The 144,179-nt window shown below is 44.7% G+C and overlaps 2 protein-coding genes across 2 annotated transcripts; both read left to right on the top strand.

The window, feature by feature from the left end:
* Nucleotides 1-42,178: 42,178 nt before the first annotated feature.
* LOC139581394 (short transient receptor potential channel 7-like) lies at nucleotides 42,179-124,820 on the top strand. The gene is made up of 13 exons (XM_071411111.1): nucleotides 42,179-42,217; nucleotides 42,318-42,727; nucleotides 53,424-54,186; nucleotides 70,263-70,445; nucleotides 73,530-73,694; nucleotides 75,783-75,999; nucleotides 80,654-80,887; nucleotides 82,099-82,363; nucleotides 88,436-88,631; nucleotides 89,391-89,612; nucleotides 96,744-96,824; nucleotides 107,479-107,554; nucleotides 124,678-124,820. The coding sequence occupies exons 1-13, from the start codon at nucleotides 42,179-42,181 to the stop codon at nucleotides 124,818-124,820; spliced, it is 2,994 nt and encodes a 997-aa protein (XP_071267212.1).
* A 13,969-nt stretch (nucleotides 124,821-138,789) lies between these two features.
* LOC139581393 (small integral membrane protein 32-like) lies at nucleotides 138,790-140,576 on the top strand. Its single transcript, XM_071411110.1, has 2 exons — nucleotides 138,790-139,593; nucleotides 139,843-140,576. The coding sequence occupies exon 2, from the start codon at nucleotides 139,884-139,886 to the stop codon at nucleotides 140,211-140,213; it is 330 nt and encodes a 109-aa protein (XP_071267211.1). The 5' UTR covers nucleotides 138,790-139,593; nucleotides 139,843-139,883; the 3' UTR covers nucleotides 140,214-140,576.
* The last annotated feature ends 3,603 nt before the right edge of the window (nucleotides 140,577-144,179 follow it).

Below are 144,179 nucleotides of genomic sequence, written 5' to 3'. Positions count from 1 at the left end.
ATATGATGGTAACCCCATCACCACTGTGTTGAGTCTATATGATGGTAACCCCATCACCACTGTGTTGAGTCTATATGATGGTAACCCCATCACCACTGTGTTGAGTCTATATGATGGTAACCCCATCACCACTGTGTTGAGTCTATATGATGGTAACCCCATCACCACTGTGTTGAGTCAATATGATGGTAACCCCATCACCACTGTGTTGAGTAAATATGATGGTAACCCCATCACCACTGTGTTGAGTCTATATGATGGTAACCCCATCACCACTGTGTTGAGTCTATATGATGGTAACCCCATCACCACTGTGTTGAGTCTATATGATGGTAACCCCATCACCACTGTGTTGAGTCAATATGATGGTAACCCCATCACCACTGTGTTGAGTCAATATGATGGTAACCCCATCACCACTGTGTTGAGTCTATATGATGGTAACCCCATCACCACTGTGTTGAGTCTATATGATGGTAACCCCATCACCACTGTGTTTAGTCTATATGATGGTAACCCCATCACCACTGTGTTGAGTCTATATGATGGTAACCCCATCACCACTGTGTTGAGTCTATATGATGTTAACCCCATAACCACCATACTAATTGTCTATATTATGTTAACCCCATCACCACTGTGCTGTGTGTCTAAATGATGGTAACCTCATCACCATTGTTCTGAGAGTCTATATGATGGCAACCCAATCACCACTGTACAGTGCTGAGTCTATATGATGGTAACCAAATCACCATGGTGCTGACTGTCTATATGTTGGTAACCAAATCACCATGGTGCTGAGTGTCTATATGATGGTAACCAAATCACCATGGTGCTGAGTGTCTATATGATGGTAACCCCATCACCACTGTACGGAGTGTCTATATAATAGTAATCCCATCACCATGGTGCTGAGTGTCTATATGATGTTGACCCAATCACCACTGTGCTGAGTGTATATGATGGTAACCCCATCACCAGTGTGTTGAGTCTATATGATGGTAACACCATCACCACTGTTCTGTGTGTCTACCTTATGGTAACCCCATCACCACTGTACTGTGTTGAGTCTACATGATGGTAACCCCATCAAATCAAATCAAATTTTATTTGTCACATACACATGGTTAGCAGATGTTAATGCGAGTGTAGCGAAATGCTTGTGCTGCTAGTTCCGACAATGCTGTAATAACCAACGAGTAATCTAACCTAACAATTTCACAACAACTACCTTAGTGTAAAGGGATGAAGAATATGTACATAAAAATATATGAATGAGTGATGGTACAGAATGGCATAGGCAAGATGCAGTAGATGATGGGGTTACCATCATATAGACTCAACACAGTGGTGATGGGGTTACCATCATATAGACTCAACACAGTGGTGATGGGGTTACCATCCTCTCCTCCTCTCCTCTTCTCCTTCTCTCCTAGTCTCCTCCTCTCCTCCCCTCTCATCCTCTCTTCTTCTCCTTCTCTCCTCCTCTCTTCTTCTCCTTCTCTCCTCCTCTCTTCTTCTCCTTCTCTCCTAGTCTCCCCCCTCCTCCTCTCTTCTTCTCCTTCTCTCCTCCTCTCCTTTTCTCCTTCTCTCCTCCTCTCTTCTTCTCCTTCTCTCCTAGTCTCCCCCCTCCTCCTCTCTTCTTCTCCTTCTCTCCTCCTCTCTTCTTCTCCTTCTCTCCTCCTCTCTTCTTCTCCTTCTCTCCTAGTCTCCTCCCCCTCCTTCTCTCTTCCTCTTCTTCTTTTATTTAATAATCAGTTTGCCTGACTGTCTGTGTCCTCTACAGAACAGAGAGAGGGGGGAGGAAGGAGGGGGAAGAGAGGGGTCAATCATAATAATAATTATAATGTTTTCTAATGCCACTTTCCTCTAAATACTTAATTACGAGGCTGAGAAATCAAATGGCTAATGAGAAAGTCAAGGCTGATACACAATTAATGTACTTGGATGTGTTTTCCTCTCTTTTCCTCTATTTTTCACTCTGTCCTTACGTCCACTTCTCAGACTCCTGGTGTCCATTCATCCTTTATCTGATCAGGCATCTAGGCAGAAATATTTTTGACAAGGGAGACTTGCCCGGTGCTGTAGTTTAAACCCAATCAGTAGATGAGTACATGGCTTATCTTGGAGGAGGGTAAATGCAGGGGTCATTCCAGGCAATGGATGAATAGATAGCGTCTCAGCTGACTAAGGACTCAAGAGATGAGAATATACTCATCACAACAACCTCAGATAATATCATGTGTGTGTTGTGTGAGCTTGGCATTGCAATGAGAGGTTGAGTGTGTGGGATCAGAGTTTTGGTTGAAAGGATACATGCAGGGCAAGGTTTGGTGGATTAGATTGTGATTGGATCATAACCCACCCAAATATCATATCTTCACTTGGTGATAAAACGGTATTATGGTTTTGTATTCTTCAGAGAAGGGCACATTAAGAAGATGGCTAAAATCATGGCTCGCCTATGTGATGGGGAGAGTCAGTGAGTTTGTGGGATGAGTGAGTGTGAGAGGGGAGTGGGCTATCTGGATTTATGGATTATCTTCTTTCTGTCTAAGCTTGAAATGTTCTTATCAAGGATATCAATGATGGGAATTATGATCAAGTTTGTGTGTGCCTCTAGAAGGATGAATTATGTCACTGCCAGAAGCATGTTTTAGCTGAAGGATGGGGCTGGAGAAATGTAACCACTCTCAAGTTTATAGACAGCTATGGATGCAAAGACTCACCATCCATGATATCAACTATAGGTTTAATCATGATTGAGGCTATATAGAGTTTGCTTACATTTACTGTGTTTAGAAACATCGGAGTAAAACAAGCTTATATTTTGAGTTCTGATGAGGTACGACAGTTGATAGATTAGATATCTCTTTATTGTCAGAATTTCACAGATATTTACTTTGCGTACAAGAAAATGCCCTGTTATAAGATGAGAGACAGGTCATAGGCCAGACATAACAGCACACATACACATTCATGTAAAACTAAACAAGAATGACAGCTTAAGGACGCTGACCCCTCCCTTCCACATTACATAGCTGTCCCTCCTATCCTCAATGTTACACATCCCCTTACTGTCCAAGGTCCCTGAGCGTTGCACATAATGTTATTGCACAACTCTATCATTTCAATGTCCATGATTGCATGATTATTTTATACAGATAGTTACAGTGATATTCAGAATGTATTCAGGCCCCTTGACTTTTTCCACATTTTGTTACGTTACAGCATTATTCTAAAATTGATTAAATTGTTTTTTCCCCCTCATAATTCGACACACAATACCCCTTAATGACAAAGCAAAAACAGTTTTTTTTTTAAATGTTTGCAAATGTATTAAAAATAAAACACGGAAATATCACATTTATGTAAGTATTCAGACCGTTTACTCAGTACTTTGCTGAAGCACCTTTGGCAGCGATTACAGCCTCGAGTCTTCTTTGGTATGACGCTACAAGCTTGGCACACCTGTATTTGGGGAGTTTCTCCCATTCTTCTCTGCAGATCCTCTCAAGCTCTGTGAGGTTGGATGGGGAGTGTCGCTGAACAGCTATTTTCAGGTCTCTCCAGAGATGTTCAAACGAGTTCAAGTCTGGGCTCCTGCTGTGCCACTCAAGGACATTCAGAGACTTGTCCTGAAGCCACTCATGCGTTGTCTTGGCTGTGTGCTTAGGGTCATTGTCCTGTTGGAAGGTGAACCTTCACCCCCAGTCTGAGGTCCTGAGCGCTTTGGAGCAGGCTTTGATCAAGGATCTCTGTATTTGCTCTGTTCATCTTTCCCTTGATCCTGACTAGTCTCCCTACCGCTGAAAAACATCCCCACACCATGATGCTGCCACCACCACCATGCTTCACAGTAGGGATGGTGTCAGGTTTCCTCCAGACGTGACGCTTGGTATTCAGGCTAAAGAGTTCAATCTTTGTTTCATCAGACCAGAGAATCTTGTTTCTCATGGTCAGAGTGTCACGCCCTGACCATAGAGAGCCCTTGGTTCTCTATGGTGTAGTAGGTCAGGGCGTGACTAGGGGGTGTTCTAGTTCAATATTTCTATGTTGGTGTTTTGTATGGTTCCCAATTAGAGGAAGCTGGTTTTCGTTGCCTCTAATTAGGGATCATATTTAGGTAGCCATTTTTCCCACCTGTGTTTGTGGGATATTATTTGTTTTTATGCTTGTAGCACCACTGAGGTTACGTTTCGTTGCTTGTTTATTTGAGAAGTTTCACTGCAAATAAAGATGTGGAACTCAACACACGCTGCGTCTTGGTCCCGTCCTTATTACGAATGTGACAGAATATCCCACCAAGCAAGGACCAAGCAGCGTGTGACGGAGGTAAAGGAGTTTTGGACCTGGGAAGAAATCATGGGAGGTTGTGAGACCCTTCCTTGGAAGGAGACACCAAGGAAGGTGGAAGGACAGCGACGACGCCGGGGACCGCGGCCACAGAAACCACAAGGGGGGGTGGCACATGGAGCTGGCGGTCGAGCAGCGGAGAGTTCCAGAGCCTGTTTGGGAGTCGGTGGAGGAATTCGATGAAAGATACCGGAGAGAGGTGGTAGCAATGAGAATGCTGCAGCGCAGGCGTGCCGAAGAGCGTGACACCAGTCCGGGGCCATCTGCACCGGTTTCATGCATCTGGCCTCCAGTGCGCCTCCCCAGCCCGGTACGTCTGGTGCCAGCTCCCCGCACCCGCCCTGAAGTGCGTGTCACCAGTCCGGTGCCACCTGTGCTGGCTCCACGCACCAGGCCTCCAGTGCGCCTCCCCAGTCCGGTACGTCCTGTGCCAGCTCCCTGCACTCTCCCTGAAGTGGTTGTCACCAGTCCAGTACCACCTGTGCCGGCTCCACACACCAGGCCTCCAGTGTGTCTACCCAGCCCGGTACGTCCGGTGCCACCTGTCTCGGCTCCCCGCACCAGGCCTCCAGTGCGCCTCTCCAGTCCCGCTCCAGGGCAGGAGCCTTCCTCTGCGCCGGTGCCCAGTCCAGGCACGGCGTCCAGTCCAGCTCCAATGCCGGAGCCTTCCTCTGTGCCGATGTCCAGGCACGGTGTCCAGTCCCGCTCCAGGGCAGGAGCCTTCCTCTGCACCGGTGCCCAGTCCAGGCGCGACGTTGAACCCAGCTCCAGGGCAGGACCCTTCCTCTGCGCCGGTGCCCAGTCCAGGCATGGTGGCCAGCCCAGCTCCATGGCCGGAGCCTTCCTCTGCGCCGGTGCCCAGTCCAGGCACGGCGTCCAACCCAGCTCCAGGGCTGGAGCCCTCTGCGCCGGTGCCCAGTCCAGGCACGGCGTTCAGCCCGGCGTCATGGCCGGAGCCGCCACCGACACTAGTCCCCCCCCCTAACCCCCCCATGTGGTTTCAGGTTTTGCGGCCGGAGTCCGCACCTTTGGGGGGGGTACTGGTGGGATATTATTTGTGTTTGTGCTTGTAGCACCACTGAGGTTACGTTTCGTTGCTTGTTTATTGTTTTTTTGAGAAGTTTCACTGCAAATAAAGATGTGGAACTCAACACACACTGCGCCTTGGTCCCGTCATTACGAACGTGACACAGAGTCTTTAGGTGCCTATTGGCAAATTCCAAGAGGGCTGTCATGTGCCTTTTACTGAGGAGTGACTTCCGACTGGCCACTCTAAGATAAAGGCCTGATTGGTGGAGTGCTGCAGAGATGGTTGTCCTTCTGGAAGGTTCTCCCATCTCCACAGAGGAACTCTGGTGCTCCGTCAGAGTGACTATCGGGTTTTTGGTCACGTCACTGACAAAGCACCTTCTCCCCCGATTTCTCAGTTTGGCCAGGCAGACAGCTCTAGGAAGAGTCTTGTTGGTTCCAAACTTCTTCCATTTAAGAATGATGGAGGAAACTGTGTTCTTGGGGACCTTCAATGCTGCAGACATTTTTTTGGTGCCCTTCCCAAGATCTGTGCCTCGACACAATCCTGTCTCGGAGCTCTACGGACAATTCCTTCAACCTCATGGCTTGGTTTTTGCTCTGACATTCACTGTCAACTGTGGGGCCTTATAGACAGGAGTGTGCGTTTCCAAATCATATCCAATCAATTGAATTTACCACAGGTGGACTCCAATCAAGTTGTAGAAACATCTCAAGGATGATCAATGGAAACAGGATGCACCTGAGCTCAATTTCGAGTCTCATAGCAAAGGGTCTGAATACTTATGTAAAGAAGGTATTTCTGTTTAAACATTTTAATACATTTGCAAAATTTGCAGAAAAGACAGTTTTTGCTTTGTTATTAAGGGGGTATTGTGTGTAGATTGAAAAATGTTTATTTAATCCATTTTAGAATAAGGCTATAACGTAACAAAATGTGGAAAAAGTCAAGGGGTCTGAGTACTTTTTGAATGCACTGTACATTTCACTATTGCATGTTCCCGAATTAGTGAGTCTCTTCAACTAAGCTCATGAGGCATTTAGAAGTTATATTCTTCAAGAATCAATAGCTTCATATCATTAATTAAGTCATACAAGTCCTAAAATTGATGTAGAAATTGCAGATTGTCTCTTTAACCTTTCAGTGCTACCCATCCCGGATCCGGGAGCATCCTCATCAAAAAAGCTGACTAGCATAGCCTAGCCTAATGCGACAGGGATATCATATAATATAATTTCATGAAATCACAAGTCCAATACAGCAAATGAAAGATAAACATCTTGTGAATCCAGCCATCATTTCCGATTTTTAAAATGTTTTACAGCGAAAACACAATATGTATTTATATTAGCTAACCACAATAGCCAAACACACAACGGCATGTTTTCACCATGTTTCCACCGCATAGGTAGCTTTCACAAAACCCACAAATAGAGATAAAATTAATCACTAACCTTGAACAACTTCATCAGATGACAGTCTTATAACATCATGTTATACAATACATTTATGTTTTGTTCGAAAATGTGCATATTTATAGCTACAAATCCTGGTTTTACATTGCAGCCACAATCACAAATAGCACCAAAGCAGCCAGAATAATTACAGAGAGCAATGTGAAATACATAAATACTCATCATAAAACATTTATGAAAAATACATGGTGTACAGCAAATGAAAGATAAACATCTTGTGAATCCAGCCAATATTTCCGATTTTTTTAAGTGTTTTACAGCGAAAACACAATATAGAATTATATTAGCTTACCACAATAGCCAAACACACAAAGCCATTTATTCACCGCCAACATAGCTTTCACAAAACCCACAAATAGAGATAAAATTAATCACTAACCTTTGGACAACTTCATCAGATGACAGTCTTATAACATCATGTTATACAATACATTTATGTTTTGTTCGAAAATGTGCATATTTAGACCTGCAAATCGTGGTTATACATTGTGAATACGTAGCAACAATTCACCAAAATCTCCGGAGATATTTTGGACAGTCTCCTAATCTAACCAAAGAACTCATCATAAACTTTACATAAAAATACTTGTTGTATGGCAAATGAAAGATACACTGGTTCTTAATGCAACCGCTGTGTTAGATTTTTTAAAATAACTTTACTACAACATACAGCATGCATTATTGTGAGACAGCGCTCACCTATACTCCGCCGTGTTGGAGCCAACACAAAATACGAAATAAGATCATAAATATTCTCCTACTTTTGCTGATCTTCCATCAGAATGTTGTGCAAGGAGTCCTATTTCCAGAATAAATCGTTGTTTGGTTTTAGAATGTCCATTTCTTCTGTCGAATTAGCAACTTTGGCTAGCATTGTGGCGCGAACATGCCCATCAACTCTTGGCGCCTGGAACGAAAAATTCAAAAATTTCCAATAAACGTCGAATAAACTGGTCAAACTCGGTTGAAAATCCTACTTTATGATGTTCTTCTCATGTGAATCGAATAAAATCGGAGCCGGAGCAATTCGTAGTGTATACCGAACGCTTTTCAGAAGACAATGTGAGGTTCCCCGGCGCGCAGCTGAATACTGACGATAGGGCGGACCTGTCACTCCAAAAGCTCTTATTCGGCCTCACATCAAGCTAGACACCCCATTCAACCTTCCACTGCCTGTTGACATCTAGTGGAAGGCGTATGAAGTGCATACAGATCCATAAATAAAAGCCAGTTGAATAGGCAGGCCCTGACACAGAGCCTCATTTTCAGAATTTTCACTTCCTGTATGGAAGTTTGCTGCCAAATGAGTTCTGTTTTACTCACAGATATAATTCAAACAGTTTTAGAAACTTCAGAGTGTTTTCTATCCAGTAGTAATAATAATATGCATATTGTATGATCTAGAACAGAGTACGAGGCCGTTTAATTTGGGCACGATTTTTTCCAAAGTGAAAACAGCACCCCCCTATTCACAAGAAGTTTTAAAGGCCTTGAATAGCCTCTGGTTTCTTGTGGTACTGTAACGGCAGCCTTCCTCCTCTTCATCTGAAGAGGAGGTGTAGCAGGGATCGGACCAAGACGCAGCGTAGTTAGTGTCCATGTTTTGATAATAAACAACTGAACATGAACACAATACAAAATAACAAATGTGGCAAAACCGAAAACAGTCCTATCTGGTGCAATGAACACAAAGACAGAAGACAACCACCCACAAAACCCAACACAAAACAGGCTACCTTAATATGGCTCCCAATCAGAGACAAACGACTAACACCTGCCTCTGATTGGGAACCATATTAGGCCAAACACAGAAATAGGAAAACTAGACACACAACATAGAATGCCCACCCAGCTCACGTCCTGACCAACACTAAAACAAAGAAAACACAAAAGAACTATGGTCAGAACGTGACAGGTACATTGCACTTTGGGAGATGGAGGGCATGAAGAAAGCTGCAGTTCTTTTCCTTTCTGTGCAGGCAGCCCTCTAGCCCAGCAGGACACATCTAAGCTTGTAACTTTGCTAGGGGGAACGAAGTTGGCGAAAAGTTACATTTCCTGTCTCGTCAAAAGGCAACGGCAGTTAATTAAACTTTACATCTTGTTTGACACAGATTAAATATTAATAATTACATTTTAAATAGAGGGGAATTCAATTTGGCGTTTTTTCTTTCTCCAGTGTGTCTAACAACGATCTATAAAGCCTTTTTTCATCTTCGCTACCCAAGGCGACATCAACAGCCCTGAAAAGTCTAGAGCTCATTCTCTAGATCAGGGGTTCACAAACGTTTTACTCAGGCCCCTCTTCCAGCATTGGGGAACATCCCGCGCACACGCCATGGATTTTTCTTTGTGAAGAGCGCTGTTCATGACACAAACTGTCATGTTGGTGGTGGAGAGAAGTTTTTCAGGTTTAATGCAAATTTTCCTTCAATTCTATACATTTTGCCGTGTCTAATATGTGTTCATGTGATATTTGAGTGACTCAACCATTACAACCAAATCTATGGGCTAAAAAACCTAGCTAAAGAGGAAAAGTGATGATGCACTATCCAATTTTGAAATTGCACCTTATGCATTCTACTATTCCAACTTTCAAGTGTAAATTGAAAGCCGGACTGAGTTCCGAGCGCACCCCAAAGTTTGGGAACCACTTTTCTAGAACGTGCCTTTACAAAATTAGAAGGATTTCTCGAGCCGTTAATATGAACAGGTACGGGGGCAGCAATTTATTTTATCCTGGCTTCATTTTGAATTATTGAAAAGCTACAAATAACAGCTAACCCTATTTGATGGGTTCATAACGTTGGTCCATTCTGTGTTTGAATATGCTTATCAAGTTAAATGGAATCTGTTTTTCATGGCTGCATTTTTGAAACATCTGTACTCTTCTTCCTGCCTCTGTTCTCCCCACTGCTCAGTTAAGAAAGGTTACTACTGTAGGTTTATTTTGTTGGGAAAAGGGAGATGGATTTGGCTAATTATTTCATTTAAAAAGTAAGATAGTGTGGGTTAAATTGTGTTGTTGACTTGACATCAAATGAGGTGTGTCTACTGACATATAACATCTATATACATTTTGTGTGTCTTTGTCAGGGCTTGAATACTAGTTCACTACAGTTCGCAGGTACATTTGGAGAGCTTTCTCTGTTTTATTGAAGGCCTTAGGTTTGTGTAGAGTAGTTCATCAGTAAAAGCTACAGCTGTGACTGGGGCTGTGTGTCCTGCTGTTAGAACCCAGAGAGGTAGAAACTTTTGGTCTGTAGATATGTCACCACTTAGACCCCCAACAGAGTCAACCTTCACAGCTATTATCCACAGCCACCGCTGCATATTGCACCAATCAATTTAACCCTGGTCCCTGTGTGCATTGGCATGTGTCCACTTTTTCCTCTCTCTCGCTCTCTCTCTCCCTCCTCTCCCTCATGTCTGTCCATGATAGTTTAACCCATCCACTGAGTACCTGTGTGATACAGATAATGATGACAATTGGTCAGGAGAAGGACAGGGGTGTCATCAGCATCTGTGAACTCAATAACCAATGAAAGGTAAGGTCACCAAGGTCAGGGGTCAAAGGTGAACAGTTGTGCAGCATCTAGCCTGGCCAGCTGTTAGTCTAGCCCTATGCGCGTGCACGCACACACACACACACGTAAGCACACACTCCTCTGTCGACGGCTCTGCGATTCACCTTGTTGTGTGAGATGTGTTTGTGCGAAGCCTTTTCATATCCTACTCAGTCGCTGTAACCTTTTTGATCCATTTGAAGCCGAAGGAAGAAGCGGGTGCAGGCTGGGTCATTGCCATGACATGTCTAGTCATTCTTTCTTTTCTTGACATGATTTAGTTCTCTAGTGCTCTTTTCAAGGTGTTTCTGTTGTTATATTATTCTGGATCATTCCTCTGCTAGTTCTGGGTGTTTTACCACAGTGATGTTGTGTAAGTCTGTTGTACTGACAGGGTTGAGGTGTTGTCTCCAGTAACGGTGAAGTCATTGGGGAAGACAACAACAAAAAGCCATATTACAACCTATGTGTTGTGATAATTGGTGTTTGCGCTATAACCTGTTATTGCATATGCCTTGTGACCATGATATATAAGAAGACACAGTGGCAGAATAAATTCAACAACACATTTGTTTCATCACAAAACCAGAGAGCAGACCGTTACATGATGACAGCATGGTCAAGCAAGTAAGGACTTGCCTAGTTAAATAAAATGAAAATGTGTCCAACATTTTCAGACCACTAGACAACTATTGATTTAGAACCATGGAGAGTTACTGCAAAAAGAAGACAGGAACAGCCTCCACTATTCCAGCACCATTTCAACTTCAACATCATCAAATCACCTCTGCTTAGTCTAACACAGTGACAACTAAACGATACCAAAAACTATTTAGTCCAATCAACGTAAGCTAAATATGATGTGGCTGTCCATGGTTCTGATTTCTGTGTGTGTGTGTGTGTGTTTGTGTGTGTGTGTGTGTGTGTGTGTGTGTGTGTGTGTGTGTGTGTGTGTGTGTGTGTGTGTGTGTGTGTGTGTGTGTGTGTGTGTGTGTGTGTGTGTGTGTGTGTGTGTGTGTGTGTGTGTGTGTGTGTGTGTGTTCATGCAAGTAGAAAAAACATGTTGACACACCCTAATGCCAATGCCCTCCTCCTCTCGTTCATGTTTATGAAACGTCTATGACTGTCATACAGTACACACCTTTATTTTTGTTGACCTACTGTAGGCTGCTAAAATGCTTGCTCGCTAGCCTAACTTCCTTTTTCATGGGCAAAGTTAGCTAGTTTACATTAGCCTTCTATATCTAGCTACATAATGAACTTCCATCCTCTCAGGTCAGGGGCATGACAATGTAGGAATTCATGTTTGGATCAGAATTGCCGTTATAATCATTGGCCGGTACGGAGGATTAAGTAAAACCACAAGTCCAAATCCCTATCTCCATCTATTGCTAGTTTAGGAAAGAGGCAATTTTAGCTAGCTAGCTGGCCAGCAGAGGACAACAACACGAGATGCAACAATTCAAGTTGTTTCTGTCATGGACGTATGCTCTCAATGCGATTTGATAGGAGAGACGCCAAATCCAAACTGGCTTCCCTTGACATTTTTTTGTTGTTGCGCCAGGACAATTCACAGTTTAGCTCGCTCAGTTTAGCTCAACACTGATTGGCTATTATTTTGTACTTTTTTTAATCAAGAGGTCAAATTCTCGCTGACTTCCCTTGCATTCAATGCTAAGGGCGGCAAAAATGTCATACTCGTTTGGAACAGATAGCATCAGATAGATGGCCTACACATACAGAGACAGAGGGGTGCTGTTTCGCTTGCTCATTTGCTTTCTCTGGTGAGATACGTTCAGCCTCTTGCGAATTGAAGGAGAAATATAAAACAGAGAGACAAAATATTAATTATATTATATGTTTGTTTCTTTTTTCATCAGTAAATTTTTTGGGGAAGCCTGGCTTCCCTTGGGATCCATGAATACAGGCCACTGGTTGTCTCCTGTCTGGATGGCTGGGCTGACTGCCAGAGGAAATGTCTCCCTGTTGAATTTGTCAATCGCCTTGCCGATTCACTGAGGCTGTTTTTAGGTTTCTTTGAAGGAAACCGAGTGACAGACGATATTTTTTTTTTCTCTACCTCTCAATTCTCCCTCTCTCTGTACCTCTCTCTCTCTCTCTCTCCCTCCATCTCTCTCTGTCGCTCCCTCTCTCTTTCTCTCTCCCTCCCCTTCTACCTCTCTCTCTGTCTCTCCCGCTTTCTCCCTCTGGCTCTCCCTCTCTCTCCCTCCCTCTCCCTCTGCCACTCCCTCTGCCCCACCCCACCCCTCCCTGTCTTTATCTTTCTCCCTCTGCCTCCCCCCTCCCCCATCCCCTCTCCCCCTCCCCTGCCTCTCCCTCTTTCTCTCCCTCTCCATCTGTCTCTCATTCTCTCTCTCCCTCGCTCTCAGTATTGCCCTTTCCCTCTTTCTCTCCCTCTCCCTTTCTATCTCTCTCCCTCTCCATCTGCCTGTGCCTTAAACCTTACCCTTTCTCACTTTCTCTTTCCATCCCTCACCCCCCTCTCTCTCTGTTCAACTGTGCCTCCCCCTCTTTCTTAAGATTAGGGAGATAAGGCAATAAATAGGCCATAGTGGCGAAATAATTACAATTTAGCAATTAAACACTGGAGTGACAGATTTGCAGAAGATGAATGTGTAAGTAGAGATACTAGGGTGCAAAGGAGAGAAAAAATATATAACAATATGGGGATGAGGTAGTTGGATGGGCTATTTACAGATGGGCTATGTACAGGTGCAATGATCTGTGAGCTGCTCTGACAGCTGATGCTTAAAGTTAGTGAGGGAGATTTAAGTCTCCAGCTTCAGTGATTTTTGCAATTCGTTCCAGTCACTGGCAGCAGAGAACTGGAAGGAAAGGCGGCCAAATGAGGAGTTGGCTTTGGGGTGACCAGTGAAATATACCTGCTGGAGCGTGTGCTATGGGTGGGTGCTGCTATGGTGACCAGTGAACTGAGACAAGGTGGGGCTTTACCTAGCAAAGACTTATAGATGACCTGGAGCCAGTGGGTTGGGCGACGAATATGAAGCGAGGGCCAGCCAACGAGAGCATACAGGTTGCAGTGGTGGGTAGTATATGGGGCTTTGGTGACAAAACGGATGGCACTATGATAGACTACATCCAATTTGCTGAGTAGAGTGAGGAGGAAGGGAAGCGGTACTAAGGTACACAATAGTACATTTTGGTAGATAGAAGGTGCTCTTTGGTTAAAGGGGTAAATTGGTCATCAAAAAGAAAGGAGGACCAAGGCACTCTTCATATAATTAATTACTGAGTAGAGTGTTGGAGGCTATTTTATAAATGACATCGCTGAAGTCAAGGATCGGTAGGATAGTCAGTTTTACGAGGGTATGTTTGGCAGCATGAGTGAAGGATGCTTTGTTGCGAAATAGGAAGCCCATTCTAGATTTAATTTTGGATTGGAGATGCTTAATGTGAGTCTGGAAGGAGAGTTTACAGTCTAACCAGACACTTAGGTATTTGTAGTTGTCCAAATATTCTAAGTCAGAGCCGTCCAGAGTAGTGATGTTGGACAGGCGGGCAGGTGCTGGTAGCGATCGGTTGAAGAGCATGCATTTAGTTTTACTTGCATTTAAGAGCAGTTGGAGGCCACGGAAGGAGTGTTGTATAACACTGAAGCTCGTCTGGAGGGTTGTTAACACAGTGTCCAAAGAAGGGCCAGAAGTAAACAGAATGGTGTCGTCTGCGTGGAGGTGGATCAGAGACTCACCAGCAGCATCATTGATCTATCCCTCCCTTCTTTCCCTATCCCCCCTCCCTCTCAATGTCAATTTAAGTTCAATTTAAGGGCTTTATTGACATGGGAAACATATGTTAACATTGCCAAAGCAAGTGAACTAGATAATAAACTAACGTGAAATAAACAATAAACAAATGAACAGTAAATATTACATTCACAAAAGTTCCAAAAGAATAAAGACATTAAAAATGTCATATTATGTCTATATACAGTGTTGTAATGATGTGCAAATAGTTAAAGTACAAAGTGGAAAATAAATAAACATAAATATAGGTTGTATTTACAATGTTTGTTCTTCACTGGTTGCCCTTTTCTTATGGCAACAGGTAACAAATCTTGCTGCTGTGATTGTACACTGTGGTATTTCACCCAATAGATATGAGTTGATCAAAATTGGATTTGTTTTCCAATTCTTTGTGGGTCTGTGTAATCTGAGGGAAATATGTGTCTCTGATATGGTCATACATTTGGCAGGAGGTTTGGAAGTGCAGCTCAGTTTCCACCTAGTTTTGTGGGCAGTGTGCACATAGCCTGTCTTCTCTTGAGAGCCAGGTTTGCCTACGGCAGCCTTTCTCAATAGCAAGGCTGTGCTCACTGAGTCTGTACATAGTCAAAGCTTTCCTTAAGTTTAGGTCAGTCACAGTGGCCATGTATTCTAAAAAAAGATTTTGCATCTTCAAAGTGGTTGGCATGTTGTGTAAATCAAATGATACAAACCCCCCAAAATCAATTTGAATTCCAGGTTGTAAGGCAACAAAACATGAAAAATGCCAAGGGGGGTGAATCCTTTCGCAAGCCACTGTATTCTGCCACTGTGTATTCTCTGTTCAGGGCCAAATAGCATTCAAATAGCATGCTCTGTTTTTTGTTAATTATTTTAATGTGTCAAGTAATTATCTTTTTGTTTTCTCATGATTTGGTTGGGTCTAATTGTGTTGCTGTCCTGTTGCTCTGTTGGGTCTGTTTGTGTTCGTGAACAGAGCCCCAGAACCAGCTTGCTTAGGGGACTCTTCCCCAGGTTCTTCTCTCTGTAGGTGATGGCTTTGTTATGGAAGGTTTGGTAATCACTTCCTTTTAGGGGTTCGTAGAATTTAACAGCTTTTTTCTGGATTTTGATAATTAGCAGGCTATCGGCCTAATTCTGCTCTGCATGCATTATTTGGTGTTTTACGTTGTACACGGAAGATATTGTTGCAGAATTCTGCATGTAGAGTCTCAATTTGGTGTTTGTCCCCTTTAGTGAATTATTGGTTGGTGAGCGGACCCCAGACCTCACAACCATAAAAGGCAATGGGTTCTTTAACTGATTCAAGTATTTTTTGCCAGATCCTAATTGGTATGTCTAATTTTACGTTCCTTTTGATGGCATAGAAGGCCCTTCTTGCCTTGTCTCTCAGATCGTTCAAAGCTTTGTGGAAGTTACCTGTGCCGCTGATGTTTATACTGAGGTATGTATAGGTTTTTGTGTGCTCTAGGGCAACGGTGTCTAGATGGAGTTTGTATTCGTGGTCCTGGCAACTAGACCTTTTTTGGAACACCATTATTTTTGTATTACTGAGATTTACTGTCAGATCCAAGGACTGACAGAATCTGTTCAGAAGATCTAGGTGCTGCTGTAGGCCCTCCTTGGTTGGGGACAGAAGCACCAGGTCATCAGTAAACAGTAGACACTTGACTTCAGATTCTAGTAGGGTGAGGCCGGGTGTTGTAGTCCCTCTCTCTCTCTCTTTTGTCCCTCCATCCTCCTCTCACAGGGGAGATGTTACTGAGAGCTAGTGATAAGGGGCTGTAGTGTGTGTGTGTGTGTGTGTGTGTGCACACGTGCGTGCACTCTCTGTCTCAGACTGCCTGGCCAGTGGATGCTGGACAGAGAGAGATAAGCCTCTCCCTCTATACTGTTAGAATGGAAATCCATTTGGCCTGGCAGAACCATAGTTCTATGAGCAGAACCGATTTGGAATATAGCTTCAACTGTTTTAGCTGATTTTCTCTTTTTTCCCTCTCCGGTTCTCCAATGCTTTATGTTATGTTTTATTCTCTGTATGTATGTATGTATGTATGTATGTATGTATGTATGTATGTATGTATGTATGTATGTATGTATGTATGTATGTATGTATGTATGTATGTATGTATGTATGTATGTATGTATGTATGTATGTATATATGTATATACTGTATGTATGTCTCTGTCTGAGAATACATTAATATGTGCGTCTGTCAATGTTTTTCTGGGTTAGAATACTTCACAAAACCGTTTCACAGCTCTCCAACTGCACACACTGCTCTCAAAACCTAAAAACAAACATCTTGGGAGAAAGAGACGTTTTAAAGTTTGTGTTGCGAGAGAGGTACCAGAGAAGATGATAAGACAGGTTTTTGTTATTCATTGGCGAACAATCTTTTCCATCTGATAGTCAGCACAGTACTCCCTTCCCCAGCTACGTACCTAAAGAAAATGTTATTGTTGGATGAAAATCTAAAAAGGGGAAAGTGAATGACATGTTATTCAATTTGGGATTGCATCTCTCCTCCTCCCTCACTCCAGAAATAACTGTTTCACTACACTCTGCTTGTATAAGATCAGATTTAAGCCGCAGGTGTTGAGGACAGTAGTTACCAATCTTGTCCTTTTTCCCCTCTGTAATCTACACCTTTCAGAGCTTGCTGGGCCTTGTCCACTTCTTTTATTTCACTTTTCCATCTTTCTGTTCCACTTTTTTACGTGTACTTTCATTTTGGGGAAGACAGGAGTGGAGAAGAGAAAAGGTAGAGGCTGTGTCTGAGTACCCGTACCTGCATTCTATATAGTAGTCATTTTCAGTATACAAAAAAATAAATAAACGTTTTTTATAGTATGTGAAATAAAAAATAAAAAAAACTGTATGCTTTAAATGGCAGGATGTCATACTCATTCCAGCTCATTCCTGTTGAAATCGCTGCACGCTATTGAGGAAGAGAATCGTCTTACGATGTGTGTTTGACAACGGCGCGCGGTACCAAAATGAACGAATGGCGGGAATCAACGCCATTGCGCATTAGATGATATTTGTTGCTAATTTAATTCGTTGTTTTTTTTTACTAAACATCACATTCTAAATAGTATGCAGTAAGAGTAGTACACAGTATGCAGTTTGAGTAGGTAGTAGGCAAGACAGATTTGGGACATGGCCTCAGACTTAGGGGCGCTGGGAGAACAATAGTGATAGACAGAGAGTGGAAAGGAAGAGCAGACGATGGAGAATTTTTTACATTTTATAAAAGTACAGACTCAGAGCTCTGCAATGGTATATCATACACTAGTTGGAGAACACTGTGGTCAAGCTATGCTGCTATAAAAGTTGATTATCTTGTACACCCAGTTTTGAGAAAAAGCCTTTCAAACTTTTCACACTTGCCAGAGAGCTGTTCTTTGCTTACGTCCATTCAGGAACATTCACACCCTCTTAAGCCTTAGCCGCACCCATCTCTTTAAAGGATTCACATGGGGACAAGTGTCTGTCCATGGCCTTGTGCTAAACTGAGTGAGAGTGAAAGTGGTGGAAGTAGCAGCCTAGAATAAGGAATAACTCCAGGTAAAAATACACTATACATATACAGTACCAGTCAGTTTGGACACATCTACTCATTCAAGGGTTTTTCTTTATTTTTACTCTTTTCTACATTGTTGAATAATAGTGAAGACATCAAAACTACGAAATAACACATATGGAATTATGTAGTAACCATAAAAGTGTAAAACAAATCTAAATATATTTTAGGTTTTATATTCGTCAAAGTAGCCACCCTTTGCCTTGATGACAGCTTTACACACTCTTGTCATTCTCTCAACCAGCTTCATGAGGTAGTAACCTGGAATGCATTTCAATTAACAGGTGTGCCTTGTTAAAAGTACATTTGTGGAATGTTTTTCCTTCTTAATGCATTTGAGGCAATACGTTTCTTGTGCTATATACATTTAAACTCAGCAAAATACGAAATTTCTTCTCACTGTCAACTGTAATTATATTCAGCAAACTTAACATGTGTAAATATTTGTATGAACAAAACAAGATTCAACAACTGAACTCAATAAACTCAACAAGTTCCACAGACACAGACAGTTCCACAGACTCAATAAACTGAACATGTTCCACAGACACATGGCTGGTGGCATTGTCATGCTGGAGGGTCATGTCAGGATGAGCCTGCAGGAAGGGTACCACATGAGGGAGGAGGATGTCTTCCCTGTAATGCACAGCGCTGAGAGTGCCGGAATTGACAACAAGCTCTGTCCGGTGATGCTGTGACACACTGCCCCAGACCATAACAGACCCTCCACCTCCAAATCGTTCCCGCTCCAGAGTACAGGCCTCGGTGTAATGCTTATTCCTTCGACGATAAACGCGACTCAACCCATCAACACTGGTGAGTTCAAACCGCTACTCATCAGTGAAGAGCACTTTTTGCCAGTCTTGTCTAGTCCAGCGACGGTGGGTATGTGCTAATAGGCGATGTTGTTGCCGATGATGTCTGGTGAGGAACAGGCCTACAAGCCCTCAGTCCAGCCTCTCTCAGCCTATTGCGGACAGTCTGAGCACTGATGGAGTGATTGTGCGTTACTGGTGTAACTTGGGCAGTTGTTGTTGCCATCCTGTACCTGTCCCGCAGGTGTGATGTTCGGATGTACCGATGCTGTGCAGGTGTTGTTACACGTGGTTTGCCACTGCGAGGATGATCAGCTGTCCGTCCTGTCTCCCTGTAGCGCTGTCTTAAGCGTCTCATAGTACGGACATTGCAATTCATTGCCCTGGCCACATCTGCAGTCCTCATGCCTCCCTGCAGCATGCCTAAGGCAAGTTCACGTAGATGAGCAGGGACCCTGGGCATCTTTCTTTTGGTGTTTTTCAGAGTCAGCAGAAAGGCCTCTTTAGTGTCCTACGTTTTCATAACTGTGACCTTAATTGCCTACCGTCTGTAAGCTGTTAGTGTCTTAACGACCGTTCCACATGTTCATGTCCATTAATTGTTTATGGTTCTTGAACAAGCATGGGAAACAGTGTTTAAACCCTTTACAATAAAGATCTTTGAAGTTATTTGGATTTGTACGAATTATCTTTGATAGACAGGGTCCTGAAAAAGGGGTGTTTCTTTTTTTGCTGAGTTTAGGTAGGGGTGGCATAAAGAAGATAGCCCTATTTGGTAAATTACCAAGTCCATATTATAGCAAAAAAAGCACAAATAAGATAAGAGAAATGACAGTCCATTACTTTTAGACATGAAGGTCAATCAATGAGGAACATTTCAAGAACATTGAAAGTTTCTTCAAGTTCAGTCGCAAAAACCATCAAGCGCTATGATGACACTGGCTCTCATGAGGACCGCTACAGGAATGGAAGACCCAGAGTTACCTCTGCTGCAGAGGATAAGTTCATTAGAGTTACCAGTCTCAGAAAACGCTGCCCAAATAAATGCTTCACAGAGTTCAAGTAACAGACACATCTTAACCGGCTACCACAAAATTCTGCAGCGATACGCCATCCCATTTGGTTTGGGCTTAGTGGGATTATCATTTGTTGAATGAGTAGGTGTTCTAAAACTTTTGAGGGGTAGTGTATATATACAGTATATATATACTTTATATACAGTTGAAGTCGGAAGATTATATACACCTTAGCCAAATACATATAAACTCAGTTTTTCACAATTCCTGACATTTAATCCTAGTAAAAATTCCCTATCTTAGGTCAGTTAAGATCACCACTTTATTTTAAGAATGTGGAATGTCAGAATAATAGTAGAGAGAATTATTTATTTCAGCTTTTATTTCTTTCATCACATTCCCTGTGAATCAGAAGTTTACATACACTCAATTAGTATTTGGTAGAATTGTCTTTAAATTGTTTAAAACCTCTCTTGGGTATGTGGGACGTTAGCGTCCCACTTCTTCAACAGCCAGTGAAACTGCTGGGCGCCAAATTCAAATACAGAAATACTCAATATAAAACAAAACATATTTTACATAGGTTTAAAGATGAACGTCTTGTGAATCCAACCACGGTGTCAGAAATTAAAAAATGCTTTACGGCGAAAGCATACCTTACGATTATTTGAGAACATAGCCCACTAGACAATTCATTACAAACATGAACCAGCCAAGTAGAACAGAGTCACAGTCAGAAATAGAGATAAAATTCATCCCTTACCTTTGATGATCTTCATATGGTTGCACTCAGCAGACATTCATTTACTCAATAAATGTTTATTTTGTTCGATAAAGTCTCTTTATATACAAAAACCTCAGTTTTGTTTGCGCGTTTTCTTCAGTAATCCACAGGCTCAAACGCATTTTCTATAGGATTGAGGTCAGGGCTTTGTGATGGCCACTCCAATACCTTTTTGTTGTTGTCCTTAAACCATTTTGCCACAACTTTGGAAGTATGCTTGGGGTCATTGTCCATTTGGAAGACCCCTTTGCCACCAAGCTTTAACTTCCTGACTGATGTCTTGAGATGTTGCTTCAATCTATCCACATCATTTTCCATCCTCATTAAGTCATCTATTTTGTGAAGTGCACCAGTCCCTCCAGCAGCATAGCACCCCCCCAACATGATGCTGTCACCCTCGTGCTTCACGGTTGGGATGGTGTTCTTCGGATTGCAAGCCTCCCCCTTTTTCCTCCAAACATAACGATGGTCATTATGGCCAAACAGTTATATTTTTGTTTCATCAGACCAGAGGACATTTCTCAAAAAAGTACGATCTTTGTCCCTATGTGCAGTTGCAAACCGTAGTCTGGCTTTTTTTATGGTGGTTTTGGAGCAGTGGCTTCTTCCTTGCTGAGCGACCTTTCAGGTCATGTCTATATAGGACTTGTTTTACTGTGGATATTGTAACGGCAGCCTTCCCTCTCTTCATGAGAAGAGAGGGTGTAACAGGGATCGGACCAACACGCAGCGTAGCCAGTCTGGTCTAGAGAAAACACAAAGACAGGAAACAACCACCCACAAACCCCAACACAAAACATGCCACCTATATATGATTCCCAATCAGAGACAACACAAAACACCTGCCTCTGATTGAGAACCATATTAGGCCAAACATAGAAACAGACAAACTAGACACACAACATAGAATGCCCACCCAGCTCACGTCCTGACCAACACTAAAACAAGCAAAACACACAAGAACTATGGTCAGAACGTGACAGTACCCCCCTCCTGAGGTGCGGACTCCGAACGCACCCCCTAAAACTTTAGGGGAGGGTCTGGGTGGGCATCTGTCCGTGGTGGCGGCTCCGGCGCTGGACAAGGACACCACTCCACCATTGTCTTTGTCCCCCTCCTTAGCGTCCTTTGAGTGGCGACCCTCGCCGCCGACCTTGGCCTAGGAACCCTCACAAAGGGCCCCATCAGACTGAGGAGACAGCTCCGAACCGAGAGGTAGCTCAGGACAGAGAGGTAGCTCAGGACAGAGAGGTAGCTCAGGACTGAATGGCAGCTCCGGACTGAATGGCAGCTCATGACTGGAGGGCAGCTCATGACTGGAGGGCAGCTCATGACAGGAGGGCAGCTCATGACTGGAGGGCAGCTCATGACTGGAGGGCAGCTCATGACTGGAAGGCAGCTCATGACTGGCTGGCGGCTCTGGCAGCTCATGACTGGCTGGCGGCTCTGGCAGCTCATGACTGGCTGGCGGCTCTGGCAGCTCTTGACTGGCTGGCGGCGCTGGCGGCTCTGGCAGCTCCTGACTGGCTGGCGGCTCTAGCGGCTCCTGACTGACGGACGGCTCTAATGGCTCGGGACAGACGGGCGGCTCTGACGGCTCGGGACAGACGGGCGGCTCAGATGGCGCTGGGCAGACGGATGGCTCAGATGGCGCTGGGCAGACGGATGGCTCAGATGACGCTGGGCAGGCAGGCAGCTCAGACGGCGCTGGGCAGGCAGGCAGCTCAGACGGCGCTGGGCAGGCAGGCAGCTCAGACGGCGCTGGGCAGGCAGGCAGCTCAGACCTGCTGAGGCGCACAGTAGGCCTGGTGCGTGTTGCCGGAACTGGTGGTACCGGTTTGTAGACACGCACCACAGGGAGAGTGCGTGGAGGAGGAACAGAGTTCTGTAGACGCACAGGAAGCCTGGTGCGTGGTGTAGGCACTGGTGTTACTGGGCTGGGGCGAGGAGGTGGCGCCGGATATACCGGACCGTGAAGGCGTACAGGAGCTCTTAAGCACCGAGCCTGCCCAACCTTACCTGGTTTAATGAACGTGGTACCTTCAGGCGTTTGGAAATTGCTCCCAAGGATGAACCAGACTTGTGGAGGTCTACAATTTTTTTCTGAGGTCTTGGCTGATTTCTTTTGATTTTCCCATGATGTCAAGCAAACAGGCACTGAGTTTGAAGGTAGGCCTTGAAATACATCCACAGGTACACCTCCAATTGACTCCAATGATGTCAATTAGCCTAACAGAAGCTTCTAAAATCATTATATCATTTCCTGGAATTTTCCAAGCTGTTTAACCTTGGGCTTGCGTCCCACTTGGCCAATAGCCAGGGAAAATGTAGAGCGCCAAATTAAAAGAAAATTAGATAAAATCAAACTTTCATTAAATCACACATATAAGATACCAAATTAAAGCTACACTCGTTGTGAATCCAGCCAACATGTCAGATTTCAAAAAGGCTTTTCGGCGAAAAAAAACCCAGAGGACTAACCATTCAGATTTTTATTTTTTTGAGGTCACCGTCTGTTCAATGATTTTTCATTGGGATACTAGATTTCTAATCAACCTGTTTGCAGTTTCTACCGCTTCCACTGGATGTCACCAGTCTTTGGAAATAGGTTGAGGTTATTTCTTTGTGCAATGAAGAAGAACGGCCATCTGGAATCAGTGTAACGTTATGTGTACTGCTTGAGAGTTGCGCAAGACTAGAAAAGTATCGTTAGTTTGTTGTCATCCTGTATTGAAAACAGATAGACCCGTCTTCAATTTGATCGATTATTAACGTTTATAAATACCTTAAGGTTAAGTTGTATTACAAAAGTAGTTTGAAATGTTTTGGCAAAGTTTAGAGGTAATTTTTTTGATATTTTGTAGTGACGTTGCGCAAATTGGAAGCTGTTTTTTTCTGGATCAAACGCTCCAAATAAATGGACATTTTGGACATACAGTGGGGAGAACAAGTATTTGATACACTGCCGATTTTGCAGGTTTTCCTACTTACAAAGCATGTAGAGGTCTGTAATTTTTATCATAGGTACACTTCAACTGTGAGAGACGGAATGAGTATGAATTTTATCCCTGATGTCCTTATACAGCTCTCTGGTCTTGGCCATTGTGGAGAGGTTGGAGTCTGTTTGATTGAGTGTGTGGACAGGTGTCTTTTATACAGGTAACGAGTTCAAACAGGTGCAGTTAATACAGGTAATGAGTGGAGAACAGGAGGGCTTCTTAAAGAAAAACTAACAGGTCTGTGAGAGCCGGAATTCTTACTGGTTGGTAGGTGATCAAATACTTATGTCATGCAATAAAATGCAAATTAATTACTTAAAAATCATACAATGTGATTTTCTGGATTTTTGTTTTAGATTCCGTCTCTCATAGTTGAAGTGTACCCATGATAGAAATTACAGACCTCTACATGCTTTGTAAGTAGGAAAACCTGCAAAATCGGCAGTGTATCAAATACTTGTTCTCCCCACTGTATATGGACGGAATTAATCAAACAAAAGGACCATTTGTGATGTTTATGGGACATATTGGAGTGCCAACAAAATAAATTTGTCAAAGGTAAGGCATGATTTATATTTTATTTCTGCGTTTTGTGCTGCGCCTGTAGGGTTGAGAGTAGTGTTATGGGGAGAGAGGGGGAAGAAGAGAGTAGTGTTATGGGGAGAGAGGGGGAAGAAGAGAGTAGTGTTATGGGGAGAGAGGGGGAAGAAGAGAGTAGTGTTATGGGGAGAGAGGGGGAAGAAGAGAGTAGTGTTATGGGGAGAGAGGGGGGAGAAGAGAGTAGTGTTATGGGGAGAGAGGGGGAAGAAGAGAGTAGTGTTATGGGGAGAGAGGGGGAGGGAGAGAGTAGTGTTATGGGGAGAGAGGGGGAAGAAGAGAGTAGTGTTATGGGGAGAGAGGGGGAAGAAGAGAGTAGTGTTATGGGGAGAGAGGGGGAGGGAGAGAGTAGTGTTATGGGGAGAGAGGGGGAGGGAGAGAGTAGTGTTATGGGGAGAGAGGGGGAAGAAGAGAGTAGTGTTATGGGAAGAGAGGGGGAAGAAGAGAGTAGTGTTATGGGGAGAGAGAGGGAGGGAGAGAGGGGGAGGGAGAGAGTAGTGTTATGAGAAGAGAGGGGGAGGGAGAGAGTCGTTTTATGGGGAGAGAGGGGGAGGGAGAGAGTCGTGTTATGGGGAGAGAGGGGGAGAGAGGGGGAGGGAGAGAGTCGTGTTGTGGGGAGAGAGGGGGAGGGAGAGAGTAGTGTTATGGGGAGAGAGGGGGAGGGAGAGAGTAGTGTTATGGGGAGAGAGGGGGAGGGAGAGAGTAGTGTTATGGGAAGAGAGGGAGAGGGAGAGAGTCGTGTTAAGGGGAGAGAGGGGGAGGGAGAGAGTCGTGTTGTGGGAAGAGAGGGGGAGGGAGAGAGTCGTGTTATGGGGAGAGAGGGGGAGGGAGAGAGTCGTGTTATGGAGAGAGAGGGGGAGGGAGAGAGTAGTGTTATGGGGGAGAGGGGGGAGGGAGAGAGTAGTGTTATGGGGAGAGAGGGGGGAGGGTGAGAGTAGTGTTATGGGGAGAGAGGGGGGTGAGGGAGACAGCAGTGTTATGGAGGAGAGAGGTTGAGGGAGACAGAGTAGTGTTATGGGGGAGAGAGGTGGAGGGAGACAGAGTAGTGTTATGGGGGAGAGAGGGGGAGGGAGACAGAGTTGTGTTATAGGGGAGAGAGAGGGGAGGGAGACAGAATAGTGTTATGGGGAGAGAGGGGGAGGGAGACAGAGCAGTGTTATGGGGGAGAGATGCGGATGGAGACAGAGTAGTGTTATGGGGAGAGAGGGAGGGAGACAGAGTAGTGTTATGGGGGAGAGAGGGGGGAGGGAGACAGAGTAGTGTTATTGGGAGAGAGGGGGAGGGAGAGAGTGGTGTTATGGGGAGTGAGGGGGAGGGAGACATAGTAGTGTTATGGGGAGAGAGGGGGGAGGGAGAGAGAGAGAGTAGTTTTATGGGGGAGAGAGGGGGGAGGGAGACAGAGTAGTGTTTTGGGGAGAGAGGGGGGAGGGAGAGAGAGTAGTGTTATGGGGGAGAGAGGGGGAGGGAGACAGAGTAGTGTTATGGGGAGAGAGTTGGTGAGAGACAGAGTAGTTTTATGGGGGAGAGAGGGGGAGGGAGACAGAGCAGTGTTATAGTGGAGAGAGGAGGGAGGGAGACAGAGTAGTGTTATGGGGAGAGGGGGAGGGAGACAGCAGTGTTATTGGGAGAGAGGGGGGAGGGAGACAGAGCAGTGTTATGGGGGAGAGAGGGGGAGGGAGACAGCAGTGTTATTGGGAGAGAGGTGGATGGATTCAGATTATTGTTATGGGGGAGAGAGGGGGAGGGAGACAGCAGTGTTATGGGGAGAGAGGTGGATGGATTCAGATTATTGTTATGGGGGAGAGAGGGGGAGGGAGACAGCAGTGTTATGGGGAGAGAGGTGGATGGATTCAGATTATTGTTATGGGGGAGAGAGGGGGAGGGAGACAGCAGTGTTATGGGGAGAGAGGTGGATGGATTCAGATTATTGTTATGGGGGAGAGAGGCGGAGGGAGACAGCAGTGTTGTGGGGGAGAGAGGTGGATGGATTCAGATTATTGTTATGGGGGAGAGAGGGGGAGGGAGACAGAACACTGATGTCCACTTGAGAAATCTGAGAAGAGAGGAATACTCCCAAGGAGAATAACAATGTAGAGAGATAAGGGGGCTGAGGTGTGTGAGCAGTCCCTGTCCCTGTGTGTGTGTGTGTGTGTGTGTGTGTGTGTGTGTGTGTGTGTGTGTGTGTGTGTGTGTGTGTGTGTGTGTGTGTGTGTGTGTGTGTGTGTGTGTGTGTGTGTGTGGCAGACCCTGTGGGATTTAAATGCCATTACAGAAACCTGAGCATGTATTCATGGTTGACAGGCAGGGGGGAAGACCCCCAATGGGGGCCTATTCATAATGGGACTGTGTGTGAGTGGCATTTCAGGCACGACGTGCACAATCTTTTGGGGTTTTTTCAAGCTAGTGAATGTGGTGGGTAAATGGAGACAGGAGATGTTTCATAAACACCTTGCTTGTTCATCACCATCACCATCACTATCTAACAGGGAAACAATTGTCTAGGCAGCTAACTTTATTCTTCTTTCATGTACAACTATAGTTAAAAAGCATGGCATTGGTGGAAACATGGGGAAGACAGAGTTTCCTTCACCATATGTTTTGTACTAGTCTCGTCACTGTTCCTTTAAATTCCAATATAACCTATGACCTGACCCAACATATTACGTGTTACTGCCCAAGTTGGAAGAAGTGACATAAAAACTAGCAAATAAGGTATAATAAATCACAGTAGTGGTGCGTGGATAAAATCACTGAGGAAGCCAAGCCAGTAAAAAAAGCCATATTACAACATACAGTATGTTGTGATAATCACGTTGTTTGCTCTGTAACCGATTCGTTCATACTCCACCGTGATACATAAAAAGCCTGTGACAACAAAAAGACAACAGTCACACAGTGGCGGTTGAAATTCAACTACACATGCGTTTGTTTCATCACAAAACCGGAGTCCACAAAGCAAATATTCCATGTAACAAACAGTTATATGACCTGCAGCATGGTCCAGAAAGTTCATGTTTTGAACAGTTTACTAAACACTCATTTAGAACCACAGAGTTAATGCAAGTCAGCACAAAGACAAGAGGAGCACTGCCTCTGCTATTCCAGCACTATTTCAGCTTAAATATTTTAACATCATCAAATCAATAAGGCTATATATACTGTAAAGTTTAATACAGTATAGTTCAATAAAGCTAAAATGCTTGCTAGCCTAACTTCCTGGCATGGGCAACAGTGAACCAGGTAGTTAGCTAGCTAGTTAATGTGAGCCTACAAGGCTCCATCTAAGCTACATATTGAACTTCAGTCATCTCAGGCCAGTGGCAAAACATATTTATGGTTAGATCAGAATTGCCTTCATAATCATTGGCCTGTACAGAGAAAACCACAAGTCCAAATCCCTGTTTCCATCCATGGCTTAGGAAAGGGCCGATTTAGCAAGCTAGCTACTGCAGGACATCAACACAAGCAAAACAGAAACAGACGTTTTTCAGAAAATTATGTTTTGCTTAGGAAGTGATTTGATTGGTGTGAAGCCAAATCCAAACTGGCCTCCCTTGGGGGGCGTTTTGCTGCACCAGGACAACCCACAGTTCAATGCTGATTGGCTAATTATTATAATATTTATTTTTATCAAGGGAGGCCAAATGCTTGCTGGCATCAATCAATCAAATGCTACAGTGGCAACATGTCACATACTCTTTTGGTCCAGACAGCATCAGATACATGGACTACACATACTGAGAAAGAGGGGCGCTGTTTCCCTCGCTCAGATGATTTTTCCAGTGAGATTCAGACACTTGCGAATTGATGGAAAATTATGAAAACACAGAGAAAGACGAAAGATAAATTATAATTTTTGGGTAATTATTTTATTTGTCAAATATTTCGGGAAGCCTGGCTCCCCTTGGCATCCATGAATACAGGCCAATGATAAACTAACTTAAACCAAACTAAAACACTGTGTCTGTAAAATGTTGTAGTGTGTATAAGCTGGAAGTAGAAGCCTAAGTGTTGTCCATTAGTTTACTCCAATTAGGGGAGAGGCGGTAGGGTTGGGGGACAATATATTTTGTATCTGAGCTCCTAGAGTGTGCGGCTCTCCTTTATTGTTTTGATAGTGATTACTGCAATATCTGTGCGTCATCATTACTCTGCAATATTAAAGTCCATTACAGACTCAGAGACAGAAGGATTCTGTAATCAGGAAATAGATAAGGGAGGCAAGGAATTATTAACCATAGAGCTACATTGTATCTGTCCCATTATGGCGTTTGTGAGAGCATTGAGGCCAACTCCATTTTGAAGAAGTCCATTTTCTTCTTCTACTACTTCTATAAGTTGGCACACAAACTGGAACGGTGCACACTACCCCCCTGAGTGTGTGGTTCTGAACAGGTATAAACCCAAGGTTGGTGATTTGGTGCTACCTGCAGTTACGGAATGTTTGCGACCTGTTCACGACCTGGATGGAATTATGTGATCCTTCCTTAACCCACAGGAAGTCCCACCCTGTTGACTACTTCAAACAACCAGCTCTCACAGTCTCACGTCAGAATTAGACGTTCATCCATGTTTCTCAAACGTCAAATTTCGAAATTGTTGCAAATGTCAAATTTCAACGTGTTTAAGGTTAACTTTAGGCATGAACACCGATTTCTAAAGGTTAGGGTTAAGTTTAGGCATCAACTCTAAATGGTTACGGTAAGGGTTAAGTTTTGGGATAGGCTTAACATTAAAAGAGGATGAAATATATTTACTATGTACTGTATACCAATGCAACATGCTTTGTGTTCTTGCATCTCTGGATTATGTGGAGGCTCCCGGGTGACGCAGCGGTCTAAGGCACTGCATCTCAGTGCTTAATGCATCACTACATACACCCTGGTTTGATTCCAGGCTGTATCACAACCGGCCATGATTGGGAGTCCCATAGGGCGGAGCACAATTGGCCTAGTGTCATCTGGGTTTGGCCGGTGTAGGCCGTCATTGTAATTAAGAATTTGTTTTTAACTGACTTGCCAAGTTAAATATAGGTTACATTTAATAAATGTGCCTGAGGCTTTAAGAAAGGGCAGGCTTGATATATTTCCTTGAGGACATAATTATCTCCACTCTATCCAAGGTTGAATATGGCAGTCATGTTTTGACAGTGTGTTTCTTTTCTGAGTGAGGGATACTGTGTTTTGACAGTGTGTTTCTATTCTGAGTGAGGGATACTGTGTTTTGACAGTGTGTTTCTATTCTGAGTGAGGGATACTGTGTTTTGACAGTGTGTTTCTATTCTGAGTGAGGGATACTGTGTTTTGACAGTGTGTTTCTATTCTGAGTGAGGGATACTGTGTTTTGACAGTGTGTTTCTATTCTGAGTGAGGGATACTGTGTTTTGACAGTGTGTTTCTATTCTGAGTGAGGGATACTGTGTTTTGACAGTGTGTTTCTATTCTGAGTGAGGGATACTGTGTTTTGACAGTGTGTTTCTATTCTGAGTGAGGGATACTGTGTTTTGACAGTGTGTTTCTATTCTGAGTGAGGGATACTGTGTTTTGACAGTGTGTTTCTATTCTGAGTGAGGGATACTGTGTTTTGACAGTGTGTTTCTATTCTGAGTGAGGGATACTGTGTTTTGACAGTGTGTTTCTATTCTGAGTGAGGGATACTGTGTTTTGACAGTGTGTTTCTATTCTGAGTGAGGGATACTGTGTTTTGCATAAGGAACAGCATAATGCATTCCTCTGACTGTCTGGGTGGATCTGAAAAACGGACTAACGCTCAGAGGTGTTTATGATCAATGTTGTAGCGCGGTTGACATGTCAAGGTCATTTCCCATTGAACCGATGTATGCAGCTTGTACTGTGAATGCGGTCTCCGCGAACTTGGAAACATTGCTTTTAAACGGTGCATAAACTAAAAAAGGGCGATCGGATTGAATCTAGCGCTTCGACTCAAATGAGTTTAGTGGAGCTGTTACAGCTCAGTAACAAATACTGGTTCATGACCAATACTGGTCCATACAGGTGTGCACAGGGACTGAGCTGAGAGTCCTTGAAAATGGGAACTTTGTAAAGAAATAGTCCCTTTGGATCTTGGCTTGGATGTAAGACCAGTCTGTCATAAGCCCTGAAGTTTCTCTGTATGTCTCTGAGTTGGTATATGGAATACTGGTTGTAGTATGTACCTGGGCTTTGAAGTGAGGAAGAAGGGAGGATGAATACATGAATGAAGCAAAGGGAGGATGAACTGGAGGTAGAGCAGTGAGAGGGAATTTTTACCTGGTGTGTTTAATGTGTTGGTCAGAAATTCTGTCTGATAGTTGACGTGTGTGTGTGTGTGTGTGTGTGTGTGTGTGTGTGTGTGTGTGTGTGTGTGTGTGTGTGTGTGTGTGTGTGTGTGTGTGTGTGTGTGTGTGTGTGTGTGTGTGTGTGTGTGTGTGTGTGTGTGTGTGTGTGTGTGTGTGTGTGTGCAGGCATGAAATATTGCATTTGTGTGTGTGTGTGTTTTGTTGTGCTCTGCAGTAGATTAGAGAATGTGTGTGAGGGCTGCCGTGTGGAACATGATGGTATGAGGTTTACTCTCAGTGACAGGAGAGTTCAGACCTGTTTACTCTTTGTAACAGGAGAGTTCAGGCCTGTTTACTCTCAGCGACAGGAGAGTTCAGGCCTGTTTACTCTCAGCGACAGGAGAGTTCAGGCCTGTTTACTCTCAGCGACAGGAGAGTTCAGGCCTGTTTACTCTCAGTGACAGGAGAGTTCAGACCTGTTTACTCTCAGTGACAGGAGAGTTCAGGCCTGTTTACTCTCAGTGACAGGAGAGTTCAGGTCTGTTTACTCTCAGTGACAGGATAGTTCAGGCCTGTTTACTCTCAGTGACAGGAGAGTTCAGGCCTGTTTACTCTCAGTGACAGGATAGTTCAGGCCTGTTTACTCTCAGTGACAGGAGAGTTCAGGCCTGTTTACTCTCAGTGACAGGATAGTTCAGGCCTGTTTACTCTCAGTGACAGGAGAGTTCAGGTCTGTTTACTCTCAGCGACAGGAGAGTTCAGGCATGTTTACTCTCAGTGACAGGAGAGTTCAGACATGTTTACTCTCAGTGACAGGAGAGTTCAAGCATGTTTACTCTCAGTGACAGGAGAGTTTAGGCATGTTTACTCTCTCTATCTCTCTGTCTCTGTATCTCTGTCTCTCTGTCTCTCTGTCTCTCTGTCTCTCTGTCTCTCTGTCTCTCTGTCTCTCTGTCTCTCTGTCTCTCTGTCTCTCTGTCTCTCTATCTCTCTGTCTCTGTATCTCTGTCTCTGTATCTCTGTCTCTCTGTCTCTCTGTCTCTCTGTCTCTGTCAAGGGGTGAGTGTAGCTGGTGCATAGAAGTCAGGTGCAGGAGAGCAGAGATGAGTGTACAAAGCACTTTACTAAGGCAATCATTTGCACAGAACGCAACCGCGTCACAAAACAAATGTCCAACGAACATGTGAGGCAGCACAAAGTACAAAAACCCAAGTACAAAGTACCGGCTGCCACAAAGCACGGGTAATAAAACAAAACCCGGCGCAAACCAGCCGGAAGCGTGCCAACCTTGACAATAAACAATTTCACACACAGACATGTGGGGAACAGAGGGTTAAATACACAACAAGTAATGAGGGAAATGTAAACCAGGTGTGTGGGAAAACAAGACAAAACAAATGGAAAATTAAAGGTGGATCGGCGATGGCTAGAAGACCGGTGACGTCGACCGCCGAACGCCACCCGAACAAGGAGAGGAACCGACTTCGGCGGAAGTTGTGACAGTCTCTCTCTGTCTCTCTGTCTCTCTGTCTCTCTGTCTCTCTGTCTCTCTGTCTCTCTGTCTCTCTGTCTCTCTGTCTCTCTGTCTCTCTCTTTCTCTCATTATGTTGTTGTTCTGCAGCACGTTAGGGGGATGAGTGTGTGATGTGTTTTTGTTGTGTTCTGCTGTGTATCAGAGAAAGAGAGAGAGAGAGAGAAGGTGTGTGTCTGTCTGTGGTGTCAATGCTGTGTTCTGCTGTGGATCAGAGGTAGTGTGTGTAGTGTAGTATTTTGCTGTGTATCAGAGTTAGTGTCTGTGTGTTTGTGGTGTCGGCAAGGATCAGGGAGACCTTGGTAAACGTGACTAATTGGTCTGTATATCTAATTAGGGGCAGGACACCTCCTGCAGCTATTCCCAGAACGTACCAGCCATGCCAGATATCCTGCCCCAGACCACACACACACATGCACAAACCCTTGCATACACACATACACACAGACTTGCACACAAACACACATACACAGACACACACACACACACTGACTGTCCACTCCCACATCACAATAATTATCCTGTTGTGATGCCCGGTGAGTTTGAGGGGGTACCCCAAAAAATAATCTAATATAATATATCATCATAAAAAGTTAGATAAAACTTGAAAGATCCATGCCTTGTCTTTTTGGAAATGGAACTCAAATCTTACTGCTGGAAATGTCACTAGAATCTTGCTGAGGATTATTGGCTTGAGGTGGCTTCCTTGATCACGCAGGTCGCCAGCCTACGTAAGAAACTGGGGAAAACGAAGAATGGAATGTTTACATTTTCTACACCGGTGGCTGGACGGCGTTCGCACTTGTTGGATGCATCTCCGCCTTATCCGACTGGCCGGTTTTGCCCGGAGCTCTCCCATCTGATAGCGGAGTTGATGGAGCACAGCATGAGGTAAAAGGTAATCAACGATGGTCGTTTGTCACAAACCGTGGAAGCCGAAGACAGAAACCTCCCGCAAAGCAGTCTACACTCCCAATGAGGGGCCTGGAGGGGATACAAACAGCGAATAGTTTGGCGTCCTGGAGCCTGATCTTCCTGCACCTTCGTCGCTGGGGGTGTCTGTGTCTACGGCTGCAGTGCCTACTACTACAATTTCCAAGTCAACGTTGGCAACCTTCCGTCCCTGCTCTGGATCGAGTGGGGCTTTTCCCTCTGTAGGAGACCTGAATCCTGTGAAGTGTGGGAGTGGGCGGATTTCCTCGTCCTTCTCGCCAGCCGTGATTTTGGGCAGTTCCATGGTAAGAAATGTGACCGTTCCTGGTGCAAAAACAATGTTCTATCCAGGAGCGAGAGTAAATTACATTACTAAGCTTCTCCCGAATGCACTTTGTCAGGACATGGAAATCGATTGTATCGTAGTCCGTGTGGGTTTTAATGACATTATGAAGGGCAGCTCTGAACAGTTGAAACTGGATATTAAAGAGCTGATTGATTCTCTGCTAGACACTAACAAAAGACCCATCATATCTGGCCCTATGGCCTCTCTGAATCGTGGCATTGAACGCTTTAGCAGGATTCTTTCTCTTCACAACTGGCTATGTGATTATTGCAGCTCAATGGGTGTAACTTTTGTTGACAATTTCGATACCTTTTGGAAACAAAACACGTTTTAAAAAGAGGATGGGATCCACCCAAATCATTTGGGTTCCTGGATACTTTCACAGCATTATACGGCTGCATTGAGACCATGACTTATCAATGACCCAAGCCCAGCTCAGTTAATCCCTACCATTGTGATGCAGAGTTGTCATAATGCTTCAGCAAATGTACATCACACCAGGGGCCTTGGTAGACACAATGTAAATAACCTAATTTATGACCCTCTAACTGCTCTGAATGCCTCTGCTGATCCTACAGCTATTGTATGCTGTAATCATGGGCCTATGAACCAGATTTATACTGATAGCACTGAGCCGGTGTGCACTAGGAGGAAGTCCACTGTGTGCAGCTCACCCTGCACTAGCATAAAGAACATCAGCACATCTACTGCTGCTAAGCTTCCCAGTAAAGCAATAAAAACAAGCAAGCATCCCAGAAGAAAAGTGCTCAAATTAGCCCACGTTAACACATGTAGCTTAAGATCAAGGTTCATGAAATCAATCATTTTCTAGTAACAGATGACATTCATATTCTGACTATCTCTGAAACTCACTTAGATAAAACATGTGATGATACAGTGAGAGCAATACAAGGTTATAACGTTTACAGAAAATATATAAATGCCAATGGTGAAGGTGTTGCTGTATATATTCAGATCCACATTCCTGTAAAGATTAGAGAGGATCTCATGTCAAATGTAATATGCCTGTAGGTTCATCTGCTTCACCTAAAGCCCATTCTGGTGGGAATCTGCTATAAACCACCAAGTGCTAACAGTCAGTATCTAGATAGCATGTGTGAAATGCTTGATAATGTATTTGATGTCAATAGAGAGGTTTACTTTCTGGGTGATTTAACTATTGACTGGCTTTCGTCAGATGGAAACAAAGAGAAAGATTCAAACTGATCAAGAGAAAGATGCCAACTGTAACCAGTGCCTGCAAATTGGTTCAGGTTATCAATCAACCTACCAGGGTAGTTACAAATAGTACACGAATGAAATCATCAACATTGTCACGTTCGTCGTATGAATCGGACCAAGGCGCAGCGTGGTATGCATACATTCTTTATTATATTAAGAATGAACACTGAACAAACTAACCAAAAATAACAAAACGACACATGACTCTATACAAATGAGTGCTGAAAGGCAACTACACATAGACAAGAACCCACGAACACCAAAGGGAAAATATACCTAAATATGATCCCCAATCATTAAACAGCTGCCTCTGATTGGGAACCATATCAGGCCACCATAGACATACAAATCACCTAGACCTACCAAAACCCTGGACATACAAAAACCCCTAGACAATACAAAAACTAACGTACCCACCCTAGTCACACCCTGACCTAACCAAAATATAAAGATAACAGAGATATCTCAGGTCAGGGCGTGACAAACATGTATTGATCATATCTTTACTAATGCTGCAGAGATTTGTTTGAAAGCAGTATCCAAATCCATCAGATGTTGTGATCACATTTTAATAGCCATATCTAGGAAAACCAAAGTTTCAAAGGCTGGGCCTAATATTATGTATGAGAGGTCGTACAAGAAGTTTTATAGTGCCGTGTCGTTGACCATCATTAAATGTGAAGACTGTATATTATAAAATCAATTCTCTATGAGTGATTTAATTACGCAATTAAACTAATCATGTCATTTTAATTAACTAGGAAGTCGGAGCACCACGAGAACATGTTGTTTATAGAGTTTCAATTTCCCGAATATAACTTCAGATATTTTCATAGCTTATTAATGAATTTTACCTCATCAGTCTAATTACTGAACGTCGCAAACCCTTGGATATCTGCACGACCCTAGCATAGAATCATGAATCAGCGATATACAAATTGGCTTAATTATTTATTTACTAACTAACTTAATCAATCACAGAATTATATAAACACACAAGCAAATAGTTCATACACTTGGTTACTACAAGATACAAAGAAAAAGTCCCTAGTGGACGAAACCGATATGACGGCTTGGTAGACAAAGGAAACAGAACCGCTAAAGAGCGGGAAACTCATAGAAGATTACTACACTCATTGAAATTGCTAATACTTTGAACATGAACAACCGCTCATTCGAAAATAAATATCAATTTACATATTTACGAGTGTCTGTCTTTGTTGTCCCTCTCTGCGATTGCCGGTCCGTCTGCTGGATAGTGAGTCGACAGAGAGCCTCTGGTTTGTCCACCAGAGATAAAAGACGTAGATTGTTAGAATGGATACTTCAGAGTACCATTCGGAAATGCTCTTAGGATCGGAAGCGTTTACCAGACTAAAGTATTTAAACAGCTGTGGTATGAATAATTGTTCTTCAGTTTGTAGATTTCGTTGCCATTTCAATGTGGGAATCTCCACGTTCTCTGGTCTTGTCCTTTGGTAGAGTTGTAGTTCTTAACCATTCGAGATGTCCGGCTTACCGTGGGTCTCTTTGGCACAGTTGCTAATCATTTCAACATCTAGCTACCGCTTCATGTTTTCTGATCTAATGTAAATTTTGTCAGAAGTGGGATTTATACTTAGTAGAAAATGGGGCGTTCCATGACGCCATGTCATGTCTGTACTCGCGGGGGCGTGGCCACTGACTAGTTCAACTTTATATGAAAACCCATACTCTCATTTAGAAGGCTAACATCACATTTAATCTTTTCACAAATAGTTTCATATGTAATCATGTACGTTTCATAACATTTAGATGTAAACCCTATAATTGAGAAGTGTACATGACCAAAGACACAGTAATGTGTGTTTCCTGTCCTTCATGAGATCAACAAATGAAACATACTCAACATGACTGTGCCTTAAGTGTCCACGGACCATTCCCACATTCTCAAAAATATAAATATTGTTTAATTCTGCCATTTTGGGGATTAGGTGTTTTGGCAAGTAGAATGACTTTGTCATTCTAGGCTCTCTCCCTCCATACTGAGAGTTTCTACCAGGAAGTTATGACATTTGTAAAACCTGATGTGGGAGAGAGTGAGAGAGGGGGAGCCACAATATACACCCAAAAGGGTCATGTTGTGACAGTAGTGATTCTTATGTTGTTGATGTAAAGAATATTTGTTGGTCCGTGGTGTATTAAGAGGAGCAAACAGACACTGCACTTAACACATTTATGACATTGCTTATTACAATTATTAATAAGCATGCACCTATTAAGAAAATGACTGTAAAAACTGTTAAATCACCATGGATTGATGAGGAATTGAAAAACTGTATGGTTGAGAGGGATGAGGTAAAAGGAATGGCAAATAAGTTTGGCTGCACAACCGATTGGCAAATGTATTACAAATTGAGAAATCATGTGACTAAACTAAATAAAAAGAAGAAGAAACTACACTATGAAACAAAGATAAATGACATAAAGAATGATAGTAAAAAGCTTTGGAGCACCTTACATGACATTTTTGGGGAAAAAGGCAAACAGCTCCATCATTTATTGAATCAGATGGCTCGTTCATCACAAACCAACTGATATTGCCAACTACTTTAATTAATTCTTAATTGGCAAGATTGGCAAACTTAGGCATGCCATGTGTCACGGATCCCTCTGGAACCTTCATCATGCACACCTGTCCCCTATTCCCACTGACTGTATTTGTATAAATGTGCCCTTTGTTTCCCCATTGGTTGGTCCATTATTGTTCCAATGTCCGTTGGTGCGTGTGAGTACCTGTGCTGTGTGTTTTGGCTTTCATGCCATTGTGGATTGCGCAGATGATTACGGGTCTCGTCCCGTGTGTTATTTATTCTAGGTACTCCTGTCTCTTTTGTTTTGGGTTTCTACCCTGTGTTTTGTTACGTGTTTGTTTTTACGGCACGCCGTAATTTGGGCTTAATAAAAAAAACATTACGCATTCCTGCCCCTGTCTCCCAAATCATTTATGCCAACGTGACAGAATAATGGACCATTAAGGGAGACAGCGGGAATGGCCCGTCCGACGATGCTGCGACTGGTCCATCCGGCGCCGCCACAACTTCGGCAGCTGCAACTGGGTCGTCCAACGTCGCCACAACGGATCCATCCGACGCCGCCACAACCGGTCCATCCGACGTCGCCACAACCGGTCCATCCGACGCCGCCACAACCGGTCCATCCGACGCCGCCACAACCGGTCCATCCGACGCCGCCACAACCGGTCCATCCGACGCCGCCACAACCGGTCCATCCGACGCCGCCACAACCGGTCCATCCGACGCCGCCACAACGGATTCATCCGACGCCGCCACAACCGGTCCATCTGACGCCGCCACAACCGGTCCATCCGACGCCACCGCTACTGGTCCGTCCGACGCCGCCACAACCGATCCATCCGACGCCGCCACAACCGATCCATCCGACGCCGCCACAACCGGTCCATCCGACACCACCGCTACTGGTCCGTCCGACGCCGCCACAACTTCGGCAGCGGCAACTGGCCCGCCCGACGACGACGCAACTTCGGCAGCTGCATCGGGTCCTGATCGACCCGCACTGCATTCCTGTGATCGTCCTCGAGGCCGGTGTTGTTGCCTATGCACGGCACGGTGTAATTTGGGCTTAATAAAAAAACATATTACGCTTTCCTGCACCTGTCTACTGAATAATTTATGCCAGCGTGACACAATGCCAGCAACAAACGCTGACACTACACATCCAAGTATATCTGACCAAATTATGAACGACAAGCATTGTACTTCTGCATTCCGTAAGTGAGTGTGGAAGAGGTGAACATTTTTTGGGTATCTATCAACAATGACAAGCCACCGGGGTCTGACAACTTGGATGGAAAATTACTGAGGATAATAGCGGACGATATTGCCACTCCTATTTGCCATATTTTCAATTTAAGTCTACTAGAATGTGTGTGCCCCCTAGGCTTGAAGGGAAGCAAAAATAATTCCGCTACCCAATTATAGTAAAGCCCACTTTACTGGCTCAAATAGCTGACCAATCAGCCTGTTACCAACCCTTAGTAAACTTTTGAAAAAAATGCTATTTTACAGTAAACAAATTGACAACAAACTTTCAGCATGCTTATAGGGAAGGACGTTCAACAAGCACAGCACTTACACAAATGACTGATGATTGGCTTAGAGAAATTGCCACTGGCTTTCAGTAAAGCCAGAGTGTCTGTGTATGCGGATGACTCAACTCGAAACATGTCAGCTACTACTGCGACTGAAATTACTGCAACACTTAACAAAGAGGTGCAGTTAGTTTCAGAATGGGTGGCAAGGAATAAGTTAGTCCTAAATATTTCTAAAACTAAAAGCATTGTATTTGGGACAAATCATTCACTAAACCCTAAACCTCAACTAAATCTTGTAATAAATAATGTGGAAATTGAGCAAATTGAGGTGACTAAACTGCTTGGAGTAACCCTGGATTGTAAACTGTCATGGTCAAAACATATTGATACAACAGTAGCTAAGATGGGGAGAAGTATGTCCATGACAAGAACCTGCTCTACCTTCATAACAGCACTGTCAACAAGGCAGGTCCTACAGGCCCTAGTTTCTACCTTCTTAACAGCACTATCAACAAGGCAGGTCCTACAGGCCCTAGTTTCTACCTTCTTAACAGCACTATCAACAAGGCAGGTCCTACAGGCCCTAGTTTCTACCTTCTTAACAGCACTATCAACAAGGCAGGTCCTACAGGCCCTAGTTTCTACCTTCTTAACAACACTATCAACAAGGCAGGTCCTACAGGCCCTAGTTTCTACCTTCTTTACAACACTATCAACAAGGCAGGTCCTACAGGCCCTAGTTTCTACCTTCTTAACAACACTATCAACAAGGCAGGTCCTACAGGCCCTAGTTTCTACCTTCTTAACAACACTATCAACAAGGCAGGTCCTACAGGCCCTAGTTTCTACCTTCTTAACAGCACTATCAACAAGGCAGGTCCTACAGGCCCTAGTTTCTACCTTCTTAACAACACTATCAACAAGGCAGGTCCTACAGGCCCTAGTTTCTACCTTCTTAACAACACTATCAACAAGGCAGGTCCTACAGGCCCTAGTTTCTACCTTCTTAACAACACTATCAACAAGGCAGGTCCTACAGGCCCTAGTTTCTACCTTCTTAACAGCACTGTCAACAAGGCAGGTCTTACAGGCCCTGGTTTTGTTGGACCTGGACTACTGTTCAGTCGTGTGGTCAGGTGCCACAAAAAAGGACTTAGGAAAATTGCATTTGGGTCAGAACAGGGCAGCACGGCCGGGCCTTGGATGTACACAGAGAGCTAATATTAATAATATGCATGTCAATCTTTCCTGGCTCAAAATGGAGGAGAGATTGACTTCATCACTACTTGTTTTTATGAGAGGTATTGACAGGTTGAATGCACCGAGCTGTCTGTTTGAACTGCTGGCGCACAGCTCGGACACCCATGCATACCCAACAAGACATGCCACAAGAGGTCTCTTCATAGTCCCCAAGTCCAGAACAGACTATGGGAGGCACACAGTACTACATAGAGCCAAGACTACATGGAACTCTATTCCACATCAAGTAAATGATGCAAGCAGTAAAATTAGAATTAAAAAACAGATAAAAATACACCTTATGGAACAGCAGGGACTGTGAAGCAACACAGGCATAGACATAGACAAATGCATATACACACACACGATAACATGCGCACTATACCGACATGTACACATGGATTTAGTACTGTAGATATGTGGTAGTGGTGTAGGGGCCTGAGGGCACACAGTGTGTTGTGAAATCAGTGAATGTATTGTTGTTTTTAAAATTGTATGAATTGCCTTAATTTTGCTATGTAGGTCAAATCACCAAAAGTGCAAACATTTAGTATGCATGGAAAGGGTACACCCTGATGGTCATTGTAAGTCAATTAATTTCCTTATCATCCAGATTACCTTGTATGCATCCTCCACATGCTCCGTTTAGCTAGCTCATTGTTTACAATAGGAAAAGTTAATTGGAAAAGAAGTTTGAAGCTTCTTCATCTGTGTGTGTCTTATTTTTTTTAAACAAACTCCATAACTTGAAAGCCCTGATTATGAAGGTCATTTTAAGATGTGACGCTTGAAAATCCATTCAGAAATTTTGGCACAGTGACTCACTACCCAAGCCAGACTCAACGTGTTTCAAGTGGCCAAGAGACGTCATGTGATCTCATACTGCTATCTAGTAGATGGGAATCAGGCAGAGGATATATTTTCATTGATTGAAAGGTAGAGATGTCAGCTTTCTCCTCACACGTATATCATTAATGTAAGGAGGAAAATGACCATGTTCCAATAGGAATCTACACATGTTTAGAGCATCACCATTAGGTAAATTCCTTTTGGAACAGTAATTGTTGACATATTTTATCTCAAAACTTAGACTTTCAAACTTCTTATTCCCCAACATTGGGACTGAAAAAAAACATTGGTCTGATACATCTGGGGTTCCGTAGTAGTCACATTGTTTCTGTGTTCGTAGGATTTATAGTTTGAAACTGAAATGTACTTTATGTGGGTAGTATACAATATTATGCGTTGTTTAGAAAATGCCACCAGAGGGCGTCAGAGTTTAACAGGTTTAAGTTACCCATAGTAGCCTAAATTGGAAAACCATAATAAAGCCTAAGTGTAGGCTATAACTTAATTTATTGTGTAATTAGATTATGGGGAATATTGGGGACATGTCATTATTTCAAGTGGAACCTATAGCGGGTGATTCACTTTCTGTCATGGACTTCTGGATCCTTATAGCACAGCTGAGTACAGTCTACTGGTAGATACACGGGCATAACAGCAGGTGTGTTTATTAAATGATAATAATTAAAACACGTGACAGAAACCCTCCCACCAAAATACATTTCAAGTAGGTCTTCACAAAAGGGGTGACCCCGACCCCGTTCACATGGGCCTCCCAAATTGAAAGAAGGGAATCTCTTTCCATAGCAAACAGACGATGAAAGACAAGGCGAGCGTTTCATTCTTTATTAGGCCGGCAGTTGGGTATCGCCAATCTGTTAAGCCTGCTGCTCTCAACTGGACAAGCTCTTATTTCTAAACCACCAAGGATTTAACCATGTCAGTTAGGGCTTTGCTTGGCCTATATTTAAGAAACCTAAAGCCAGCCAGTTGACCAATTAGAATTGCATTCTGCATGCTTCACCTTTAAAACTCCTATAAGGACCTCATGCTGCACTATGCTCTAATTAATCTACAATGAAGTATTCATAGAATATAGGCTAGAGGGTAGAAAGTGATAGTTTATAGACCCGAGCTGAGCACCCTAGTTGTATGCCTATATCAGTTGTATTATTTCAGCCTAAGCACTCAGGACTTCATCCATCTGAGGGCCAATTTTTTTTCCCAATTTAGCATTTTAAACTTGATAGTTGCGTGTGTGTGTGTGTGTGTGTGTGTGTGTGTGTGTGTGTGTGTGTGTGTGTGTGTGTGTGTGTGTGTGTGTGTGTGTGTGTGTGTGTGTGTGTGTGTGTGTGTGTGTGTGTGTGTGTGTGTGTGTGTGTGTGTGTGTGTGTGTGTGTGTGTGTGTGTGTGTGTGTTAATTAGGGTAGACTTCCCTGTTGCATGTGCGTGAGAGTTGCTGCGCAAAACAGTGGTGCCATCGGTCCCAACCCGTGCTGGAGAAAAATATAAACTTGTGCCTTCAACTTGTTGAGCCTGACGTGCATATATATATATATATATATATATATATATATATATATGTTCTGTGTCTCAGATGTAGTATTTTGTCGCTATATTTAAATAACAACTCTAACCTATGCTGCTCACGATTTCTCCCGATGTCTGACAAAGGAGAGGAAATCGACAGCGCTGAGCTAGCGCAGCTCCGGTGCTCTCCCTGTCCATCTCCACCCGGTCTCCCCGGAACCCCCTCTCCTCCACCTCCGGACCTCTTCTCCAGTCCCCCGGTGCTTCGAGACCCAGCTCCGGTGCTCTCCCTGTCCATCTCCACCCGGTCTCCCCGGAACCCCCTCTCCTCCACCTTCGGACCTCTTCTCCAGTCCCCCGGTGCTTCGAGACCCAGCTCCGGCTCCTCAGGACTGCCTCCACCCGTCTCAAGAGGGCTGCAAACCTGGGTACTCCCCGCGCGTCACCCCGCCAAAGTTCACCCAGCGCCTGACGAAGACACGCGCTCAGATCCGCCAAAGTCAGAATTCGCGCCTAGCAGCTGCCGCAGAAAACCGCCCGGCAGCTGTCCCCTCGGCAGCGTTTCAGGACCACGGACAGCGACCCCCCCGCGGACAGGACCAAGATGATTACGCGAACCACTGCACAGATCCAGATAAGCTACTAGAGCCGCCGCGAGACAGCAGCGAGACCCAGCCACCGTGAGTCCACCCTTTTATTCATTCAGACAAGTTTATACCATATTCAAATATGTGGAAACACAATTGGTTGTTGCAGAAGGATTCAGTAAACTGAATCATGTGGGGTAGTGTATGTATAGGATACTCCAAATGTTATTCACAATGAGTGAATACAGTAATGCCATATTTTTTGATTGCTTAAATATTGGGATTGTGCAGACATATTCTACCCAGATATACTCCTCCCATTGGTCATGTATGGGGATTGTGCAGACATATTCTACCCAGATATACTCCTCCCATTGGTCATGTATGGGGATTGTGCAGACATATTCTACCCAGATATACTCCTCCCATTGGTCATGTATGGGGATTGTGCAGACATATTCTACCCAGATATACTCCTCCCATTGGTCATGTATGGGGATTGTGCAGACATATTCTACCCAGATATACTCCTCCCATTGGTCATGTATGGGGATTGTACAGACATATTCTACCCAGATATACTCCTCCCATTGGTCATGTATGGGGATTGTGCAGACATATTCTACCCAGATATACTCCTCCCATTGGTCATGTATGGGGATTGTGCAGACATATTCTACCCAGATATACTCCTCCCATTGGTCATGTATGGGGATTGTACAGACATATTCTACCCAGATATACTCCTCCCATTGGTCATGTATGGGGATTGTGCAGACATATTCTACCCAGATATACTCCTCCCATTGGTCATGTATGGGGATTGTACAGACATATTCTACCCAGATATACTCCTCCCATTGGTCATGTATGGGGCTTTAGTGTTTTCACCCTGGACCTCAACATAGGCTATGGTTGGTGTGTTGTCCAGCGTTCTACTCTAGGTCCCTGGCACCAGTAACTCAATATTTTTAACAGATTTTTCTGTCACTATTACTTTTTGTTATTATTTCATGCAATGTAATGTTGATTTCTCAGTTAAAATAGTTGAGAAGGCCTGTGTGTCCTTTTTGAAGACTGAGTAGGGTGATTCCATCCCCTAAAATTCATTCCAATAACGAAATAAATCGAACCCCTCAGTCAGATCCAGGGGTCACACTTTATGTGGATAGTCTGGATAGTCCATCTGTAGATGCTCTACAGATGGTCATACTATCAACAAACTATCTGGTGATAAGCAACTGCTTGCTAAGGTTACGGTTAGGGCTAAGGTTCGGTTTAGAATAAGGGTTAAGGCTAGGGTAAGTGTTAGTTGATAGTTAGTTGAAATGTTACTCATAGTCTGTAGAGAATCTACAAATGGACTATCCCAGTTAAGTGCTACCCCAGGGAACCATGCAAGCCTTAACTCGGGCCCTTGACACCACGGGGAGGGTAACGGATTCTACCATAACAGCGTGTTCGTGGTGCCTGTCTGTCCTTGAGTTGAGAGAGACTTGATTGATACCAGAGACCGATATGTTAATGGTTGGCCGCGAGAGGAACCGAATCAGGGCCGCTAGCTGTGCTGAGTCCAAAATGTAAATTAGCCCGTATGCAAATGAGCCAGTTTGACAAGATAGCCTATTGGAAATGTAATAGGAGATATTCCCAATGTAGGCCTGCAGTGTGTTTGCGTTTGATCTCTCAGGACCGTGTCTGCTCTTTGATACCGTATCATTAACCTTGAAAGCAATGTCTTTGAATAGAGAATGCACGCATGCTCTCAGTTAGGTCTGACCAAAGCCCAGGCTGAGACAGAACATTGCTACTTCTTATTATCTCTTTAATGTAGCTACTGGTCTTTGATCTTAAACTGAACATTTTGTTGTGTGTGAGTTTGTGGGTGTGCGTGTTATTATAGTAAACTAAAACTGCAACAAAAAACGAAACGAATTATGAAAAATCTATTTACTAAACTGAAATATAATAATTAACAAACCCTTTTGAACAACTAAAAATATACAGAAACTATTATATTAGACTCCAAACGAAATAAAATAAAATAAAAACCGACATGAATTATGTTATTTAAAAAAAAATCTTTTTACTTTGGGCAATAGTAGAATTGTGTTTTGAAATTATAATTTTTTTCAAGCTAGTGAATGTGGTGGGTAAATGGAGACAGGAGATGTTTCATAAACACCTCGCTTGTTCATCACCATCACCATCACTATCTAACAGGGAAACAATTGTCTAGGCAGCTAACTTTATTCTTCTTTCGTGTACAACTATAGTTAAAAAGCATGGCATTGATGGAAACATGGGGAAGACAGAGTTTCCTTCACCATATGTTTTGGACTAGTCTCGTCACTGTTCCTTTAAATTCCAACATAACCTATGACCTGACCTGTGTGTGTGTGTGTATGCCTGTGTGTGCGTGCGTGCGTGACTACAAAGTCTCAGTGGGGCTACTGGTTGTGGAGTTAATGGTTCATGGATGGTTTCTCTGTTCCTCTGAGCCAGCGGAGATAACAGCCACTACATAGTGTTTACTGCTCTGTCAGTCTGCTCACAGCCCAGTGGCATCAAAGAGCTCACTGATGCAAAGCTGTGTGTGTGTATGAGTGTGTGCATTTGTACGTGTGTGCGTGTATGTGTATGTGTATGTGTTTGTGTGCGTGCGTGCGTGCGTGTGTGCGTGTGTGCGTGTGTGCGTGTGTGCGTGTGTGCGTGTGTGCGTGTGTGCGTGTGTGTGTGTGTGTGTGTGTGTGTGTGTGAGCCATCACAGACTGAGAGAAGCAACAGAGAGAGGACCAGGAATACAAACCTAAACTTCTCCCACCAACCTGTCTTCACAGCTTTTTCATTCACCCATTTCTGCACCTTCTCTCTCCTTTTCTCAAGGTTTTCCCTCTCTCCCTCGCTCGCTCTCTCTCATTCTCTCTCTCTCTCTCTCTCTCTCTCCCTCTCTCTCATTCTCTCCCTCTCTCTCTCCCTCACTCACTCACTCACTCACTCACTCTCTCCCTCTCTCTCTCATTCTCCCTCCTCTCCTCTCTCGCACACTCTCCCTCACTCTCTCTCTTATATTCTCTCGCGTCAACTTTCCCTCTGATTGCAATTCTATTGGGCTGATGTCTATAATGGTGGAAGATAATTATATTTCACATTGGAATCAGACATGGAATAAGAGCAGATGGAGACAGTAGAGAAATCGAAGTAGAGACATATTGGAGAGAAATATACACTGATTGTACAAAATGTGAAGAACATCTTCCTAATATTGAGTTGCACCCTCTTTTGAACTCAGAACAGCCTCAATTTGTCAGGGAATGGACTCTACAAGCTGTCGAAAGTGTTCCACAGGTATGATGGCCAATGTTCCCTCAAATGTTTTTGGGCACTGAGCAAATTTCAGGTCTGCTGAGCGCAAACTTGAACTTTGTGAAAATTCTATGCAACTACCAGCACGTGTTTACTGTGAACACTGAGATTGTACCTGTTATTTGCATTGCCCCCCCCCCCCCCCACCTCCTCTTTGCATTTCCCCCCCCCCCACGCTGATACTACTCTCTGTTAATTATCTATGCATAGTCACTTTAATAACTCTACCTACATGCACATATTACCTCAATTACTTCGACTAACTGGTGCCCCCGCACATTGACTCTGTACCGGTGCCCCCTGTATGTAGCCTCGCTATTGTTATTTTACTGCTGCTCTTTAATTATTTGCTACTTTTATTTCATTTTTTTGTTGGTATTTTTCTTAAAACTGGTTAAGGGCTTGTAAGTAAGGATTTCACTGTAATGTCTACACCTGTTGTATTCGGCACATGTGACAAATAGAATTTGATTTGATTTGATTTATAAGTAGCCAAGTAGGCTACTGTGGCTATTTGATCATTATTTAGGCCTACCAGAGTGGCCTACATAGTATTTGTGGCAGACATAGTATTTGCTAATAGTATTTGTAATTCATGTAGGTAGTCTTTGGGATTCTATTGCCTATTCAACCAATCAGAAGTGCTGATCTTTAACCCCTGCCACCTGAGATGGGTGGTTGATTGATGTGGTCAGATAACCACTGGTCATCACCGAGCTGTTGGCTTTTAGATGGGGAATTTGACTCTCTTCACACTCACTCATGCAATCACACGAGTACAGACACACACACGCACGCTTTCTTACGGTCTAAGAAGTTCTACTCAGCACTCAGCATTCTGATTTATTTTCCTAGTAGGACAACTCTCTCTCTCTCTTCTTTCTCTTTCTCTCTTTCTCTCCCTTTCTCTTTCTCTTTCTCTCTCTTGCGCTCCCTCTCGCGCTCTCTCTCTCTCTCTCTCAATTAAGTTCAAATTGCTTTATTGGCATGACGTAGCAATGTACATATTTCCAAACCGTACCTTGGAGATTAAGTGATTAATTTTCAATGATAAAAGCTGAATCATTTACACACATCCAGGTACTTTCCTCAGGTGCTGAAGTTGTAGGTAAACTCATGGAAAACAGAAAGGAAATCGCTGCATTTATTTACACCGGTTTGACCCTTAGGTCTTCATCAGGCCTCCATATCCCAGGAGAGGGATATACGACCTTCCACCCCACCTGGGATATGGATGCCTGATGAAGACCTAAGGGTCGAACCGGTGTAAATAAATATCACCTGGGAGCATGAGCAGCAGTATGCAGCGTTTTCCTTTCATTACAATTTTAACATCATTTAAAAAATAATCATCAATATTTTCAAAGGGACAACAGTAACAACAATAACCAAGGGTCAAAATAACCATACATTGAACAATAACAATAACAATGGCATAGAGGACATATGCAGGTTGGTTGGTCTGTCACTGTCACTCATCTTATGGCAGGCAGTAATGTAGTGCTCTGCCAACCCACAGCTCTCTGTGTCCTCCCTCAACAGGACTGGTAGCCTACTCTCATCAGAGAGGTCTTTGAAACCTTGAATAAGGGTTTCAAATTTGGGGAAATTACACTCTCGAAAAGTGTTATATATTTTTTATTTTGTCAGGAAATGCAGCTCTGTCTCTGATTCTGTAGTGGTGCAATGGTTGCACAGCCTTCCCTCTACAGTGATCCAGGTTTCCCTGTGTCTAACCTTCTCATGCAGAACCCCTAGACCCACTCCAATTCACATACCGCCCCAACAGATCCACAGATGATGAATCTCTATTGCACTCCACACTGCCCTTTCCCACCTGGACAAAAGGAACACCTACGTGAGAATTCTGTTCATTGACTACAGCTCAGCGTTCAACACCACAGTGCCAACAAAGCTCATCACTAAGCTAAGGACCCTGGGACTAAACACATCCCTCTGCAACTTAGGTAACAACACATCTGCCACACTGTCTTCAACACTGGGGCCCCTCAGGGGTGCACACTTAGTCCCCTCCTGTACTCCCTGTTCACCCACGACTGCGTGGCCAAGCACGACTCCAACATCATCATTAAGTTTGCTGACGACACAACAGTGGTAGACCTGATCACCGACAACGATGAGACAGCCTATGGGGAGGAGGTCAGAGACCTGGCAGTGTGGTTCCATTACAACAACCTCTCTCTCAATGTGAGCAAGACAAAGGAGATTATTGTGGACTACAGGAAAAGGAGGATCGAGTATGCCCCCATTCTCATCGACAGGGCTGAATTAGAGCAGGTCGAGAGTTTCAAGTTCCTTGGTGTCCACATCACCAATGAACTATCATGGTCCAAACATACCAAGACAGTTGTGAAGAGGGCATGACAACACCTTTTTCCCCTCAGGAGACTGAAAAGATGTGTCATGGGCCCCAGCCTCAAAAAGCTCTACAACTGCACCATCGAGAGCATCCTGACCCGGTTGCATCACCGCCTGGTATGTCAACTGCTCGGCATCTGACCATAAGGCGCTACAGAGAGTAGTACATCACTGGGGCCAAGCTTCCTGACATCCAGGACCTATAAGTCATAATTCTCTCTTCTACCGCACGGCAAGCGGTACCGGAGCGCCACGTCTAGGACCAAAAGGCTCCTTAATAGCTTCTACCCCCAAGCCCCCCCTTTAGTTTTACACTGTTGCTAGTCGCTGTTTATTATCTATGCGTAGTCACTTTACAAATGACCTCTACTAACCTGTACTCCCGCACATTGACTCGGTACCGGAACCCCCTGTATATATCCTCATTATTGTTATTTTCTTGTGTTACGTTTTGATTATATATATTTTTTTCACTTTAGTAAAAAAAAAAAATTCACTTTAGTTAATTTCTATTTCTTGAACTGCATTGTTGGTTAAGGCTTGTAAGTAAGCATTTCAGCGCATGTGACAAATAATATTTTATTTGATTTAAATGGCAAGGCTGTGCTCACTGAGCCTGTACTTTGTCAAGATTTTTCTAAGGTTGTAACGCTCGTCGTGGGTGACGAACACGAACACTCCTGTACGGTGAAACAAAACACAGAACTGAAAATAAAGACATAACGCAGGAACTAAGGTCAGAACGTGACAGTACCCCCCCCCCCCCAAAGGTGCGGACTCCGGCCGCAAATCCTGAACCTACAGGGGAGGGTCTGGGTGGGCATTTACCGCGGTGACGGCTCTGGAGCGGGACGAGGACCCCACTCCACCATAGTCTCGGCCCACTTTTGTGACACCTTAGGAGCGGCGACCCTCGTCACCGACCCTGAATTGGAGACCCTAGTAAAGGGCACCACTGGACTGAGGGGCACCACTGGACTGACGAGCGCCTCTGGACTGACGGGCATCTCTGGACTGACGGGCACCTCTGGACTGACGGGCACCTCTGGACTGACAGGCGCCTCTGGACTGAAGGGCGGCTCAGGCGGCTCCTGACTGAAGGGCGGCTCAGGCGGCTCCTGACTGAAGGGCGGCTCAGGCGGCTCCTGACTGAAGGGCGGCTCAGGCGGCTCCTGACTGAAGGGCGGCTCAGGCGGCTCCTGACTGAAGGGCGGCTCAGGTGGCTCCTGACTGAAGGGCGACTCAGGCGGCTCAGGACAGACGGGCGGCTCAGGCGGATCAGGACAGACGGGCGGCTCAGGCGGCTCAGGACAGACGGGTGGCTCAGGCGGCTCAGGACAGACGGGCGGCTCTGGCCTGGAGAGAGAACCTGGAGGGAGGAGAAGGAGAGACAGCCTGATGGGTGGGGCTGCCACAGGACCCACCAGGCTGGGGAGACCTACTGGTGCTTGGAGTAGGCACCGGAAGGACCGGGCTGTGGGGGAGCACTGGAGCTCTGGTGCGCAGCCTTGGCACCACTCCCCCAGGCTGGATGACTACTCTAGCCCGGACCTTCCAGAGTGCAGGCACAGGTTGAACCGGGCTGTGGGTGAGCACTGGAGATCTGGTGTATACTACGCGCACCTCCCCCTTAGGCTCAATTCCCACATTCGCCCGGCACGAGCGGAGCGCAGGCATAGGACGCACTGCACCCTCCCAGCGCCCCGGAGACACAGCACACAGAGCCGGCGCAGGATACCCTGGGCCGAAACGGCGTACCGGAGACCAGACACGCTGAGCCGTCACAATACGCCCTGGCTGGATGCCCACACTCGCATGACACTTTCGGGGGGCTGTCCTATAGCGCCCCGGGCTATGGGCGCGTACTGTCGACACCGTGTGCTTAACCGCATAACACAGTGCCTGACCAGTAACGCGCTGCTTAACATAAGCACGAGGAGTGGGCTCAGGTCTCCAACCTGACTCTGCCACACTCCCCTTGTCCCCCACGCAAAAATCCCTGTGTGCCACCCCCCTCATATCGCCGCCGCTCAGCTTTCGCTGCCTCCAGCTCTGCCTTGGGGCGGCGATATTCCCCAGCCTGAGCCCAGGGTCCTTTACCGTCCAAAATCTCCTCCCATGTCCAGGAGTCCAGAACTCGCTGCTGCCCGATACCACGCTGCTTGGTCCTTGGTTGGTGGGTGATTCTGTAACGCTCGTCGTGGGTGGAAGAAGAGGAGGACCAATGCGCAGCGTGGTAAGTGTCCATATTGTTTTAATACGAATAATAAACACTGAACAAAAACAATAAAACGACAAACGAACACTCCTGTACGGTGAAACAAAACACAGAACTGAAAATAAAGACATAACAAAGGAACTAAGGTCAGAACGTGACAAAGGTTTTAATCAGTAACCATGGTCAAATAGTTAGCCACGGTGTACTGTTGATTTAGGGCCAGATTGCAATGCAGTTTGCTTTGTGTTTGTGTTTCCCAATAGGTAATGTAGTTTTGTTTTGACTGTGTTGTAATTTGGTTTATTCTGATTGATTGGATGTTCTGGTCTTGAGGCTTCAGTGTGTTAGTAGAACAGGCTTGTAAACTCAGCCCCAGGACCAGCTGGATGAGTGGACTCTTTTCTTTGCTCGGCTCTTTTTCTGCCCTGCATGCGTTGTTTGTAGTTTTCCTCTTGACATGTAGGAAAATCTTACAGACTTCAATGGTTTCAGGCTTTAATGGGGTGTTTGTCCCATTGGGTGAAATCTTGTTTTGAATGTGGAGCCCACACCTCGCTGCCATGAAGTGCAATTATTCAATGACACATTAATGACACAAGTTTTAGCCAAATTTTAATAGGTATTTCAATTTGAATTTGTTTTGTAATGGCGTAGAATGCCCTGCGTGCTTTCTCTCTCAGGCCATTCAAATCAAATCAAATCTAATTTCAGTCACATGAGCTGAATACAATACATGAGCTGAATACAGGTATAGATAGACCTTACAGTGAAATGCTTACTTACGAGCCCCTAACTAACAATGCAGTTTAAAATAAAATGAAAATATATACAGATAAGAATAAGAAATAAAATTAACAAGTAGTTAAAGAGCAGCAGTAAAATAACAATAGTGAGACTATATACAGAGGGGTCCCGGTACAGAGTCAATGTTCGGGGGCACCGGTGTCAAGGTATTTGAGGTAATATGTACATGTAGGTAGAGTTATTAAAGTGACTATGTGTAGATGATAACAACAGAGAGTAACAGCGGTGTAAAAGAGGAGGAGTGGGGGCGGAGGCAAATCAAATCATCTGGGTAGCCATTTGATTAGGTGTTCAGGAGTCTTATGGCTTGGTGGTAGAAACTGTTTAGAAGTCTCTTGGACCTAGACTTGGCATTCTGGTACCGCTTGCCGTGCGGTAGCAGAGAGAACAGTCTATGACTAGGGTGGCTGGAGTCTTTGACAATTTTTAGGGCCTTCCTCTGACACCACCTGGTATAGAGGTCCTGGATGGAGGAAACTAGGCCCCAGTGATGTACTGGGCTGTACGCACTACCCTCTGTAGTGCCTTGCGGTCGGAGGCCGAGCAGTTGCCATACCAGGCAGTGATGCCACCAGTCAGGATTCTCTCGATGGTGCAGCTGTTGAACCTATTGAGGATCTGAGGACCCATGCCAAATCTCATCAGTCTCCTGAGGGGGAATAGGTTTTGTTGTGCCCTCTTCACGACTGTCTTGGTATGTTTGGACCATGTTAGTTTGTTTGTGATGTGGACACCAAGGAACTTGAAGCTCTCAACCTGCTCCACTACAGCCCCGTCGATGAGAATCGGGGCGTGCTCGATCCTCTTTTTCCTGTAGTCCACAATCATCTCCTTTGTCTTGAACACGTTGAGGGAGAGGTTGTTGCCCTGACACCACATGCCAGGTCTCTGACCTCCTCCCTATAGGCTGTCTCGTCGTTGTGTCATCGACAAACTTAATGATGGTGTTGGAGTCGTGCCTGGCCGTGCAGTCATGAGTGAACAAGGAGTACAGGAGGGGACTGAGCACGCACCCCTGAGTGGCCCCTGTGTTGAGGATCAGCGTGGCGGATGTGCTCTTACCTACCCTTACCACCTGGGGGCGGCCTGTCAGGAAGTCCAGGATCTCTGCCTCACTGTCTTCACTGCCTCATTTTGGTTTCCAGTTGAGGTTATTTTTAAACCTTAGTAATGGGTCTAGTTCCCTGAGATATGGATCTTCTCTGGAAAATCATTATTTTTGTCTCAGGGCCCTGATCTGGCCCAGGATCTAGCAGGTCCAGGCTCTGCTGTCGGCCATGTGCTGTCTGTCTGTCTGTCTGTCTGTCTGTCTGTCTGTCTGTCTGTCTGTCTGTCTGTCTGTCTGTCTGTCTGTCTGTCTGTCTGTCTGTCTGTCTGTCTGTCTGTCTGTCTGTCTGTCTGTCTGTCTGTCTGTCTGTCTGTCTGTCTGTCTGTCTGTCTGTCTGTCTGTCTGTCTGTCTGTCTGTCTGTCTGTCTGTCTGTCTGTCTGTCTGTCTGTCTGTCTGTCTGTCTGTCTGTCTGTCTGTCTGTCTGTCTGTCTGTCTGTCTGTCTGTCTGTCTGTCTGTCTGTCTGTCTGTCTGTCTGTCTCTGTCTGTCTGCTCTCGTCTGTCTGCTCTCGTCTCGTCTGTCTGCTCTCGTCTGCTCTCTCTCTCTCTCTCTCTCTCTCTCTCTCTCTCTCTCTCTCTCTCTCTCTCTCTCTCTCTCTCTCTCTCTCTCTCTCTCTCTCTCTCTCTCTCTCTCTCTCTCTCTCTCTCTCTCTCTCTCTCTCTCTCTCTCTCTCTCTCTCTCTCTCTCTCTCTCTCTCTCTCTCTCTCTCTCTCTCTCTCTCTCTCTCTCTCTCTCTCTCTCTCTCTCTCTCTCTCTCTCTCTCTCTCTCTCTCTCTCTCTCTACTTTAATAATGATGAAATTGTGAAAAATATGATTAACATTCCACCCATGAGGCTTTTGGTCATTGACTGCAGGAAAGGGATACCCCTTGCTTAACCTTTTCTATCTCCCTCCCTCCCTCCCCCTTCTCTAGAGTGGAAGCCATGCATCGGAGACACACCACAGTGCGGGAGAAGGGGCGTCGCCAAGCCGTGCGAGGACCCGCCTACATGTTTAACGAGCGTGGCTCGGCCCTGACGCCCGAGGAAGAGGGTTTCCTTGACGCCGCCGAGTACGGTAACATCCCAGTGGTCCGCAAGATGCTGGAGGAGTCCAAGACCCTTAACTTCAACTGTGTGGACTACATGGGCCAGAATGCATTGCAGCTGGCGGTGGGAAACGAACACTTGGAAGTGACTGAGCTGCTGTTAAAGAAGGAGGGGCTAGCCAGAGTGGGTGACGGGCTCCTGTTGGCTATATCTAAAGGGTATGTGCGTATCGTGGAAGCCATATTGGGGAACCCGGCGTTTAGCCAAGGGCTGCGGCTCACTCTGAGTCCCCTTGAACAGGAGCTACGAGATGATGATTTTTACGCTTACGACGAAGACGGGACTCGGTTTTCTCACGACGTCACCCCTATCATCCTAGCAGCACACTGTCAGGAGTATGAGATTGTACATATCCTGCTCACCAAGGGGGCCCGCATTGAGAGGCCTCATGACTACTTCTGTAAGTGCAATGAGTGTGCAGAGAAGCAGAGGAGGGACTCGTTCAGCCACTCCCGCTCCAGGATGAACGCTTATAAAGGGCTGGCCAGTGCTGCCTACCTGTCCCTGTCTAGTGAGGACCCTGTATTCACCTCGCTGGAGCTCAGCAACGAACTGGCCAGACTGGCTAACATAGAGACTGAGTTTAAGGTGAGTGTAACAGGCCAGACTGGCTAACATAGAGACTGAGTTTAAGGTGAGTGTAACAGGCCAGACTGGCTAACATAGAGACTGAGTTTAAGGTGAGTGTAACAGGCCAGACTGGCTAACATAGAGACTGAGTTTAAGGTGAGTTTAACAGGCCAGACTGGCTAACATAGAGACTGAGTTTAAGGTGAGTTTAACAGGCCAGACTGGCTAACATAGAGACTGAGTTTAAGGTGAGTGTAACAGGCCAGACTGGCTAACATAGAGACTGAGTTTAACAGGCCAGACTAGCTAACATAGAGACTGAGTTTAAGGTGAGTTTAACAGGCCAGACTGGCTAACATAGAGACTGAGTTTAAGGTGAGTTTAACAGGCCAGACTGGCTAACATAGAGACTGAGTTTAAGGTGAGAGATGATGGAACACAAAACAAAGACAACACACACACGCAAACAGAAAACACACACATACACACACACACACACACTAAACAGAAAACACACACATACACACACACACACTAAACAGAAAACACACACACTAGAGACCGAGTTTCAGGAGAGAGATCAGAACACATCACATCAAATCAAAATGTATTTGTCACGTGTGCCGAATACAACAGGTGTAGACCTTACAGTGAAATGCTTACTTCCCAATAGTGCAAAAAAGGTATTAGTCGAACAATAGGTAAGTAAAGAAATAAAACAACAGTAAAAAGACAGGCTATATACAGTCGCAAGGATATAAAAGTAGCGAGGCTATATACAGACACCGGTTAGTCAGGCTGATTGAGGTAGTATGTACATGTAGATATGGTTAAAGTGACTATGCATATATGATGAACAGAGAGTAGCAGTAGTGTAAAAGAGGGGTTGGCGGGTGGTGGGTGGTGGGTGGCGGGACGCAATGCAGATAGCCCGGTTAGCCAATGTGCGGGAACACTGGTTGGTCGGCCCAATTGAGGTAGTATGTACATGAATGTATAGTTAAAGTGACTATGCATATAAGATAAACAGAGAGTAGCAGCAGCATAAAAAGAGGGATTGGGGTGGGGGCACACAATTGCAAATAGTCCAGGTAAAAAGCTCTGACGAAGGCCGTGTGGCCGATACGTAAGCTTATTAAATATCGGTGATACTATCAAGAGCAGTGTGCGGTTTCCTTTTCCTTCATCTTGTTCAATTGATGCCATGCACCTGCAAATAAGATTGCTCAGATGTGCGAGTGCCTTTTTGAAATAGTCCAGGTAGCCATTTGATTACCTGTTCAGGAGTCTTATGGCTTGGGGGTAAAAACTGTTGAGAAGCCTCCAGTACCACTTGCCATGTGGTAGTAGAGAGCACAGTCTATGACTGGGGTGGCTGGGGTCTTTGACAATTTTTAGGGCCATCCTCTGACACCGCCTGGTGTAGAGGTCCTGGATGGCAGGGAGTTTAACCCCAGTGATGTACTGGGCCGTACGCACTACCCTCTGTAGTGCCTTGCGGTCAGAGGCCGAGCAATTGCCGTACCAGGCAGTGATGCAACCAGTCAGGATGCTCTCGATGTTGCAGCTGTAGAACCTTTTGAGGATCTCAGGACCCATACCACCATACACACAACAATGGGACTCTCCAGAACTGATTTTTAGTCACACAATAATCAGCGGTATGCTTTGATACTTTCTAAGGTGTGAGAGAGAGAGAGAGAGAGAGAGAGAGAGAGAGAGAGAGAGAGAGAGAGAGAGAGAGAGAGAGAGAGAGAGAGAGAGAGAGAGAGAGAGAGAGAGAGAGAGAGAGAGAGAGAGAGAGAGAGAGAGAGACAGAGACAGAGACAGAGAGAGAGACGATCCATATATTGACAGTGGGATTTTCTGCTCCATCATCTGCTGTAATGATTGATCTTCTCTGCTTAGCAGGAGTCTTAGCGGCTTTGGCTCAGGACTGAGGCTGGTTTGCTTTTCTGACTCACTACTTCTACACACACACACACATGCATGCAGAAACATACACCAGGTGCATTCAGAAAGTATTCAGACCCCTTGACTTTTCCCACATTTTGTTACGTTACATCCTTATTCTAAAATGGATTAAATAAAAAAGAATCCTCATCAATCTACACACAATACCCCATAACGACAAAGAGAAAACAGGTTTTTAGAAATGTTTGCGAAATTATAAAAAATGAAATATCTTCTTTACTAGTGTCGTGTCTTTGGCTATGCCGGATTAAGTGATATGACATGCTATTATATAAAATCCTTTCTCTGTAATTAATATTACCTGATTGAGCTAATCATGTAAATGTAATTAACTAGAAAGTCGGGGCACCACGAAATAATATTTATAGAGCTGTTACCTCCCGAATAAACTCTTAACTTTTTTGGGATAGGTGGCAGCATTTTCACTTTTGGATGAATAGCGTGCCCTGAGTGAACTGCCTCCTACTCTGTCCCAGATGCTAATATATGCATATTATTATTACTGTTGGATAGAAAACACTCTGAAGTTTCTAAAACTGTTTGAATGATGTCTGTGAGTAAAACAGAACTCATATATGGCAGGCAAAAACCTGAGAAAAATCCAACCAGGAAGTGGGATATCTGAGGTTGGTCGATTTTCAACTCATCGCCTATTGAATGCACAGAAGGATATGGATCTGTTTGCACTTCCTACGGCTTCCACTAGATGTCAACAATCTGTAGAACCTTGAATGAAGCTTCTACTGTGATGTGGAGCCGGATGGGAGCTGTTTGAGTCAGTGGTCTGGCAGAGAGCCAGGTCCTGGTCATGCGCATTTCACATGATAGCGACCTGTTTTCCATTGCTTCTCTACACACAAAGGAATTCTCCGGTTGGAACGTTATTGAATATTTATGATAACAACATCCTAAAGATTGATTCTATACTTAGTTTGACAAGTTTCTACGACCTGTAATATAACTTTTGGAAGTTTTCGTCCGACATTCGCCTGGACCTGCACGAGCGTTTGGATATGTGTACAAAACAAAAGTAGCTACTTGGACATAAATAATGGACATTATCGAACAAAACAACAAGTTATCGTGGAAGTAGGATTCCTGGGGGTGCATTCTGATGAAGATCGTCAAAGGTAAGGGAATATTTATAATGTATTTTCTGATTTCTGTTGACTCCAACATGGCAGAATATTTTTTTTTTCTTTCTGAGCGCCGTCTCAGATTATTGCATGGTTTGCTTTTTACGTAAAGTTTTTTTGAAATCTGACACAGCGGTTGCATTAAGCACAAGTGTATCTTTAATTCTATGTAAAACTTGTATCTTTCATCAAAGTTTATGATGAGTATTTATGTTATTTGACGTGGCTCTCATCAATTTCTGAACATGGCGCCAATGTAAACTGAGGTTTTTGGATATAAATATTAACTTAATCGAACAAAACATATATGTATTGTGTAACATGAAGTCCTATGAGTGTCATCTGATGAAGATCATCAAAGGTTAGTGATTAATTTTATCTCTATTTCTGCTTTTTGTGACTCCTGTCTTTGGCTGGAAAAATAGCTGTGTGTTTTTTTTGACTTGGTGGTGATCTAACATAATCAGATGTTGTGCTTTCGCTGTAAAGAATTTTTTAAATCGGACACGATGGGTAGATTAACAAGATGTTTATCTTTCATTTGCTGTATTGGACTTGTTAATGTGTGAAAGTTACATATTTCAAAAAATTTCCCGCGCTGCTTTTTCAGCGGAATGTTGTTGAGGGGTTCCACTAGCGGAACGCATGTCCTAGACAGGTTTAAAGACCTAATAATATTTTACATCAATAGCAGTCAATATTAATTAATCGTCACCTTATTTCAGTCTCATCTGAAAGTTGTAAATTCTTGGTTATCTTCACGAACCCTGGCTAACAAGTTGAATCAGCAATACAAAATTGGGTTTAATTATTTATTTACTAAATATCTAACTAATCACACAGAATTACATATACACAGAATGAATCATACCTTGATTACAAATTATGTCATAAAGGAAAACGTCCCTAGCGGACGGAGCAGATTTGACAGCTGGTTACACAAAGGAAAGTGGGTTGGGTTTGAGTGAAAGAGCGGGAAGACTTGAAGAACAAAGGGAGAAGCTGTGCTATCGTAAACACAATATCCTATGCATTCTAAATTACCGCCCATTTGGAAAAGGAAAATGCAATAAATATTTACTCTGAGCTGCGCTTCAATAGATTGGTGATAGAAGGATGGCCGTGTTGCCCAACAGAGTCCTTTGTCCTTTGAAGAGTATCTCTGGTGGTGAACGGTAAACGTTGTAGTGTCGTCGTTGTGTGGTAGACGGGATACTCTGTCCATTCCTTGCCCACGTTTACAGCTGCTGTTGCTAACTCAACGGCTAGGATGTCTCACTTCTTTAGTGAATAAGAGTTCAAAGTTCATACCATTCACAACCAAAGCTCACGCTGAGGTTGGCTTAGTTCTGTAGTTGACATGTTAGTCCTTTTTAATGTATGGACCGTCGTCCTCACGTCCTCGGAGCAGGATGTTACATTTTCGTCAAGGGCTTTATATAGTGGAGGGAGAAGGGTGTGTTTTCATAGTTTTATAACCCATGTCTCTTCACAGGGGCGGGCCACTGATTGAGCAGAGCCCTAACCTTATGAAAACCCAAATCTCTCATTTGGAAGCTAAAAGGTATTTATGGGGGGGTAATAAACCTTACCCACAGGCCAGCGTCATGACACTAGCATTCAGACCCTTTGCTGTGAAACTCAAAATTTAGCTCAGATGCATCCTGTTTCCATTGATCATCCCTTGAGATGTTTCTACAACTTGATTGGAGTCCACCCGTGGTCAATTAAATTGATTGGACATGATTTGGAAAGGCACACACCTGTCTATATAAGGTCCCACAGTTGACAGTGCATGTCAGAGCAAAAACCAAGCCATGAGGTTGAAGGAATTGTCCGTAGAGCTCCGAGACAAGACTGTGTCGGGACAGATCTGAGGAAGGGTACCCAAACATTTCTGCAGCATTGAAGGTTCCCAAGAACACAGTGACCTCCATCATTCTTAAATGGACTCTTCCTAGAGCTGGCTGCCCGGCCAAACTGAGCAATCCACGGAGAAGGACCTTGGTCAGGGGGGTGACCAAGGACCCGATGGTCACTCTGACAGAGCTCCAGAGTTCCTCCGTGGAGATGGGAGAACCATCCAGAAGGACTACCATCTCTGCAGCACTCCACCAACCAGGCCTTTATGGTAGAGTGGACAGTCGGAAGCCACTCCTCAGTAAAAGGCACATGACAGCTTGCTTTGAGTTTGCTAAAAGGCACCTAAAGGACTCTCAGACTATGAGAAACAAGATTCTCTGGTCTGATGAAACCAAGATGGAACTCTTTGGCCTGAATACCAAGCATCACGTCTGGAGGAAACCAGGCACCATCCCTACGGTGAAGCATGGTGGTGGCAGCATCATGCTGTGGGGATGTTTTTCAGCGGCAGGGACTGGGAGACTAGTCAGGATCAAGAGAAAGATGAATGGAGCAAAGTATAGAGAGATCCTTGATGAAAACCTGCTCCAGAGCGCTCTTGGCCTTAGACTGGGGCGAAGGTTCACCTTCCAACAGGACAATGACCCTAAGCACACAGCCAAGACAACGCAGGAGTGGCTTCGGGACTCTGAATGTTCTTGAATGGCCCAGCCAGACACCGGACTTGAACCCGATCTAACATCTCTGGAGAGATCTGAAAATAGCTGTGCAGCGACACTCCCCATCAAACCTGACAGAGTTTGAGAGGATCTGCTTAGAAGAATGGGAGAAACTCCCCAAATACAGGTGTGCTAAGCTTGTAGCGTCATACCCAAGAAGACTCGCGGCTGTAATCGCTGCCAAAGGGTCTGAATACTTTTGTAAATGTGATATTTCATCATTAAAAAAAATCTAAAAACCTGTTTTTACTTTGTCCTTATGGGGTATTGTGTGTAGATTGATGAAGTTGATAAATTGATAATTTTAGAATAAGGCTGTCACATAACAAAATGTGGATAAAGTCAAGGGGTCTGAATACTTTCCAAATGCACTGTATACACTCATACTGTACACACGTTAACGTGTTAACAGCACACAACTGGGTCTTGAGTTTCATGCTGCAGTGTGGGATATACAGCCACAAGGACAGGAACAAGATTTAAGCCCAGAAGCTATGGGAGGGAGGGGAGGCAGAGGGGAACATTTTGGCATTGGGGGGGTCAGGTAAAGTGAGGAGAAGGGTGCAGTCCAGACAGGTGCTTGGGTCGGCATTTGTCGTGACTCGAGCTGTCTGTCTGTCTGTCTGCTTCCCAGAACTGGAAATGAGAAATAGTCTCCTGGGGGACTTAGTTCTATTACCCTCCATCTCTCTCGTTACACATTCATTATAACTCGTCTCTCTCTCTCTTCCTCTCTCCCTCTCCAACCTTCTCTCTCCCTCTCTTTCTCTCTCACTCTAACTTCCCTCTCATCCTCCATCTAAATCTAACTTTCCCTCTCTCTAACTCTCTCTACCCTCTATCTCAACGACAGGAAGGACATGACTAATCTAACAGGTGAAGTCCCTGTGGGCTTTATCATTGCTGTTGTTAACACCAGTGATGTCATTGCCCTCTGCAATGTTTGTGTGGTTATGTGCAGTATCAGCCCTGTTGTCCCTGGTGATGTTGACATGGTGTCATGTATTGTCCAAGTGGGTTAAAGTGATAGGGACAACACACAATGTGGTCCTAATGTTAGGGATAGGGATTGTAGCAGACAATGTGTCTATGGTAGAGATAAGACTAGGGTCATAATGTTAGATGTGTGTTCATTTTGATGCTGTGAATTTGATGCAGATCATTTGTAACAAGTCCCACATTCATCTTACATTAGTTTGGCGCTGTCTGTCCCCTGACCGGCTAGACAGGTCCATCGCTCTCCTGTAGTGCCCCTGGACAGGACAGACAGACAGACAGACACACACACACACACACATACACACTCAGTGTCAATGAATCAGAATCACATTCACACATACATGATCAATGTTTACATTGTTTCAACATTTATTCACCAATCATATTTCCACATACTTAGAGTTTTACTTGGTGATATGGTGCTGCTAGTGATAGACAACATACTGAGAGTTTTACTTGGTGATATGGTGCTGCTAGTGATAGACAACATAGTGAGAGTTTTACTTGGTGATATAGTGCTGCTAGTGATAGACAACATACTGAGAGTTTTACTTGGTGATATGGTGCTGCTAGTGATAGACAACATACTGAGAGTTTTACTTGGTGATATGGTGCTGCTAGTGATAGACAACATACTGAGAGTTTTACTTGGTGATATGGTGCTGCTAGTGATAGACAACATACTGAGAGTTTTACTTGGTGATATGGTGCTGCTAGTGATAGACAACATAGTGAGAGTTTTACTTGGTGATATAGTGCTGCTAGTGATAGACAACATACTGAGAGTTTTACTTGGTGATATGGTGCTGCTAGTGATAGACAACATACTGAGAGTTTTACTTGGTGATATGGTGCTGCTAGTGATAGACAACATACTGAGAGTTTTACTTGGTGATATGGTGCTGCTTGTGATAGACACCATTTAGAGACACAATACAGACAGAGGAGTTTACAAAAAATGTACATACATTCATATCCCTGTGGGCCAAAATCCCTGCTGCAGTGTGTGCAAACCTGATCAAGAACTACAGGAAACGTATGATCTCTGTAATTGCAAACAAAGGTTTCTGTACCAAATATTAAGTTCTGCTTTTCTGATGTATCAAATACTTATGTCATGCAATAAAATGCAAATTATTTACTTGTGATCACATACAATGTGATTTTCTGGATTTTTGTCGCCCACAGTTGAAGTGTACCTATGATAAAAAATTACAGACCTCTACATGCTTTGTCAGTAGGAAAACCTGCAAAATCAGCAGTGTATCAAATACTTGTTCTCCCCACTGTATATCTAAATGCAGAGCGATGGACTAAGTGCCAATGCAGTATAGTGCAGTTATTTAAAGTACAGTTCAGAGATGGCTTGATGTGGTGTGCAGCACAGAGTTCATAGATACATACCTTCAGAAAATATTAACTCCCCTTCACTTTTTCCACATTTGTTGTGTTACAGCTTGAATTTAAAATGGATTAAATTGAAATGTTAAATGCAAATTAATACAAAATGAAAAGCTGAAAATGTCTTGAGTTAAGAAGTATTCAACCCCTTTGTCATGGCAAGCCTAAATAAGTTCAGGAGTAAAAATTTGCTTAACCTGCGGAACCCCCCCCACATTCCACTGAAAAGGCAGCGTGCGAAATTCAAAAAATATTTTTTAGAAATATTTAACTTTCACACATTAACAAGTCCAATACAGCAAATGAAAGATAAACATCTTGTGAATCCAGCCAACATGTCTGATTTTTTAAATGTTTTACAGCGAAAACACCACGTATATTTATGTTAGCTCACCACCAAATACAAAAAAGCACAGACATTTCTTTCATAGCACAGGTAGCTTGCACAAAACCCCCAAATAGAGATAGAATTAGTCACTAACCAAGAAACAACTTCCTCAGATGACAGTCTTATAACATGTTATACAATAAATCTATGTTTTGTTCGAAAAATGTGCATATTTCAGGTATAAATCATAGTTTTACATTGCAGCTACAATCACAAATATCACCAAAGCAGCTAGAACAATTACAGAGAGCAACGTGAAATACCTAAATACTCATCATAAAACATTAATGAAAAATACATGGTGTACAGCAAATGAAAGATAAACATCTTGTGAATCCAGCAAATATTTCTGATTTTTTAAGTGTTTTTACAGCGAAAACACAATATAGCATTATATTAGCGTACCACAATAGCCAACCACACAACCGCATTCATTCACCGCAAAGGTAGCGATCGCAAAAAAACAGCAAAAGATATTAAATTATTCACTAACCTTGACAAACTTCATCAGATGACAGTCCTATAACATCATGTTACACAATACATACAGTGGGGAGAACAAGTATTTGATACACTGCCGATTTTGCAGGTTTTCCTACTTACAAAGCATGTAGAGGTCTGTCATTTTTATCATAGGTACACTTCAACTGTGAGAGACGGAATCTAAAACAAAAATCCAGAAAATCACATTGTATGATTTTTAAGTAATTAATTTGCATTTTATTGCATGACATAAGTATTTGATCACCTACCAACCAGTAAGAATTCCGGCTCTCACAGACCTGTTAGTTTTTCTTTAAGAAGCCCTCCTGTTCTCCACTCATTACCTGTATTAACTGCACCTGTTTGAACTCGTTACCTGTATAAAAGACACCTGTCCACACACTCAATCAAACAGACTCCAACCTCTCCACAATGGCCAAGACCAAAGAGCTGTGTAAGGACATCAGGGATAAATTGTAGACCTGTACAAGGCTGGGATGGGCTACAGGACAATAGGCAAGCAGCTTGGTGAGAAGGCAACAACTGTTGGCACAATTATTAGAAAATGGAAGAAGTTCAAGATGACGGTCAATCACCCTCGGTCTGGGGCTCCATGCAAGATCTCACCTCGTGGGGCATCAATGATCATGAGGAAGGTGAGGGATCAGCCCAGAACTACACGGCAGGACCTGGTCAATGACCTGAAGAGAGCTGGGACCACAGTCTCAAAGAAATCCATTAGTAACACACTACGCCGTCATGGATTAAAATCCTGCAGCGCACGCAAGGTCCCCCTGCTCAAGCCAGCGCATGTCCAGGCCCGTCTGAAGTTTGCCAATGACCATCTGGATGATCCAGAGGAGGAATGGGAGAAGGTCATGTGGTCTGATGAGACAAAAATAGAGCTTTTTGCTCTAAACTCCACTCGCCGTGTTTGGAGGAATAGAAGGATGAGTACAACCCCAAGAACACCATCCCAACCGTGAAGCATGGAGGTGGAAACATCATTCTTTGGGGATGCTTTTCTGCAAAGGGGACAGGACGACTGCACCGTATTGAGGGGAGGATGGATGGGGCCATGTATCGCGAGATCTTGGCCAACAACCTCCTTCCCTCAGTAAGAGCATTGAAGATGGGTCGTGGCTGGGTCTTCCAGCATGACAACGACACGAAGCACACAGCCATGGCAACTAAGGAGTGGCTCCGTAAGAAGCATCTCAAGGTCCTGGAGTGGCCTAGCCAGTCTCCAGACCTGAACCCAATAGAAAATCTTTGGAGGGAGCTGAAAGTCCGTATTGCCCAGCGACAGCCCCGAAACCTGAAGGATCTGGAGAAGGTCTGTATGGAGGAGTGGGCCAAAATCCCTGCTGCAGTGTGTGCAAACCTGGTCAAGAACTACAGGAAACGTATGATCTCTGTAATTGCAAACTAAGGTTTCTGTACCAAATATTCAGTTCTGCTTTTCTGATGTATCAAATACTTATGTCATGCAATAAAATGCAAATTAATTACTTAAAAATCATACAATGTGATTTTCTGGATTTTTGTTTTAGATTCCTTCTCTCACAGTTGAAGTGTACCTATGATAAAAATTACAGACCTCTACATGCTTTGTAAGTAGGAAAACCTGCAAAATCGGCAGTGTATCAAATACTTGTTCTCCCCACTGTATATGTTTTGTTCGAAAATGTGCATATTTAGCGGTACAAATCGTGGTTTTACAATGTGAATACGTAGCCAAACTGCACAAAATTATCCGGATATATTTCTGACACTCACCTAATCTAATCAAAGAACTCATCATAAACTTTACTAAAAAATACATGTTGTACAGCAAATGAAAGATACACTAGTTCTTAATGCAATCGCCATGTTAGAATTCTAAAAATAACTTTAGTACGACATACAGCTTACGTTATAGCGAGACAGCGCCTGCAATGAGGGCGGAAAATAGTACTAAACATTTTCAACAGAAATACGAAATAACATCATAAATGATTCCTACTTTTGCTGAGCTTCCATCAGAATCTTGTACAAGGAGTCCTTTGTCCAGAATAAATCGTTGTTTGGTTTTAGAATGTCCTCTTCGCCTGTCGAATTAGCAACCAAAGCTAGCCAAGTGGCGCGAAGTTATCCATCTTCACCAAACGCAGAGAACGGAAAATGCCAAAACTCCCGATAAACGTTCAATAATCTGATAAAACTATATTGAAAAAACATACTTTACGATGATATTATCACATGTATCAAATAAAATCAAAGCCGGAGATATTAGCCGTCTATACCGAAAGCTTTTCAGAAGGCAATCCAGGGTTCCTTCCCGCGCCTTGCTGGACAAAGGAAATTTGGGGTCACGTCATTCCAAGAGCTCTTGTTCGACCTCAGATCAAGCTAGACACCCCATTCCACCTCCCACTGCCTGTTGACATCTAGTGGAAGGCGTATGAAGTGCATGTATATCCATAGATTTCAAGCAAATGAATAGGAAGGCTCTGGAACAGAGCCTCGATTTCAGATTTTTCACTTCCTGACAGGAAGTTTGCTGCAAAATGAGTTCTGTTTTACTCACAGATATAATTCAAACGGTTTTAGAAACTTGGGAGTATTTTCTATCCAATAGTAATAATAATATGCATATTGTACAATCTAGAATAGAGTACGAGGCCGTTTAAATTGGGCACGATTTTTTCCCAAAGTGAAAACAGCGCCCCCTATCCTTAACAAGTCACATAATAAGTTGCATGGATTCACTCTGTGAGCAGTAATAGTGTTTAACATGATTTTTGAATGACTACCTCATCTATGTACCCCACACATACAATTATCTGTAAGGTCCCTCAGTTGAGCAGTGAATTTTAGACACAGATTCTGTCACGCCCTGACCTTAGTTATCTTTGTTTTCTTTATTATTTTGGTTAGGTCAGGGTGTGACATGGGGGATGTATGCGTTTTGTCTTGTCTAGGGGTTTTGTATGTTTATGGGGTGTTTACTATTCTAGGTGTTTGTATGTCTATGGTTGCCTAGATTGGTTCTCAATTAGAGGCAGCTGTTTATCATTGTCTCTGATTGGGAACCATATTTAGGCAGCCATATTCCGTTGGGTATTTCGTGGGTTATTGTCTATGTATTGGTTGCTTGTGTCTGCACTTTATATATATAGCTTCACGTTCGTTTTGTTGTTTTGATTAGTTTGTTTAAGTGTTCTTCGTTTCGTGTTAAATAAATAGAAGAATGTATTCGTATCACGCTGCGCCTTGGTCCTTCTCTTTTCCTCCATACGACGAACGTGACAGATTCAACCACAAAGACCAGGGAGGTTTTCCAATGCCTTACAAAGAAGGGCACATATTGGTAGATGGGTAAAAAATAAAAAAGCAGATGTTGAATATCCTTTTGAGCATGGTGAAGTTATTAATTACATCAATACAATACACCCAGTCACTACAAAGATACAGGCATCCTTCGTAACTCAGTTGCCAGAGAGGAAGGAAACTGCTAACGGATTTCACCATGACGCCAATGGTCACTTTAAAACAGTTACAGAGTTTAACGGCTGTGATAGGAGGACACCGAGATGGATCACCAACATAGTAGTTATTCCACAATACTAACCTAATTGATAAGAGTGAAGAAAAAAAAGAAAGCCTGTACTCAATAAAAAAAATCCAAAATATGCATTTCAGTCTCTGTCGACATTTAGCTCGACAAACCATTTTGACTGGTCCTGAAGGCATTGGTTGGCAGATTTGGTATGTTTTCGTGCAAATGAAATACACTGATGGATTATTTGTTGTGCGCACGCATGTGCATGTCCACACGCGTGGGGGTGAGTGCATGTGTCAAGCTTGAATTTGTGTGTGTGTGGTTGTTTGTTTATGAGTGTTTATGTGTGCGTTAGCACATCTGAGGGACCTCAAGCACTGGCCTGCAGAGCTCTGTGGGGTTCAAGGGAGCACATAAGGAGGCGGGAGTATGGAATGATGGAAGAAGGAGCAATGGGTGAATGGATGAATGAGGCAAAGAAATATAAGAATGAGATCGGAAGAGATACAGCAAGAGAAATTTAGGTTTTAGAGAGAGAGAGAGAGAGAGAGAGGGAGTGTTTGGAAAATGAATAAAAATGTGTGTGTGAAAGAGAGATGGCATAATATGAAGGGATGGGAGAGAAGGAGAGGGGGAGTGTGGTGTCAGAGCTGAAAGCTGTGAAATTGGCTCCAGAGCTGCACCTGGTTTTCCAACGGCCAATCAAGGCATTATACAAACACTAGCTGCACAGGAACATTCTACCACTCGTCTCTCTACAGGAACTTTCTACCACACATCTCTCTCTTCACTCCCTCTACAGGAACATTCTACCACACATCTCTCTCTTCTCTCCCTCTACAGGAATATTCTATCACTCATCTCTCTCTTCACTCCCCCTACAGGAACATTCTACCACTCATCACTCTCTTCTCTCCCTCCACAGGAACATTCTACCACTCATCTCTCTCTTCACTCCCTCTACAGGAACATTCTACCACTCATCTCTCTCTTCACTCCCTCTACAGGAACATTCTACTACTCATCTCTCTCTTCTCTCCCTCTACAGGAACATTCTACCACTCATCTCTCTCTTCTCTCCCTCTACAGGAACATTCTACCACTCATCTCTCTTCACTCCCTCTACAGGAACATTCTACTACTCATCACTCTCTTCTCTCCCTCTACAGGAACATTCTACCACTCATCTCTCTCTTCACTCCCTCTACAGGAACATTCTACTACTCATCACTCTCTTCTCTCCCTCTACAGGAACATTCTACCACTCATCTCTCTCTTCACTCCCTCTACAGGAACATTCTACCACTCATCTCTCTCTTCTCTCCCTCTACAGGAACATTCTACCACTCATCTCTCGCTTCTCCTTATCTTCTGCACCTTTAAGGGGGGCTGAACTTCCTGATTTAGCCTGGGTTTCAATTTTCCTCATTTGGAAATGCGACTGAGAGAAAGATTTGAGTCTTGGAGGTGTGCTTTGACGTGCGTGTCTCTCGTGTGTGTGTTGTAATGTGGGAAGTGTTTGTACTTTCACTATGCCAAAACGGAAACCCAAATAGTCACTCCCCCATCTATAAACAGTCTAACCACGTCTTGTTTCTGGAAGTAGCCTAGGCTAGCTAGGAAGCTAGTCAACTTTTTCCCAAAATGAGTTCCAGCCAGCCATGAGTGACCGTGGCAAAGTTGGTAATACTTTGGATAGCGTGTCTATGGGGCTAGTTATGTCACACCCTGACCTTAGTTATCTATGTTTTCTTTATCATTTTGGTTAGGTCAGAGTGTGACGAGAGTGGGTATGCTTGTTTTGTATTGTCTGGGGTTTTTGTATGTCTAGGGGTGTTTGTAAGTCTAGGCATATGTATGTCTATGGTGGCCTGAATTGGTTCCCAATCAGAGGCAGCTGTTTATCGTTGTCTCTGATTGGGGATCATATTTAGGTTGCCATTTTCCCTTTTGGTTTTGTGGGTTCTTATTCTATGTTTAGTTGCCTGTCTGCACTAGCCATATTAGCTTCACGGTTCATTTTGTTTGTTTTGTTCAGTGTTCATTCTTTAAATAAAGAAGAATGTACGCTTATCACGCTGCGCCTTGGTCTCCTCCCTACGACGGCCGTGACAAGTTAGGGATCATCAATAAATTGCACAGTGTAAATGGAACAATATTTTCATGTTGCACATCTTTTAGTTATCTTATTAAATGCTTTCAATATTTGTAGATGAATTTTTACAATTTATAGTTGGTTAGAGGTTATTGACATTTCAATTTTAAGCTATTGACATTTTAAAATATTGTTGCATGTACATTGTGTCATTTACTGATGGTCCCTTACTATCCCCACATATGGATATCAGATGTCAAACCAAATTGACCATGGGTAATATGATTGGGTCATGTGCAGCTGCACTCCAAATGAATGATTACTTGGGTGCTGCCAGCTGTGGGAAGGATTGAAATGAACCCAACCCAAGGAAAACTCAGTACCTTTCATTATGTGACATACAATCTTTTTCAAATTATCTTGCAGATCTCAGTTTTGGAGAAGTCTGACTTTATGACCAAAATGATCCTATTTACTCTAAGGTCGATGTCCGCACCCTGCGGAAATCTAATAAACATAAGAAAAACTAACCATAAAATCTGTCAGTTTAAACTAGAGATCTCTGTTGTTTTGCATTGTATCGACAACATCCGCCTATGTAACACCATCTGCGGTGAAAGGTAACCAAGCCAGAGTGGTCTACTCTACCGTATCGTACGAACGGTTTGGCCTACAAACTATTATGACCTCTCTATGGAAAGATGAGACTCTCACTAACACGATGGTGTTTGGTCTCTATGACCCCCACAAGCATCTTGGGACTCGTCTGAAGATGGTACAGCTGATCTTCCAACTTCTGTCTGTAGCATCTGAACAGTTTGGGCTACACACTACTATGACCCATCTGTGTAAAGGTGAGACACGAACACGTACATGTCGGTTTTACTCTAGGATGCCCACAGGCCTCAGAAGACTGATCTGAAGGTCCCCCGGTAGCAGATGAACAAATAACTGGAGTATATATGGACACTGGTTAGTTCCAAACAAAAGGGGTACATGTCCAAAAAAATAACAAATTTTTCCTGATCTTTGTTATATTGCTCAGATAAAGGACAGACACTTCAAAACAAACTTCCTTTGTATTTTCTGTTGTGGCATGTAGTGAATCTCTTAGTCAATGCATTTGTATGGGCTAATAGCAAGGCCAAAAAGAATGTTTAATCAAATGTTTTTTCTCAATTTTTTTAACACTTCAAATCAAATAGCTAAATGATTGTTAGTTTGACCTGAAAACAATTCCATATAACTTAGTAGAAACCCCCCACCCCCAAGACTCTTATGGGTTAATATTGATTCCACATAGACTGTTTTCTATCAGAGAAGTTGTTCATATCCTTCAGTTGCTCTTTAGTATCTCTTTCCTTCTCTCTCCCCTTTTCTCTCCTCTCTTTCCATCCTTGCTATTTTTATGTGTCCCTTTCTCGGCCTCAATCTCTATCCTCCCACCATTCAACCTCCCCCCCCCCCACTTCCTTTCTCTCTCTCTCCATAGAACGACTACAGGAAGTTGTCCATGCAGTGTAAGGACTTTGTCGTGGGGGTGTTGGACCAGTGCAGAGACACAGAGGAGGTGGAGGCCATCTTGAACGGTGACGTGGACAATGCCTCGCCCAGCGAAAACAACCGGCCCTGCCTCGAACGCGTCAAACTGGCCATTAAATATGAGGTCAAAAAGGTGCGAAACCCTAACCAGGACTGCAACCTGACCGCATTGCTTGACACTGTTGTAAATGACTAACTTGGGGGTCCCAAGGCCTGGTAGCGTTTGTAAATATCAGACTATCAAGCCTGTCTCAGAGTGCTTATCCCTCTCATACCAGAAGTGTTTCAGCTAAATGTCAAACCACATCACCTCTCCCTTCATTACCCGGGACTCACAGAGACTGACACACACAAACACACACACACTCATACACACACAGTTCAACAATAAACGTGTGCATGTTTATCTGACCTTATGGTTGATCATCCTGTATTGAAACATCATGAGACATTAGTACCATAAGGTCGCATATTATCTAAGCCATAATATGGTAGACTCCAGCCTGTCTGTAAGCATCCAGGGACACAGTAAAGTGTAGTGTATGGGCTGTTTTCCCAAAGCAGGGGAGCGTGACCACAGCAGTGTGTTAATCAACCTGCCAGACTGGCTCCGGATACTAGTGTGTAAACTGAGGGACACAGACATGCGCACACACACACGTATACTCACACACACTTAGAGGGTGTCTCAGGGAGAGTTGGGATATACAAAAAAACACATTTCCAAATCACAAATGTTATTATATTATGCACAATTGTGCATGTGTTAAACAGGACAAATATAAGCACCCACTAAATGATGAACTATTATTAGTCATTAGAGATGGAGAATAGACAGGAAGAACAGATCCCTTTAAAGTGCAGACTTTTCCTGTGGTGCACTTCTTGAAGAGTTGAAATGATTTTAAAAGTTGGAATTTGCCAGCAAATGTTTGTGATTTGTATCCAACTTGAATGCTGGGAACTGACTGAACCTTTATTCTTGGCTTGTTTATTGCGCAAATCAAATCAAATTGTATTAGTCACATGCGCCGAATACAACAGTGAAATGCTTACTTACGAGTCCCTAACCAACAATGGAGTTTAAAAAAAATATGAATAAGAATAAGAAATAAAAGTAACAAGTAATTAAAGAGCAGCAGTCAAATAACAATAGCAAGACTGTATACAGGGGGGTACCGGTACAGAGTCAATGTGCAGGGGCACCGATTAGTTGAGGTAATATGTACATGTAGGTAGAGTTATTAAAGTGACTATGTATAGATGATAACAGATATATATATATATATATACACACACACACACACACACACACACACACACACACACACACACACACACACACACACACACACACACACAGGTTATGGGTCATACACATACATACACACACACACACACTATGTATAGCCAATGTGTACTTTACACATTTTATCACACATTTCATTACTGATTATATTTCTATAAATTGCAAAAAATATATATATAAAATATTTTTGCGAAAAAAATATCAAATGATTTATGTTTCAAACAACGGCATTAGCACTTACCAGTCCAGAATTATGTCCTCTCCTTGCAGAAACATCTCTTCGGTCCTTGAGTCAAAACTATGCTCACTCAAAGACTCCTCAAGCAAAAAATCTATTCCTATCTATTACTTCTATAATTTGGTGCAAATCTGTATACTTAGATTTTGACTTCGCTTTTCCTGATTCATTCGCCATGATGTTTTCTATGAAATCGTTGAAAATACTCTTCACAAAATACTGCTGTGCGTAACGCGTTTGTCTGCAAAAAGTCTGATCGTCAATGGCGAATGAAGTTCGTTACGCGTGTGTTTACTAACAAGGGCTGGTGGTTCAACCCATAACCATCACATACTGGCGTTTACCTCAGCTCATTGGCTATCTACCAAGCTAGATTTCAAGAAGATCAGTGGTCATTGGTCACTTCGCTAATATTATTGGTGCGCAATGATGTCATTGCTCGTTGTCTTCAAATCAGTTCCTTTTGGTCAATACGCCCCTGTTACAAACATCCAGAGGATTGCAATGAAACCAACCATGACTAGATAAACGATTGTTTAGTGTGTGTAATTACTTCGAATACTTCGTCAAAAGTTGATAGAGACGGAATTCACGGATTACAAAATTACTAAGCGGATTACAAAATGTTTCGCGTTAGGCTATGAAAAGGGATTTTATCAAAGAAAACGGCACTTCATTTGATCACTGGGACCCTCAGGAGGAGAAATAAGAGCAAGATATCAGAATGTAAGTCAAAATGTTACCTTCAGATGTGAATGTGTCAAACCTGTCATGGCGGGAAAAGTTTGTTGTTGATAATCGCTCTTCTCAAACAAAAGCATGGCATTTTTTCTCTGTAATAGCTATTTTAAATCGGAAAACGCAGTTTGTTTACCAAGATTCTAATCTTTTGAAGGATGTAAGACACTTGAATTTTCAAGAATGTTTAATGTTACGATGTTGTATTTTTAGTTTGCCGCTCTGAAATTTCCCCGGATGTTGATCCCGTTAACGGGATTGCAGCCATAAGAAGCTAAAGGTCTACTCACATTGGCTGTGGAGAGCGTGATCACACAGTCTTCGGAACAGCTGGTGCTCTCATGCAAGTTTCAGTGTTATTTGCCTCAAGGCAATAATAGAAGTAGTTTAGCTCATCTGGTAGGCTCATGTCACTGGGCAGCTCTCAGCTGTGCTTCCCTTTGTAGTCTGTAATGGTTTGCAAGGCCTGTCACATCCGACGAGCTTCAGAGCCGGTGTAGTACGATTCGATCTTAGTCCTGTATTGACACGTTTCCTGTTTGATGGTTTGTCGGAGGGCATAGTGGGATTTCTTATAAGCTTCTGGGTTAGAGTCCCGCTCCTTGAAAGCGGCAGCTCTAGCCTTTAGCTCAGTGCAGATGTTGCCTGTAATCCATCTCTTTCTTTCTCTCTCTCTCTCCTAGCCTTTAGCTCAGTGCAGATGTTGCCTGTAATCCATCTCTTTCTTTCTCTCTCTGTCTCTGTCTCTCTCTCTCTCTCTCTCTCTCTCTCTCTCTCTCTCTCTCTCTCTCTCTCTCTCTCTCTCTCTCTCTCTCTCTCTCTCTCTCTCTCTCTCTCTCTCTCTCTCTCTCTCTCTCTCTCTCTCTCTCTCTCTCTCTCTGTTTTTAAATTACATTTAGTGTGTTTCCATCTCTCTCTCTCTCTGTCTGTAGTTTGTGGCCCATCCTAACTGCCAGCAGCAGCTGCTGACTATCTGGTATGAGAACCTGTCAGGTCTGAGGCAGCAGTCCATCGAGGTCAAGTGTTGGACCGTTCTGGGGGTCAGCTTGGGACTGCCCTTCCTGGCTCTCGCCTACTGGATCATGCCCTGCAGCAAGGTAATGAATGTATGCAGGCGCACCTACATTATACACACACACACACCTGCGTGCTCAAGTACACACACAGACAAGGGGGGGGGGGGGGGGGGGTTGTCAGGTGTGAGTGGTTGTGTGTGTGTGTGTGTGTGTGTGTGTGTGTGTGTGTGTGTGTGTGTGTGTGTGTGTGTGTGTGTGTCTGTGTGTGTGTGTGTGTGTGTGTGTGTGTGTGTGTGTGTGTTTGAGACCTGGAGTGTGGGAGCAGTAATACCCTTGTGGGGGTTCTAGGGGCTGTTGTCAGTAAGATAATTTCTAACCAATGGAAGACAGACAGTTAGAGAGGCTACTCCTCCTATAGCAGGAGGAAGACTAACCTTAACCCTCCCAGCATCCTCTCTGACACTGGCACAGCCTCTGAAGAGACAGAAAGAGAAAGGAAAGGGCATAGAAAGAGAAGAGAGAGATAAAAAAGAGCAAGCCAAGAGGACGAGGGTAGGGGAATTAAGTGGGTAGGGAGAGAAATGGTGACAGGAGAGTGGAGAAGGATGCATAAGAGTGAGTGAGTGAGTGAGCGAGCGAGAGAGAGGAGAGGAAATGTACATAGACTAAGGTGAAAGGAGGGAGACTGAGGGATGTACAGGGAGACTGAGGGATGTACAGGGAGACTGAGGGATGTACAGGGAGACTGAGGGATGTACAGGGAGACTGAGGGATGTACAGGGAGACTGAGGGATGTACAGGGAGACTGAGGGATGTACAGGGAGACTGAGGGATGTACAGGGAGACTGAGGGATAGAGAGAGAGAGAGAGAGAGAGAGAGAGAGAGAGAGAGAGAGAGAGAGAGAGAGAGAGAGAGAGAGAGAGAGAGAGAGAGAGAGAGAGAGAGAGAGAGAGAGAGAGAGAGAGAGAGAGAGAGAGAGGGAGAGAGAGAGAGAGAGAGAGAGAGAGAGAGAGAGAGAGAGAGAGAGAGAGAGAGAGAGAGAGAGAGAGAGAGAGAGAGAGAGTATGGATTGAGGGGGTGATCAGAGATGGTCTCTGCTGATGATGTCTGTAGTCATTACATTTAATAGGACCATATCAGGGTTCAGTCACCCCTTTTTACTGCTGCTAACACCTACTGAGAGAGACACAGGCAGCCAAGACCCCTCCACACTGAGAAGTACAGCAGGATCTCTCCCCAACTCATTCTGCTGAGAATCTAAATGGAACCCTATATTTTCTCCCTATATAGTGCACCTACGTTTGGTCAAAACTAGTCCATTACATTATAGGAATATGGTGCAGTTTGGGACGTAGCTAGGTCCTGTCCAGAGTAAACAGATGTAAACAGATGGGAAAGACACACGCCTGATTGATTTGGTTAAGATGGCAATGTGGCGGCAGGTAGTCGAGCACTTAGAGAGTTGGGTCAGTTACAGAAAGGTCGCTGGTTCGAATCCCACAAACCTGCCGACGTGCCCTTGAGCAAGACACTTACACCTAATTGCGTCTGTAAGTCGCTCTGGATAAGAGTGTCTGCTAAATGACTGATGTAAATGTGGTGATCAACACCCTTGATGTATCTGTTGGTTGATGTGGGACACGCACACAGCACAATGGCTGTGTGTTAAATGAACAAGCTGGCCAATATGGGTATGGTTGTACTTATGTGAGTGCATGTTAATATTTACAAATACATGTGCCTGTGATTTTGAGGGCATAGTTTTGAATGTTCAGTGTGTCGATCTGCATCCCTCTGAAGCATAACTGTGTTTGTGTTGGTGTACCACTCTGTACCTGTCTGATTCTCTATTACTGCATAGTAGAACACACAACCAGATTATATTATATTATATTATAAACTGGTTACAAACATAATGACAGCAGTAAAAATAAATGTTTTGTCATACCTGTGGTATATGTTCATTCAGGGCTTATAATTACATTTGAATCCTTTAGTAAACGCTTTTATCCAGAGGGACTTACGCTTAGTGCATTCATCTTAAGATAGCTAGGCAAGACATCCACATCACAGTAGTAAGTAGACATTTTCCTAGATAAAGCAGCTATGAGCTAAGTGTAAAGAAAGGCTAATACAGCTGTTGTATTTTTTTACCCTGTTTGTTTTAGTTGGGTCAGATCCTGAGAAGTCCTTTCATGAAGTTTGTGGCCCACGCCGTGTCCTTCACCATCTTCCTGGGCCTGCTGGTCATCAACGCCTCAGACCGCTTTGAGGGGGTCAAGAACCTGCCCAATGAGACCATCACTGACCACCCTCGTCAGGTATTCCGGGTCAAGACCACTCAGTTCTCCTGGACTGAGATGCTGATCATGAAGTGGGTGCTGGGTGAGTAGGGGAGAGGGAGAGAAGGGGATAGAGGTAAGAGGGGAGGAAATGAGGCAGGTTAGAGGAAGAATGTGAGGGAATGGAGAGAGAGAAAGAAGGAAAGGATGGTGGATGGAGAAAAAGAGAGAGAGAAGAGACAGGTACCCACAAACATAAGATAAATTATTACAAACAAATCTGCTGGTTTCTCCGTCTCTACTTTCTCTCTCTCTCTCGCTCTCTCTCAATTAAATGTACATTTATTCCATTTCAATTTAAGGGCTTTTATTGCCATGGAAAACATATGTTTACATTGCCAAAGCAAGTGAAATAGATAATACACATGTGAAATGAAAAAAAAAGTGAAACAGTAAACGTTACACTCACAAAGTTCCAAAAGAATAAAGACATTTCAAATGTCATATTATGTATATATACTGTGTTGTAATGGTGTGCAAATAGTTCAAGTACAAAAGGGAAAATAAATCAACATAAATATAGGTTCTTCACTGGTTGCCCTTTTCTTGTGGCAAGAGGTCACAAATCTTGTGAATGTGATTGCACACTGTGGTATTTCACCCAATAGATATGGGACTTTATCAAAATGGGATCTGTTTTCAAATTATTTTCGGGTCTGTGTAATCTGAGGGAAATATGTGTCGCTAATATGGTCATACATTTAGCAGGAGGTTAGGAAGTGCAGCTCAGTTTCCACCTAATTTTGTGGGAAGGGTGCACATAGCCTGTCTTCTTGTCACACCCTCTTCTGTTTCACCTGTCTTTGTGCCTGTCCCCACCCCCTCCAGGTGCCACCCATCTTCCCCATTTATCTCCTGGGTATTTAAACCTGGGTTTTCTATCTGTCTGTGCCAGCTTGTCTTGTATGTTCCAAGTCAATCAGTGTGGGGTTTCCCATGCTCCTGCCTTTTCTATTCTCTTATGCTAGTCCTCCCGGTTTTGACCCTTGCCTGTTTTCTGGACTCTGTACCCGCCTGCCTGGCCATTCTGCCTGCCCTGACCTCGAGCCTGCCTGCCACACTGTACCTCTGTTCTGACTGTTCTGGTTTTTTGTCACTAGATGTCCCCATTGCACCTTTTTTGTACCTTTTGTTTTTCCCTTGCTCTAATTATTGTTTGCACCTGTATGTCGTTCCCTTGTTAGTATTTAATCCCTGTGTGTTCCTCAGTTCCTTGCTCAGTGTTTGTATGTTAGCACCCAGCCCCAGCCCAAGCCTTGTTGTGAGCATATATTTTTCTCTTGTTGGATTTTCCAGAGGTTCTCTGGTTTTGTTCTTTTGTATTTTGGATTAGTCTTTTAAGGTTTGTTTTTCCCTTGCTGTTTTTACCACTTTGTGGATTTCTTTGTATTTTGGAAGATATCTATTTTTTATTAAACCACCATCTCTAGTACTGCTGTGTCTGCCTCATCTTCTGGGTTCTGCCGATTTAGTGACTGTTTCTCGCACCGGGTCCTGACACTCTGAACTGGTTTTAACCTTTTGCCTGTCCACGACCATTCTCTTGCCTACCCCTTTTGGATTATTTATAAATATCAAAGACTCAAACCATCTGCCTCCTATGTCTGCATCTGGGTTTCGCCTTGTGCTCTTATACTTCTCTTGAGAGCCATGTCTGCCTATGGCGGCCTTTCTCAATAGCAAGGCTATGCTCACTGAGTCTGTACACAGTCAAATATTTCCATAAGTTTGGGTCAGTCACAGTGGTCAGGTATTCTGCCACTGTGTACTCTCTGTTTAGGGCCAAATAGCATTCTAGATTGCTCTGTTTTGTTTTGTAAATTCATTCCAATGTGTCAAGTAATTCTTTTTTTTGTTTTCTCATGATTTGGTTGGGTCTTATTGTGTTGCTGTCCTGGGGCTCTGTGGAGTCTGTGTTTGTAAACAGAGGCCCGGGACCAGCTTGCTCGGGGGGCTCTTCTCCAGGTTAATTTCTCTGTAGGTGATGGCTTTGTTATGGAAGGTTTGGGAATTGTTTCCTTTTAGGTGGTTGCAGAATTGAACGTCTCTTTTCTGGATTTTGATAATTAGCGGGTATCGCCCCAATTCTGCTCTGCGTGCATTATTTGGTGTTTTACGTTGTACACTGAGGATATTTTTGCAGAATTCTACATGCCGAGTCTCAATTTGGTGTTTGTCCCATTTAGTGAATTCTTGGTTGGCTCTGGACCCCAGAGCTCACAACCATAAAGGGCAATGGGTTCTATAACTGATTCAAGTATTTTTAGCCAGATCCTAATTGGTATGTCAAATTTTATATTCCTTTTGATGGCATAGAAGGCCCTTCTTGCCTTGTCTCTCAGCTCATTGACAGCTTTGTGGAAGTTACCTGTCGCTCTGATGTTAAGGCCGATGTATGTATCGTTTTTTGTGTGCTCTAGGGCAACGGTGTCTAGATGGAATTTGTATTCGTGGTCCTGGCAACTAGAACTTTTTTGGAACACCATTATTTTTGTCTTACTGAGATTTACTGTCAGGGCCCAGGTCTGACAGAATCTGTGCAGAAGATATAGGTGCTGCTGTAGGCCCTCCTTGGTTGGGGACAGAAGCAGTAGACATTTGACTTCAGATTCTAGTAGGGTGAGGCCGAGTGCTGCAGACTGTTCTGGTGCCCTCGTTAATTCGTTGATATATATGTTGAAGAGGGTGGGGCTTAAGATGCATCCCTGTCTCACCCCCTGGCCCTGTGGAAAGAAATTTGTGTTTTTTGCCAATTTTAATTGCACACTTGTGTTGATTGTAAGATTTGTATGTGATCATGTTGTGAGGGTGTTGGTGAAATGGAGAATGGTGGAGTCAGGCGCAGGACACAGAGATGAGTTTAGTCCGATAGTTTACTCAAAAAATTAGAGAATAATGTTCCAACACGGAACACAAAATCCAAAGCACAAATAACACGAACCCACATGACAAACATTAACGCACAAAACAGAGAGGGAAGCCAGGGGGTTAAATAAGGAACATAATTGATGGAATAAAAATCAGGTGTGTAATAATGAAGACAAAACCAAACGAAAATGAAACATGGATCGGTGGCGACTAGAAAGCCGGTGACGTCGACCGCCGAACGCCTTCCGAACAAGGAGAGGGACCAACTTCGGCGGAAGTCGTGACACATGTATATGTTTTTGCTGTTTGTTGGTTGTAATAGAGCCAAAAAGATTGGAGAAGTGGTTTATCCCCACATCTCTGTTTTGTATAGATAACTCTTCTTGTTGTTTGTTTCGAGTTTTCCAATTTTACCAGAAGTGGTTAGATTCTATGGATTCTTCAATTACATGAGCTGATTTCTGATGTGCTGTTCCTTCTTTTTCCGTAGTGTATTTCTATATTGTTTTAGTGATTCACTCAGGTTTTCTGGGTCTCTGTGTTTTTGGTTGGATAGGTTTCTCAATTTCTTTCTTAGGTTTTTGCATTCTTCATCAAACCATTTGTCATTGTTGTTCATTTTCTTAGGTTGTCTCCTTGACATTTTTAGATTTGATTGGGAAGCTGAGAGGTCAAATATACTGTTTAGGTTTTCTACTGCCAAGTTTACACCTTCACTTGAATTTGTTGTTTCCTAATTGTTTTTTGGTTGATTTCCACACTACTTTCCTCCCATCTATAGCATTTCTTAACATTATTCAGTTCCTTTTGTGACTCATGATTGAGTATTGCTCTGTTCAAGTAGAGTGTGATTTTGCTGTGATCTGATAGGGGTGTCAGTGGGCTGACTGTGAACGCTTTGAGAGACTCTGGGTTGAGGTCAGTGATAAAGTAGTCTACAGTACTACTGCCAAGAGATGAGCTATAGGTGTACCTACCATAGGAGTCCCATCAAAGCCTAACATTGACTATATACATACCCAGCGTCTGACAGAGCTGCAGGAGTTGGCACCTGTTTTTGTTGGTTATGTTGTCGTAGTTGTGTCTAGGGGGGCAAATGGGGGAGGGAATGCTGTCACCTCCAGGTAAATGTTTGTCCCCCTGTGTGCTGAGGGTGTCAGGTTCTTGTCCAGTTCTGGCATTTAGGTCACCAGAGACTAGTACATGTTCCTGGGCCTGGAAATGGTTGATCTCCCCGTCTAGGATGGAGAAGCTGTCATCGTTAAAGTTTGGGGATTCTATTGGGTGAATATATGTAGCAGACATGAGGACATTTTTCTCTGTTGAGAACATGTCCTTATTCATTTCTAGACGCATGTAAAATGTGCCTGTTTTGACTAATTTAATAGAGTGGGTTAGGTCTGCTCTATACCAAATTAGCATAACACCTGAGTCTCTTCCTTGTTTCACACCTGGTAGTTTGGTGGGTGGGACTACCAGCTCTCTGTAACCAAGAGGGCAACCAGTGGGTCCATCTCCTTTATACTTTATACCATGTTTCTTATCGGTTGACGATGTCTGGATTTCCAATTTCTTGAAGTCCAGGTTCCTGCTCTTTAGGCCAAAGGCGTCATCTGCCATTGGCCTAAAGAGCAGGAACCCAGACTTCATCAAAGAAATTGGAAATACAGACATTCTCAACCGACAAGAAACATCAGACCAGAATGAGACAGTAAAAGCTTTGTGTTCCATAGTGTCTAGAGTTGTTTTTGCGTGGTTTAGGCCCAGACCACCACCATCTCTCGCTCTCGCTCTCACTCTCTGTCTTTCTCTATCTCTCTGTCTCTCAGGTATGATCTGGTCAGAGGTCAAGGAGATCTGGGTGGATGGTCCTAGAGAGTACGTGAATCACCTATGGAACGTGTTAGACTTCGGCATGTTGTCTATCTTCGTAGCATCGTTCACCGCTCGGCTCATGGCCTTCCTCAAGGCCTCCAAGGCCCAGCTGTACGTAGACCAGTTTGTGACCAACGAAGACATCCGCAACGCGTCCCTACCTACTGAGGTTGCCTACTACACCTATGGTGCGTGGAAATATACAGTTGGCATTCTCATTTTCTACCCTTCTACGAGTGTCTACATTAGCCACTGTGGACTAGTACCCTTCACAGTACACTGTTCAAGCCCCCTAATCACTGCCGTCATCTTGTGGTGTGGGGTTGTTATGACAACGCCTGTTTAAAGTAAGCTGCTATGCAGTCTGCATACACACGCATATGCCAGCCTCCCCACTGTTTACACACAAACACTTTGAATCAGCCAACAGACAATGACGCACTCAGTCACACACCCCGATCTCTGGTAGTTGTCTGTGTGCGTATGTGTTTATCTCTCCTGGTGGTTTTGAAATGAGGAAGTATTTTTCAAAGAATAAAAACAAAGTTCAAAGTCTCCGTATTGAACCACTCCGCCGCTGTAAGTTGTCCAATATTCCCTTAAGACTTCACTCTCCCATATCTTCAAACAACTCCTAATGAGAGGACGTAGCTCAGCAGTGCTTCATTCATGTCCTTTCATTTGTCCTTTTCTCTTCTACCCTGTGTTTCTATCTTGTGTCACTCACTCTCACTTTCTCTCTACTTCTTACATCCCCCTCTCTACATCCCTCTCTCTCATGTTTCCTCCCTCCTGTTCGTCTATCTGTTTCTCATTCGTATTTTGCTCTCTCTCTTCTCTCACTCTCATTTTCTCTCTCCCTCCCCTTTCTCTCTCTCTAATGTATATCTCTCTCTCCCTGTCCCTCTAATCCCTGCATCTCCATCCATGTTTCTCTCTCCCTTACCCCTTCTCCTTTAATTTCCTACCTTGAAATTACATTCACTTTCAACTCTCACTCCCCAATCAACATCTCATAGTTTTGCTTAGACGTGAAGAATTATGAATAAACGTATATGTTTGACGGATTAATTCCACGCGTTTACAGGGTTAATTCTGCATGGTAACAGGGTTAAAACAGGAACAGCTCAAAGTTGAACAGTTTAAGCATTAGTTCCGAGGGGTTACAGTTAGGGCTATGGTTTGGGGATGGCTTAAAACGAAGTAATAAAAAGGACATGCTATCACCATCAGGTATCATCAGTATTCTTACTATTCTCGCCGTTTGCCAGAGAACTGTGAACTGCCGTAGCGCAGTGGTCTGAGCAGCAGACCCTCGGCTCTGAGGATCACGAGTTCGCACGTCCGAAATCAAAGTCTGTTTCTAGTGATCAGGCTCCTCTCTCCCTTCCCCTTTCAGCCAGGAATAAGTGGCGTCCGTCGGACCCCCAGATCATCTCAGAGGGTCTGTATGCCATCGCTGTGGTGTTGAGTTTCTCCCGCATCGCCTACATCCTGCCGGCCAACGAGAGCTTCGGCCCGCTCCAGATCTCCCTGGGCCGGACGGTGAAGGACATCTTCAAGTTCATGGTGATCTTCATCATGGTGTTCGTGGCCTTCATGATCGGCATGTTCAACCTCTACTCCTACTACCTGGGAGCCAAGTACAACCCTGCCTTCACCACGTGAGTGGGACCACATACACACACGCGCATCTTCAACCTCTACTCCTACTACCCGGGAACCAAGTACAACCCTGCCTTCACCACGTGAGTGGGACCACATACACACACGCACATCTTCAACCTCTACTCCTACTACCCGGGAGCCAAGTACAACCCTGCCTTCACCACGTGAGTGGGACCACATACACACACGCACATCTTCAACCTCTACTCCTACTACCTGGGAGCCAAGTACAACCCTAGCTTCTCCCCTTCACACTCACATACTGTTCACATACACACTTTGCATCGTATTAGTGTGTAGAGAGATAGAAACTCAGCCGTACTTTCTTTCTATCAAAGCTCTCTTCTGAAACGACAGCTGTAAGCAGTGTCTGGCTACATCTCTGTCCAGTTTATTAGTGGACATCCGCCATGATGTTTTCTGGAATCTTGCCAGTCCTTTCACATCAGTGATGACAGGCAAAATTGGGACTCATTCAATGTCCGTCTGTTGTTTTTAGCCACGTTGCTTTGTGATATCAATAATCTTTATCCTGACGCAGGCTCATTTAGGAACCATTTGTCCTGATTTATCTTAGAGAGAGAAGGAACACACATTCAGACACTGTCAGTCCTCTTCCCTCCTCTCCTCCTCTCCTCCTCTCCTCAGCTCCTCCTCTCCTCCTCTCCTCCGCTCCTCCTCTCCTATCTCCTCCTCTCCTCCTCTCCTATCTCCTCCTCTCCTCCTCTCCTATCTCCTCTTCTGTGTCATATGACTCAGACTGAAAGTTTCCACGCAATCATCTTTTAGTCACTTTGCTAATGGGTTTTGAGTCTAGCCTGCCTGTCGGTCAGTCAGTCTGTCCATCTGTCAGTCAGTCAGTGTGTTTTAAGTTGTGAGTTAGAGAACCGTGGCGTGTAGGATGGGTTCTGCTTGGCTGATGACATAGAACTGCCAGTCTGCTAAGGTGGTACTGGTATAAATTTTCTAAGGCCGACTCATCACTTCTACTCCCTCACAGCGGATACGCAGTGTCAGGGCTATATTTTGGACTCTAAGGCCGATTAGTATCGTCTAAGTGTTGCTGATGTGTTTCTACCCAAACACGAGTTAGATCAGTCTGTAATATGAAAGACTTTGCCTTGAAACATAGTTGGGATTTGTTTCTGATGTCAGTTTTGAGGATATTTTTCCACCAATATTTTTCCCTCTTGAATTGCTAGTGTGAGCTGTTATGAGTCAACTCTTCTATTGAAAAGTTGTTACTCATGCCACAAGGGGTCAGTATGACTGCAATTCTGACTCGGCTTGCATCAGAAAAAGCCAGTAACAGTTGAGTTTGTCTATATTTGAAGGTGTCAACATACATTCCATCACTCCTTTCTATGTTGCTGTATGACTAATGTGTGTGTGTGTGCGTGTGTGCGTACGTGCGTGCATGTGTCTGTTATTGCTCTGTGTGATTAAGTATAGTTGACAGGGCAGGTTTTGATGGAGGATGGTAGCGAGGGCTGGGTTGATGGCTCTGGTGGTGATGGAGGCAGGTGTCAGTGATAATGATACCCCAGGTGGAGGCACGCTGAGTGGGTGCCAGGGAGAGGGTGAACGAGGGTCTCTGGAGGATGGCTTGAGGGTTCAGACTGCTGAGGTGCAGCTGGAGAAAGTTTAATCAAAAGGCCCTTGTGGCTATTATGTCTTGCCTTCAGAAGCTAACTGACTCACTCACACAAGCACACACACTTTTTCAGTCTCACTCTCTCAAACACACACGGTAGGTTATCAGGATTGTCAGCTAGGCACCTCTGGAGAAGCAGTAGGCCTGTCTCTATGTTCTAGTCAGCCATGCATGACAAATGCTCCACAGACCGATGAAGGCTAGAGGAGGAAAGTAGGAATGAGTATGGAGTGGAGAGATGGGATAGAAAGACTAGAGTGAGAAGGAGAGCAGCAGAGGTGGATTTTTGGCTGGCTCAGTGAGGGAAACTGGCCAGAGCCACCGACACTGGAGGAGAGGTGAGAGAGAGGAAATGAAAGAGGGAGAGGAAGAAAGAGCGAGACATACAGATGCTGTATCCTAATTTGGCTGAGTTTCTCGAAGCAGGAAAATAATCCTGCAGGAATAAGAAATGTGAATAATTTGTTGAATTCATCGAAATCTGTGGGACAAATACATTTTTAGGTGAAAATCACAAACTTTAGAAGCTTTTTTTAAACCTTGAATACACTACAAGTTTGCATGTCATGAAACAACAGGATGATCAAATTAAGATACGCATCTGTGCACAGACATGAAGAAAAATATGAATGAGAGAGGGGGCAAAACCAAGAAACAGTGAGATATTATCATGTTTTGTGATGGAGTGAGAGAGGCAGAGTGGAGAGATAAAGAGATGAGAATGATGTAGAGAAAGGGGGTTAGAGGGAGCCGTAAATAGGGCTGGTGGTATGGAATCCAGTTTAGTGTAGGCCAGAAATCAAATCAGATCACATTTTATTGGTCACATACACATATTAAGCAGATGTTATTGTGGGTGTAGTGAAATGCTTGTGTTCCTATTGCAAACAGTGCAGTAAAATCTAACAATTCACAACAATAAAGACAAATCTAAAAATAAAAAAATAAATAAAAATACGTCAAGCTAAGGATATATACACATAAAATGAGTGAGAGAAGGAAAAAAGGAGAGAGGGACTGAGATGTTGAGAGATGGCAGGGAGAGTTTGAGAGTGATATAGAGGTTGAGAGATGGCAGGGAGAGTTTGAGAGTGATATAGAGGTTGAGAGAGAGGGATCGGAGTGAAGGACAGTGGTCATTAACTCCTATGGATATGTGATTGGGGATGTGTCATGATCAGTCAAACACATAATTTCAATGTGATGTTGAGAAACACAGGGGCAGCAGTGAGCGAGAGAGAGGGAAAGAGAGAGAGAGAGGGAAAGAGAGAGAGAGAGGGGGGTTGGGAGAGAGGGGGGGTTGGGAGAGAGAGGGGAAGAGATAGGGGGTTGGGAGAGAGAGGGGAAAGAGAGAGAGAGAGCGTGGCACTGAAGAAAGGTAGCGAGAAAGAGAAAAGTAAAGATGGAAAAGAAAGGTAGATAAAGAGAAACAGAGACCTACTGTGTGTTCAGGTGAGTCTCCTGATGGAGCAGAGGAGCAGGGTTTGGACTGCACACACGGTAGAGGTGAGTCACCACACCAGTGTGTGTTCTTTTGTATGTGTGTGACAGCTCGCAGCCTGACAGCCTATCCTAGGGTGGTTGGAGAACAGGGGGAGAGAAGACACTACAAGCCAGTTATTGGTGTCTTGTATTCCTCCCTTCTGTCAGTGAGGTGTTCTCCTGAGGGTTAAGGACTGCTGTGTCTCTGAAGGCACCTGCTGTGACCAGCCGTTAAGGAACTAGACAGAAGTGTTTAATGATGGATCCCCACCCGGTGCCCACATCTCCTGAACTGCTCTCTGTGTGAATAGGAAGCGTAGCGGGAGGCGGAGACTGACCGAATTGTTTACAGTGGGTGAGGAGAGGTTAGACAGAGAAATCATCAAGAGAGAGGATTACTGTATATATCTGCAGACGAGTTGGGATGTCAGTGTATGTGTCATAAACTTCTATTGTCAATCCATTTCTATCCATTTCCCTGCCTAATAATATGTCAGTCCATTTCTATCCATTTCCCTGCCTAATAATATGTCAGTCCATTTCTATCCATTTCCCTGCCTAATAATATGTCAGTCCATTTCTATCCATTTCCCTGCCTAATAATGTCAGTCCATTTCTATCCATTTCCCTGCCTAATAATATGTCAGTCCATTTCTATCCATTTCCCTGCCTAATAATATGTCAGTCCGTTTCTATCCATTTCCCTGCCTAATAATGTCAGTCCATTTCTATCCATTTCCCTGCCTAATAATGTCAGTCCATTTCTATCCATTTCCCTGCCTAATAATATGTCAGTCCATTTCTATCCATTTCCCTGCCTAATAATGTCAGTCCATTTCTATCCATTTCCCTGCCTAATAATATGTCAGTCCATTTCTATCCATTTCCCTGCCTAATAATGTCAGTCCATTTCTACATAGTGTTGTGTGTATTGACAAGGACATTAGTGATGGGTTGAGTATCACGCCTTCGTAAGGACGTTTGTCATGTGACCCCTGGGTCAGAGGACAGGGATCAATGCATGGCCTGTCATACGGTGGGTGATATGAAATCTGTTCTACATGAGAACACTGTCCTTCTAGAGAGATAATGTCCTGTACGTACTGGGTCCTGCGGTATACTGAGATGATACTGGACATATTTCTATGTGATGAGAGATGTTTGGCTTGACGTTTAGTTTTATAACTACAGAGTTATTGCATATCATGGGACTAGAGAACACACAAACAGCAAGAGCGAGAGAGAGAGAGAGGTCTTTGAAGTTAAGAAGTGTTTTCCTGTCTTCTCGGAAAGATGAGAAGTTCACTCTGAGGAGATACCAGTAAACTTCACTGCCGAGGGTGTGTGGTTTTGTGTGTGCTCTCAGCTCTGAAAGTGGAAAGGACACACACAGGCTTCCTGTCATCATTTCTCCTCCCTTTTCCCCCTTCCTCCAGCTCTGCCACTGATTGAATATGTATTTACAGAACTGAGGCCAAATGTCTGTGTTCTTTAGGCTCAGTGTTTGTTTTGCTTATTCAAAAGCCCCTCAACCAGAAAGTTAGCGAGAGCACTGTGGCTAAAAGCAAGATTGAACTGGACTGGACTGGACTGGACTGGACTGGGCTGGGCTGGGCTGGACTGGGCTGGACTGGACTCAGCTTCAATTCTGAGCTTATAAATTGCAGCAAAACCCTCTTAGTGATCTGTTCCAAAATGTGACAGTAGAATTGGCCTTCATTGAGCTGTCCTGGTGGGGGGATAATGTCCTAGTGGGGGTATAATGTCCTGGTGGGGGATAATATCCTGGTGGGGGGATAATGTCCTGGTGGGGGGATAATGTCCTGGTGGGGAGATAATGTCCTGGTGGGGGGATAATGTCCTGGTGGGGGGATAATATCCTGGTGGGGGATAATGTCCTGGTGGGGGATAATGTCCTGGTGGGGGATAATGTCCTGGTGGGGGGATAATGTCCTGGTGGGGGATAATGTCCTGGTGGGGGATAATGTCCTGGTGGGGGATAATATCCTGGTGGGGGATAATGTCCTGGTGGGGGGATAATGTCCTGGTGGGGGGATAATGTCCTGATGTGGGGGGGATAATGTCCTGATGTGGGGATAATGTCCTGGTGGGGGGATAATGTCCTGGTGGGGGGATACTGTCCTGGTGGGGGGATAATGTCCTAGTGGGGGGATAATGTCCTAGTGGGGGGATAATGTCCTGGTGGGGGATAATGTCCTAGTGGGGGGATAATGTCCTGATGTGGGGATAATGTCCTGGTGGGGGGAATAATGACCTAGTGGGGGGATAATGTCCGGGTGGGGGGATAATGTCCTAGTGGGGGGATAATGTCCTGATGTGGGGATAATGTCCTGATGTGGGGATAATGTCCTGGTGGGGGGATAATGTCCTGGTGGGGGGGATAATGTCCTAGTGGGGGGATAATGTCCTAGTGGGGGGATAATGTCCTGGTGGGGGGATAATGTCCTGGTGGGGGGATAATGTCCTAGTGGGGGGATAATGTCCTGATGTGGGGATAATGTGTTGGAACCATTTCATCAGTGCCAGCTCATAAACTCTATAAATTACACCATACTGTGGTTTAAAGACTCACCTGGAGTGTGTGTGTGTGTGTGTGTGTGTGTGTGTGTGTGTGTGTGTGTGTGTGTGTGTGTGTGTGTGTGTGTGTGTGTGTGTGTGTGTGTGTGTGTGTGTGTGTGTGTGTGTGTGTGTGTGTGTATATGTGTATATGTGTATATGTCTGTCTGTCTGTCTGTCTGTCTGTCTGTCTGTCTGTCTGTCTGTCTGTCTGTCTGTCTGTCTGTCTGTCTGTCTGTCTGTCTGTCTGTCTGTCTGTCTGTCTGTCTGTCTGTCTGTCTGTCTGTCTGTCTGTCTGTCTGTCTGTCTGTCTGTCTGTCTGCCTGCCTGCCTGCCTGCCTGCCTGCTTCCCCAGGGTGGAGGAGAGCTTTAAGACCCTGTTCTGGTCCATCTTTGGTCTGTCGGAGGTGATCTCTGTGGTCCTGAAGTATGACCATAAGTTCATAGAGAACATTGGTTATGTGCTGTACGGGGTCTATAACGTCACCATGGTGGTGGTTCTACTCAACATGCTCATCGCTATGATCAACAGCTCCTACCAGGAGATAGAGGTCAGTCCTATTAATAACTCATTCATATTAAGGTCAGTCGTATTAATAACTCATTCATATAAAGGTGTGTCTTATTAATAACGCATTCATATAGAGGTGTGTCTTATTAATAACTCATTCATATAACGATCAGTCTTATTAATAACTAATTCATATAAAGGTCAGTCCTATTAATTACCAATTCATATAGAGGCCAGTCCTATTAATAACTCATTCATATAGAGGTCAGTCCTATTAATAACTCAGTCCTATTAATATAAAGGTCAGTCCTATTAATAACCAATTCATATAGAGGCCAGTCCTATTAATAACTCATTCATATAAAGGTCAGTCCTATTAATGACTCATTCATATAGAGGTCAGTCATATTAATAACTCATTCATATAAAGGTCAGTCCTATTAATGACTCATTCATATAGAGGTCAGTCATATTAATAACTCATTCATATAGAGCTCAGTCCTATTAATGACTCATTCATATAGAGGTCCGTCCTATTAATAACTCATTAATTTTGAGGTCAGTCCTATTAATAAGTAATTCATCAGGAATTATTCAATTTTGCATGTTAATGTATAATCCTAGTAGGGTCCTTTTCATTTAAGACATGTTTAGTCAAAGCAATGTACAGTATATTTAATGTGAAATATTGTTAATCACACGTGCCTGTGCAATGATGCAACCAATATGCGTGTGTTTACGTTTGTGCATCCATTTGTTTGTTTGTGTCCGTTTCTACACGCGTGTTTGTCCCCTCCAGACAGATGCAGATGTAGAGTGGAAGTTTGCTCGTGCCAAGCTGTGGATGTCCTACTTTGACGAGGGTCGTACTCTGCCCGCTCCCTTCAACATGGTGCCGTCTCCTAAGTCCTGGTATTACCTGGTCCTCCGCACCAAGGCCGGCCTTGTTCACCTCTGCAAGGCCAAGGACCTTCGCCACGACAATGAGCTGGAGATGGGCATGCTCAACTCACGATTCAAGGCCAGAGGGGAGAGGAAAAAGGTCAAAAGTCAAACCCTAATTGTGTCAATAGATATTGTAGATGCTAGTAGGTGTTTGATCTGACACGAAGCTATTTTCATACTAAGATAAGACATTTAAAAAATGTGTTTTGTTTGTTTACCTTATTAGAATACCAGGTGAGAATTTGATCCTGGGTAAATGTGTCTTCCCAAGACACAGCTGAACGTCCAGGGTGGGAGGCTAGAAGAAGAGATCTCAGTGACTTTGAAAGACGGGTCTCAAAGAGCATAGGGGGTTTAAAGGGTGTGTGTTTGTGCGTTTGTTTTTATGTGTGTGTGTCTCTGTCACCAGGTCTCAACCCAATTGAACACTTATGGGAGATTCTGGAGTGACGCCTGAAACAGCATTTTCCACCACCATCAACAAAACATCAAATTATGGAATTTCTCGTGCAAAAATGGTGTCACTTCCCTCCAATAGAGTTCCAGACACTTGTAGAATCTATGCCAAGGTGGATTGAAGCTGTTCTGGTGGCTCATGGTGGCCTAACACCCTATTAAGACACTTTATGTTGGTGTTTCCTTTATTTTGACAGTTACTGTCACGACTTCTACCGAAGTAGATGCCTCTCCTTGTTCGGGCGGTGTTCGGCGGTCGACGTCGCCGGTCTTCTAGCCATCGCCAATCCATTTTTCATTTTCCATTTGTTTTGTCTCGTTTTCCCACACACCTGGTTCTCATTTCCCTCATTATGTGTTGTGTATTTAACCCTCTGTTTCCCCCATGTCTTTGTGTGGTATTGTTTATTCTGTTTTCATGTATGCGCATGTTAGGCTGGTTGCGCTGTGTTATGTTCAACCCGTATTTGTATTTCGTGTTCATTTGTGCCGTGTGCTTTTGGTTCGCCAAATAAAAGGCTCCGTTTTGCTACCAAATATCTGCTCTCCTGCACCTGACTTCCTACAGCCCTTCACGCATACCTTGACAGTTACCTGTTTTTCAAATGCTTCAGGATGTATCATAGATGTATGGTGTCTCCGGAAGGTGGAGTCAATCACCACCTTCCGGAGACACCTGAAACCCCACCTCTTTAAGGAATACCTAGGATAGGATAAAGTAATCCTTCTAACCCCCCCCCCCCCCTTAAAAGAGTTAGATGCACTATTGTAAAGTGGTTGTTCCACTGGATATCATAAGGTGAATGCACCAATTTGTAAGTCGCTCTGGATAAGAGCGTCTGCTAAATGACTTAAATGTAAATAGAACTGCCTCTATGGGTACACAGAGACCTAATGGCTTGACTATGGAACAGAACTGAGCAGGAGGTGAGCAATCGATACATAGACTCACACTACACCTCTGGAAAATTAGCAAAATGTCAAGTGAGATTCTGTGTGTCTGTACGTGCGTGCAGTCGTGTGTGTCTGTGGGAGTGTGTGCGTGCATGAGTTAGTGTGTGTGTGTCTGTCTGGGGTTTCAGGAGCCATTGCAGTTTGGTGTCATGTCTTGTCTTGCCATGCCACTGACAATACCAAGCTTGGCAGCCTTACGAGCCCCAGAGGTGAGTAAGTGTGTGTGTTGTGTGTGTGTGTGTGTGTGTGTGTGTGTGTGTGTGTGTGTGTGTGTGTGTGTGTGTGTGTGTGTGTGTGTGTGTGTGTGTGTCTGCTTCCAAAATGAAAATAAGGACAGTAAATAAAGCTAAAAGAGGACAATAAAACCAGGTCAGTGTTAGTTAGCACAACAGAGAGTACTTGTTATTTTGTTTAAAAAAATGTGGACCTTTATTTAACCAGGCAAGTCAGTTAAAAGCAAATTCATATTTACAATGACGGCCTACTTGTAAAGACCCCCGGCCAAACCCTCCCCTAACCCGATACACATTATTCCAAGATCACAGGAATCATGTTTGCACCACATAATTAAATATAACATATAATTACATTTAACATGTAAAATGATTTTGGAAGAATTTCCATCTATTTTGACAGAAATTGAAAGGAGAGGGAGACAACGATGGAGGGAAATGCACAATAGCAGTGGGGTCGGCATTCATGCCCTCACTGAGGGTAACACAGACCGTGGGGGTACAAGCAAGACCAGTCTTGATTGTTATTTTATATGGTCTACATATCTATATCTGACACATCTGGCTTTCATGCTCTTTAACCTCCTCTCTAGCTTCTCATGTTGTGTTGTTGTGGCTGACTTCTCCTCATATACAGCACATGTTGTGGCTAACTCCTCCTCATCTATAGCTCGTGTTGCTGTGGCTGACTTCTACTCATGAACTCAGCAAAAAAAGAAACATCCTCTCACTGTCAACTGCGTTTATTTTCAGCAAACTTAACATGTGTAAATATTTGTATGAACATAACAAGAATCAACAACTGAGATATAAACTGAACAAGTTCCACAGACATGTGACTAACAGAAATTGAATAATGTGTCCCTGAACAAAGGGGTGGTCAAAATCAAAACTAACAGTCAGTATCTGGTGTGGCCACCAGCTGCATTAAGTACTGCAGTGCATCTCCTTCTCATGGACGGCACCAGATTTGCCAGATCTTGTTGTGAGATTTTACCCCACTCTTCTACCAAGGGTCTTGCAAGTTCCCGGGCATTTCTGGGGGAAATGGCCCTAGCCCTCACACTCCGATCCAACAGGTCCCAGACGTGCTTAATGGGATTGAGATCCGGACTCTTCGCTGGCCATGGCAGAACACTGACATTCCTGTCTTGCAGGAAATCACGCACAGAACGAGTAGTATGGCTTGTTGTCATGCTGGAGGGTCATGCTGGAGGGTCATGCTGGAGGGTCATGTCAGGATGAGCCTGCAGGAAGGGTACCACATGAGGGAGGAGGATGTCTTCCCTGTAACGCACAGCGTTGAGACTGCCTGCAATGACAACAAGTTCAGTCCGATGATGCTGTGACACACCGCCCCAATTACAGCTGATGTTGTGTTGTTGTGGATAACTCTTCCTCGTGTATAGCTCATGTTGTTGTGGCTAACTTCTCCTCATATTTAGCTCATGTTGTGTTGTTGTGGCTAACTTCTCCTCAAATATAGCTCATGTTGTGTTGTTGTGGCTAACTTCTCCTCATATATAGCTCATGTTGTGTTGTTGTGGCTAACTTCTCCTCATATATAGCTCATGTTGTGTTGTTGTGGCTAACTTCTCCTCATATATAGCTCATGTTGTGTTGTTGTGGCTAACTTGTCCTCATAAATAGCTCATGTTGTGTTGTTGTGGCTAACTCCTTCTCATATATAGCTCATGTTGTGTTGTTGTGGCTAACTTCTCCTCAAATATAGCTCAGGTTCTGTGTAACTTCTCCTCAACTACAGCTTATGTTGTTGTGGATAACTCTTCCTCATGTATAGCTCATGTTGTTGTGGCTATCTTCTCCTCATATATAACTCATGCTGTGTTGTTGTGGCTAACCTCTCCTCATATATAGCTCATGTTGTTTTCTTGTGGCTAACTTCTCCTCATAGCATATCAAATCAAAGTTTATTTGTCACGTGCGCCAAATACTACAGGTGTAGACCTTACAGTGAATTGGTTACTTACAGGCTCTAACCAATAGTGCAAAAAAGGTAGTAGGTGAACAATAGGTAGGTACAGAATTCAAACAGTAAAACGACTGAAAAAAAAACAGTAACGAGGCTATATACAGTAGCGAGGCTGTAAAAGTAGCGAGGCTACATACAGACACCGGTTAGTCACTTCATGTTGTGTTGTTGTGGCTAACTTCTCATTTACAGCTTATGTTGTGTTGTTGTGGATAACTCCTCCTCATGTAATGCTCATGTTGTGTTGTTGTGGCTAACTTCTCCTCATATATAGCTCATGTTGTGTTGTTGTGGCTAACTTTTCCTCATATATAGCTCATGTTCTGTTTTTGTGGCTAACTCCTCCTCATGTATAGCTCATGTTGTGTTGTTGTGGCTAACTTCTCCTCATATATAGCTCATGTTGTGTTGTTGTGGCTAACTCCTTCTCATAAATAGCTCATGTTGTGTTGTTGTGGCTAACTTCTCCTCAAAAATTGCGCATGTTGTTGTGGCTGACTTCTCCTCATATTTAGCTCATGTTGTGTTGTTGTGAATAACTTCTCCTCATATATAGCTCATGTTGTGTTGTTGTGGCTAACTTCTCCTCAAATATAGCTCATGTTGTGTTGTTGTGGCTAACTTCTCCTCAAATATAGCTCATGTTGTGTTGTTGTGGCTAACTTCTCCTCATATTTAGCTCATGTTTTGTTATTGTGGCTAACTTATCCTCATATATAGCTCATGTTGTGTTGCTGTAGGTAACTTGTCCTCAAAAATAGCTCATGTTGTGTTGTTGTGGATAACTCCTTCTCATATATAGCTCTTGTTGTGTTGTTGTGGCTAACTCCTTCTCATGTGTAGCTCATGTTGTGTTGTTGTGGCTAACTCCTTCTCATAAATAGCTCATGTTGTGTTGTTGTGGCTAACTCCTCCTCGTGTATAGCTCATGTTGTGTTGTTGTGGCTAACTTCTCCTCAAAAATAGCGCATGTTGTTGTGGCTGACTTCTACTCATATTTAGCTCATGTTGTGTTGTTGTGAATAACTTCTCCTCATATATAGCTCATGTTGTGTTGTTGTGGCTAACTTCTCCTCAAATATAGCTCATGTTGTGTTGTTGTGGCTAACTTCTCCTCAAATATAGCTCATGTTGTGTTGTTGTGGCTAACTTCTCCTCATATTTAGCTCATGTTTTGTTATTGTGGCTAACTTATCCTCATATATAGCTCATGTTGTGTTGCTGTAGGTAACTTGTCCTCAAAAATAGCTCATGTTGTGTTGTTGTGGCTAACTCCTTCTCATATATAGCTCTTGTTGTGTTGTTGTGGCTAACTCCTTCTCATGTGTAGCTCATGTTGTGTTGTTGTGGATAACATCTCCTCATATATAGCTCATGTTGTGTTGTTGTGGCTAACTCCTCCTCGTGTATAGCTCATGTTGTGTTGTTTTGGCTAATTTGTACTTTTATATGTATTATGTTATGCTGTTGTGACTAACTCATCCTCAAGAATAGCTCATGTTGTTGTGGCTAACTTCTCCTCGTATTTAGCTCATGTTGTGATGTTGTGGCTAACTCCTCATGTATAGTTCATGTTGTTGTGGCTAACTTCTCCTCATATATAGCTCATGTTGTGTTGTTGTGGCTAACTTCTCCTCATATATAGCTCACGTTGTTGTGGCTGACTTAACCTCATATATTGTTAATGTTGTTTTGTTTTGGATAACTCTTCCTCGTGTATAGCTCATGTTGTGGCTAACTTCTCCCCATATATAGCTCATGTTGTGTTGTTGTGGCTAACTTCTCCTCATATTTAGCTCATGTTGTGTTGTTGTGGCTAACTTCTCCTCATATATAGCTGATGTTGTGTTGTTGTGGCCAAATTCTCCTCATATATAGCTCATGTTGTGTTGTTGTGGCTAACTCCTCCTCATATATAGCTGATGTTGTGTTGTTGTGGCTAACTTCTCCTCATATTTAGCTCATGTTGTGTTGTTGTGGCTAACTTCTCCTCATATATAGCTGATGTTGTGTTGTTGTGGCCAAATTCTCCTCATATATAGCTCATGTTGTTGTGGCTGACTTCTCCACATATATTACTCATGCTGTGTTGTTGTGGCTAACCTCTCCTCATATATAGCTCATGTTGTGTTGTTGTGGCTAACTCCTCCTCATGTATTGCTCATGTTGTTGTCACTAACTTCTCCTCAAATATAGCTTATATTGTTGTGGCTGACTTCTCCTCATTTATAACTCATGTTGTGTTGTTGTGGCTAACTCCTTCACAGAAATAGCTCATGTTGTGTTGTTGTGGCTAACTTCTCCTCATATATAGCTCATGTTGTGTTGTTGTGGCAAACTTGTCCTCATATTTAGCTCATGTTGTGTTGTTGTGGCTAACTCCTTCTCATAAATAGCTCATGTTGTGTTGTTGTGGCTAACTTCTCCTCAAAAATAGCTCATGTTGTTGTGGCTGACTTCTACTCATATTTAGCTCATGTTGTGTTGTTGTGAATAACTTCTCCTCATATATAGCGCATGTTGTGTTGTTGTGGCTAACTTCTCCTCAAATATAGCTCATGTTGTGTTGTTGTGGCTAACTTCTCCTCATATATAGCTCATGTTGTGTTGTTGTGGCTAACTTCTCCTCATATATAGCTCATGTTGTGTTGTTGTGGCTAACTTCTCCTCATATATAGCTCATGTTGTGTTGTTGTTTCTAACTTCTCTTTATATATACCTCGTGTTGTGTTGTTGTGGCTGACTTCTCTTCATATACATGAACAATATAAATAAATACAACTAAAGTCAAGGTTGATCGCCTGTCTTCTGTAGTTGTTCCTGCATACTGAATACTGAATACTTGTCATTCCTGCCTACTGAATAGTGAATACTAGTTGTTCCTGAATGCTGAATTGTAGTTGTTCCTGCATACTGAATATTGAATACAAGTTGTTCCTGCATACTGAATATTGAATACAAGTTGTTCCTGCATACTGAATATTGAATACTAGTTGTTCCTGCATACTGAATATTGAATACTAGTTGTTCCTTTATACTGAATATTGAATACTAGTTGTTCCTGCATACTGAATATTGAATACTAGTTGTTCCTGCATACTGAATATTGAATACTAGTTGTTCCTTTATACTGAATATTGACTATTAGTTGTTCCTGCATACTGAATACTGAATAATAGTTGTTCCTACATACTGAATATTGAATACTAGTTGTTCCTGCATACTGAATTTCGGGAATACTAGTTGTTCCTGCCAATACCAGCACCTGGATTTAGAGCAGGGCTCTCCAACCCTGTTCCTGGTGAGCTACCCTCCTGTAGGTTTTCACTCCAACCCTGTTCCTGGTGAGCTACCCTGCTGTATGTTTTCACTCCAACCCCAGTTGTAAGTAACCTGATTCAGCTTATAAACAAGCTAATAATTAGGATCAGGTTTTCTAGATTATGGTTTGAGTGAACCTACAGGATGGTAGCTGTGTAGGAACAGGGTTGGAGAGCCCTGATCAAGATGCACTGCTGTGCACAGGGTTTCCTCTGTTTATATATGTATAACTCATGTTGTGTTTTTGCAGGGTGAACGCTACATGGCCCATGGTCGACTACGAGAGGAGTCCACTCTCAGAAAACCTATCCAACACCCTACCAGGTACCAGGTAAGAAGAAAGAAAGAAAGAAAGAAAGAAAGAAAGAAAGAAGAGGGGTGTGGAAGGGTAATGGGTGAGAAAAAGTCAGAGGGAAATGGGGGGCACAGAAGGAAAGAGAATGATAGAGCTAGGGAGAAATAGACAATTATCGAGACAGATAGATGCTGAGACCGTCTGCATATCGATTTAATGCGATACCGAGAAATGGAGTGAGTGGAAGCAGGTACTGGCCCAGTAAAGGAGTGTGGAGTGAGAGACTGAATTGGGACAATAGATGGAATGGAATGAGGGAAGGTCTTTCTGTCCTCTACCTTTGCCCTATGAGACATCTTCTCTCTTCCTCTGTCGTGAGAGGTCATTCTATTGTCTCTCACACAACATATTGCTTCTCTATAAAAGCCTTTCTCCTGACACACAAACACATCCATGCACACACACAAACACATCCATAGACACACACACAAACACATCCATTCTCACACACACACACGCCCACACACGCCCCCCCCCCCCCACACACACACACACACACTGCATTTGGTATGTCAGGCCAGCTTATCACTGTGAGTGTGTATGTAATGCATGCAGGGCTACAAGTATTGACGGGTTCCCAGAGAGTAGGTCTTAAGGCATCCACATGCAGTGGTGTAAAATACTTACAGTTGAAGTCGGAAGCTTACATACACCCTAGCAAAATACATTTAACCTATTTGGGCTAGTGGGCAGTATTTTGACGTCCAGATGAAAAGTGCCCAAAGTAAACTTTCTATTACTCAGGCCCAGAAGCTAGGATATGCATATAATTGGTAGATTTGGATATAAAACAATCAAAAGTTTCTAAACTGTTAAAATAATGCCTGTGAGTGGACAAACCATCCCAAAACAAAAAATATCAGCCTACCACTGTTTCCAATGGCTGTCATGTTTATTATGAGGCGAAATCCTCCCAGATTGCAGTTCCTAGGGCTTCCACTAGATGTCAACAGTCTTTATAAAGAGTTTTAGGTTGGTTCTTGGAAAAATGAGCTAGAATTTGTAGTTTTTCTAAGTGTCTCCCATTTTTTTTTGGTTTTCATGCGCGTGGATGAGAGTGCATTCTTTGTTGTTTATCTTCGGTAAAGACAATAACGATTCTCCGTCTTAAATTGTATCGTTTATTTCCGTATTAGGGTACCTGAGGTTTGATTAAAACGTTGTTTGACATGTTTGGTGAAGTTTATTGGTAACGTTTGGGATTCATTTTGTATGCATTTTGAAGGAGGGAAACCGGTGGATTATTGAATGAAGCGCGCCAGCTAAACTGAGTTTTTGGGTATAGAAAGAAGGACTTTATCGAACAAAAGGACCATTTATGATGTAGCTGGGACCTTTTGGAGTGCCAATAGAAGAAGATCTTCAAAGGTAAGGCATTTATTATATCGCTATTTCTGACTTTCGTGGCACACCTGTGCTGGTTGAAAAATGTTTTTCATGCTTTTGTATGCGGGGCGCTGTCCTCAGATAATCGCATGGTGTGCTTTCGCCGTAAAGCCTTTCTGAAATCTGACACAGTGGCTGGATTAACAAGACGTTAACCTTTCTAGGACACACGTTCCGCTAGCGGAACCCCACCCCCACAACATTCCGCTGAAAAGGCAGCGCGGGAAATTCAAAAATATTTTTGGGAAATATGTAACTTTCACACATTAACAAGTCCAATACAGCAAATGAAAGATAAACATCTTGTTAATCTACCCATCGTGTCCGATTTAAAAAAAAATGCTTTACAGCGAAAACACAACATATGATTACGTTAGATCACCGCCAAGTCCAAAAAACACACAGCCATTTTCCCAGCAAAAGATAGCAGTCACAAAAAGCAGAAATAGAGATAAAATGAATCACTAACCTTTGATGATCTTCATCAGATGACACTCATAGGACATCATGTTACACAATACATTTATTTTTTGTTCGATAATGTGCATATTTATATCCAAACATCTTAGTTTACATTGGCACCATGTTCAGAAATGCCTCAAATATCCGGAGAAATTGCAGTGAGCCACATCAAATAACAGAAATACTCATCATAAACTTTGATGAAAGATACATGTTTTACATAGAATTAAAGATACACTTGTTCTTAATGCAACCGCTGTGTCAGATTTCAAAAAAACTTTACGGAAAAAGCACACCATGCAATAATCTGAGACGGCGCTCAGATATAAATAACATTTCTCCGTCAACAGAAATACGAAATTACATCATAAATATTCCCTTACCTTTGATGATCTTCATCAGAATGCACTCCCAGGAATCCTAGTTCCACAATAAATTGTTGTTTTGTTCGATAATGTCCATTATTTATGTCCAAGTAGCTACTTTTGCTAGCGCGTTTAGTACACATTTCCAAACGCTTGTGCAAGTCCCGCATAACGTCGGACGAAAACTTAAAAAAGTTATATCACAGGTCGAATAAACTTGTCAAACTAAGTAGAGAATCAATCTTCAGGATGTTGTTATCATATATATCCAATAACGTTCCAACCGGAGCATTCCTTCATGTCTGTAGAAGTTATGGAACGCAAGGCGATATCATGAGGAAAGTGCATGACCAGGAACTGGCAATCTGCCAGACCACTGTCTCATTCCCCTCTCATCCGGCCCCACAACACAGTATAAACTTCATTCAACATTCTACAGACTGTTGACATCTAGTGGAAGGCGTAGGAAGTGCAAACAAATCCATATCTTCCTGGGATTTGAATAGGCGATGAGTTGAACATCAACCAGCCTCAGAATTTCCACTTCCTGTTTGGAAGTTTGCCTGCCATATGAGTTCTGTTATACTCACAGACATAATTCAAACAGTTTTAGAAACTTCGGAGTGTTTTCTATCCAATAGTAATAATAATATGCCTATATTAGCATCTGGGACAGAGTAGGAGGCAGTTCAATTTATTCATCCAAAGTGAAAATGCTGCCCCCTATCCCTAAAAAGTTCAGCTTTATTTTGATGTATGACACTTGTATTTTCATGAATGTTAAATAATTATATTTCTGTCATTTGAATTTCGCGCTCTGCAATTTCATCGGATGTTGTCGAGGTGGGTTGCTAGCGCAACGCCTGTGCCAGAAAGGTTCAACTCTATTTTTCACAATTCCTGACATTTAATACTAGGTCAGTTAGGATCACCACTTTATTAAAAAAATGTGAAATGTCAAAACAATAGTGGAGAGAATGATTTATTTCAGCTTACATTTCTATCAACATATTCCCAGTGGGTCAGAAGTTTACATACACTCAATTAGTATTTGGTAGCATTGCATTTAAATTGTTTAACTTGGGTCAAACGTTTCGGGCAGCCTTCCACAAGCTTCCCACAATAATTTGGGTGAATTTTGGCCCATTCCTCCTGACAGAGCTGGTGTAACTGAGTCAGGTTTGTAGGACTACTTGCTCGCACACACTTTTTCAGTTTTGCCCACAATTTTTTTATAGGATTGAGGTCAGGGCTTTGTGATGACCACTCCAATACCTTGACTTTGTTGTCCTTAAAGCCTCTTAGTGCAAAAATCCCTCTAGTGGGATCAAATTCGACAACATCCGGTGAAATCGGAGCGCGCCAAATTCAAAATACAAAATCGTAATATTAAACATTCATGAAAATACAAGTGTCCTATATCATTTAAAAGCTTAACTTCTTGTTAATCCAGCCGCTTGTCAGATTTCAAAAAGATTTTACGGCGAAAGCATACCATGCGATTATCTGAGGACAGCGCCCCGCATACAAAAGCATGACAAAAAAATTCCAAACCAGCACAGGTGTCACAAAAGTCAGAAATAGCGATAAAATAAATCACTTACCTTTGAAGATATTCCTCTGTTTGCTATCCCAAGTGTACCAGCTACACAGCAAATGGTTGTTTTGTTCGATAAAGTCCTTCTTTATATCCCAAAAAAGTCAGCTTAGTTGGCGCTCTTGATTCAGTAATCCACCTGTTTCCCTCGTTCAAAATGCATACAAAGGAATCCCAAAAGTTACCAATAAACTTAGTTCAAACAAGTCAAACAACATTTCTAATCAATCCTCAGGTACCCTAATATGTAAATAAACAATCAAATTTAAGACGGAGAATAGTATGTTCATTACCGGAGATAAATAACGAAGTGCGCGCCCTCATCCACGCGCGTCACAATAGTACAGTAAAAATGGGAGCCACCTAGAAATACTACAAATTCTAGCTCATTTTTCAAAAAACAAGCCTGAAACTGTTGGATGGGCAGACACCTCAAAAAAAAAACTGGATGGATTCTCCTCGGGTTTTTGCCTGCCATATCAGTTCTGTTATACTCACAGACATTATTTTAACAGTTTTAGAAACTTCAGAGTGTTTTCTATCCAATACTACCACTTATATGCATATCCTAGCTTCTGGGCCTGAGTAACAGGCAGTTTACTTTGGGCACGAAATACCGAATACTGCCACTGGCCCTCAAGAAGTTTTAAGCCATTTTGCCACAACTTTGGAAGTATGCTTGGGGTCATTCTCCATTTGGAAGACCCATTTGCCACCAAGCTTTAACTTCCTGACTGATGTCTTGAGATGTTGCTTCAATATATCCACATAATTTTCCATCCTCATGATGACATCTATTTTGTGAAGTGCACCAGTCCCTCCTGCAGCAAAGCACCCCACAACATGATTGCTGCCACCCCCGTGCTTCACGGTTGGGATGGTGTTCTTCGGCTTTCCCCCCCCCTTTTTCCTCCAAACATAACGATGGTCATTATGGCCAAACAGTTCTATTTTTGTTCCATCAGTCCAGAGGACATTTCTCCAAGAAGTACGGACTTTGTCACCATGTGCAGTTGAAAATTGTCTGGCTTTTTTATGGCGGTTTTGGAGCTGTGGCTTCTTCCTTGCTGAGCGGCCAGGTCATGTCGATATAGGACTCGTTTTACTGTGGATATAGATACTTTTGTACCTGTTTCCTCCAGCATCTTCACAAGGTCCTTTGCTGTTGTTCTGGGATTGATTTGCACTTTTCGCACCTAAAGTATGTTCATCTCTAGGAGACAGAACGCATCTCCTTCCTGAGCGGCATGACGGCTGCGTGGTCCCATGGTGTTTATACTTGCATACTATTGTTTGTACAGATGAACGTGGTACCTTCAGGCGTTTGGAAATTGCTCCCCAAGGATGAACCAGACTTGTGGAGGTCTACAAAAAAAAATTCTGAGGTCTTGGCTGATTTCTTTTGATTCTCCCATGATGTCAAGCAAAGAGGCAACTGAGTTTGAAGATAGGCTTTGAAATACATCCACAGGTACACCTTCAATTGTATATTTTTTTATATATTTTTTTAATATATATTTTTTATTTCACCTTTATTTAACCAGGTAGGCTAGTTGAGAACAAGTCCTCATTTGCAACTGCGACCTGGCCAAGATAAAGCACAGCAGTGTGAACAGACAACAACACAGAGTTACACATGGAGTAAACAATAAACAAGTCAATAACATGGTAGAAAAAAAGAGAATCTATATACAATGTGTGCAAAAGGCATGAGGAGGTAGGCAATAAATCGAATAATTACAATTTAGCAGATTAACACTGGAGTGATAAATCATCAGATGATCATGTGCAAGTACAGATACTGGTGTGCAAAAGAGCAGAAAAGTAAATAAATAAAAGCAGTATGGGGGGTAGAGAGACTGCCAGAGGACCGGACAGCATGCCCTCCGATTTGACACACTGAACTCTGTCTGCAAAGTAGTTGGTGAACCAGGCAAGGCAGTCATTAGAAAAACCGAGGCTACTGAGTCTGCCGATAAGAATATGGTGATTGACAGAGTCGAAAGCCTTGGCCAGGTCGATGAAGACGGCTGCACAGTACTGTCTTTTATCGATGGCGGTTATGATATCGTTTAGCACCTTGAGCGTGGCTGAGGTGCACCCGTGACCGGCTCGGAAACCGGATTGCACAGCGGAGAAGGTACGGTGGGATTCGAGATGGTCAGTGATCTGTTTGTTGACTTGGCTTTCGAAGACCTTAGATAGGCAGGGCAGGATGGATATAGGTCTGTAACAGTTTGGGTCCAGGGTGTCTCCCCCTTTGAAGAGGGGGATGACCGCGGCAGCTTTCCAATCCTTGGGGATCTCAGATGATACGAAGGAGAGATTGAACAGGCTGGTAATAGGGCGTGCGACAATGGCGGGGGACAGTTTCAGAAATAGGGGGTCCAGATTGTCAAGCCCAGCTGATTTGTATGGGTCCAGGTTTTCCAGCTCTTTCAGAACATCTGCTATCTGGATTTGGGTAAAGGAGAAGCTGGGGAGGCTTGGGCGAGTAGCAGCGGGGGGGGCGGGGCTGTTGGCCAAGGTTGGAGTCGCCAGGAGGAAGGCATGGCCAGCCGTTGAGAAATGCTTGTTGAAGTTTTCGATTATCATGGATTTATCGGTGGTGACCGTGTTACCTAGCCTCAGTGCAGTGGGCAGCTGGGAGGAGGTGCTCTTGTTCTCCATGGACTTTACAGTATCCCAGAACTTTTTGGAGTTAGAGCTACAGGATGCAAATTTCTGCTTGAAAAAGCTGGCCTTTGCTTTCCTGACTGACTGCGTGTATTGGTTCCTGACTTCCCTGAACAGTTGCATATCGCGGGGGCTCTTCGATGCTATTGCAGTTCGCCACAGGATGTTTTTGTGCTGGTCGAGGGCAGTCAGGTCTGGAGTGAACCAAGGGCTATATCTGTTCTTAGTTCTGCATTTTTTGAACGGAGCATGCTTGTCTAATATGGTGAGGAAGTAACTTTTAAAGAATGACCAGGCATCCTCAACTGACGGGATGAGGTCAATATCCTTCCAGGGTACCCGGGCCAGGTCGATTAGAAAGGCCTGCTCGCAGAAGTGTTTTAGGGAGCGTTTGACAGTGATGAGGGGTGGTCGTTTGACCGCGGACCCGTAGCGGATACAGGCAATGAGGCAGTGATCGCTGAGATCTTGATTGAAGACAGCAGAGGTGTATTTGGAGGGCAAGTTGGTCAGGATAATGTCTATTAGGGTGCCCATGTTTACGGATTTAGGGTTGTACCTGGTGGGTTCCTTGATGATTTGTGTGAGATTGAGGGCATCTAGCTTAGATTGTAGGACTGCCGGGGTGTTAAGCATATCCCAGTTTAGGTCACCTAACAGAACAACCTCTGAAGCTAGATGGGGAGCGATCAATTCACAGATGGTGTCCAGGGCACAGCTGGGAGCTGAGGGGGGTCGGTAGCAGGCGGCAACAGTGAGAGACTTATTTCTGGAGAGATTAATTTTTTAAATTAGAAGTTCGAACTGTTTGGGCATAGACCTGGAAAGTATGACAGAACTTTGCAGGCTATCTCTGCAGTAGATTGCAACTCCTCCCTCTTTGGCAGTTCTATCTTGATGGAAAGTGTTATAGTTGGGTATGGCAATCTCAGAATCTTTGGTGGCCTTCCTAAGCCAGGATTCAGACACGGCAAGGACATCAGGGTTGGCAGAGTGTGCTAAAGCGGTGAGTAAGACAAACTTAGGGAGGAGGCTTCTGATGTTGACATGCATGAGGCCAAGGCTTTTTCGATCACAGAAGTCAACAAATGAGGGTGCCTGGGGACATGCAGGGCCTGGGTTTACCTCCACATCACCCGAGGAACAGAGGAGTAGTAGGATGAGGGTGCGGCTAAAGGCTATCAAAACTGGTCGCCTAGAGCGTTGGGGACAAGGAATAAAAGGAGCAGATTTATGGGCGTGGTAGAATAGATTCTGGGCATAATGTGCAGACGGGTATGGTGGGGCACGGGTACAGCGGAGGCAAAGGGAGGTGGGACAAAGGAGGTATCAGAGGAACGGAGAGTGGAACTACGGGGTCCATTGCAAACCAAAACAATGATAACTAGCCTGAACAACAGTATACAAGGCATATTGATATTTGAGAGAGACATACAGTAAGGCATAAAGTAATTGCAGGTCTTGATTGGGAGAGCTAGCTAAAACAACAGGTGAGATAACAGCAGCTAGTCAGCTAACACAGCAACAGCAGGTAAAAATGGCGACGACTAGGCAGAGAGGGTCGGATTGACTACACAAAGAGCCTGAGTTAAAACACAGAGCCGACAGATAAAACACAAATAAACAGAATGGAGTACCGTGAATTAATGGACAGTCCGGCAGGCATCAGCTATGTAGCCAAGTGATCATAGTGTCCGGGGGGAAGCCGTAGATGGAGCAGGTTAGCCGCCACTAAGCTAGCACGCGACGTTTAAAGTTAGTAGCCCGGGGGGTGGTCTGCTCAGACGGAGGGGGTCTGCTCAGACGGAGGCCGGTTGAGGGCACAGCGGATGGGGTATTCGTCTGCAGACCAGACGTGGTCGTGTCGACAGAGAATCCAAGCCGGATGGCGATGGCGAAAGAGGTATTGTAGAATTGTGTTTGCTAACTGGTGCTAGCTTCGTGGCAGTGGCGTTAGCTGCAAGCTAGCTGTGAGGATCAGAAGTAGTGGCTCAGGGATTACGGCAGGAATCCGGCGTTGTTGTGGAGAGACAGTCCGATGCTGGTAAATTGGTGAGTAATATCCAGGCTAATAACAGGGCTGGTGTCTGTGCAGAAGGTAAAAGCTGCTAGCAGCGGCTAAAAATGACTAAATAGCTTGTAGCTGATTAGCTGGTTAGCTGCTGGGGGTTCTTGAATGTGTTCCAAAGTTTAAAAAATTATAGCGATTCCGTATCACATTGGGTGAGGTAGGTTACCGGAAGGTATAATCGAATTAAAAATCGAAAAGAGATAGGATTTTTTTTTTAAATATATACAAGAAATACGAAAAATACAAACGTACACGAGAGGACGAAACAAAACACGTCTACACTGCTACGCCATCTTGGGAGAAAAAAAAAAGTGACTTGTCAGTATATTTGAAACCAAATACTTTTATACTTTTACTCAAGTAGTATTTTACTGGATGACTTTCACTTTTAGTTTTTAATTTTACATTTTATTTAACCTTTATTTAACTAGGCAGTTATTTTCTATAAAAGGTATCTTTACCTTTACTCAAGTATGACAATGGGTACTTTTTCCAACACTGCTTCAATGTTATTATAGTTTTCTGTTTCTATATTAGTTGTATTTAGTTATAGTTGTATACAAATGTTTCTATTTCATTTTTATAATATTTAATTTCAGTTTTAGTGTTAGGGACAGAAAGTGTGAGAGGCTTGGAGCCAATTGTGTGGTATAGTTTTGTGTGTATTTAAAGAGTTTGTGTGTTTTTTTTATGTCACTTCTTCCTACTGGGGGCAGTAATTCATAATGTGATGGGTCAGGTCATAGGTTAGGTTAGGTTAGGCCTTTTCATGACACCAATGCTACGTTGGAGTCATTCCACGTCCCTTTTGATTGGCTGGTAATTTGGTCAAGAAAACAATTGATCTGTCTGGAAACAATTTATCCATTATTGCAATATGGTTTTGGAAACCTTGAACACTCAACTTAATTATCATCACAAAATAACTTTACAAAAGACATCCTCTGTGGAAATATGTGGTAAAACAGTTAATGTTTTATTTAACACAGCTTCGAGCTGATGTTTTGTTTTTTGTTCCCACCCGAGTTTCCATTAGCTCAGGAAGTGCCATGCATAACCTCAGTGGGAATCTTTGAGATAAACACGCATAATATAAACACGCATAATAAGTGTGTCTTTTGTACTGGTAAAGTTATTTTTGGTTGATAATTAAAGTGTGTTCAAGGTACATATGAAAGTAGAATTTCTGAGGTTTCCAAAAGCGTATTGCCTGTAGTAATTATCAACGTGTAGATAAAGTGTTGGTACAGTTGCCCCACTGGCGTCAATTGTTCAAATGAGAACCCTATGGCTGTATGGGTTCTCAGGGGCTAAGGTTAGGTTATGTTTAAATTATAAAATCATTCTCAATGTGACTTGGATTTAAAGGAATAGCGCAGAGACTGGTGCAAAAAAACATGTTGGAAGGTAACTTTCTCTTGCCCATGTTTACACCAATCTAATACTTTTCAGCATTAGTTAGCCACCTAGCAGTTTTTTCCCCTGTTAGCTAATGATAGCTAGTGCTAGTTCAGGGCAGCAGGTAGCCTAGTGGTTAGAGCGTTGGGCCAGTAACCGAAATGTTGCTGGATCAAATCCCTGAGTTGACAACGTAATAATCTGTTGTTCTGCCCCTGAACAAGGCAGTTAACCCACTGTTCCTGGTAGGCTGTCATTGTAAATAAGAATTTGTTCTTAACTGACTTGGCTAGTTAAATAAAGGTTAAATAGTGATGAACAAGCAAGGCATTTTTGAAACATGTCCACATTTACCCACCACATTCAGTATCTTGAAAACCCCATTAGAGTATTGCCCAAAGTAAATAAAATTAAAGCATTCACAAAATTCATGATGGGTTTTATTCGTTTTGGGGTCAGAGAATAGTTTCAGTAAAGTTTTAGTTTTTCTTATGGGTTTGTTAATTATTTTATTTCAGTTTGCTAAATAGTTTTGTCATGATTAGTTTTAGTTTCGTATAATACCTAGTATAATATTTTCAGCTTTCATAATTCCAACTCTCTCCTCTCAACTTTCTGCACTCTCCTCCCACCCTCCTCTCCCCTCATCCCTCTCTCCACTCTCTCCTCCTGCAGAAGATCATGAAGCGTCTCATTAAGCGGTATGTTCTGAAGGCTCAGGTTGACAGAGAAAATGATGACGTCAATGAAGGTGAAGATCTAATCTCCTTCAACGTCGACTTTATGTACCTCACCAGATTCTACCTGACTGGGTTGCTGTTGTGATTGTAACTGTGTGTGTGTTGTCATTGTGATTGTGACTGGGTTGATGTGGTCAGTGTGACTGGGTTGGTGTTGTCAGTGTAACTAGGTTGGTGTTGTCAGTGTGACTGGGTTGGTGTTGTGAGTGTGACTGGGTTGGTGTTGTCAGTGTGAGTGTGACTGGGTTGGTGTTGTCAGTGTGACTGGGTTGGTGTTGTCAGTGTGACTGGGTTGGTGTTGTCAGTGTGACTGGGTTGGTGTTGTGAGTGTGACTGGGTTGGTGTTGTGAGTGTGACTGGGTTGGTGTTGTCAGTGTGACTGGGTTGGTGTTGTCATTGTGATTGTGATTGTGACTGGGTTGGTGTTGTCAGTGTGACTGGGTTGGTATTGTCAGTGTGAGTGTGACTGGGTTGGTGTTGTCAGTGTGAGTGTGACTGGGTTGATGTGGTCAGTGTGAGTGTGACTGGTTTGCTGTTGTCAGTGTGACTGGGTTGGTGTTGTCAGTGTGACTGGTTTGCTGTTGTCAGTGTGACTGGTTTGCTGTTGTCAGTGTGACTGGGTTGCTGTTGTCAGTGTGACTGGGTTGGTGTTGTCAGTGTGAGTGACTGGGTTGATGTGGTCAGTGTGAGTGTGACTGGGTTGGCGTGGTCAGTGTGAGTGTGACTGGGTTGGTGTTGTCAGTAAGATTGTGACTGGGTTGGTGTTGTCAGTGTGACTGGGTTGGTGTTGTCAGTGTGACTGGGTTGGTGTTGTTAGTGTGACTGGGTTGATGTGGTCAGTGTGAGTGTGAGTGTGACTGGGTTGATGTGGTCAGTGTGAGTGTGACTGGGTTGGTGTTGTCAGTGTGACTGGGTTGGTGTTGTCAGTGTGACTGGGTTGGTGTTGTCAGTGTGACTGAGTTGGTGTTGTGAGTGTGACTGGGTTGGTGTTGTCAGTGTGAGTGTGACTGGGTTGGTGTTGTCAGTGTGAGTGTGACTGGGTTGGTGTTGTCAGTGTGACTGGGTTGGTGTTGTCAGTGTGACTGGGTTGGTGTGGTCAGCGTGAGTGTGACTGGGTTGGTGTGGTCAGCGTGAGTGTGACTGGGTTGGTGTGGTCAGCGTGAGTGTGACTGGGTTGGTGTGGTCAGTGTGAGTGTGACTGGGTTGGTGTTGTCAGTGTGATTGGTTTGGTGTTGTCAGTGTGACTGGATTGGTGCTGTCAGTGTGACTGGGTTGGTGTTGTCAGTGTGACTGGGTTGATGTGGTCAGTGTGACTGGTTTGGTGTTGTCAGTGTGACTGGTTTGGTGTTGTCAGTGTGACTGGATTGGTGTTGTCAGTGTGACTGGGTTGGTGTTGTCAGTGTGACTGGGTTGGTGTTGTCAGTGTGACTGGGTTGGTGTTGTCAGTGTGACTGGATTGGTGTTGTCAGTGTGACTGGGTTGGTGTTGTCAGTGTGACTGGATTGGTGTTGTCAGTGTGACTGGGTTGGTGTTGTCAGTGTGACTGGGTTGGTGTTGTCAGTGTGACTGGGTTGGTGTTGTCAGTGTGACTGGGTTGGTGTTGTCAGTGTGAGTGTGACTGGGTTGATGTTGTCAGTAAGAGTGTGACTGGGTTGCTGTTGTCAGTGTGAGTGACTGGGATGCTGTTGTCAGTAAGATTGTGACTGGGTTGCTGTTGTCAGTATGACTGGGTTGGTGTTGTCAGTGTGACTGGGTTGGTGTTGTCAGTGTGACTGGGTTGGTGTTGTCAGTGTGACTGTGACTGGGTTGGTGTTGTCAGCGTGACTGTGACTGGGTTGGTGTGGTCAGCGTGAGTGTGACTGGGTTGGTGTGGCCAGCGTGAGTGTGACTGGGTTGATGTGGTCAGTGTGAGTGTGACTGGGTTGGTGTTGTCAGTGTGACTGGTTTGGTGTTGTCAGTGTGACTGGGTTGGTGTTGTCAGTGTGACTGGGTTGATGTGGTCAGTGTGAGTGTGACTGGGTTGATGTTGTGAGTGTGACTGGGTTGGTGTTGTCAGTGTGAGTGTGAGTGTGACTGGGTTGCTGTTGTCAGTGTGAGTGTGACTGGGTTGATGTGGTCAGTGTGAGTGTGACTGGGTTGGTGTTGTCAGTGTGAGTGTGACTGGGTTGATGTGATCAGTGTGAGTGTGACTGGTTTGCTGTTGTCAGTGTGACTGGGTTGGTGTTGTCAGTGTGACTGGTTTGCTGTTGTCAGTGTGACTGGTTTGCTGTTGTCAGTGTGACTGGGTTGCTGTTGTCAGTGTGACTGGGTTGGTGTTGTCAGTGTGAGTGACTGGGTTGATGTGGTCAGTGTGAGTGTGACTGGGTTGGCGTGGTCAGTGTGAGTGTGACTGGGTTGGTGTTGTCAGTAAGATTGTGACTGGGTTGGTGTTGTCAGTGTGACTGGGTTGGTGTTGTCAGTGTGACTGGGTTGGTGTTGTTAGTGTGACTGGGTTGATGTGGTCAGTGTGAGTGTGAGTGTGACTGGGTTGATGTGGTCAGTGTGAGTGTGACTGGGTTGGTGTTGTCAGTGTGACTGGGTTGGTGTTGTCAGTGTGACTGGGTTGGTGTTGTCAGTGTGACTGAGTTGGTGTTGTGAGTGTGACTGGGTTGGTGTTGTCAGTGTGAGTGTGACTGGGTTGGTGTTGTCAGTGTGACTGGGTTGGTGTTGTCAGTGTGACTGGGTTGGTGTGGTCAGCGTGAGTGTGACTGGGTTGGTGTGGTCAGCGTGAGTGTGACTGGGTTGGTGTGGTCAGTGTGAGTGTGACTGGGTTGGTGTTGTCAGTGTGATTGGTTTGGTGTTGTCAGTGTGACTGGATTGGTGCTGTCAGTGTGATTGGGTTGGTGTTGTCAGTGTGACTGGGTTGATGTGGTCAGTGTGACTGGTTTGGTGTTGTCAGTGTGACTGGTTTGGTGTTGTCAGTGTGACTGGATTGGTGTTGTCAGTGTGACTGGGTTGGTGTTGTCAGTATGACTGGGTTGGTGTTGTCAGTGTGACTGGGTTGGTGTTGTCAGTGTGACTGGATTGGTGTTGTCAGTGTGACTGGGTTGGTGTTGTCAGTGTGACTGGATTGGTGTTGTCAGTGTGACTGGGTTGGTGTTGTCAGTGTGACTGGGTTGGTGTTGTCAGTGTGACTGGGTTGGTGTTGTGAGTGTGACTGGGTTGGTGTTGTGAGTGTGACTGGGTTGGTGTTGTCAGTGTGACTGGGTTGGTGTTGTCAGTGTGACTGGGTTGGTGTTGTCAGTGTGAGTGTGACTGGGTTGGTGTTGTCAGTGTGACTGGGTTGGTGTTGTCATTGTGATTGTGATTGTGACTGGGTTGGTGTTGTCAGTGTGACTGGGTTGGTATTGTCAGTGTGAGTGTGACTGGGTTGGTGTTGTGAGTGTGACTGGGTTGATGTGGTCAGTGTGAGTGTGACTGGTTTGCTGTTGTCAGTGTGACTGGGTTGGTGTTGTCAGTGTGACTGGTTTGCTGTTGTCAGTGTGACTGGTTTGCTGTTGTCAGTGTGACTGGGTTGCTGTTGTCAGTGTGACTGGGTTGGTGTTGTCAGTGTGAGTGACTGGGTTGATGTGGTCAGTGTGAGTGTGACTGGGTTGGCGTGGTCAGTGTGAGTGTGACTGGGTTGGTGTTGTCAGTAAGATTGTGACTGGGTTGGTGTTGTCAGTGTGACTGGGTTGGTGTTGTCAGTGTGACTGGGTTGGTGTTGTTAGTGTGACTGGGTTGATGTGGTCAGTGTGAGTGTGAGTGTGACTGGGTTGATGTGGTCAGTGTGAGTGTGACTGGGTTGGTGTTGTCAGTGTGACTGGGTTGGTGTTGTCAGTGTGACTGGGTTGGTGTTGTCAGTGTGACTGGGTTGGTGTTGTCAGTGTGACTGGGTTGGTGTTGTCAGTGTGACTGGGTTGGTGTGGTCAGTGTGAGTGTGACTGGGTTGGTGTTGTCAGTGTGATTGGTTTGGTGTTGTCAGTGTGACTGGATTGGTGCTGTCAGTGTGACTGGGTTGGTGTTGTCAGTGTGACTGGGTTGATGTGGTCAGTGTGACTGGTTTGGTGTTGTCAGTGTGACTGGTTTGGTGTTGTCAGTGTGACTGGATTGGTGTTGTCAGTGTGACTGGGTTGGTGTTGTCAGTGTGACTGGGTTGGTGTTGTCAGTGTGACTGGGTTGGTGTTGTCAGTGTGACTGGGTTGGTGTTGTCAGTGTGAGTGTGACTGGGTTGATGTTGTCAGTAAGAGTGTGACTGGGTTGCTGTTGTCAGTGTGAGTGACTGGGATGCTGTTGTCAGTAAGAGTGTGACTGGGTTGCTGTTGTCAGTGTGACTGGGTTGGTGTTGTCAGTGTGACTGTGACTGGGTTGGTGTTGTCAGCGTGACTGTGACTGGGTTGGTGTGGTCAGCGTGAGTGTGACTGGGTTGGTGTGGTCAGCGTGAGTGTGACTGGGTTGGTGTGGTCAGTGTGAGTGTGACTGGGTTGGTGTTGTCAGTGTGACTGGTTTGGTGTTGTCAGTGTGACTGGGTTGGTGTTGTCAGTGTGACTGGGTTGATGTGGTCAGTGTGAGTGTGACTGGGTTGATGTTGTGAGTGTGACTGGGTTGGTGTTGTCAGTGTGAGTGTGAGTGTGACTGGGTTGCTGTTGTCAGTGTGAGTGTGACTGGGTTGATGTGGTCAGTGTGAGTGTGACTGGGTTGGTGTTGTCAGTGTGAGTGTGACTGGGTTGGTGTGGTCAGCGTGAGTGTGACTGGGTTGGTGTGGTCAGCGTGAGTGTGACTGGGTTGGTGTGGTCAGTGTGAGTGTGACTGGGTTGGTGTTGTCAGTGTGACTGGTTTGGTGTTGTCAGTGTGACTGGTTTGCTGTTGTCAGTGTGACTGGTTTGCTGTTGTCAGTGTGACTGGGTTGCTGTTGTCAGTGTGACTGGGTTGGTGTTGTCAGTGTGAGTGACTGGGTTGATGTGGTCAGTGTGAGTGTGACTGGGTTGGCGTGGTCAGTGTGAGTGTGACTGGGTTGGTGTTGTCAGTAAGATTGTGACTGGGTTGGTGTTGTCAGTGTGACTGGGTTGGTGTTGTCAGTGTGACTGGGTTGGTGTTGTTAGTGTGACTGGGTTGATGTGGTCAGTGTGAGTGTGACTGGGTTGATGTGGTCAGTGTGAGTGTGACTGGGTTGGTGTTGTCAGTGTGACTGGGTTGGTGTTGTCAGTGTGACTGGGTTGGTGTTGTCAGTGTGACTGAGTTGGTGTTGTGAGTGTGACTGGGTTGGTGTTGTCAGTGTGAGTGTGACTGGGTTGGTGTTGTCAGTGTGAGTGTGACTGGGTTGGTGTTGTCAGTGTGACTGGGTTGGTGTTGTCAGTGTGACTGGGTTGGTGTGGTCAGCGTGAGTGTGACTGGGTTGGTGTGGTCAGCGTGAGTGTGACTGGGTTGGTGTGGTCAGCGTGAGTGTGACTGGGTTGGTGTGGTCAGTGTGAGTGTGACTGGGTTGGTGTTGTCAGTGTGATTGGTTTGGTGTTGTCAGTGTGACTGGATTGGTGCTGTCAGTGTGACTGGGTTGGTGTTGTCAGTGTGACTGGGTTGATGTGGTCAGTGTGACTGGTTTGGTGTTGTCAGTGTGACTGGTTTGGTGTTGTCAGTGTGACTGGATTGGTGTTGTCAGTGTGACTGGGTTGGTGTTGTCAGTGTGACTGGGTTGGTGTTGTCAGTGTGACTGGGTTGGTGTTGTCAGTGTGACTGGATTGGTGTTGTCAGTGTGACTGGGTTGGTGTTGTCAGTGTGACTGGATTGGTGTTGTCAGTGTGACTGGGTTGGTGTTGTCAGTGTGACTGGGTTGGTGTTGTCAGTGTGACTGGGTTGGTGTTGTCAGTGTGAGTGTGACTGGGTTGATGTTGTCAGTAAGAGTGTGACTGGGTTGCTGTTGTCAGTGTGAGTGACTGGGATGCTGTTGTCAGTAAGAGTGTGACTGGGTTGCTGTTGTCAGTATGACTGGGTTGGTGTTGTCAGTGTGACTGGGTTGGTGTTGTCAGTGTGACTGGGTTGGTGTTGTCAGTGTGACTGTGACTGGGTTGGTGTTGTCAGCGTGACTGTGACTGGGTTGGTGTGGTCAGCGTGAGTGTGACTGGGTTGGTGTGGCCAGCGTGAGTGTGACTGGGTTGGTGTGGTCAGTGTGAGTGTGACTGGGTTGGTGTTGTCAGTGTGACTGGTTTGGTGTTGTCAGTGTGACTGGGTTGGTGTTGTCAGTGTGACTGGGTTGATGTGGTCAGTGTGAGTGTGACTGGATTGATGTTGTGAGTGTGACTGGGTTGGTGTTGTCAGTGTGAGTGTGAGTGTGACTGGGTTGCTGTTGTCAGTGTGAGTGTGACTGGGTTGATGTGGTCAGTGTGAGTGTGACTGGGTTGGTGTTGTCAGTGTGAGTGTGAGTGTGACTGGGTTGATGTGGTCAGTGTGAGTGTGACTGGTTTGCTGTTGTCAGTGTGACTGGGTTGGTGTTGTCAGTGTGACTGGTTTGCTGTTGTCAGTGTGACTGGTTTGCTGTTGTCAGTGTGACTGGGTTGCTGTTGTCAGTGTGACTGGGTTGGTGTTGTCAGTGTGAGTGACTGGGTTGATGTGGTCAGTGTGAGTGTGACTGGGTTGGCGTGGTCAGTGTGAGTGTGACTGGGTTGGTGTTGTCAGTAAGATTGTGACTGGGTTGGTGTTGTCAGTGTGACTGGGTTGTTGTTGTCAGTGTGACTGGGTTGGTGTTGTTAGTGTGACTGGGTTGATGTGGTCAGTGTGAGTGTGAGTGTGACTGGGTTGATGTGGTCAGTGTGAGTGTGACTGGGTTGGTGTTGTCAGTGTGACTGGGTTGGTGTTGTCAGTGTGACTGGGTTGGTGTTGTCAGTGTGACTGAGTTGGTGTTGTGAGTGTGACTGGGTTGGTGTTGTCGTTGTGAGTTTGACTGGGTTGGTGTTGTCAGTGTGACTGGGTTGGTGTTGTCAGTGTGACTGGGTTGGTGTGGTCAGCGTGAGTGTGACTGGGTTGGTGTGGTCAGCGTGAGTGTGACTGGGTTGGTGTGGTCAGCGTGAGTGTGACTGGGTTGGTGTGGTCAGTGTGAGTGTGACTGGGTTGGTGTTGTCAGTGTGATTGGTTTGGTGTTGTCAGTGTGACTGGATTGGTGCTGTCAGTGTGACTGGGTTGGTGTTGTCAGTGTGACTGGGTTGGTGTTGTCAGTGTGACTGGGTTGGTGTTGTCAGTGTGACTGGGTTGGTGTTGTCAGTGTGACTGGATTGGTGTTGTCAGTGTGACTGGGTTGGTGTTGTCAGTGTGACTGGATTGGTGTTGTCAGTGTGACTGGGTTGGTGTTGTCAGTGTGACTGGGTTGGTGTTGTCAGTGTGACTGGGTTGGTTTTGTCAGTGTGACTGGGTTGGTGTTGTCAGTGTGAGTGTGACTGGGTTGATGTTGTCAGTAAGAGTGTGACTGGGTTGCTGTTGTCAGTGTGAGTGACTGGGATGCTGTTGTCAGTAAGAGTGTGACTGGGTTGCTGTTGTCAGTATGACTGGGTTGGTGTTGTCAGTGTGACTGGGTTGGTGTTGTCAGTGTGACTGGGTTGGTGTTGTCAGTGTGACTGTGACTGGGTTGGTGTTGTCAGCGTGACTGTGACTGGGTTGGTGTGGTCAGCGTGAGTGTGACTGGGTTGGTGTGGCCAGCGTGAGTGTGACTGGGTTGGTGTGGTCAGTGTGAGTGTGACTGGTTTGGTGTTGTCAGTGTGACTGGGTTGGTGTTGTCAGTGTGACTGGGTTGATGTGGTCAGTGTGAGTGTGACTGGGTTGATGTTGTGAGTGTGACTGGGTTGGTGTTGTCAGTGTGAGTGTGAGTGTGACTGGGTTGCTGTTGTCAGTGTGAGTGTGACTGGGTTGATGTGGTCAGTGTGAGTGTGTCTGGGTTGGTGTTGTCAGTGTGACTGGGTTGGTGTTGTCAGTGTGACTGGGTTGGTGTTGTCAGTGTCAGTGTGACTGGGTTGGTGTTGTCAGTGTGGCTGGGTTGGTGTTGTCAGTGTGAGTGTGATTGGGTTGGTGTTGTCAGTGTGACTGGGTTGATGTGGTCAGTGTGAGTGTGACTGGGTTGGTGTTGTGAGTGTGACTGGGTTGGTGTTGTCAGTGTGACTGGGTTGATGTGGTCAGTGTGAGTGTGACTGGGTTGGTGTTGTGAGTGTGCCTGGGTTGGTGTTGTGAGTGTGCCTGGGTTGTTGTTGTGAGTGTGCCTGGGTTGGTGTTGTGAGTGTGACTGGGTTGGTGTTGTGAGTGTGACTGGGTTGGTGTTGTCAGTGTGACTGGGTTGGTGTTGTCAGTGTGAGTGTGACTGGGTTGCTGTTGTCAGTGTGAGTGTGACTGGGTTGCTGTTGTCAGTGTGACCGGGTTGCTGTTGTCAGTAAGAGTGTGACTGGGTTGCTGTTGTCAGTAAGAGTGTGACTGGGTTGCTGTTGTCAGTAAGAGTGTGACCTGGTCGCTGTTGTCAGTGTGAGTGTGACTGGGTTGCTGTTGTCAGTAAGAGTGTGACTGGGTTGCTGTTGTCAGTGTGAGTGTGACCGGGTTGCTGTTGTCAGTAAGAGTGTGACCGGGTTGCTGTTGTCAGTAAGAGTGTGACTGGGTTGCTGTTGTCAGTGTGAGTGACTGGGTTGATGTGGTCAGTGTGACTGTGACTGGGTTGGTGTTGTCAGCGTGACTGTGACTGGGTTGGTGTGGTCAGCGTGAGTGTGACTGGGTTGGTGTGGCCAGTGTGACTGGTTTCGTGTTGTCAGTGTGACTGGGTTGGTGTTGTCAGTGTGACTGGGTTGATGTGGTCAGTGTGAGTGTGACTGGGTTGATGTTGTGAGTGTGACTGGGTTGGTGTTGTCAGTGTGAGTGTGAGTGTGACTGGGTTGCTGTTGTCAGTGTGAGTGTGACTGGGTTGATGTGGTCAGTGTGAGTGTGACTGGGTTGGTGTTGTCAGTGTGAGTGTGACTGGGTTGATGTGGTCAGTGTGAGTGTGACTGGTTTGCTGTTGTCAGTGTGAGTGTGTCTGGGTTGGTGTTGTCAGTGTGACTGGGTTGGTGTTGTCAGTGTGAGTGTGAGTGTGACTGGGTTGCTGTTGTCAGTGTGAGTGTGACTGGGTTGATGTGGTCAGTGTGAGTGTGTCTGGGTTGGTGTTGTCAGTGTGACTGGGTTGGTGTTGTCAGTGTGACTGGGTTGGTGTTGTCAGTGTCAGTGTGACTGGGTTGGTGTTGTCAGTGTGGCTGGGTTTGTGTTGTCAGTGTGAGTGTGATTGGGTTGGTGTTGTCAGTGTGACTGGGTTGATGTGGTCAGTGTGAGCGTGACTGGGTTGGTGTTGTGAGTGTGACTGGGTTGGTGTTGTCAGTGTGACTGGGTTGATGTGGTCAGTGTGAGTGTGACTGGGTTGGTGTTGTGAGTGTGCCTGGGTTGGTGTTGTGAGTGTGCCTGGGTTGTTGTTGTGAGTGTGCCTGGGTTGGTGTTGTGAGTGTGACTGGGTTGGTGTTGTGAGTGTGACTGGGTTGGTGTTGTCAGTGTGACTGGGTTGGTGTTGTCAGTGTGAGTGTGACTGGGTTGCTGTTGTCAGTGTGAGTGTGACTGGGTTGCTGTTGTCAGTGTGACCGGGTTGCTGTTGTCAGTAAGAGTGTGACTGGGTTGCTGTTGTCAGTAAGAGTGTGACTGGGTTGCTGTTGTCAGTAAGAGTGTGACCGGGTCGCTGTTGTCAGTGTGAGTGTGACTGGGTTGCTGTTGTCAGTAAGAGTGTGACTGGGTTGCTGTTGTCAGTGTGAGTGTGACCGGGTTGCTGTTGTCAGTAAGAGTGTGACCGGGTTGCTGTTGTCAGTAAGAGTGTGACTGGGTTGCTGTTGTCAGTGTGAGTGACTGGGTTGATGTGGTCAGTGTGACTGTGACTGGGTTGGTGTTGTCAGCGTGACTGTGACTGGGTTGGTGTGGTCAGCGTGAGTGTGACTGGGTTGGTGTGGCCAGCGTGAGTGTGACTGGGTTGATGTGGTCAGTGTGAGTGTGACTGGGTTGGTGTTGTCAGTGTGACTGGTTTCGTGTTGTCAGTGTGACTGGGTTGGTGTTGTCAGTGTGACTGGGTTGATGTGGTCAGTGTGAGTGTGACTGGGTTGATGTTGTGAGTGTGACTGGGTTGGTGTTGTCAGTGTGAGTGTGAGTGTGACTGGGTTGCTGTTGTCAGTGTGAGTGTGACTGGGTTGCTGTGGTCAGTGTGAGTGTGACTGGGTTGGTGTTGTCAGTGTGAGTGTGACTGGGTTGATGTGGTCAGTGTGAGTGTGACTGGTTTGCTGTTGTCAGTGTGACTGGGTTGGTGTTGTCAGTGTGACTGGTTTGCTGTTGTCAGTGTGACTGGTTTGCTGTTGTCAGTGTGACTGGGTTGCTGTTGTCAGTGTGACTGGGTTGGTGTTGTCAGTGTGAGTGACTGGGTTGATGTGGTCAGTGTGAGTGTGACTGGGTTGGCGTGGTCAGTGTGAGTGTGACTGGGTTGGTGTTGTCAGTAAGATTGTGACTGGGTTGGTGTTGTCAGTGTGACTGGGTTGGTGTTGTCAGTGTGACTGGGTTGGTGTTGTTAGTGTGACTGGGTTGATGTGGTCAGTGTGAGTGTGAATGTGACTGGGTTGATGTGGTCAGTGTGAGTGTGACTGGGTTGGTGTTGTCAGTGTGACTGGGTTGGTGTTGTCAGTGTGACTGGGTTGGTGTTGTCAGTGTGACTGAGTTGGTGTTGTGAGTGTGACTGGGTTGGTGTTGTCAGTGTGAGTGTGACTGGGTTGGTGTTGTCAGTGTGACTGGGTTGGTGTTGTCAGTGTGACTGGGTTGGTGTGGTCAGCGTGAGTGTGACTGGGTTGGTGTGGTCAGCGTGAGTGTGACTGGGTTGGTGTGGTCAGTGTGAGTGTGACTGGGTTGGTGTTGTCAGTGTGATTGGTTTGGTGTTGTCAGTGTGACTGGATTGGTGCTGTCAGTGTGACTGGGTTGGTGTTGTCAGTGTGACTGGGTTGATGTGGTCAGTGTGACTGGTTTGGTGTTGTCAGTGTGACTGGTTTGGTGTTGTCAGTGTGACTGGATTGGTGTTGTCAGTGTGACTGGGTTGGTGTTGTCAGTGTGACTGGGTTGGTGTTGTCAGTGTGACTGGGTTGGTGTTGTCAGTGTGACTGGATTGGTGTTGTCAGTGTGACTGGGTTGGTGTTGTCAGTGTGACTGGATTGGTGTTGTCAGTGTGACTGGGTTGGTGTTGTCAGTGTGACTGGGTTGGTGTTGTCAGTGTGACTGGGTTGGTGTTGTGAGTGTGACTGGGTTGGTGTTGTGAGTGTGACTGGGTTGGTGTTGTCAGTGTGACTGGGTTGGTGTTGTCAGTGTGACTGGGTTGGTGTTGTCAGTGTGAGTGTGACTGGGTTGGTGTTGTCAGTGTGACTGGGTTGGTGTTGTCATTGTGATTGTGATTGTGACTGGGTTGGTGTTGTCAGTGTGACTGGGTTGGTATTGTCAGTGTGAGTGTGACTGGGTTGGTGTTGTCAGTGTGAGTGTGACTGGGTTGATGTGGTCAGTGTGAGTGTGACTGGTTTGCTGTTGTCAGTGTGACTGGGTTGGTGTTGTCAGTGTGACTGGTTTGCTGTTGTCAGTGTGACTGGTTTGCTGTTGTCAGTGTGACTGGGTTGCTGTTGTCAGTGTGACTGGGTTGGTGTTGTCAGTGTGAGTGACTGGGTTGATGTGGTCAGTGTGAGTGTGACTGGGTTGGCGTGGTCAGTGTGAGTGTGACTGGGTTGGTGTTGTCAGTAAGATTGTGACTGGGTTGGTGTTGTCAGTGTGACTGGGTTGGTGTTGTCAGTGTGACTGGGTTGGTGTTGTTAGTGTGACTGGGTTGATGTGGTCAGTGTGAGTGTGAGTGTGACTGGGTTGATGTGGTCAGTGTGAGTGTGACTGGGTTGATGTGGTCAGTGTGAGTGTGACTGGGTTGGTGTTGTCAGTGTGACTGGGTTGGTGTTGTCAGTGTGACTGGGTTGGTGTTGTCAGTGTGACTGGGTTGGTGTTGTCAGTGTGACTGGGTTGGTGTGGTCAGTGTGACTGGGTTGGTGTTGTCAGTGTGATTGGTTTGGTGTTGTCAGTGTGACTGGATTGGTGCTGTCAGTGTGACTGGGTTGGTGTTGTCAGTGTGACTGGGTTGATGTGGTCAGTGTGACTGGTTTGGTGTTGTCAGTGTGACTGGTTTGGTGTTGTCAGTGTGACTGGATTGGTGTTGTCAGTGTGACTGGGTTGGTGTTGTCAGTGTGACTGGGTTGGTGTTGTCAGTGTGACTGGGTTGGTGTTGTCAGTGTGACTGGGTTGGTGTTGTCAGTGTGAGTGTGACTGGGTTGATGTTGTCAGTAAGAGTGTGACTGGGTTGCTGTTGTCAGTGTGAGTGACTGGGATGCTGTTGTCAGTAAGAGTGTGACTGGGTTGCTGTTGTCAGTGTGACTGGGTTGGTGTTGTCAGTGTGACTGTGACTGGGTTGGTGTTGTCAGCGTGACTGTGACTGGGTTGGTGTGGTCAGCGTGAGTGTGACTGGGTTGGTGTGGTCAGCGTGAGTGTGACTGGGTTGGTGTGGTCAGTGTGAGTGTGACTGGGTTGGTGTTGTCAGTGTGACTGGTTTGGTGTTGTCAGTGTGACTGGGTTGGTGTTGTCAGTGTGACTGGGTTGATGTGGTCAGTGTGAGTGTGACTGGGTTGATGTTGTGAGTGTGACTGGGTTGGTGTTGTCAGTGTGAGTGTGAGTGTGACTGGGTTGCTGTTGTCAGTGTGAGTGTGACTGGGTTGATGTGGTCAGTGTGAGTGTGACTGGGTTGGTGTTGTCAGTGTGAGTGTGACTGGGTTGGTGTGGTCAGCGTGAGTGTGACTGGGTTGGTGTGGTCAGCGTGAGTGTGACTGGGTTGGTGTGGTCAGTGTGAGTGTGACTGGGTTGGTGTTGTCAGTGTGACTGGTTTGGTGTTGTCAGTGTGACTGGTTTGCTGTTGTCAGTGTGACTGGTTTGCTGTTGTCAGTGTGACTGGGTTGCTGTTGTCAGTGTGACTGGGTTGGTGTTGTCAGTGTGAGTGACTGGGTTGATGTGGTCAGTGTGAGTGTGACTGGGTTGGCGTGGTCAGTGTGAGTGTGACTGGGTTGGTGTTGTCAGTAAGATTGTGACTGGGTTGGTGTTGTCAGTGTGACTGGGTTGGTGTTGTCAGTGTGACTGGGTTGGTGTTGTTAGTGTGACTGGGTTGATGTGGTCAGTGTGAGTGTGAGTGTGACTGGGTTGATGTGGTCAGTGTGAGTGTGACTGGGTTGGTGTTGTCAGTGTGACTGGGTTGGTGTTGTCAGTGTGACTGGGTTGGTGTTGTCAGTGTGACTGAGTTGGTGTTGTGAGTGTGACTGGGTTGGTGTTGTCAGTGTGAGTGTGACTGGGTTGGTGTTGTCAGTGTGAGTGTGACTGGGTTGGTGTTGTCAGTGTGACTGGGTTGGTGTTGTCAGTGTGACTGGGTTGGTGTGGTCAGCGTGAGTGTGACTGGGTTGGTGTGGTCAGCGTGAGTGTGACTGGGTTGGTGTGGTCAGCGTGAGTGTGACTGGGTTGGTGTGGTCAGTGTGAGTGTGACTGGGTTGGTGTTGTCAGTGTGATTGGTTTGGTGTTGTCAGTGTGACTGGATTGGTGCTGTCAGTGTGACTGGGTTGGTGTTGTCAGTGTGACTGGGTTGATGTGGTCAGTGTGACTGGTTTGGTGTTGTCAGTGTGACTGGTTTGGTGTTGTCAGTGTGACTGGATTGGTGTTGTCAGTGTGACTGGATTGGTGTTGTCAGTGTGACTGGGTTGGTGTTGTCAGTGTGACTGGGTTGGTGTTGTCAGTGTGACTGGATTGGTGTTGTCAGTGTGACTGGGTTGGTGTTGTCAGTGTGACTGGATTGGTGTTGTCAGTGTGACTGGGTTGGTGTTGTCAGTGTGACTGGGTTGGTGTTGTCAGTGTGACTGGGTTGGTGTTGTCAGTGTGACTGGGTTGGTGTTGTCAGTGTGAGTGTGACTGGGTTGATGTTGTCAGTAAGAGTGTGACTGGGTTGCTGTTGTCAGTGTGAGTGACTGGGATGCTGTTGTCAGTAAGAGTGTGACTGGGTTGCTGTTGTCAGTATGACTGGGTTGGTGTTGTCAGTGTGACTGGGTTGGTGTTGTCAGTGTGACTGGGTTGGTGTTGTCAGTGTGACTGTGACTGGGTTGGTGTTGTCAGCGTGACTGTGACTGGGTTGGTGTGGTCAGCGTGAGTGTGACTGGGTTGGTGTGGCCAGCGTGAGTGTGACTGGGTTGGTGTGGTCAGTGTGAGTGTGACTGGGTTGGTGTTGTCAGTGTGACTGTTTTGGTGTTGTCAGTGTGACTGGTTTGGTGTTGTCAGTGTGACTGGGTTGGTGTTGTCAGTGTGACTGGGTTGATGTGGTCAGTGTGAGTGTGACTGGATTGATGTTGTGAGTGTGACTGGGTTGGTGTTGTCAGTGTGAGTGTGAGTGTGACTGGGTTGGTGTTGTCAGTGTGAGTGTGAGTGTGACTGGGTTGATGTGGTCAGTGTGAGTGTGACTGGTTTGCTGTTGTCAGTGTGACTGGGTTGGTGTTGTCAGTGTGACTGGTTTGCTGTTGTCAGTGTGACTGGTTTGCTGTTGTCAGTGTGACTGGGTTGCTGTTGTCAGTGTGACTGGGTTGGTGTTGTCAGTGTGAGTGACTGGGTTGATGTGGTCAGTGTGAGTGTGACTGGGTTGGCGTGGTCAGTGTGAGTGTGACTGGGTTGGTGTTGTCAGTAAGATTGTGACTGGGTTGGTGTTGTCAGTGTGACTGGGTTGGTGTTGTCAGTGTGACTGGGTTGGTGTTGTTAGTGTGACTGGGTTGATGTGGTCAGTGTGAGTGTGAGTGTGACTGGGTTGATGTGGTCAGTGTGAGTGTGACTGGGTTGGTGTTGTCAGTGTGACTGGGTTGGTGTTGTCAGTGTGACTGGGTTGGTGTTGTCAGTGTGACTGAGTTGGTGTTGTGAGTGTGACTGGGTTGGTGTTGTCGTTGTGAGTTTGACTGGGTTGGTGTTGTCAGTGTGACTGGGTTGGTGTTGTCAGTGTGACTGGGTTGGTGTGGTCAGCGTGAGTGTGACTGGGTTGGTGTGGTCAGCGTGAGTGTGACTGGGTTGGTGTGGTCAGCGTGAGTGTGACTGGGTTGGTGTGGTCAGTGTGAGTGTGACTGGGTTGGTGTTGTCAGTGTGATTGGTTTGGTGTTGTCAGTGTGACTGGATTGGTGCTGTCAGTGTGACTGGGTTGGTGTTGTCAGTGTGACTGGGTTGGTGTTGTCAGTGTGACTGGGTTGGTGTTGTCAGTGTGACTGGGTTGGTGTTGTCAGTGTGACTGGATTGGTGTTGTCAGTGTGACTGGGTTGGTGTTGTCAGTGTGACTGGATTGGTGTTGTCAGTGTGACTGGGTTGGTGTTGTCAGTGTGACTGGGTTGGTGTTGTCAGTGTGACTGGGTTGGTGTTGTCAGTGTGACTGGGTTGGTGTTGTGAGTGTGACTGGGTTGATGTTGTCAGTAAGAGTGTGACTGGGTTGCTGTTGTCAGTGTGAGTGACTGGGATGCTGTTGTCAGTAAGAGTGTGACTGGGTTGCTGTTGTCAGTATGACTGGGTTGGTGTTGTCAGTGTGACTGGGTTGGTGTTGTCAGTGTGACTGGGTTGGTGTTGTCAGTGTGACTGTGACTGGGTTGGTGTTGTCAGCGTGACTGTGACTGGGTTGGTGTGGTCAGCGTGAGTGTGACTGGGTTGGTGTGGCCAGCGTGAGTGTGACTGGGTTGGTGTGGTCAGTGTGAGTGTGACTGGGTTGGTGTTGTCAGTGTGACTGGTTTGGTGTTGTCAGTGTGACTGGGTTGGTGTTGTCAGTGTGACTGGGTTGATGTGGTCAGTGTGAGTGTGACTGGGTTGATGTTGTGAGTGTGACTGGGTTGGTGTTGTCAGTGTGAGTGTGAGTGTGACTGGGTTGCTGTTGTCAGTGTGAGTGTGACTGGGTTGATGTGGTCAGTGTGAGTGTGTCTGGGTTGGTGTTGTCAGTGTGACTGGGTTGGTGTTGTCAGTGTGACTGGGTTGGTGTTGTCAGTGTCAGTGTGACTGGGTTGGTGTTGTCAGTGTGGCTGGGTTGGTGTTGTCAGTGTGAGTGTGATTGGGTTGGTGTTGTCAGTGTGACTGGGTTGATGTGGTCAGTGTGAGTGTGACTGGGTTGGTGTTGTGAGTGTGACTGGGTTGGTGTTGTCAGTGTGACTGGGTTGATGTGGTCAGTGTGAGTGTGACTGGGTTGGTGTTGTGAGTGTGCCTGGGTTGGTGTTGTGAGTGTGCCTGGGTTGTTGTTGTGAGTGTGCCTGGGTTGGTGTTGTGAGTGTGCCTGGGTTGGTGTTGTGAGTGTGACTGGGTTGGTGTTGTGAGTGTGACTGGGTTGGTGTTGTCAGTGTGACTGGGTTGGTGTTGTCAGTGTGAGTGTGACTGGGTTGCTTTTGTCAGTGTGAGTGTGACTGGGTTGCTGTTGTCAGTGTGACCGGGTTGCTGTTGTCAGTAAGAGTGTGACTGGGTTGCTGTTGTCAGTAAGAGTGTGACTGGGTTGCTGTTGTCAGTAAGAGTGTGACCGGGTCGCTGTTGTCAGTGTGAGTGTGACTGGGTTGCTGTTGTCAGTAAGAGTGTGACTGGGTTGCTGTTGTCAGTGTGAGTGTGACCGGGTTGCTGTTGTCAGTAAGAGTGTGACCGGGTTGCTGTTGTCAGTAAGAGTGTGACTGGGTTGCTGTTGTCAGTATGACTGGGTTGGTGTTGTGAGTGTGAGTGTGACCGGGTTGCTGTTGTCAGTGTGAGTGTGAGTGTTACTGGGTTGCTGTTGTGAGTGTGTGTTGTATCCTACAGTATCTTAACATATCACTGTGGACTAACAGTAGACTTTTATGAGCAAAATATTAAAATGTGTTCTTTTAAGTGACGATTTGTAATGAGGTAATACTGGACATCTCCAGGCTGATGTGTGTGTTTCTTTGCGTTTGTTTTATGTGTGTTTCATTCATACGTTTTGGTGTTTGTGTGACTGTCTGGCTGTGTTGTTTGTGTCTTATAGGTGAGCTGAAGGAGATCAAGCAGGACATCTCCAGCCTGCGCTATGAGCTCCTGGAGGAGAAGTCTCAGGCCACCGGAGAACTGGCTGACCTCATCACACAACTCAGTGACAAGTTTGTGAAGAACACCACCAAAAGACCCTGAGAGAGAAGGGGAAGGGGGAGATGGGGAGGGGGAGAGAGGGAAGGGGGAGACCTGAAAAGAGACAGAGGGAGAGAAGTGGGAAGAAGGGGATTGAGAGGAGAGAAGAGGGGGGGGGAGCGAGCTGGTGGACAGAGAAAGAGACAAAGCAAGAAAGTGGGACAGAGGGAAGTGAGAAGAAGAGATGAAGGGGGGAGAGAGATGGGACGGAATAGAGAGCAAGGGAGGAGAGGAGGGAGGGAGAGAGGAGGAGAGAGGACTGAAAGAGAGGAAGGAGGCTCTGAACAGTATGAGGGTACATAAGGGATGGTTAAGAGTAGAATTCTGACGCAGCGAAGAGAGAGGTCACCCGTCCAAAACACATTAGCTCACCCTACCATGGGAACAGAGAGTGTGAGTGGGAGACAGGGAGAGAACAGAAGTTGAAAAAACACTGTGATGGTATTTTTACCTGAGGTATTGTTAGGGTGGTTGTACCTGAGGTATTGTTAGGGTGACTGTACCTGAGGTATTGTTATGGTGGCTGTACCTGAGGTATTGTTATGGTGGCTGTACATGAGGTATTGTTAGGGTGGTTGTACCTGAGGTATTGTTAGGGTGGCTGTACCTGAGGTATTGTTAGGGTGGCTGTACCTGAGGTATTGTTAGGGTGACTGTACCTGAGGTATTGTTAGGGTGGCTGTACCTGAGGTATTGTTAGGGTGGCTGTACCTGAGGTATTGTTATGGTGGCTGTACCTGAGGTATTGTTAGGGTGGTTGTACCTGAGGTATTGTTAGGGTGGCTGTACCTGAGGTATTGTTAGGGTGGCTGTACCTGAGGTATTGTTAGGGTGACTGTACCTGAGGTATTGTTATGGTGGCTGTACCTGAGGTATTGTTATGGTGGCTGTACCTGAGGTATTGTTAGGGTGGTTGTACCTGAGGTATTGTTAGGGTGGCTGTACCTGAGGTATTGTTAGGGTGGCTGTACCTGAGGTATTGTTAGGGTGGCTGTACCTGAGGTATTGTTAGGGTGGTTGTACCTGAGGTATTGTTAGGGTGGTTGTACCTGAGGTATTGTTAGGGAGGTTGTACCTGAGGTATTGTTAGGGTGGCTGTACCTGAGGTATTGTTAGGGTGGCTGTACCTGAGGTATTGTTAGGGTGACTGTACCTGAGGTATTGTTATGGTGGCTGTACCTGAGGTATTGTTATGGTGGCTGTACCTGAGGTATTGTTAGGGTGGCTGTACCTGAGGTATTGTTAGGGTGGCTGTACCTGAGGTATTGTTAGGGTGGCTGTACCTGAGGTATTGTTAGGGTGACTGTACCTGAGGTATTGTTAGGGTGGTTGTACCTGAGGTATTGTTAGGGTGACTGTACCTGAAGTATTGTTAGGGTGGTTGTACCTGAGGTATTGTTAGGGTGGTTGTACCTGAGGTATTGTTAGGGTGGTTGTACCTGAGGTATTGTTAGGGTGGTTGTACCTGAGGTATTGTTAGGGTGGTTGTACCTGAGGTATTGTTAGGGTGGTTGTACCTGAGGTATTGTTAGGGAGGTTGTACCTGAGGTATTGTTAGGGTGACTGTACCTGAGGTATTGTTAGGGTGGTTGTACCTAAAGTATTGTTAGGGTGGTTGTACCTGAGGTATTGTTAGGGTGGTTGTACCTAAAGTATTGTTAGGGTGGTTGTACCTGAGGTATTGTTAGGGTGGTTGTACCTGAGGTATTGTTAGGGAGGTTGTACCTGAGGTATTGTTAGGGTGGGTGTACCTGAGGTATTGTTAGGGTGGTTGTACCTGAGGTATTGTTAGGGTGGCTGTACCTGAGGTATTGTTAGGGTGGTTGTACCTGAGGTATTGTTAGGGTGGTTGTACCTGAGGTATTGTTAGGGTGGTTGTACCTGAGGTATTGTTAGGGTGACTGTACCTGAGGTATTGTTAGGGTGGTTGTACCTGAGGTATTGTTAGGGTGGTTGTACCTGAGGTATTGTTAGGGTGGTTGTACCTGAGGTATTGTTAGGGTGGTTGTACCTGAGGTATTGTTAGGGTGGTTGTACCTAAAGTATTGTTAGGGTGGCTGTACCTGAGGTATTGTTAGGGTGGTTGTACCTGAGGTATTGTTAGGGTGGTTGTACCTGAGGTATTGTTAGGGTGGTTGTACCTGAGGTATTGTTAGGGTGGCTGTACCTGAGGTATTGTTAGGGTGGTTGTACCTGAGGTATTGTTAGGGTGGTTGTACCTGAGGTATTGTTAGGGTGGGTGTACCTGAGGTATTGTTAGGGTGGTTGTACCTGAGGTATTGTTAGGGTGGTTGTACCTGAGGTATTGTTAGGGTGGGTGTACCTGAGGTATTGTTAGGGTGGCTGTACCTGAGGTATTGTGCCGTAAAGCAGTCCACTGTTTCAGGAAGATCAATATAATGAAAATGTTTATAGAGTTGGCAATCTAATTAACACATTGTCCAATGTCCATAGGTTCACAAACACTGGAGGAGCACACACACACACACACACACACACACACACACACACACACACACACACACACACACACACACACACACACACACACACACACACACACACACACACACACACACACACACACACACACACACACACACACACACACACACACACACACACACACACACACACACACACACACACACACACACACACACACTGGGTAAGCTAATTACTGTATAACTCCTAATAAAGTGCTGATTATAAAAAGTGGTCTGTTTATCACATGACAACCTGAACAAACTCAGACCACCATCTGCTTACCTGCAGGACTTTGATTGGTTCTCTCATGGGCACCTAGAATATATTGGTTGTAAACTCCAGCTGTTGAGGGCATGTTGGCGTCAGAACACAGTCTGTACTCAGTCTATGTACCCCACCATGCTCAGAATAAATACACACCTGATGGGACAGTGTAGACTGCACACTGTAAATGTTATTGAAATAACATTTGGAACTTTAAACTCTATCTTTGTTTTGTGTGTGTGTGTGTGTGTGTGTGTGTGTGTGTGTGTGTGTGTGTGTGTGTGTGTGTGTGTGTGTGTGTGTGTGTGTGTGTGTGTGTGTGTGTGTGTGTGTGTGTGTGTGTGTGTGTGTGTGTGTGTGTGTGTGTGTGTGTGTGTAAGCGAGAGAGAGAGACTATCTAACTATATGTGTGAGTCACTTTGAAGAGTTCAACGAAAATTGTAATTGTTTGTTAAAAAAACGTAACATTTTCACTCATAGAAACCAAAAAGAATAGAGACTCAATATACTGTATTTTTCACTTGTAGCGGAAAAAAGGGAAAAAAATCTTGTATATTTTGATCTTGAATTAAAAGGAATAAACTGGATATTGTTTTGTCTGATTAATTATGTTTATTAATCAGTCTGGACAACCTGTGATTTTATTGAGCTGAGAAATGTGATGATTGTTCTGTTGTCAGCTCAATTACACGCAGTCAAGCAAGACCGAACCTCTGGCGACCACGTCATTATGTCTGTACGCACTGGCAAGGGCACTGCCACACACACACAAATGCGCGCACACACACGACCAAACACAGATACGCACACACACTGCGCAAACAGTCTGTTCGTGGATTGTGAATACAGACTGTGGACACACACACCCAACCTGGGAAAATGTTGTGTAGGCCTACACACACACACACGGTATACAGTCATCTACTGATGACACACACAAGCACGATACAGTACACAAATGCACACACACACAGCACACTCATTTATAATCTATTAATAATTGGTCCATTCCACACAATTCAACATGTCACCTAGCAACTCTACATATGCAACTCAAACATCCCACATCAACTATCTGTGCATTCAGACCTTTTTGTTCAGTGTGTGTGTGTGTGTGTGTGTGTGTGTGTGTGTGTGTGTGTGTGTGTGTGTGTGTGTGTGTGTGTGTGTGTGTGTGTGTGTGTGTGTGTGTGTGTAATTGTTTATTTGCGTGATAACTCACAAAGACTCCCCACATGACCTTGTGGGAACAGTGTGTCACAATGTTATGGATCCACGTGTTTACCGAGGATGTCCCATCTTCACTCTGTATTCACAATGTTATGGATCCACGTGTTTACCGAGGATGTCCCATCTTCACTCTGTATTCACAATGTTATGGATCCCCGTGTTTACCGAGGATGTCCCATCTTCACTCTGTATTCACAATGTTATGGATCCACGTGTTTACCGAGGATGTCCCATCTTCACTCTGTATTCACAATGTTATGGATCCACGTGTTTACCGAGGATGTCCCATCTTCACTCTGTATTCACAATGTTATGGATCCCCGTGTTTACCGAGGATGTCCCATCTTCACTCTGTATTCTTTCAATCTGTAATGACGTCTGAATAGTCTGGAGTTAAACAGGCTGGGGTCATGAACTCCTGTAAAAGTCAGCCTTTGAAGTTAATCCATAAAACGTTAACATATACCTGGCCTTGTATGGTATTTTACTAGACAGGAAGACACACAGCTACACAAACACACATGCACGTGCACACACACACACACACACGCACACATACACACACACAAACACATATCTCTAGCCCAAAGCTGACCAGTCCATTCTCCATAGCAACTAAGGTGGTCTGGGAGAGATGTGTCTTCCCAGCACAAATAAATTACATTTATTTTATATCTTCACTTCTCTTATTCAACTTCCCTCTGATATCTGTCTGAGCCCCTGGGGTCTTACCCAATTATACCTTGTGTGTGTGTGTGTGACAGTAAACCTGCCACCCTCTCTTTGGTGTAGTTTGGAAAGTCCCGGAGGCCCAAGGGAAGGATGTGATTCCTCTCTAACTCTCCTCCTTCCCCATCTATCTCTTTTCACAGAGCAACAACACCCCCTGGCACAGAAGACGGGACTCATTGGATTTGGAGGAGAGATTATGCCCCTGTAACACTGCTCCTGCCTGCAAACCATCTAGGGATTTAGACAACTCAACAGACACACACACACACTCACATCCCCCCTTGACTGCTATCAAGAACACTCACCTCACGTACATCTCACACAAATGATGTGTGGATGAGAAAACACACCACTTGGGATTGAAGAACTAGGAAACACAATTCTGTTGTAGATTCAGAAAATGTAGCCTGCCTATTTTCACCATTTAATAAAAGTAGCGTCATTCTAAGGTTATTACCCTCTATTGTGACAGACTTATAAATAACCTCCAATACCTGGCAGCCAAGATCCAATTTCTAGAGAAGTCTTTGTTGATAGTGTCGTCCAGTAGGAATGGGGGGGACCGATAAGAGTGACCACACATACACTGACTATACATTAAGGACACATTCCTAATATGGAGTTGCACCCTTTTGCCCTCAGAACAGACTCAATTCGTCGGGGGATGGACTCTACAAGGTGTCAAAAGAGTTCCACAGGCCCATGTTGACTCCAATGCTTCCCACAGTTGTGTCAAGTTAGTTGGATGTCCTTTGGGTGGTGGACCCTTCTTGATAAACGGGAAACTGTTGAGCATGAAAAACCCAGCAGCGTTGCTGTTCTTGACACACTCAAAACTGCACTCACTACCATACCCCGTTGAAAGGCACTTAAATCTTTTGTCTTGCTGATTGGCACATATACACAATCCATGTTTGAATTGTCTCAAGGCTTTAAAATCCTTCTTTAACCTGTCTCCTCCCCTTCATCTACACTGATCGAAGTGGATTTAACAAGTGACATCAATAAGGGATCATAGCTTTCACCTGGATTCACCTGTTCAGTCTGTCATGGAAAGGGCCTAATGTTTTGTACACTCAGTGTATATTGACTCAACACATGTATACCCATGCTCTGACACAATACAAAGATCTTTATGTGACCTCACACTGACGAAGCATAAAATCCCTGTCTCTGTCTCTTTTACAGAAAAGACTGATGGTTTCCAACCTCGTTAGTGTTCTCTTTTCCTCTCTCTCTCTCCCCTACCCCTCCTCTCTCTCTCCCCCTCCCTTCCTCCTCTCTCTCCTCTCTCCCTCCCTCCCTCCCTCTCTCCCCTCCATCTCTTTCTCCTGTCTCCCTCCCTCCCTCTCTGCCTCCCTTCTCTCTCTCCTCTCCCTCCTCCTCTCTCCCTCTATATCGCCCTCTTTCTCTCTCTCCCTCCCACCTTTTACCTCTATCCCTCCCTCCCTCTCTCCCTCCCTCCTCCTCTCTCTCGCCTATCTCCCTCACTCTCGCTCCCTCCTCCTCTCTTTCCTCTCTCCCTCCTCCTCTCTCCACCTCTCTCTATCGTCTCTCTCCCTCCCTCTCCCTCCCCCTCCATCTCTCTCTCCTCTCTCCATCCATCCTCCTCTCTCTCTCTCCCACCTCCTCCCTCCCTCCTCCCCTCTCTTTCCCCTCTCTCTTCTCTCTCACTCTTTCCCTCTCTCTCTCCTTCCACCTCTCACTCCTCTCTCCCTCCCTCCTCTCTCCCTCCATCTTCACCTCTCTCTCCTATCTCCCTCCCTCCTCTCTCCTTCCATCTTCACCTCTCTCTCCTATCTCCCTCCCTCCTCTCTCCCTCCTTCCTCCTCTCTCCCTCCCTCCTCCTCTCTCTCGCCTCTCCCTCCTCTCTCTCTGCTCTCTCCCTCCATCTTCACCTCTCTCTCCTATCTCCCTCCCTCCTCTCTCCTTCCATCTTCACCTCTCTCTCCTATCTCCCTCCCTCCTCTCTCCCTCCTTCCTCCTCTCTCCCTCCCTCCTCCTCTCTCTCGCCTCTCCCTCCTCTCTCTATGCTCTCTCCCTCCCTCCTCCTCTCTCTCTCCTCTCTCCCTCCCTCTTTCCATCTCTCCTTCCCTCCATCTCTCACTCTACTATCTCCCTCCCTATCCCTCCCTCCTCCTCTCTATCCTCCCTCCCTCCCTCCCTCCCTCCCTCCTCTCTATCCTCCCTCCCTCCCTCCCTCCCTCCCTCCCTCCCTCCTCCTCATCTTTCCCTCCCTCCTCCTCATCTTTCCCTCCCTCCTCCTCTCTCCCTCCCTCCTCTCTACCTATATCCCTCCCTCCTCCTCTCTACCTCCTCTTCTCTCAGGTCTTTGTTTCATTGTCTCTGTCTGGTGTGTGTGTTCGTGCCTATTTGTGTGTGCGTGCATAAATGTGTTTGTGTGGTGACGCTGGAAGCAGTTCAGCAGCATGTAATTAGCTGTGTGCTTATCTCTTCTTAACCAACCAGTGATCCAGCCTAAACCACCCTGTATTCAACAACAGGGACAGAGTAGACACTCAGCTCTGTTTTGCGTCTGCTACTGGTTTGTCTGTGTTCATTAAAGACCGGCCTTGCGGTGTGGTGAGGTGCATGCTAACGAGGTAGCTCTAGTCCGGGGCGCCTCGCACGGCTCACTGGAGCGATCACCTAAACCTCCCCCCGTCCCACATCTCCGTCCCTGACACCGGCTTCTGATATTACGCAGCAGTTTTAGGAAGCCAAAATGGCAGCTGAGCAAAATATCTTACAAGCAAGTGGATCCTCGTTGTTATGATTTCACGCTGTAAACAAACGTGTCCCTGGCTAGTGTTGATGTTAGCAGGTTCATTGAAAAGGTTAGGGCAAGGAGAGCTTATGGGAGATGGCTGCCATCTCTTATGGCTTGATGGAACCAAAAATAAAAAGATATCTGGGTGAATCCAGTGTACAATCCACTCTGCTTATGCCATGCTGTATACTGTATATATGAACCAATGTGGTTCAATCCTGTGGAACAGAAACATTCCTGTGAGTTCAAGAATAAATCAACTTTTAGAACCAAATAGTCTGGAATGGATGGGATTACCATACGAGCACTGTGGGAAAAACACCTTCATTAATAATTGGCAATAAAATAAAATAAATGATTTAAAAAGTATTTTAAAGAAACAGAAACGTCTAGTTGTTTCTAGTGAAGTCCCAGAGTGTGTCCGTTTTGAGATGTGTTAGTAGATTGCTGTGGAAGTGAATGGCTCTGACTCTGCAACAGACGAACATCCCACAGTATCTCATGTTTCTGGGAGGATAATCAAGTGACTAATTGTACAGAGCCCCAGACAGCCAGGGCTGGTGATGTACATTGAAGGAATATCCTAATTTGCAGAGTAAGTTCCAGCCAGGTTAAAGAGGAGGTTGAAGGAAGAAAGGAGGTTAATGATGAACATGGAGAGGAGGAGTCATTTGCATACTGAAACCGTTGTTTGTATGTAACTTGGCTGCAGTGAAACGAGAATCATCAGAGAAGAAAATTAGGCATTGTAACGTTGTTGAAGGCTACTGGTCTATGTTCTCCCTGCTATCAGACTAGTCAATCAAAATCAGTTTCCGGATATTCCGGACAGAGCAAGACAACAAGAGCATCCATCTTTCAATGGACTTAACCAATGAATTAAACAATGTTCAGTGTGCTAATCAATTAAAATGAAAGAAATGACGAAGGCTTTCTTGTGTTACCTTGATAACTGAACTGAACAGGGTAATCTGTGAGTCAGCATTTTATCAGTGCTAACTGTGTCCCTGTTGTCAGAGCAGCTGTCTGTATCTGTATCTGTCTGTTATTCGTTTTGGGTCTGTTCTGTGTGCTCTAGACTGGTAACAGGGACACTCAGTGCTGATGGCTGTTATCTGCATGAGGGTTGGAGGGACTCAGGGCTTTGTGTACACAACACAGAGAGACGCCTGAACGTGCACACATTGAGTCCCCCAGACAGGCAGCTCTGTCCCTAGCCTGTCTGTTCTGTCCCTAGCCTGTCTGCTCTGTCCCTAGCCTGTCTGCTCTTTCCCTAGCCTGTCTGTTCTGTCCCTAGCCTGTCTGTTCTGTCCCTAGCCTGTCTGCTCTGTCCCTAGCCTGTCTGTTCTGTCCCTAGCCTGTCTGCTCTGTCCCTAGCCTGTCTGCTCTGTCCCTATCATGTCTGCTCTGTCCCTAGCCTGTCTGTTCTGTCCCTAGCCTGTCTGTTCTGTCCCTAGCCTGTCTGCTCTGTCCCTAGCCTGTCTGTTCTGTCCCTAGCCTGTCTGCTCTGTCCCTAGCCTGTCTGCTCTGTCCCTAGCCTGTCTGTTCTGTCCCTAGCCTGTCTGTTCTGTCCCTAGCCTGTCTGCTCTGTCCCTAGCCTGTCTGCTCTGTCCCTAGCCTGTCTGTTCTGTCCCTAGCCTGTCTGTTCTGTCCCTAGCCTGTCTGCTCTGTCCCTAGCCTGTCTGCTCTGTCCCTAGCCTGTCTGCTCTGTCCCTGGCCTGTCTGCCCTGTCCCTGGCATGTCTGCCCTGTCCCTGGCCTATTTCTTCTGTCCCTGGCCTGTCTGCCCTGTCTCTGGCCTGTCTGCCCTGTCCCTGGCCTGTCTGCCCTGTCCCTGGCCTCTCTGCCCTGTCCCTGGCCTATTTCTTCTGTCCCTAGCCAGTGGGAGAGGAATGGGGCTATGAGAACACCTTCCTCTCGCCTATATTACATGGCTGAAGTGAATCTGGGAGAAATCCTGCATTGCGCCCTCCCATGATGTAATACCCATCCTATTATAGAGCCATACAGAAACAGACTCAAACCAAATCTTTCAGACATATCCTCTGGCGCCAGTGACCTTATTTATTTTAGATTTATATTGAATTAAAAACATTTTGATATTTAGGTTGAGATCACACAGTTTACATTTAGGAGAAGTGTAGCTAACTCTAAAACACTCAATCCTGTTTGTGTGGGAGTTACAGTAAGTTAAACTTGTGAAAACATTGGATGAGGCATATAAGGGAAGATATCACAAAGAGCCACAAAGTCTCCCTTCCTCCAAAACACTGCATGGCACGGGCCCAGTGCCCCAGTGAGCGGCGCCCGGCGGGGGGAGGGGTGGGTGCTTGTGTGTGCTGTGTACGTAATCCCTGTCGTCTCTCTCTCAGGCAACCCGCTGGGCCGGTTATGTCTCATTTCTCTCTCTCTCTCTCTCTCCCTCTGTCCCCCTCAGTCTCTCTGTCTCTCTCTCCCTCTGTCCCCCTCAGTCTCTCTCTCTCCCTCTGTCCCCCTCAGTCTCTCTCTCTCCCTCTGTCCCCCTCAGTCTTTCTCTATCCTCTTTCTCTCTCTCTCTCCCTCTCTCTTTTTCTTTCATCTCTCTCTCTTTCTGTGTTCTCCCCTCCCTCCCTCCCTCCCTCCCTCCCTCCCTCCCTCCCTCTCTCTTCGGACTGTCTCAGGAACTTCTCTGTTCCCTTGTAAATTATTTTACAAGACAAAGACCCAGGACATGATCCCTTGCTGCTCCATAAATTGTTGTTCGTCTTTCTCGCTTTCTGTCGTTCTTGAATGTACAGTGGGGAGAACAAGTATTTAAAACACTGACAATTTTACAGGTTTTCCTACTTGCAAAGCATGTAGAGGTCTGTAATTTGTATCATAGGTACACTTCAACTGTAAGAGACGGAATCTAAAACAAAAATCCTGAAAATCACATTCTATGATTTTTAAGTAATTAATTTGCATTTTATTGTGTGACATAAGTATTTGATCACCTACCAACCAGTAAGAATTCTGGCTCTCACAGACCTGTTAGTTTTTCTTTAAGAAGCCCTCCTGTTCTCCACTCATTACCTGTATTAACTGCACCTGTTTCAACTCGTTAACTGTATAAAAGACACCTGTCCACACACTCAATCAAACAGACTCCAACCTCTCCACAATGGCCAAGACCAGAAAGCTGTGTAAGGACATCAGGGATAAAATTGTAGACCTGCACAAGGCTGGGATGGGCTACAGGACAATAGGCAAGCAGCTTGGTGAGAAGGCAACAACTGTTGGCGCAATTATTAGAAAATGGAAGAAGTTCAAGATGACGGTCAACCACCCTCGGTCTGGGGCTCCATGCAAGATCTCACCTCGTGGGGCATCAATGATCATGAGGAAGGTGAGGGATCAACCCAGAACTACACGACAGGACCTGGTCAATGACCTGAAGAGAGCTGGGACCACAGTCTCAAAGAAAACCATTAGTAACACATTACGCCGTCATGGATTAAAATACTGCTGCGCACGCAAGGTCCCCCTGCTCAAGCCAGCGCATGTCCAGGCCCGTCTGAAGTTTGCCAATGACCATCTGGATGATCCAGAGGAGGAATGGGAGAAGGTCATGTGGTCTGATGAGACAAAAATAGAGCTTTTTGGTCTAAACTCCACTTGCCGTGTTTGGAGGAAGAAGAAGGATGAGTACAGCCCCAAGAACATCATCCCAATCGTGAAGCATGGAGGTGGAAACATCATTCTTTGGGGATGCTTTTCTGCAAAGGGTACAGGACGACTGCACCGTATTGAGGGGAGGATGGATGGGGCCATGTATCGCGAGATCTTGGCCAACAACCTCCTTCCCTCAGTAAGAGCATTGAAGATGGGTCGTGGCTGGGTCTTCCAGCATGACAACGACCCGCAACACACAGCCAGGGCAACTAAGGAGTGGCTCCGTAAGAAGCATCTCAAGGTCCCGGAGTGGCCTAGCCAGTCTCCAGACCTGAACCCAATAGAAAATCTTTGGAGGGAGCTGAAAGTCCGTATTGCCCAGCGACAGCCCCGAAACCTGAAGGATCTGGAGAAGGTCTGTATGGAGGAGTGGGCCAAAATCCCTGCTGCAGTGTGTGCAAACCTGGTCAAGAACTACAGGAAACGTATGATCTCTGTAATTGCAAACAAAGGTTTCTGTACCAAATATTAAGTTCTGCTTTTCTGATGTATCAAATACTTATGTCATGCAATAAAATGCAAATTAATTACTTAAAAATCATACAATGTGATTTTCTGGATTTTTGTTTTAGATTCCGTCTCTTACAGTTGAAGTGTACCTATGATAAAAATTACAGACCTCTACATGCTTTGTAAGTAGGAAAACCTGCAAAATCGGCAGTGTATCAAATACTTGTTCTCCCCACTGTATGTGTTAATAAAGAAAGAGAGAGAGAGAATGAGAGAGCCGAAGACAGAGATAAATAAAATGTGTGTGTGTCGGAGACAGAGGGGAAGAGAGAGATTGTCAGCGTCCCTAATAAAGCCTACTACAGTACAGCTGGAAGACAAGTGTTCATCATCCAAATTTGATTGTCATGGTGATGAGCAGAGCTGGGTAACAAACCCAATTAGCTATGGAGAAAGGCATCTTTCAACACCTGTGTCAGTATGTACTATATATATTTCTCTCCTGGTTGACCCTCTCTGTCAGAATAGGTTGCCTCGCTCTGTAGGCAAGCTGCTTGTTAACCTCGTGTCAGGAGACTGGACTGGAATTTGGCAAATACGGGTGAGATTGTCACCAAGCGGAATGTAAAGAGATCGAGTTAGACAGCGGAGCACTGGAAAAGTGGGTCATTCTTATTGGGTGTTGAGTTGGAGGAGGGGGGGGGGGCGCATGGAGGAGAGTGTAGGGAGAAAAGTAGGCCTAGGGCATAAGAGTGTCACTTGCAAAAAGCTATTACTATCTCCTTACCCGTCACAATTACTGTGATGTTGTCCCTTCCAAATGTAAACATGGCTTGAGGCTATACTTGTGTTCATCTGTCACAAGGAGATTTAGCCAAGCACTGGGGTCTAAATCCTCTTTTAGCATTTTATATAAGTTAGTGTATGGTTGCATAACAAGGTGATGACGTTTCACATGGTCGTCTAGAGGTGATTTAAGATGCAATGGCTTGGTCTTTATATAAAGGAATGTTACATTATTACATCATACTCTACCACGTCCTCTTTATCTTCTCACTGATCAGTAGGATGTGGATCTAGGACGCCATTCCACGTCTACCTTCCATGTAGTTGAAGATGACTGCATCAGGGACAGGAGAGAATGAAAGGAAGATATTGAAGTCCCTATGGAGAGTAAATTCTTGTGATCTTGTATAGATTCAGATGTATTATGTTGTTATGATATTAAAATGATAAAATAATAATAAGATTTACTCTATATTGCACATGAAATCAAACTCCTGTTCTACAATGGTGAATGATTTTTCATCTTTCCTCGCTTGGCAGGTGTGTGTGTGTGTGTGTGTGTGTGTGTGTGTGTGTGTGTGTGTGTGTGTGTGTGTGTGTGTGTGTGTGTGTGTGTGTGTGTGTGTGTGTGTGTGTGTGTGTGTGTGTGTGTGTGTGTGTGAGACTGTGAGACTGTGAGACTGTGTGTGTGTGTCTCAGTGGACCATGTCAGTCTGTCGTTCTGTTGTGACCACGACAGGTTCTCATGAATATGAACCAGCCAGCCAACCTTTTAAGGTAGTGCTGTTTTAATAATATCCAACCCAAATACCCACTGCAATAATGCTGGATTCCAATGGTCACCTTCACTTGAATATCTCTGACAAATGTCGTCATTGTGGTTTCTATACAGGGGCTGTGCTGTATTCATGCCTGATGCCTGTCATCAGTCTCACTGTCATAGTACTCATCCACTCTCTCTGAGAAAAACTAACTTTCCGGCTCTACCAGAAGAATGTACTTGTATCATGTGTATTTTTCAGGAGAGGGGTTGGATGTGCGTTTACACATGAGGGTTAAGATAAATGCATTCAGATTGCAGCCTAGTTGCATGTCTGGTTGGGGGCTGTTCCTTTAATTGCCTCCCTCCCCACCTCCCCAAGCTCAGCTCTCTCTGTCTCTGTCTCTGTCTCTGTCTCTGTCTCTGTCTCTGTCTCTGTCTCTGTCTCTCTGTCTCTGTCTCTGTCTCTGTCTCTGTCTCTGTCTCTGTCTCTGTCTCTGTCTCTCTCTCTCTCTCTCTCTCTCTCTCTCTCTCTCTCTCTCTCTCTCTCTCTCGCTCTGTGTTTTAATTACCCTGAGAGATTCCGCACTGCCCTAACAATTGTTTCACTCACTTTTTCTCAAATGAAGAAGGACCTGTTGGGAGAAAAACGAGAGGGTGAGGGAGACAAGGCGTCACATGACACGCGTGACTTTAACACATTCCTGTCCAATGACATCTCCTCACCAACCCTGCGCGCACAGGGAGCCCATCCGGCGCGCTCCCTGTCTCCCCTCTCGGTAATCAATCTGTCCTCTCCCCACAACACACAAACCGAAGCAGGGAGGAATCTGTATGCGAAATGGAGAGAGAGAGAAAGAGCTCCATCGGGAGCTGGTGAAGAATATTTATGTATTCTATACATTTTCTATCTCTCTCCCACCATTCTCTTCGGGTCTGGGTCGATATTCCCGTCAGGGGATCGTTTTGAGTTGAAGGCACTCAAAACCGAGATGTATCGACCTTTCCTGGATATAAGAACGTGAGTGGCGCGCGAGAAGGAACCGGGAGTGAACCGGTGTGCCCCTTGCCTACCCTTTCTCTGCCCGCGTTCCAACAAAGACATTACAGCGCGCTAAGGAGCCACTTGGATCAACCTTATAAACTTTACCAATTATAACAAGTAGCCAATCAATTTGCATAGCGGGCGATTGTCACTTCCAGATAGGCTACTCTGGTGTTTACGGTAATAACTCTCATTGAAGAAATCAGAGGATTCAAATTGTTAATGATATCAGAGGAATTCCGTCCTCATAATCTCATCGCTACGGCCGGAGAAGCTCCTGCATGGCGGTTTAGTCCTACATCACCGGTAACGAGACTAGACAACCTATGGTGATTTTGAGTGACTTAGACATACATGGATATGCGAAATTCAGTTCTGCGGCTTAAGGACAGGCGGCATATGGTCTGTTAGCGCGGCGGATTTAGTGTCAAAACAACACCGCCTCTATAGAGCGCGTCCTCCCTGGGAGAGAGTGGACAGAGCAAACAAAGCCTGAGGAATGCGGGCTCTGTTTCCCTGGATCTCCATCTCACCTGCGGGGACTCGCGGAACACACCAAAGTAAGTATTTGATTTGATTTGAGTAAGTAACGGATTCATATGAGATAGGCTATTATGGATAGAGACACTCAGTTCCTTTCCCGTGTTGACACACTCCATGTCTTTCCATGTGCGTCATTATTTTCCACAGGGGTATGTAGCCCACTTGTGTTCTTATGGTCGTTTGTGAACTGTTTAAATACATTCGCATGATTGATCATTATATAGCTTGATCTGGGATTAGAAACTGCTATTTTATTCCCTTCCCAGTTGAACGTTGACCGGGTGGACGGCCGGTGACGCGAGAGGTCATGTTGAGACAAATCCTGCTGAATTCCACCAACGCACTAGACTTCGACCTAGGGATGGCCCTCCAGACGCACGAGACCGTGTCCGTTAACGCATCTCACGGATCGGTGAACATGGCGGCGCTGCTCAGGCCCACGGGCAGCAGGGGCGGGATGCGGGAGTACGGGGAGCTGAACAAACCGGACCTGGCCACCTACTTGATAATATGTCTGTTGCTGTTTCTGCTCGTGCTGCTCATCGTTTTCTTCATCAACTGTCAGCTGAGGAACTCTTTCTTCGCCTCCATGCCCTACGATCGGTCTCTCAGAGAGGCCCGGACCTCCTACAAGTAGAACCCGATACCAACTCAGCTGGTAATGTCTGTAGGATTAGGTAACGTGTGTTATGAATGTGTTCATGGAGGGATGTGTTATATTGACTATGCATAGTCCAGACGCTGTGCGTAACCGTTACGTGTTCATTTGGCACAATGACATAGAGACCTATTACGCTCCCTTTTCCAAACTGGGCTAAATGTCATTACGTGTAGGTCTATATAATGGTGTATGTTTTTTGTTTGTTTTTGAACATAAAACATTTTATATTACAGCACTGTAATGCGCTCTTATGTATATCTATTGTGTAATTCTGAGCTTAAAGTTTCATTATTTGTATTGTGTAAAACTATGATTAAATATATTATATTTGTCCATCTAGTTCAATATGGCTATATGAAAATCGTAGGGTGATGATGATGATGATGGGGTGACACGGATTGATAGATGAATATCCAAGACAAGAGGTTTCATGAATGCAATCCCTGTATATTACGCGCTTTCATTTATTTTTTAATCAAGCCGACACTCACAATTTACTAGTGTAATTGCTCGCAGAACAAATGGTTTACGCTGATATACATCGCCCAAGACAAATTGACTATCCTTTTATCCAGAGGCCTCGCTGTCTACGCCGACTCCACTCAATATGTTGTTCCAGAATACCTTTGATGGAGAATTAGATACATGTCTCCATATCCACTAGATGCCGAGACAGTTCCGTGTGTGTGTGTGTGTGTGTGTGTGTGTGTGTGTGTGTGTGTGTGTGTGTGTGTGTGTGTGTGTGTGTGTGTGTGTGTGTGTGTGTGTGTGTGTGTGTGTGTGTGTGTGTGTGTGTGTGTAGTGCAGGTTTACCTTGAACGAATTCCTCAGCCAGCCTAGATAAAGACATTTTCATGGATTTGAGCACATGGGTAGGATTATTATTTCATGGAAATTGCTGTGAGTTTTGAAGTGAAAATAAAAGTCAACAAAGCATAATTTGGAGGCCTGTCCTTCCTGGATTTGGGTCGACGGAGTCGGCACATTCTGAAGGAAAGATAAAGACATATTGTGGAAAGATAGACCACAGCTAATGCTGCCTATACTCTAACGTAGCACCATACTCAGTGATATAAAGTACTTAAGTACAAATACTTTAAAGTACCACTTAAGTGGTGTTTTGTGGTATCTGTACTTTATTTTACAATTTATATTTTTGACAACTTTTACTTCACTACATCCTAAAGTATGAATGCTTAGCAGGACAGAAAATTGTCAAATTCAAGCACTTATCAAGAGAACATCCCTGGTCATCTCTACTACCTCTGATCTGGCGGACTCACTAAACACACCTGCTTTGTTTCTGAATGATGTCTGAGGGTTGGAGTGTGCCCATGGCTATCCGCAAATAAAAAAACATGAACAATTGTGCGAACTGGTTTGCTTAATATAAGGAATTTGAAATTGAAATTCTTTTGATGCTAAAGTACATTTTTGCAATGACATTTACTTTTGATACTTAAGTATTTTTAAAACCAAATACTTTAAAACTTTTACTCAAGTAGTATTTTACTTGGTCACTTTCACTTTTACTTGAGTCATTTTCTATTTAGGTATCTTTACTTTTACTCAAGTATGACAGTTGGGTACTTTTTCCACCACTTCCCATATTTCTAGTCGAGTTTACTGCTGAGTCATTGAGACTTGTTGTGCTCAGAATCATGATCATTTGATTTGTTTTAGACAGGGGTGAAACTTTCTTGACACTTGAATGACCCGAAGATAACTCAGGCCAACCGTTGACAGAAAACGAGCCTGCTGTTTGTGTTTTAACCACTAGGTGGTAGCCTAAGACGGTCATTAGTTTTACCTTGAACTCCAAGGAAAATTATAAATAATTATGAAATCGTAAAACAAATTTAAGCTAATGAGGAAACATAGTATTTCCATATCACAGTGAACTGCAGAGGTGGATTCGTTATATTGTTGTGTCTGTTTGTGTTTTTAAGACATAGGCTGAGTAAAATACCTTTCTCAACTCCATATGTTGGGATCGTTAAAAATATCGACTATGCACCACACCCCAAACACATTCTAACGGTATTTTGTCATAGTGAATCTTGCTGGAGCTGAGCTGGAACGACTAAAATATGACACCAAAAATATAGCGGGGGGATTCGGAAATTATAGGCTACTTTATTCAAAGCTACATTTCAATCAAGTTAAATTAAGCCTTCAACTTTTCTATTTATATTCAGTATGATTTGATTAATTTGTTTTGCATCTTTGTACTTCACATGTGATTTTTTTTCACATTCATCAAATTTACAAGAATGACTTGAGGGCCCTTCTACCTGTCCATCTACTGCAGTGGTTCCCAAACTTTTTATAGTCCCGTACCCCTTCAAACATTCAACCTCCAGCTGCATAACCCCTCTAGCACCAGGCTCAGCCACTCTGAAATGTTGTTTTTTTGCCATAATTGTAAGCCTGCCACACACACACTATATGATGCATTTATTAAACATAAGAATGAGTGTGAGTTTTTGTCACAACCCGGCTCGTGGAAAGTGACAAAGAGCTCTTATAGGACAAGGGCACAAATAATAATTTAATAATAATCAATAATTTTGCTCTTTATTTAGCCATCTTACATATAAAACCTTATTTGCTCATCAAAAATTGTGAATAACTCACCACAGGTTAATGAGAAGGGTGTGCTTGAAAGGATGCACATAACTCTGCAATGTTGGATTTTATTGGAGAGAGTCTTAAAACCTGTTGAGGACAGAGGGCGCTATTTTCACTTTGGGGGAAAATCGTGCCCAATTTAAACGGCCTCGTACTCAATTCTTGCTCGTACAATATGCATATTATTATTACTATTGGATAGAAAACACTCTCTAGTTTCTAAAACCGTTTGAATTATATCTGTGAGTAATACAGAACTCCTTTTACAGCAAACTTCCTGATCAGGAAGTGGAAAATCTGAAAACGACGCTCTGTTCTAGGGCATGCCTATAAATGGGCTTGATGTGTATTAGTATACATGCACGTCATACACCTTCCACTAGATGTCAAGAGGCAGTGAGAGAAGAAATTGAGTGTTTATCTTGGTCTGAGGTGGAATAAATCCTCTTGGCATGACGTGTCACCCATTTCCTGTTTTCTGGAAAGCGTGAGGATGGACCTGGAATTGCCTTCTGAAAAGCTGTCGTTATAGGCGACTACTATCTCCGGCTTTGATTTTATTTGATAAATGTGACAATATCATCGTAAAGTATGTTTTTTCAATATAGTTTTATTAGATTATTGAAATTTATTCGGGACGTTAGGCGTGTTGCGTTGTGTGCCTTTGTTCAGGAAGGAGAGCTTCGCGCCACTTGGCTACTGTGCTTGCTAATTCAAGAGGGAAAAAGGACGTTCTAAATCCAAACAACGATGGTTCTGGACAAAGGACCCCTTGTACAACATTCTGATGGAAGCTCATCAAAAGTAGGACCCATTTTATGATGCTATTTCATATATCTGTCGAACTTGTGAACTATTAGTTTTGCGCCCAGGTTTTGGGCATCTCTCGCCATAACGTAAGCCTTATGTCGTAATGAAGTTATTTTTAGAATTCTAACACGGCGATTGCATTAAGAACTAGTGTATCTATCATTTCCTATACAACATGTATTTTTTAGTAAAGGTTATGAATAGTTATTTGGTCAGAATAGGTGAGAGTCTAATAGAAATATCCGCACATTCTGGGAAAAAGATGCTACGTTAGCACAATGTATAACCACTGATTTCAGCTCTAAATATGCAAATTTTCGAACAGAACATAAGTGTATGTATAACCTGATGTTATAGGACTGTCATCTGATGAAGGTTTATGAAGGTTAGTGAAAATTAATATATTTTGCTGGTTTATTCGCTAACGCTAACGTGCCTATTGCTATCGCTAACGTGCCTTGATGAATGAATGCGGTAGTGTGGTAGGCTATTGTAGTAAGC

This window comes from Salvelinus alpinus, chromosome 7 (assembly GCF_045679555.1).
Source record: "Salvelinus alpinus chromosome 7, SLU_Salpinus.1, whole genome shotgun sequence".
Lineage (NCBI taxonomy): Eukaryota > Metazoa > Chordata > Actinopteri > Salmoniformes > Salmonidae > Salvelinus > Salvelinus alpinus.
This window is presented reverse-complemented; position numbering and strand designations above follow the sequence as displayed.

Coding starts and splice junctions, on each gene's coding strand:
- LOC139581394 (XM_071411111.1), top strand. CDS start 42,179: ATGTCTGACAAAGGAGAGGAAATCGACAGCGCTGAGCTA. Junction 42,728..53,423: donor AGCAGCGAGACCCAGCCACC/GTGAGTCCACCC, acceptor CCCCTTCTCTAG/AGTGGAAGCCATGCATCGGA. Junction 73,695..75,782: donor GGATCATGCCCTGCAGCAAG/GTAATGAATGTA, acceptor TGTTTGTTTTAG/TTGGGTCAGATCCTGAGAAG.
- LOC139581393 (XM_071411110.1), top strand. CDS start 139,884: ATGTTGAGACAAATCCTGCTGAATTCCACCAACGCACTAGACTTCGAC.